Source organism: Uranotaenia lowii, chromosome 1 (genome assembly GCF_029784155.1).
Source record: "Uranotaenia lowii strain MFRU-FL chromosome 1, ASM2978415v1, whole genome shotgun sequence".
Taxonomy (NCBI): Eukaryota; Metazoa; Arthropoda; class Insecta; order Diptera; family Culicidae; genus Uranotaenia; species Uranotaenia lowii.
In genome coordinates this window covers 100,372,240-100,496,563 of record NC_073691.1, presented here as the reverse complement: position 1 = coordinate 100,496,563, position 124,324 = coordinate 100,372,240, and the positions used below count along the sequence as shown (strand labels likewise).

General features: G+C 38.3%; 2 protein-coding genes, 6 long non-coding RNA genes and 2 pseudogenes across 15 annotated transcripts; 6 read left to right on the top strand and 4 right to left on the bottom strand.

Moving 5' to 3' along the window:
• Positions 1-11,166: 11,166 nt before the first annotated feature.
• LOC129748814 (uncharacterized) lies at positions 11,167-14,751 on the bottom strand. Of its 3 annotated transcripts, none has more exons than XR_008737838.1 (5): positions 13,940-14,751; positions 13,796-13,876; positions 11,554-13,729; positions 11,373-11,474; positions 11,167-11,305 (listed from the first exon to the last, which is right to left on the bottom strand). It is a non-coding gene; the product is annotated as an uncharacterized LOC129748814 (long non-coding RNA). The 3 variants fall into 3 exon arrangements; XR_008737837.1 differs by having other exon boundaries at positions 13,796-13,879; positions 13,950-14,751; XR_008737835.1 differs by having other exon boundaries at positions 13,950-14,750.
• A 2,128-nt stretch (positions 14,752-16,879) lies between these two features.
• LOC129748825 (uncharacterized) lies at positions 16,880-21,344 on the top strand. Of its 3 annotated transcripts, none has more exons than XR_008737843.1 (7): positions 16,880-17,566; positions 17,663-17,894; positions 17,953-18,116; positions 18,900-19,218; positions 19,281-19,437; positions 19,784-20,250; positions 20,828-21,344. It is a non-coding gene; the product is annotated as an uncharacterized LOC129748825 (long non-coding RNA). The 3 variants fall into 3 exon arrangements; XR_008737841.1 differs by having other exon boundaries at positions 19,784-20,751; XR_008737839.1 differs by having other exon boundaries at positions 19,784-21,344.
• A 12,334-nt stretch (positions 21,345-33,678) lies between these two features.
• LOC129739253 (uncharacterized) lies at positions 33,679-34,234 on the top strand. Its single transcript, XR_008735781.1, has 2 exons — positions 33,679-33,809; positions 33,869-34,234. It is a non-coding gene; the product is annotated as an uncharacterized LOC129739253 (long non-coding RNA).
• Positions 34,235-51,985: 17,751 nt separating this feature from the next.
• Positions 51,986-54,635, top strand: LOC129739699 (uncharacterized). 3 transcript variants are annotated; one of them, XM_055731199.1, is made up of 4 exons: positions 52,908-52,928; positions 52,982-53,085; positions 53,144-53,311; positions 53,383-54,635. In XM_055731199.1, the coding sequence occupies exon 4, from the start codon at positions 53,451-53,453 to the stop codon at positions 54,594-54,596; it is 1,146 nt and encodes a 381-aa protein (XP_055587174.1). In that variant the 5' UTR covers positions 52,908-52,928; positions 52,982-53,085; positions 53,144-53,311; positions 53,383-53,450; the 3' UTR covers positions 54,597-54,635. The 3 variants fall into 3 exon arrangements, with proteins under 3 accessions (XP_055587173.1, XP_055587175.1, XP_055587174.1); XM_055731198.1 differs by having other exon boundaries at positions 51,986-52,928; positions 52,982-53,311; XM_055731200.1 differs by lacking the exon at positions 53,383-54,635 and having other exon boundaries at positions 51,986-52,928; positions 53,144-53,215.
• Positions 54,636-57,671: 3,036 nt separating this feature from the next.
• LOC129738117 (uncharacterized) lies at positions 57,672-58,043 on the bottom strand. The gene is made up of 2 exons (XR_008735488.1): positions 57,895-58,043; positions 57,672-57,833 (listed from the first exon to the last, which is right to left on the bottom strand). It is a non-coding gene; the product is annotated as an uncharacterized LOC129738117 (long non-coding RNA).
• A 15,767-nt stretch (positions 58,044-73,810) lies between these two features.
• On the top strand, positions 73,811-74,991 carry LOC129737687 (elongation factor 1-gamma-like; annotated as a pseudogene).
• Positions 74,992-75,461: 470 nt separating this feature from the next.
• LOC129737686 (ATP synthase subunit alpha, mitochondrial-like) lies at positions 75,462-78,021 on the bottom strand (annotated as a pseudogene).
• A 15,399-nt stretch (positions 78,022-93,420) lies between these two features.
• Positions 93,421-96,284, top strand: LOC129739358 (uncharacterized). Of its 2 annotated transcripts, XR_008735834.1 has the most exons (5): positions 93,421-94,179; positions 94,246-94,355; positions 94,407-95,232; positions 95,289-95,458; positions 95,629-96,284. It is a non-coding gene; the product is annotated as an uncharacterized LOC129739358 (long non-coding RNA). The 2 variants fall into 2 exon arrangements; XR_008735833.1 differs by having other exon boundaries at positions 95,289-96,284.
• Positions 96,285-105,256: 8,972 nt separating this feature from the next.
• Positions 105,257-108,138, bottom strand: LOC129739904 (uncharacterized). The gene is made up of 3 exons (XR_008736008.1): positions 107,982-108,138; positions 106,953-107,162; positions 105,257-105,925 (listed from the first exon to the last, which is right to left on the bottom strand). It is a non-coding gene; the product is annotated as an uncharacterized LOC129739904 (long non-coding RNA).
• A 14,144-nt stretch (positions 108,139-122,282) lies between these two features.
• On the top strand, positions 122,283-123,393 carry LOC129740012 (uncharacterized). The gene is made up of 4 exons (XM_055731593.1): positions 122,283-122,602; positions 122,668-122,754; positions 122,820-122,906; positions 122,972-123,393. Exons 2-4 carry the CDS (start codon positions 122,682-122,684, stop codon positions 123,151-123,153), a joined length of 342 nt encoding a protein of 113 aa, XP_055587568.1. The 5' UTR covers positions 122,283-122,602; positions 122,668-122,681; the 3' UTR covers positions 123,154-123,393.
• The last annotated feature ends 931 nt before the right edge of the window (positions 123,394-124,324 follow it).

The following is a 124,324-nucleotide window of genomic DNA, read 5'->3' as shown; positions in this document are numbered from 1 at the left end:
TTTTAAATCAAACAGATATAATTTTACACTGTTTGTGATATAAATTTCGTTGACCGGTTGATTTTTGCATGATGCAGTGTAAAATTAGATCAAAACAGTTTATTTCTATTCAATTTTAGAAAATAGACTAATATTACATCGAAAGAAGTTTAAAATTACATCTTTTTGTAATTACACTCAAGAAAAAATAGATCACTCGTGTTTTAGATTCCGTGTACTTTTAGAAATTTTTTGCTGTGTATAGAAATTGTAAGCACGCGCACTGTCACCTCGAATTTGAACTTCCATAACTTTTTACTCTGATTATATTTTTTGATCCAATTTTTTGCGTTAGATAGATCAACTATCACATTATTATATCACAAAATTTGAGCTTGATGGAGTTTGTGTGGCCTGAGAAACAGTAATTCTACGAAAATCGGACTTTTTGAACTTTTCTCATTCAAACTGCAATATCTCTAAAACTACGCTACATTTTTTATTGAAATTTTGCACAGTGATTGTTGAAATATGAAGCTAGCATGTCTGAAGTTTTCGAAAAGTTCTATCGATGAGATCAAAAGTTACGCGAGGTGCAATATTTCAGGCATGAACCTTGAAATGCGATTTCTATAGAATTTTGGACGATTCATGAGAACAATATTGTTTCCTCAACCAATCAGACAAAAAATGTCTGGCAAAAGCAATGAAGAAAAGAAAAAATGGAATAAATGATCCATCTGTGTTTTGAAATCAGAATCTCGCGATATTGTTGTGATTTTTCGGTTGGAATACATTTACTGGTTGCTAAACAGAGAATATGATTTTCCTATGGAAACATTCGTCCAAAATTCTATAGAAATCGCATTTCTAGATCCATGCTTGAAATATTGCACCTCGCGTGCTTTTGATCTCATCGATAGAACTTTTCGAAAACTTCAGACATGCTAGCTTCATATTTCAACAAGCACTCTGCAAAATTTCAATAAAAAATGTAGCGTAGTTTCAGAGATATTGCAGTTTGAATGAAAAAACTCCAAAAAGTCCGATTTCCGTAGAATTATATAGTGTGATAGTTGATCTATCTATCGCAAAAAATTGGATCAAAAATATCATCAGAGTAAAAAGTTATGGAAGTTCAAAGTCGAAGTGACAGTGCGCTTGCTTCCAATTTCTATACAATTATGAACGGTACTGTACGTTACATACGGAACATGAGCACGAATCTGATTTTCTTATTATAAATTTACCAGAATTTAAAATCAATCTATTCGGGACATACAACCCGGGAAGAAGTGTTAATCTTTATTTAAATCATCTTGATTTGCTGCTGCAAAGTCACCCAAAAAGCCTAGTATTTGGAGATTTCAATATCAATCTTCTAGACACCCATGATACAACGGTACTAAATTATTGTAGCACTGTACAGAGCAACGGATTTATGATTTTGAACCCTATTGATAAGAAATATGCTACAAGAATTTCGAACACCATTTCTACCATAATCGATCATGTTTTGACCAACCCCCTGGCAACTTGACGTTTCCCATACAAATCGCGTGTGCCAGTTTTTTCTGGTTCTCTGGTTCTGTCAAATCGAAAATCAAGCGACTTAACATGTCGGAAAGGCGCATATGGAAATATGGTTTCTTTTAATCGATTCAACAAACGAAAAAAATGTTAAGAATTGAAAATTAGCTCAGTTATACGTAGAGTGAATTTGTTTTCAGAAGTTCAGTCGAAGCAAACGGCACACAGACGTAAATCTGTGTGTCCTTTATAAGGTTTAAAACTTCTGGACTGATCAAAATAATTCACTAATATACGGCAGATTTTTGGGAAAAGAACCTCTTCCACTGAAACTATTGTTGACGATCGTACACAATAATTGTAAAACAAAACATTACCACAACCATCATTGAGTGATTTTCATAAACTGCGAGACATATGAAAATTTTAGTATAACAAATCATTCAAATTATAGCAGAAAATGCCTCGGTTTATGGAAAACTGTTCCTATACAATAAATAAATAGGTAGAATATTGAATGAGAGTAATAGTTTCGGTTGAAACTTTTTTTCATCCATTCGAATTTTATGATTCGCACCACATTTGATGATGTGCCCTTTCCATACGCATGGTTCGAAAAGTATGTAAACAAGCGGTACACATGCACCCAAAATAATTTTCACTTAAAAAATAAGTGACATCTGTAGTAAATTCTCGCCATACGTAATTTCATTTGAATTTTAAGTGATGGGTCAAGTGAATTCATTTAAGTGACCGGTCAAGTGAATTACACTATGACGTTCGAGTGAAATTTATCTGAATTTCTAAGCAAGTTTCTAGTTAATTATCTCTCGCGTTTTTAAATAAAAGAACATTTATAGAACACCACTTCGATTTCAAATACTTACATTACGCTTTCGCCATACATTTATTGATTGGAAAATTCCATCGTAATCCCAAGGCAGATCGGTTACTGCGGCTAGTGCGACTTCTAAATCTTCCCTGCTGCAAACCAGAAAATCTGTCCAGTCCAACCCACAAGCTGAAACATGATAACACATTTAAATAACTTTTTCTTACATCACGTTTAACACAAACTACCGCCAAAATCGCCTAGTAAAGAATTGGGAAAATCCAAATCCAGCATAAGCTTCAAACGCTGCTCTTTGGAATTTGCCATTTTGAACTCTGAAAATAAACACAATCACAACCCGACATTCACTTGAAATTCAAGTGATGAGGAAGTGAATATTTTTTCTCACTTCAAATTCAAGTGACGACTGAAGTGAATGTGGATGAATTCACTTGAAATTTAAGTGACTGCCAAGTGAAATGTATATGTCGCACTTGAATGGAAGAAAATCACTGGATCCTTGTTTTTAAGTGAAAAATCATGTGTATTTTAAGAGTGAATTTGGGTTCAGTGTGCGACATCTGCGAATTTTAATCAGGCACACGAAACTCGCCAGAACTATCAAGTTGCCAGGGGGTTGGTTTTGACCGATCTGTGTTCACATAGCTTTCATTTTACATTACTCGAAAGGGATCCTGATTTATCCGACCATAAAACCATAATTCTATCGGTCAATCATCAAATGCCTACCATTAAAACAAGCCTTCCTGTCAAAACAATTATCAGCTATGATGAAATGTCTGACAGTGATCTTTCCGTAGATCATGTCGAAAACTTAGAAACCTTTGTTGATCATTACAAAAGTGTTATTGAACGCAACACAAAAACGATTACTTGTCAAAAATTAAATAAATTCAAAAAACCATACATAACAAAAGAGATTTTAAGCTTGATAATGACAAAGCGAAAACTGTACGATGCCCAGAAGCACGATAGTACAGTTCAATCAGAATATAGAAGAGTTCGAAATATGCTAAGCAACAAAATTAAAATTTCCAAAAAACTTCATTATGAGTCAAAAATTCAAAATAATTTAAACAATCCAATATTTTTATGGCAACAAATAAACGAATTGATTTTTAATAAAACAGGGAAAAATGAAAAAATGAAATATACAATCAATATCAATGACAACTTGATATCGGATGAGATTATTATAACTAATGCTTTCAATAAATTTTACCTAGATGTCTGTGACGAAATCCCTGTTCCATCAATATTATCTACAAACCAAAATGTTCAACATACAGCATTTAATTTTTCTTATGTTATGGAAGAACATGTATCAAAATTTATTGATGGTCTTGATAGCAATGCAGCCACCGGCTTAGACAAGATTTCTACAAAGTTTATGAAAAAATACAAAAATCTCTACATTTCAAAATATACAACACTAATCAATGAATGCTTAAGAACCAACTATTTTCCAGACGTTTTAAAACTTGCTAAAGTTATCCCAATTAATAAATCGGGCGATAAAACGGTCCTTGGCAATTATCGTCCAATATCAGTGCTTAATGCGTTCTCCAAACCGATTGAAAAAATCATTTTTGCACAAATACAACAATTCTGCATTACAAACAATGCGATTCATCCCAACCAGCTTGGTTTTGTCCCTAAGTCTAACACCTTAACAGCCGCCATTAATCTCGTAGATAGCATCTCAAGTGGAATAGACAACGCCAAGTCTGTTGTATGTGTGTTCATAGATGTGAAAAAAGCCTTTGATTCAGTTCACCACAAGTTACTTGTTAAAAAGCTCTCTGACTTAGGTTTTTCTAACGATTCTCAAAGCTTAATGCATTCATATCTGAGCAATAGAAAACAAGCAGTGAAGATTAACAATACAACAAGTTCACTGCAGACTATCAAACACGGAGTTCCACAAGGATCAATTCTTGGCCCACTGTTGTTCATAATGTACACGGAAAATAAAAAAAAGGTAAAATTTACCTTTTTGCGAGGTGAATTTTTTCCACCCCTCTTTCTAGGTAAATTTTACCTTTTTTTCATTCACCTAGCAAAAAGGTAAATTTTACCTTTTTCGCATTCACCTAGCAAAATAGTAAATAATACCGTTTTCCCATTTACTGATTTAAAAGGTAAATGCTGGTTGGTTTGATTGTTTTCTTCAATAAGAATTAAAAAAATTCAAAATTCTTTCAAAAATGATATTTATTGGAGATAAATAGGGACTGGTAATTCGGCTTCGCGTTCTTCTGAGCCGCTATGGCGGCTGAATCCACCTGCGTTGCGTACATTCATGGCCTCCTCCGTTCGACTAATCCGGTCAGGTTCGGCTTTTCCGGCTGGAGGATGACGTGGAATACACCTCAAAGCTCTATGGCCGATCTGAAACAAAATCAATAGTATTATGACGAGAACCAGCACAACTAAATGATATTTAAGAACACTTACCATTCTATTCCGATTTTCACATATTAGGCACAAAGCAAAACTTGTTCCTAGAATGACAAAACAGCTTAACCTCAATGAACGGGTTCGGCGAATAGTTACTTTTTTTTAGAAGAATTGTACCGTTTTAATCCAGGTCAATTACACCTCGCTACGAGGTAAGTTTTACCTTATTTGGATTTACCTTTTTTTCTAGGTGAATTATACTTTTTTATCGAGCTCAATTCAGGTGAACTTCACCTCGCTACGAAATAAAATTTACCTTTTTTGGATTCACCTTTTTTGTCGGTGAATTGTACCTTTTTTCAAACCTCGATTCAGGTAAATTTTACCTCACTGTGAGGTGAGTTTCACCTCGAAGAGGTAGAAGTTACCTTTTTGGCTTTCACGAGCGTTCACCTTTGCTAACTCGGTAAATTTTACCTTTTTATTATTTTCCGTGTATATCAATGATATATTCTTGTTGCCTCTAAAAGGAAAACTACAACTCTACGCGGATGATGTTACAATACTATACACTTCTGAAAATTTGATAACGCTCAAAGAAAACATCGAACATGATCTTGAACTACTAGTTGACTTCTTTCTTTCCAATCACATGGAAATGAACCTTAAAAAACCAATTTTATGTTGTTCAAACTTCGGGGAAACTCTCAAACTCTAAACATTACTGTTAAAGGTTCTCCAGTAAAACAAGTCAGCTCATCAAAGTATTTGGGTCTATTCATAGATGAAAACATGAAATGGAATATTCATACAAAAAATGTCTGTAGTAAAATAACGCCATATGTGTTTGCTTTAAGAAAAATACGCCCACTGATTTCTGAAAGTACAGCCTGGAAGATATACTTTGCATATATTCATTCCCACATAACATACATGAATTGCATTTGGGGTAGTAGTGCCAGTATTAATCTACAACCTATACGCATCTTACAGAACAAAGCCATAAAAATTATAAGAAATCTTCCCATATTGCATCCGACTGAATCACTCTACACACAACGAAAAAAATCTGTAAAATCACATCACATGTGATGTAAATAAAAAGAAGCATCATATATGACGGAATTTTCAGTGCTAGTTGGAAATTACACGCCAGTGAAATTTTGCAACGTGTAAAATAGAAAAGATGTAAAATTTTGCAACGTGTAAAATAAAAATGATGTAAATTATAATCTCACTGAATATTGGAAGAGAAACTTTCCAATTGGAATTTGTTTTGTTTTATTTTTGTTTATATGATTCAATAATAAAATTTTCTCATCTCTTCATAAAAATTAAACCTTTTTATAACTTATTTAATTTATTTTATTTAGCGACAAAAATTTGTTAAGCATTAGCACGCAATTTTTTTTTATTAGGATTCACTTCACCCTTTCATTTTCTTCCCCGGATCCTAAGTTCAGTAACGTGGAGCCGCTTACGGAACCGCATCGCTGCTTCACGAAGATCTCCGGGAACCTCACTCGCGGGAAAACTGCTTAAAACAAATACTTTGGTGCACAACTTGACTTGACACTTTGTTTACTTTTGTCTATAGTCCTGTTCATGACAGTTTATAATTTTACATGACATGGATATGTAATATTGATTAAACACAAATTCAATGTCGTTATCACATTCCATGACGTGTAATTTTAATAAACTTCTTATTCAGTGTTGTTAAGAATTGTGTGCGACCAAAAACATTTGTAAAATTACATCACATATGATGTAACGAAAAAGAAGTAACACATATTATGGAATTTTCAGAGCGAGTTGAATATCACACGACTATGAATTTCAAAAGACGTGTAAAATTTGAAAGACATGTAAATATTTAAGACGTGTAATATTTAATTCGCACTGAAAATTCCGTCATATGTGATGCTTCTTTTTATTTACATCATATGTGATGTAAATTTACATCAAGTAATCGCGTTCCGTGTCAAGTAAAATTCATGTCATTCGAATTCAGTGCTATTATGGTTTCAACTTTTTTCAATCTATAAATTTACATCAATAAATTGCGTTCAACGTCATGTAATATTAAAGGTTTTTCAATCTCAGTGTTGTTAAGGATTCAAATTTTTTTTCTGTGTACAATTCCAAAGTGTTATCTTTTGATATGCTCAATAAATTAGAACTTTGCCTTTATATCTACAAAGTTTTAAATAATTTGGTTAAACATCAATTAAATATACCTCTATCATCAGAATTTCATGCACATAATACAAGGAGTTCGGCACACGTCAATCTATCTACTAGAAGATCACGAACTTCTTTTGCACAAAATAGTGTTGTAAACAGAGGAATCAACATTTTCAACTCTCTGCCTAGTGAATTAAAAAACATACCAAGATTTACTACATTCAAAACAAAAATCAAATTATTTTTGGATTTAACTCGAAACAATCATCACTTTAACGAAACTCAGCACAGTAGGGTCCATCCGCTCTTACGAAACCATACCGTACAAAGATAGTATGACTAGTGGAGGGCACGCTAACTTTTGGTTACCCCTTAACGAATACTTTTGACCCGTTATTGGATAAGACTGGGAGAACTCCTTTTTTGGGATAAAACCCCTTTACCCCTTAAGGGGTACTCAACATGATAACGCCTTAGGCCGATGACATAGTGAATACGATGCGATGCGATGCGGTGAATGCGGTTCAATGCGGTGAACCACATTTGATGAAAATGTATGTGAATCGCTTAAACCTGACATACTCAACGCGGCGAAGCAGATGTCAATTTGTTCCGCCGCTTGAGTTCGCGTAGGCTGCGTCCGTAATTTTTCCGCTAATTCGCATCGCATCGCACTCACTATGTCATCGGCCTTAACGGGTCAAAACTACCCCTTATTTGAAACGCTTGCTCTGGATAGAGATGTGAGCAGTGGCTTGTTGAATAGAAAAAAAAATGCAATGAAATGTCTAATCAAAATAAAACTGAATTATTTTTTTAAAAGCATCATGTATTGTTTGGAATAATACATAAATAATTCATACATTGTTCATTAATTTTAGGAAGTTTTTAAATGCCGATCCTCCGATAATAATTTCAGGAAGTTTTTAAATGCGGGTCTTCCGTTGCGATTTTTTGTCCGGAATTGGACTGGACGTTTTCCTAGCGGTAGCGGTATCGAGATGACGACAACTGAAAGGACATCAACTTTTTGTAATATGAAAATTGCTTAATAAATTTGAAGGAAAAAGCTTACGTTAGAATCCGACAACATCGGCTGGGTTGAAGTGTTGACACGAAGCCGTCTTTGTGCTGCAAAGTAGGTGATGAAACATTCATTGCCTAGTTCCAAGATCATCTGTAGCGGGAATTATTCAAATTAATATCATAATTAGTGGTATGAATAAGGTTTAGCAATTGCTTCGGTAGCTTTTACTTTGCTCGAAATCAAGCAAAGCAAAAGCCCAAAGCATTTGCTTAGTTTGGTATGAATAAACGTTTGCTTAGCAGATGTGTACTAAAGTCTTAGAACATAGCTTTTGCTTCGAAAAAAAGAGCTATCCAACCAGCAGAATCTGAAATTTTCTAAAGTTAAATGAAAGAAGACGATCAAAAAATTGAAAAGTACGGCTAAAATAGCCATGAAATCGACGGTGCGGGTGGTGGGTGTAAGAACGATCGGAAAAATTTAAGTCAATACATGCTCGTATGTTGATGTTTAAAGAAAATTGAATATTGTCAAACAAAAAATGGCCGAGCTTTTTAACATGTATCATAAGCTCTCCGACATGTTTTCGGATCGGGATAATCCGATATATAAAAAAATAGGCAATAGGCGCGCATCTTAACTTAGATGTTTTTTTTTTAAATCTTTGAATTATAAAAAAATCATATAAATTTGGGAGATCTGAATTATGTTTTAAATTATTACAACTTTCTTCCAACTTCAAGCCGATTGGGACTTCTTCCACTGTAGCCGGATTTTTTTAATTTGAAATATTTACTAATTGATTTTTTTTGTTTCATCTTAGACGAATCATTTCATAAAACGACAGGAATATGAAAAAAGTTGGGTTATCACTTCGACTGTTCTTTATCTATGTTGAAAATGCCTTTTTAAATTGTATTGAAGTGTAATATTGCTAATTTTATAAATTTATGACGTTGTTGAAGAATTTGTTTATTGGAAAAGTCTGCTACCAAGCATGCTTAGAAAATAAAGTAATTGCTAGGAGATTTCTCGAGCGATTGCTTCAGATTTGGGCTTTATTCATACCGAACTAGCTTGTTCTAAAAGTAAAAGCTCCTGACTGAGAAAACAGCTGTCAGAAAAAACTTTATTCATATCAACCGAAGCAATTGCTTTCTGCGACTGCTCGAATGCTCGATTTAGTTTAGCAAAAGCAATTGCTAGGGGTTTTTCATACCACCTAATGTTTACATCAAATAATAATAAAACACTTACCACGATTCACGACCGCAAATGAAACGTTTAAAATATGACAAGACTCAAAACTACCCTTTTTGAAGGGAATCAAGCCTTCCGAAATAAGGGGTAATATTGATCCGTTAAAATGACCCTTTATTTGACAGATAGTGGAGGTTCTCAATAACGGGTCAATTTTACGCCTTTAAGGGGTAGCCAAAAGTTAGCGTGGGGTGCGATCTTACTGTGCTTCTTAAACCAAAACCTCTAAAATTAAACTGCACGGACCTCCCAAGAAACTAAACATCAACAAAAGTAACGCGTGACAAGCGCGGTAAATCTTGTCTAAGCTATGGGCTCTTGGGAGGAGAAGACAGGAAATGGTCTTCGTAACCGTGTGCAACCTGGTGTGGGAAATTTTTAAGCACCCTTTCCAAAATCCATCCTTAATCTCCATGCCTTCCTTCCTATCCTCACTGTTTCCTTAACGGCAGCAACGGAAGTGTTTTAAATTTAAGTATATATTACATAAGTACACTGAACCAAATCGGGCTATAAAATGTATAAGATCATTTTAATAAAAATTACCAATACTATGTCTAATAGAAACTATCGGTAAATTCATTGAAAATTATATCAAAATCTAATACTTTCTACCAGTTCGTCGATATCGGGCAGTATCCGGTGAAAGATACTAGAAAATCCAATAAATCTTAAGAACTTTCAACAGTTTTTGAAATGTATTGGGAAATCCAGTAGATTTGTTCGTTGAGTTTTCGATACCTGTTCAGACTCAGAGTAAGTAAACCAGCAGCCGGCAAACGTAAAATGAATTTAAACAGGACGTCTGGTGTATTTATGACCCCAGTTTGTTCATCAGGGTGGTGCGGAATCGGAAAATCCTTATGCAGCGAATAATCAAACAGCTAGTGATAAAAAATTTCCTCAAGAATGTTAAAACTCGTCGGAAGTAAACATAGCTTCTAAATTAAATTATAATTTGTTTTTTCAATGAATTTATTTTTTCCAGCTAATGCATGATTATGATCCGGAAAAAGCTCACTGGAGGTTCATCATATTTAACACACATTAACACACGGAACCAGAAGTACTTCCGGTCCTGCCACCGATTCTAGTTGAACAGATCTTTGCGATTATGAGAAGTTTTTAATCGGTAAGTTTAAATAAATTAAGGTTCCTCAACGAATAGTAATTTTCAATAAATATTGATTGCAGGTGACAACATATTAACGGAGCTTGGAATGACGTGTGGAATCCTTAAACTGGAACAGTACTGCTGAGAACAATAGAACCGAGTCCGGAATGTTCACCAAATGTACATGGCCAATTGATTGGAACGGAAAGTTTCGGAAAGTTATAACAATAAATATGTTTAATCAAGCTCCATAATGTTTCTCATTTACGCTGCAGTGAATAAAAACAAATTAATTTCAGAATAAATTGAACAACGGCATATTTTATGGAATCTATGAACTATTAATTTTACTTTTTTAAATTATAAATCAAATCATCCTGGCGCACTTTGAAATTCATTGAAAATTCCTATAAAATGAATCACCCCGATTTCGACCGTCAAATAGTAAAAAGTATTGGATTTTCCTTTAGTGCAAAAACACTAGAATTTCCAATAAAGCTTATAGCTCGATTTCGGTCAGTGTACACACAACCCTGGAGCTGTAACACTGTATAGGAACCGTCAACAGTTTTTATAACTTCTTCGGTCATAACCAAATAAAGAAAAAAAAAAGAAAAAAAAATACTTTTGACCCGATATTCAATAAGACTGGGAGAACTCCTTTTTCGGGATAAAGTTCCTTTACCCTTTAAGGAGTACTCAGCATGATAACGCTTGCAGCGGGTCAAAATTACCCCTTATTTGGAAGAGCTCGATTGAGGGATGTGAGCAGTTTCAAGTGACAGAGCCAATCATGTTTCATGCGAGAAAAAAAAATTAAATGATAAAAATTATTTATTTTCCAATTAAGTATCACTAGCAACATTTTTAAAAATCTTTTGGGTATTTTTCATTGTCCCAATTTGGCTGCTTGTGGGACAAAGTTGGACCTTCATCGTGAGGACGGAATCGAATTCTGAAATTCATTTAAATTTTATATTATTTGGTTTTACTATTAATTTAATTGTTTTAATTGAACTCACCTTACAACCAGCCAAAGATTGGAAGAGACTTGCTTATTCTTCGACGTGTCCACAGCTCCCACATAGTTTCTGCAGTTTTCCTTCAACTGGCTCTAGGACAATCTGTTGGAAAATATTTATATATATTAATTATTTATTATTATTTAATGATTAACAACAAATTCGTTGAAATAAAACTTACCGAATCCTCCTCATTCAGTTCAGTTCCCCTTGCAGAGGTAAATTTTCCCAAGAGCTAATTAAATTCGAAAGCTTACAAAGTTCCAAGACTACCCTCAATGGCTGGACTCATTGATTTGGTTTTCATCTCCTCCGTTTCCTCGCTATAAGAGCAAGTTCACTGGTTGAGATGGAGTTGGAAATTTCGATGGTTTACATCACATCACAACACATTTGCCGTCCACCGGTGTTGGGAAAATCTGATATTCGAACAGTTTCGCGCTGCAAAATTTGTATCGTATAACACTTTTTGGCTGAGGGTGATAGAAAAACGCAATGTTTTGCAACACCGAACCGAGTGATAGAGTCGGCGTTGCAATACAGTATTCGTGCATGAAGCGATTCGGTGCTGCCATCTATCTTATACTGAAAACCTCAGTTGAGGGGAAAATAAAGGAAATTGAGCAATTTCAGGATTTAAACATAAAGTGATATTTTCTTTAAAAAAAATGCTTTTATCACTTGAATTGATACTAATTGCAAAGAAGTAAATCAACTTTTTTAAAATTTACAACCAATTTTGTTCATGCCCTTGCCAATCGAATGGGCTATCATGCATTTTTAGGGGCAGAGATGCCAGATAGCTGTGTGAATAAATAAATTCGATTTGTTTGTTTTGTTTGAGCGGTTTTCGGGAGAAGGAAAGTGTTTCATTTATTTTTATTTGAAAAAGGTATTCCGTCGGAATGTCCGGTAACAAGTTCGGAACACCGCCTTTAATGGTTCCATCACCCTCGCTGTTAATTTGACAAGTGTCAATTATATCAAACGCAGGCGTCGTATCGGGAGTAAAATTCAGCTTCCAATGAATTTTTCGGTCCCAGCGCAACCCGGACAAATTGCAGCTTATTGAAACGAAGAAACATCGGAAATTGAATGTTTGTATCAGGTAGGTGTTCTCAAAAGTCGGTAAATTATTTAAAATCAAAACCCATATCCCAAATTTTAGGTTGTGCTGCCGGAATGCATCAAGTTTGGCTTCCGATGGGTTGGATCTCTGATCCCTCTGTTCAAACACGGGCAGGAATGATTTTGCAATCGAAAAGTTCCACAGGTGTGACCTGGTTAGATGTTCAAAGAAAGAACAAGAAAAGAAACGGTCGGAAATATAAGTTTGTTTGAAAAGCTACGAAACAAAAACTCTTTATTCAAATTATATGTGAAACCTTTAAATTCGAAAAGTCCTTCAAATACCAAAATCACTTTCATGTGTGCTACATTGGCAGAACGTTACAATACCAGTATTATAGAATAACTATAATAACAACTGACTGATGATTTAAATACGTTTTTCATGAGTTTTTTTTATCTTAAGTGAACTGCAGAACAAACGTCCCATGCAACAGTTCCAAGCAGTAACATAATTATGCTTTGAGACATAAATTTGCAATGGCATAAATAAGACTAAATGACGTCTCGATCATGGCAAACATAATACAGCTTCTCCAATTTATACGTTTTGTAATGAGAATTGATTACCTAAATCTTTTTTTTACCTTAAATGAATAAGTTAAACAAAGTTAAAACAAAAATTTAGTTTTTAATATTAAAAGCAAACTTAATTTATCGAAGTTATTTGGTTTTAATGAAAAATTTTTTTTTTAATTTTGAATTTGAATGACGGTTTTATGGAATAAGAAATGTGTCTGAAATACCTATACTTTCTATTTGTCACTTACTTAATTATCACTTTGAAAATGAAGGTTTTAGGAAGAAATAAAAAACTTGATCAACTCGTGTTATCAAATGCACTTCAATACAAAACACCTAATTCTGCAGAATATAGTTTAATATTTGAATGCATTATAACTTAAACAATACTTATTCATGCATATAAATAATCAAATTTTCATATGGACACTACTTACTATTTCAAGTTAATGATCAAGTAAAATGAATTTGATTTCAATTTTCAAACGGTGAATTCAAAATACAAAAACTTTGTAAAATTACTGAAAAGCAAATTCTCTTGGCATCGCTGGTTGCTTTCGATTTTATACCTTCGTATTCTATCACACCGGTGGACGGCCAACATTTTTGGTCTATATTTCACGATAGAAAAATTCCCATCTGTGCTACAGACGTCTAAATTCCTACCACTTTTTCCCAACACCATTGGACTTGCTCTAAGTTGAATCCTGAAACAAAATTGATGAACAAAAGATGAGATTTTAAATATAGAATACAAAAACCACAAAACTTACCACCAATGTTAGTCCACTGCCGTTCATGTTGAATCCTTCTGGTTTTCTTCTGGTTCGTCCGGAGTCCGGAACTTTGCTGTGCTGCTAAAATGAAAATGAATAAAAATTCTGGAAATAATACAATTTAAATTATCAACAAATCACTTTCCACAACCTCTTTCATCGTGCCAAATCAATCACTTTGGATGTAACGCATCTAAAACTACCCCTTTTGAAAGGATTCGAGCTTTTCGAAATAAGGGGTAATATTGATCCGATATAATGACCCGTTATTTGACAGATAGTGGAGGTTCTCAATAAGAGCAAACGCACCAATAAGTGAGTATACGCGGCCCGGTTTTGCTCATTTCAGCGGACCGGTTTTGGGATACACACTCTTTCGCGCACCGGGCGGTAGCATAATTATTTTTAAATTTAGCATTGCACTGAGAAAACTTTTGAAGAAAATCTTAATCTTAAATTAATACGGACCGAGTAAATTTTCGGAGTCGTCCACCAAACGGCTCTTCTTAGTTACATGATCTTTTTTGGTCATAAAATACGATGCTTCGAGTTTGTTTATCTGAAATTGAGTGAGAAAGGAAAAAATGTTATCAAAATTCATAGGTAGAAAAAAGTCCTAAACAATATAAAATACAAAATAAATATAACTCACCATCAGAACCAGCAATTGCACTTTCTCGTTCAATTCCTGGATAAACCCGAAAAAATGTAACGAAATTGCGAATTCAACTGGTTATCCAAAAAAAAAATCCATCCACAATTTTAATCTCATACACATTTTTTCCTAAAATTATTATTATTATAATTTATTAGAGACCTTTATAACCACCCGGGTCATTCGGGTCTTTTCTTAAAATGGATATCAACAAACATCCACACGCTGCGACGTCGTTTGTTTATAGTTCAGCTTAAAACTTCAACTTGTTTTTCTATCCAACGTGCAGACTGAAATAGTTGCTTCTCCGAAAAACTGGGTCCCATTAGTTGCAAACTTATTGAGAGACCTCGTTTCGAAAGCCAAATAGGTAGGGACAGTAATGGAATGCCACCCATACGGTTGGATACAAAAATCCTGCACAGCGCATTGGTCTCGATTATTATTATTCCGAGAAAAATCCTCGAAGCTTCACTCAAGGTTGTGGGAGTCAGTAAAATGTTTACTACACGGAATGCACAATCAAAATTTTCAGAAAGCAATCGTCGGACTTGAAGGGCTTTTCGAAAATATTTCATGAAATTAGTTTTTGCGCAATAAAAAAAGTTTCCGCTTTCCGTTCGTTTGTTTAATTCTGCTTAAAACGATAGAATTTTTTCAGTGCATGTTTGATCTCGCCCCTTTCTAGTGAGCAAATTTGGTGATTTTGTCGGTCCCGACGGCAACGGCCCTATTTTGCTCACCTTCATACTAACCCCCGGTGCGGTATGGAAGTGATTAAACTCGTGAGCATTTTCACTTTGCTCGCGATTGCTGCGGATGCCCTAACGGGTCAATATTACGCCCATGATGCCTCTAAATATGGTGGTCTCTCTTTGGCAAAAAGTAGACGAGGGTTGGATGCGGAGGAGGAGCCGAAATTTGACAGCTGGCTGTTCGGCTGGCTGCTGGCTGGCTGGGATGCCAGGTGCTCTGATTTTTTGTAAAACACGAAGTTTTGCCAATCACTAAGCTATTGCTTAGACAAAGATTTCGCCTTGATTTTTGCAAATATAATTCATAGAATCGAAACAAAATCTTCCGGCTGAGCTCCGGGCTGGTAAGCAAAGCTGGAAGAAGTTGGACCTATAAACGACGGTGCCAGCTTTGTCGGTAGCGGTGAATAACATTAATTTTGGATTACTTATGACAAATTTATGCTTATTCAACACTTTTTTCTTTCAAGAGCTATCCAGAAGCAGCAGAAAGTCATCGAATCGGATGGTAACATGGCGAGGCGTTACATTCAATCGTCCGAGAAGCGCCCTCCTGCAGGAACATCCTATCTTCATCGAGATGAAAAAGCTGCTTCAGGAGGACCCCCGTCTGTTGCCATCGCTGCTCCAGAAGATCCAATCGAGTAATCCGGATCTGATGGGTAGCATTTGGGAAAATCAGATGAAGTTTTTGGCACTTTTGAATGATGGGACCGATGAGCTGAAATAGGAAAATAGGCGCAACTTTAGGCGCCTGAGCAGCATGACGATAAGTCCGATGAGTGGGTTGGGGAATCAGTTCGATCCACTGCAGACTGTTGATTGTCCGGAATGTATTGAGCCCCTGAAGGATTCTGCAGGTGATGCTGTCCAATTGCTAGTCATCCTCAAGTGCAGCAAAGCTCCAGCTCAGCGCTGCTCGTGGGTGGTGGTGAAGGTAGATTAACTGAATATGTTAATATTTAAAAAGGCTTAAGCAGTATTTACATGATGCAACAGTTATTTAAAAAAAAATTTCGAACCATAAAATCGTTTATCATTTAATCATGAAAATTATCAATAGCAGAATTTATAGCATTCCTTTAGCAGAACCGATTTACTTTTATTTTCATCCAACACTTTTCGATTGGAGGGAAACAAAATAGCTCTTTGCATAAGGTAACAAGAATAAGGAACAAGCAACATCCGGTTTAGGGTTTTGGTTGTTTGTTCCACCCTTTAAGATCCTTTCTATCATAACGGTCAATGAAAAGTTTTTCTTTTTCGGAACATACGGATAGACCGAACTGCATTGTAATTTTATTATAAAAAAGTGTTTAGAATACAAATTAATTCATTGAATATACTCATATCATTGCTTTTTTTCCGAAAACTAAATTTCAATATAATAAAATAAACTAAACCCCAGTGCGGTTTTGAATCTTTTGATCTTTCGTTTACGATTGGCTTGTGCACATACACACTTTTTTGCCATCTGATTTTTTATCTCTAACGCCTGGCATCCCTGGACCCCTTTTTTCGTAAACACTACAGCCAGCTGTCAAAACTTTTTTCAATATGGCGGAATGGCGATTTGGCATATGAGATCACCATACTAGAGCCATCATGATTACGCCTTTAAGGGGTAGCCAAAAGTTAAGCCTACACAGTAAACGAAAACTACCGAGTTCGGTAATTTTTTTTACAGAACCTGTTCTGTAATTCGAAAATTTTCGGTAATTGATCGATCTGACGTCTTGTTTTTACCGAGTTCGGTAGATCGATCCTTTATTTAACGAGGCTCGTTTATTTTTATGTAAACAAATCGCTTTGCCGTAAATTTTCGGTGAAAAAACACCGAAAACTGTAAATTAGTGTTGCTGTCAACACAAACGTCAAGTTTCGAGCGCACATTTTTTGCAGCTTTGAGCGCAACCGTCTCTTTTTGATAACCGCGATGTATTAGTGGCGTCCCGCTTGCGCAAAATCAATTTGAAACGTTTTTAATTTTTGCATATGCGCAGGGGGTGCTTTCAATCGAGCAGTAAAGTTTCGGTATCACGTGTTAGTAGATGATGTTGGGGGTCAAAATGTTCAACCGCTGCGTGTTGAAGTTAATTAAGACCATTAATTGTGATTGAAAAAAGTGAATCTAATGTGTCAAACATCTTTCGGTGACTGTTTAAAACCACATTCCACCAGTTATTTAAAAAAAAACCTCAAAACCACAACGGTAAAAGAGCACCAGGCTCTGTAATTTGACTTGAATTCCTCAGGTTCAACAGGCAAGTTCAGTACGGTAAAGTAATCTGAGGTTTTCGCCTACTTTTTAAATTTAAGACCAAATAACCCGCCTGACACTGATGCTGATAATAAGTGGTAAGTAGGAAATTGATAACGAAAATCAAAGTAAACTTTGAACAATAAATGAGACGATTTTGTTTTGTTCGCGATGTTTATGTATTTCTGTTTTAGTTTTGCGTTTCCGAAATTTAGGTTGTTTTGGATTCATTTCGAGGACGGCTGTTCCATTAATCTTAACTGTAGGCAGATAAACAACCAAATTGAAACGATGGAATTGGATTAACAACCGACCGAACAGTTTGGAAGTGCAGGAAACAAATTTGAATTCATCCGTGGCCTTCATGGAAAATACTACTTAATACCTCAAAAAACCTTCCAATGGAGCTCTTTCGTTTATTTGCAGGTAATTTTTGTATGACTTTTCTGTGTCGTAAATTTATTAAAATAATTCATTCTTACAGGAACCGGAACATTCTGCTTACCAGCTTGGTTAAAGTTGGCTGAATACCAGTTGTGCCATTATCGATGACGGATCTATGGTTGGAGCTGATGCCAATGCTGTTATCAAAGTTATCATCGCAGTTATACGAAAGCTATTCGCGCTTCTAAACCTTGTTATTATCTGGTAAGCAAAAATTATAAGACCTTTAATCACTTTAAAATACCAAAGTTAAATTTACCATCAACACGATCAAACTGTCGCTCTCAAAATTTTCTTGTATTTTAAGCAACTTGTTTTCAAATGGTCGAGTATAAGTATTTCACAATTTTATTTATTTTTCAAAAATTTAGATTTACAATTTCAATAGAATTCCCTCTTTCAGTTCCCCTTTAGTTTTAAATATTTTGGGACAGCTCATTAAAAATAATTTAAAGTGAACAATTCATTTAAATTAATTTTAATGTAACATTTAATACCATTCGAACCATTTCACTTTTTTTTTTTTTATTTATCATTTGCTCTAGCAAACCAGAAAGGTTCGCGATAAACACATCAATAAAAGCATTTTTATTACCGCTTTCATAAAAGTCTAGTTTATATTAAAACTTTTCTTAGAACTATATTTTGATTTAGTTTTTTTATTGTTATTATGTTTCACAACTCTCTTCGAGGACTTACCTACCACAATGCCTTTTTGAAATTGTGCATAATCAGACTTTTCGAATTGACTTTAATATCATGATGATTATTATGAAACATTGTCTAAACAATTATTTTAAATTTTGTCATTGGTTTTTAACGTAAAATTTCCATCTTTTCCAAATGACTTGGATTGTACAATTACCATCATGTTTAAATTCGACAAAAGTAAACAGTTAAATTATTTATGTACACTATGCCATTATGAATAATTTCAATTTCATGCCAAACTCTAATTTATTTTGCACTTTATTATTTTGCGTGCAGTGAATGCTATGAACGCACTCCAATTTATTTACCACTTTAGAACGATTTTTCGTGGCCGGATGAGTATAAAACCGCTCGTGTATTGTCGAACCGCCCGCTTAAATCTTCCTGAACAGGACAAGCAACTCGTGTGCAGTGGCCAGAATTTGGATGTCAACATGAAGGACAGAGGTTTTGTGCGCAATCGAATTGGGCAGATGACCGAGATGGCTACATATATCGATCGAATTCAGAGACAAATTATCCTGGGAAAGTACATGACGCTCTGCGTAGTGCTGTTGTAGGATGACCATAATTTTGCTGAAAATCACGAAAAAAGGTAAGTTTTCTATTCTTAAAACTTCTTGTCATGCTAAGTACAATTCCATGTTTATTTCACAGAACAGTTAAAGGATTCGAAGCTTACTTGAACATTTCAGGATCCGATAAGGAAGAATGTTAATAAGCTGCCAATATGAAAAAGGAAATATATATAGTTCGGGATTTCTGGAAATCCGAAATGCGAGCGTCGATAAATAATTTTAGCATCCGTCGTTAGGTGAGTAAATATTCTTGTTCATTTTTTTCATTTTCTTACCTACTAGGGTAACGGACTTATTTTAGACCAGAGGACCTATTTTGGGCCACCTTGTCTAGCTCTTTTATAAAGCAACTTATCATGAATTTTCTTGACGAATATAGTTGAAGCTCGGGAACTTAATGTATTGCATTAATTTTTTTCACATTTGGTTGCTTTATAAGAGAAGAGAGCTAGACAAAGTGGTCAAAAATAGGTCCCGTGGTCCAAAATAAGTTTGTTACCCTATTTACTCAATATTCAACAGTAAACTGTTCCTATAATACACTTCAATTGCTTGATAATTTTTTGAAATATTTGTTTGCAGCTTAACGCTAAGCCATCTCACAAAGGATTCTCGGTTTAAAAAGTCTGTGCCAAATCAAGTCTGGTAAGCGAAAACGACTGTATCAACGTTAAATACCCCGCAATGGCTGGAAATAGGACATGTCGTAGGAACTGATTAAGTGCCATACTCATGAATTTCCAATCGGGCAACAATATAAGGGATTTTTCAACAGGAGGTGTTAAATCGTTCAAATTGTACAGCTTAATTCCTTATTAACTGACACTGAATTATTTCATCGAAGAGGTTAGATTCATTATGGCAAGGCTTGTGAACATAATCGACATCGACCCAGTGTTGTGAAGAAAGTAGGTAACCAAATGGCACTGCGTGAGCCAAGACTCATTAGGGATCATCGGATTGAAATCAAGCCAAATAAACATCCAAGTGCTGCGCCAAAATCCGATGGATTGATGACCGATGTACTCTGCCGAACAAACCTGCGTTCGGTAAGTAACAGGTTTGAAAATTCCCATCTTCAAAATTGTTAGTATAATTTTGATATTTTTCGGGTTGGAAGTATTTTTTTGCTCACATAGAAAATTAAAACAGGCATATATTTACACAAGTAAAATAGCAATATTCAGTTTATGTTATAAAATTATATTATTTATTCCAATACACGTGAAAGGAGAATTAAATGTTCATTCGTCTTAACGTTCAGAGTAGGAGACATTCATACTATTTAGCATGTTGCTACTACATAAATGAAGGCGTTTAACACTTCAGATTGCCATTATGAATATAGCCTCCGCTGGCAGATAAAGAAGTACTGTCAACATTATGAATCTTTGTATCGGTTTTTTAAAAAAAGGTAGTTTTTTTGTATCGATCATACTTACTTATACAAATAATATAAATTTTTTAGTACAGCACTCGCTCGTGGAACGGATATTTTTTAAATCAATTTCTCTTGGTGATCGGACGTTTTGGCAGATGAAATCAGTCAAGTTCAGTTCATTTTCTACGTTACTGATGGTCCTCGGTCCAAAAATTAATTTTTGTTCCTTTATCATTTTATTACAGATGGATGTAAAGAATTCGATCATCGATGTGTATGCTGATAGGATTTGCTCAGCGCTTGTTAATGAGAAAAACTATGCTCCTGCTACAAAGTCAATTCCTTGTGGCCCTCAGTTTTCAGTTTCAGGAAACACAATGAAAAGATATTTAAACAAGAATGGAAATAGAGATACAAGGAAATTATTTTTGCTCAAATAATTTAAGGAAAGGTTTGTTTTAAGAATTAAATCTTAGAGTTTTATCATTTCTTGTACGTTATAATTCTAATTAAAAAGTCGTCAAATTATTAATAAAAATAAGTTAAAAAATATCTTCGTTAATTGATTTTTTTAAAGCATATCCAAAGTTGGTATCAGTTTAATACTTAGTTAACAATACCTAATGGTTATCAATCGAGAAGTTTTATCTACTTTAAGCTGGCCATTTAAAATATTTACTTGTAGAATTACTTTGCTATGTTTGGCTTTAAACTGAATCGTATAAGCCGTTTCTAATAAAAATTATAAAAAAAATTCTTTTCTTCCAGGTCATTACACAATACTATCTATTTTTGGATTTTATGTAAGATAAAATAGATAAAACAAATTTAAGATTTATTTACAATTATTTACAATACTTCAAACATAAAGCGTCTCGGAAGACAGAAATTTTTAGAAGAATAAATTTTTATGGACATAAATTTTAGTTAAAATTGCAATTTGTGATAATACTGAACGTTTTTTAAGTTTGCACTAAAGCTTTCTGATTTGAAACTGAGATAACGTTTGACAATCAGTATTCTTAAAAATTGTGAAAATCCACAAAAATTATGTCCATGAATATTTTTTTTCTCTAAAAATTTATTCCTCCGAAAGCTCATATCACATTAATTTCGAACAACGCTGTTTCATATCTGTAACGATCTAAATTTATGTCTAAACAGATGTTTTATTTTTGTGCGTCCAATTTGACATAAATTTACATCATAGATGATATAATATTAGGTCGAATATGCTTTAATATTTATATCTGAGGAGTTATGGCTTGAAGCGTTTCTGTTTTCTTCCGTGTAATTTTATGTCAAAAATGATACTTTAATTTTGTGCATCAAATTTGACATAAATTTACACCAAAAAATTAATAATATATTAATTTAATTCCTATTTTAAATTTTTTAGCTACAGTCAATTTTAATTCATTGATTTTCACAATTCTCAATAAGGCATGGATCCCGATGGGAAGGTCGAAATCCTGAATTACCGATGTGGTTTATTTCGCACAGCACGAACTTCGATGTGAGATAACACGAGTCGATTCCAGAAAGTGCTCCATGCAAAAAAACGTCGTTTTAACTGAGCCTCTAATGCTCATCAGAATGGATATGTTTCGCTTGTAGTGTCGTCTGAAAATGCCAATAATATTTACTGAAAACTGTGAAACGTTCGTAAATGTTTACCGAACATCGTAAAACATTCGGTAATTTCAGTTTTGGTGCACGGCGTATAACGCGAAATGATTCGAGACTCGAGTCATCTCGCGTAATAATCTGTGCATCATAAACTCAAATTATCGAATATTTACGGTGTTCGGTTAAAACCAGTGATTGAATTTTGCTGAGCATGAGTTGATCAACCATCTCTCGCTCAACGCTTTACTCGGAAGCAAAGGTTGCTTTGAGGCAGCGAAAACGACAAAACCGATGATGTATACGCTCTCAACATGGCCGCCTTCATGAAGCAATATACATTCGAGGCAGCGAATCCAAAAAACCAAACGAATGGCTCTCACTCATCTCCTGTCACAACCTTGAGGGAACCGAATTCAAAAGGCAGAGCAAACCCGAGTCTCCTCGTTTGTGCCTGGATCGAATGCGTGAGGTTTTTCTGCTATTGCTATTATTGCACAGCAACCGCACGCAGGCAGCTAGTTTTTTCATTTCTTTTTCTTCCCCCCTCTTTCACCATACGTTGCGGGCCGTGCAACGCAATAAGTTCGGTTGTTTTTGTTGTTGCCTCAACCTTTGCGGTCGGCTCGAGTTATTCAAATTCAACAACGTAAATGAGTATAGCTTCGTTCAACCGTTGGTAAAAATCGGTTTCAACTGGTTTCTGTCAACTGATAGATGTTCAACGAGCCAATGTTTTGGTCGAAACTAGTCAGGTCGTTGTTCAATGGAGCAAGTTGAAACTAGTCGAAACCAATCCAGCTCGGCAGTAGGATTAGTTTCGACTTGGTAGAAATCGGTTGAAGTCAATTGGAAAGAGACAGGTGATCAACTGTCAATCCATTTCTACTTGTTTCGACCCGTTTCTACTAGACTTCATTGAACAGACATTATGTGTGCCTCGTCTTCTTCATGCATCATGTAGCAACCGAACGTTGAGAGAGTTCGTTCGGGGCAGCAAACGGATAGTGTCTCTCAGAGCAGATCCTCCTCATGGGGGGAGGTTTGAATGAATGTATATGTATCGTCTCCTGTATAGCTATGCGAGGCCTCAAAGTGTGTATTTTGAATGCCTCTGATGAGAAAATTGGTGAGGATTTCAATCACTGGTTAAAACTCCTAAATTTGGCAGTTTTCGGTTAATATTACTGGTATTTTCAAACGACACTACAAGCGAAACATATCCATTCTGATGAGCATTAGAGGCTCAGTCAAAACGACGTTATTTTAGCATGGAGCACTTTCTCGAATCGACTCGTGTTATCTCACATCCAAGTTCGTTATTTCGGTAAAAATAAAAAATACCCATTTTTCGGTAAAAAATACCGATTTTTCGGTAAATATTACCGAATTTTCGGTAGTAATTACAGACATATCGGTAAAAATCACCGGATTTTTGGTAAATATTACCGAACTTTTTGAAGTTGTCTGTAAAATTTACCGGTAATTCGGTAGTAATTACAGATATTTCGGTAAACTCTACAGATTTTTCGGTAAATATTACCGATATTTTACAGTTTTTTCGGTAAAAATGATCCATATTTCGATTATAATTACGGTATTTCGGTAAAAATTTTAGGGATTTCGGTAAAAAAATTTAGGGATTTCGGTAAAAATTTTAGGGATTTCGGTTTGAGTTTTAGGTATTTCGGTAATAATTACAGGTGTTTCGGTGAACTGTACCGGTTGCTCGGTTCATATAACCGAGCTTTATAGTTTTTTGGTTAAAAATGACCGACCTTTCGGTAATAATTAAAGACATTTCGGTTCAACAATACCGGTTTTCGGTAATATAACGAGCTGTCATGCTAACAACTGTCAATATTTTGACAGATGATCTGCCGAGTTTTGGTTATTTTTTACCGAAAAAGGTCCGTAATATTTGACAGCTGTCACTCCTCGGCCATGAAAAAATTACCGAACAGTTTAACGAACTCCACATGTTAGGATTTCGGTAAAATAATTACCGAACTCGGTAATTTTCGTTTACTGTGTAGTCCACACTAGGCAACTTGGACTGCGATTTTGGTTGCTGAGACTTGTTTTTGTTTACATTTGCATCTCGTCTCGTCTCAAGTCTCCTGACAAGTATGGGAGACCTTCAGCAACCAAGATGTAAACATAAACAAGTCTCAGCAACCGAAATCGCAGTCCATGTTGCCTAGTGTGGACTACACACTACCAAAAAAATCTGGAAAATTACATCACATATGATGTAAATAAAAAGAAGCATCATATATGACGGAATTTTCAGTGCCAGTTATACATTACACGCCTGTAATATTATGCAGCATGTAATATAAAAGTGATGTAAATTTCAAAGCCACTGAATTCCGGAAAAATCCTATTGGAATTTTTTTTATTTACTTTTTTATTGACCAGATTCAATGGAGTTTTTTCATCTTTTTACAAGAAACAATCTTTTAATAATAAATTTAATTTATTTTATTAATCTACAAACAAATTTTAATGATTTATTTATTTTAACAGGCACTTCCACCACCTTTCACTTTCTTTCGAAGTACCGGATCTAAGCAGAGTAGTGTGGGCCGCTTCCAGAACCACTTTCGCTGCCGCTGCTTTTCGGAGATATCCGGAACCAACGATATCGATGGACTGAGAAGCTAACTGCTTTAACAAATTACAAAATACTTTGGTTCAAGACTTGACTAAACACTCTGTTTACATTTGTGTTCCTCCCAAGCAACCAAAAGTCGCGTTTTTACTTAACTCCGAACTCCGAAGTTCACATTTGGCTGAAAAAATGTATTACGGGAACTTTAGGTGACTCTTGTCGCGTAAAAGTTACTCAGGAACTTCCATCGCCCTTTGAAAGGTTAAACTATCGATAACGGAACTTCTAAGCGCTTTTAATGGAACTTCTTTCAAGAAGGTCGATAACGTTCGCGTAACATTCCAAAACGCACCATTAAGATACTTGAAGGTGTTTTAAAGAACCTATATGGGAAATCTAAGCGACATGTCAAAAATATTTTTCAAGAAGGTCGATAACGTTCGCGTAACATTCTAAAGCGCACCATTAAGATACTTGAAGGTGTTTTAAAGAACCTATATGGGAATTCTAAGCGACATGTCAAAAATGTCTGTCAATTTCTTGTCATGGTATTTGTTTTGTTTATATCTGTACTAATATTTACAAATGGGATTCAATATTTTTTCGAATTTTTCTTATAAATGTTAAATAAGATATTCGAATAAATTTTTGATGATGCGAATTTTTGTTATGATTCATATTGTGTACTGAAAGTCCTTTGAACGAAATAAGGTACCTTCTATTGACCAACCCACTCAATCATCTCAAATGACATTAAGTTTAAATACTAATCATTACAGTGGCAATTAGCTATTGCTGGATTGGTCGAGAGGCTGGTGAGTTTCATTGCAACCTAGAGAGCAGCGGTTCAATTCTCTAGGCGTGTAAGCAGCTTTTGTAATCAAAACAATATAATTAAAATCAATGAGATAGATTATGATAGACCGGCAACCTAGCAATCTGACATGTGGTTGTCAGAGCAATCTGTCAATTGGATTTTTTTTTTCGGCGCGTAGAAGTTTCTTGACATTCTCTTAGAAACTGAATAGCGTTCTCTACAGCCACCTAAACGAACTTGAAAGTAGCTTTAAGAACTTAAATTTTGGGCTGATTAGCATTCTCTTCAGACACAAACGAGAGCTGATTAAGCTTCTATGGAACCTTTTTAAGGGAATTCTGGTTGCTTGGGCTGTTTTTGACAGTTTTTATTTTTACTTTACATTATCGCGTTCAGTGTAATGTAATATTAAATAAACTCCATGGCTCCATTTGTAAAATTACAGCATATATGATGTAACGAAAAAAAGCATCACATACGATGGAATATTCAGAGCGAGTTGAATATTACACGACTATGAATTTCAACAGACGTGTAAATTTTAAAAGACATGTAAATATTTAAGACGTGTAATATTTAATTCGCACTGAAAATTCCGTCATATGTGATGCTTCTTTTTATTTACATCATATGTGATGGAAATTTACATAAAATAATCGCGTTCCGTGTCAAGTAATATTCATGTCATTAAAATTCAGTGCTATTATGGATTCAACTTTTTTCAATCCATAAGTTTACATCAATAAATCGCGTTCGACGTCATGTAATATTAAAGGTTTTTCAATTTCAGTGTTGTTAAGGATTCAGATTTTTTTTTCTGTGTAGGCTTTAGCGTGTGCACCTGTAATCACTACAGGGTTGACAACTGAAAAAATGAAAAAAGTGTATGTCGGGTGTTTAACACGTTCGTCGCCCAAAAAAAATCTCAGAGCATGAAAGTAAAACGAGAGAGCTTCAGATTTACAACGCGTGGCAGAACTGAGCGGCAACCTTGCTTAAAAGAGCCGTCACCCATATATGGGTGACGTGGCGACGAACGTGTTAAAGGGTGTTTAAAGGGTGAATAGCAAACCTTGATAGCATCTTGAGTTTTTTTTTTGTTTTTTTGTTTTTCTGGGATTTTAACACTCTCGTGTTATTCATCCCCAAATAGCATCTTGAGGGAACAGTTACAGTTTCTTAACGCGCCAGAGGTCATTTCGTAATTTTACCTATTTGAACCAAGCGGGTTGTAAGAAAAGTTTGAGAAAAAATACAAGATGAGTACCGTAAAACGAGGTAACATTGATCACCGGGGGAAATTTGACCATCAATAAATTTTTCCACATAATCATCAATAACTCAGTCTATAATTTGAATTTTTGAAAACTGTTTTCAACGTTTGAAAGCCTATAAATTGAGTATCAAATATGACAAATTTGGTTTGTATTTGAAATTTTTTTCTGTTTTAAAAAATGTAATTACAAATCTTAAAATATATATTATTTCCAGGGCTCGCAAACAAACAGTTCTTCTGATGACACCAAAAAGCATTTAGAAGCAAACGGGTTGTTGAATGTGATAGAACAACTTTTTTTCTTTGTATATCCCAAGTAACCATAAGCACTAAAGCTTTGCATTTTTATAGCTTTACACCAGCATTCAAAGGCTAAATTACACTATATCAGCACAACAAGTGCAATTTTGCATTACAACAGCCCTTCGAGTGCTATGCTGCATCATGTTAGAATTATACCACTCTTTTAAAATGCAACTTGCATTCTATCAGCTTTGCACAATGCTTTCGAAATGCAACATTGCTCTAAATCAGAATAACAAATTCTATATTTTCTAAGCATTAAATTGGCATCACACAAGCTTGCTTTAATGCTTTTAAGCACTATGTAAGCACTACAGTGGCATTAGGCCAACCCGCTTACTAAAAAACCATATCTCAAACAGTCTATACGATACATCTACGGTTTCAGAAATAGTGATTTCATCTGTAAACGTAGCTGTTCTTTCAAACTTTACTTTGCCAACGATAAGAACGAAATATGAACGTTTATGTGAAAACGTGATGGTATCTGGAAAGGTTATAGAATGATATGAACGATTACCTTCATTTTTTCTTTAATCGTAAAACCGAACTTGAACCGTTACACATACCGTTCATTCTTTCTGTCATAAATGAACGAAACGCCCTGTCAGAGATGCCAGATGCTTTTGTACAAAAATTAGTACACATTTACGAAAATAGTTTTAATTTTTGTTATTTTCATGATACTAAGCGAGGGTCAGAAATGCATGTTAAAAAGCAACCAGCAATTACAAATTTGATGTGTAGGCTAGCTAGCATACATGCAAACAGGCGACATAGAAACATCAAAGTTATGAATCTTTTTTATTTTAACTTTTTTATTTCATGTTGGTACAATTTTGAAAAACCGATCTAGCCGGCACCACTGGACAGGCCGACAACTGGAAAAGAAAAAAAAAACAAAAACTCTTCGTCTTTCGTGTCAGGGGTGTCAGGTGTCCTGATTTATCAGGATTTGTCCTGATTTTTGAGAGACCGTCCTGATTTATCAAAAACGCTTGAATTGTCCTGATTTTTGAAAAATGACCCTTAAAATGTCCTGATTTGTCCTGATTTTTTAAAAAATATCCAAATCATAACTAAATTTATTGTTAAATGATGAACACATCAAACAAATCTTAAATAAAATAGTTCAACCAGTTGAACCAATGTGATTCTTTGATTCAAATTACATTAAAATGAGGTTTTTCGATATTAACTGCAGGCCAGCCAAGGTTATTCTCGCTTCAGTTGCATAATTCGAGGCGTCTTCAGCACCTATATTTCGCCTTTAGTTAGGCAATCTAAGCAGAACTGCATTTTGTTTTCAGCAATTTGGGGGTGTCCTGAAAAATCCTGATTTTTTCTTCGCGGTGTCCTGATTTTTGACAAAACGACCTGGCACCTCTGTTTCGTGTTCCCCAGTTCAACTCCCAGCACCCAGCTGAAGCAACAAAAAAGCCCTCTCGGATCAGGGTCCGACAGACGGACAAACATTTTTAAATCAAACCGGAAGAAGGACACCAGCGATGTTCGCAATTGGTAAGTTTCTTAAACATAAGATATGTATATAGATCAAATACACTAAAAAGGTTTATTTTTTATTGCAGCGCCGGGAGCTGGAGGTGTCGTCAATGCTGGGAAGATTCCCGTACGACTTTTAATCTAGCAGCTACGCCAACATCCCGCCCGTGTGATCAAAATTAAACCACCCCCTAATGGATGAGCTAATATGTAAATAAATAATGACGTTCAAGTGAATAAAATAGAAATTCATAAAATTTAAAAATGAGTTTATGTTTTTAAAGAAAATTTTCTTATGTGTGTGTGTGCGTGCTACTTTCCCTTACTATTCAGAATACGGTACGCATAACGTTGGAAGAACGTCATTTCGAATCGTTCTACAACTATTACTGTTAATGTTCAGTTACAAGTAAATTTTAAGAATAACTGTAACAACAACAGTTCGATGCACAAAAACGTTATTCATGAGTGGTTTTCGAACGTTATCGCGACTGTTTGCAGAACAGTTTTCCCATATAAGAGTTTGAACAGTTTTTAACAGTTACATAACCTAACAACATATTAAAAATACAATCAATTCGGAATTCACGATTCATGTAATGTATTTGACAATTTCTTTAAAAGTTTGCCTAAAGTTCTATCTACGCCTTATCAAATCGTTTTGCGATTCCCGCATACTAAAAAACTATATAACAAATAGTTAAAACGATACATCCACGGTCCCAGAAAAAGTTATTGTCTCCGTAAACGTAGCTATAATTTAATACTTTACTTTGACTACGATAAGATAATAAAACGAACGTTCATGTGAATAGTGATGATATCTAGAAAGGTGAATGAATTGTTTAACGATATACTTCAATTTTATCAATAATCGTTAAACTGCTCTCGAACCATAACGCTTAGCGTTCATGTCATGTGTCAAACTCACGTCAAAAATTACCGAAATTCGGGTCAGAGATGCCAGATGGTTTAAAAAAAGAAAACTCAGCCCGGATTCATGAAAATATCTTAAATTTATTTATCGAATCAATTATTGATAGTTGATTAGTTCCGTGGCAAAAATAAAAGCAGTTGCATTGTACAAAGAAAAAAATTGGTCTGATTCAATCACCGTTCAGTAAGCAGTTATCATATTTTGTTTCATTAGAATAATAGTTATTAAAACTTTTTTAAAGTCTGAGAGAATTTTGCAATGGACAGATTAACAAGTTTCACTAAACTAAGCATGCCTCATCTTTAAAACAATAGTTTTGTTGATTTTGTTTGGTTCCGGCACGAGTTTTTATATTAAACGGTTAGAACTCTTTTCAATAAGTGCTCAGTTTTTTGCCGAAAAGTAAAAAAAAAAAATCTGCAGCGAATTTCTATTTGCCCAACACCATGAAGAAAAAAATCAGGATTTTCAGGACGCTATTAATTATGATTAAATTGCGTAAATAAAGGCAACATAGGTGAGGAGAGTATTAGCTGGCCTGCAGTTTATACGAAAAACTCATTTAAATATCATCTTAACCGAAGATTATTATCGGTAGAACTATTTCATTACAGATCTGTTTGATATCCTGATGGTTCTACTATAAATGCAATTACAATTTAAATATATTATTTCAACATCAGAACAATTCAGTACATTTAAAAAATCAGGACGGTCTCTCGAAAATCAGGACAAATCCTGATTTATCAGAACACCTGGCACCTCTGATGATAGCTGTCATGTCATGCTGCAGTTTTGAAAAGAAGAAAAAAAGAAAAAGAAATTTTAAAACGATTTGCTGGTGAAATTGCAGCCGCAGCAATTTCGGGGAGGAATTTCGGTGCATGTACTTGAACGTACCGGAAAGCAGGCACGCAGGATGCCGGACTCAGTGCAGCCCAGCCTAGCTAGTTTTTTCCCATATCCAACTTTTCCGTTTGCTCGAATTGTCCCGCTTAATTATATCGGAATCAAATCTAAGAGTTTTAACTCAATTCTACGGGTCTTTTAATAAATTATCAAAAAATTTGATCCAATCAATCTTACATGCATCTAACATGAATACTTTTCATTTACATTTCTTTGATTCGGATGCTTTGAATATTGCCGAATTGTTATCAGGTATTAGCTTCCCGTTGCAATTTCGATTTTTTCAGCACTCAACGTAACCATCAAATGGTAAGCCTTATGCTAAAAGAAATCTACTCTTTGTAACTTGTTCCATAAATAACATATGTTGATTATATCTATGTTTCATTTATTGCGCTTTGCTCAAGATCACTTTAAGGTTGGAACTGAAATCAAAATTTTTTCATTTATTGGAATATATTGCATATGAAACTTTATGGAAGAAGAATTTTGAATATCGGGACAAATTTTGGAGTATTTGCCCAATATTCAGCCTAGCGCAACACTTTTAGCTCCCGACAGCTTTGGATGGTACATTTTTTTAGAACTGAAGAAATAAAAAACATTAGAGAAGATATTTTACAAACCATTTTCAAGCAGCTTGCTGTTCACTATCCTCACCCTTGGAAGCAGTGGTTATTAATATCCATATTTTCATCAAAACCACGTCCAAAAAAAAGTTCGCCCTTTTTTTTATTAGTCGGAGCAAAAATTGCAAATTTTATTCCATAAAATATTAACTCATTAAATCAAGTTTTCTTGATTTATTGCTTTAATATTCATAGGAATTTAATTTGGTTTTGAAAGGAGAAAAAATATGTTTAATTTTATTTGTTTTTAACAGTGTTGAAGGTGATTTACGATTTCATTTAAGATTATGTGATATTTTAAAGATTCAATAACATTTAATTGGAATGCAGGTTTTAAAAAATTAAATACATAAAAAGAACTAATCTGTTAAGGCTACGATGATTTTATGTGTTCATTTTTTCATGTAAACCTTTAACCTTTAACATTTCAGCAAATATAATAATAGTAGTAATATTCCTCACTCCCCAGAAACTTGAAGGACACATAAAACACGCCTCCATGTGAGGAAAGTTCTTACGAACATGAATAAATGCTATCGAGAAGACCTAAGTTGCCTTAAGCCTAGTCCACACTAGGCAACATGAACTGCGATTTTTGTTATGAGACGAACTTTGATTTCTGTTGTTGTTGTTGGAAACCTGAGACGGTCTCAGTGTCTCCCGAAGAAAATGGGAGACGCTGAGACCGTCTCGAGACGAACCTTCTCCTAGGGTGGACTAGGCTTTAGACTAAATTTCGAAAGCTTCTGGGGAGAACTGTTAAGCTCCCCAAGCAACCAAAAGTCTCGTTAAAAAGGTCGAACACAGCTTAATCAGCATAATCAATGTGCTGAAGTTCGTTTTATTCAGCCCAAAATTTAAGTTCTTATTGAAACTTTGAAGTTCCATTACAGATCTGAACGGCCTTCTATTCAGCCCACAAGTAAACGTTTAATCAGCGAAAACAAAAAAAATAATTCTCCTCTCCTCTCTTACTTTGGTCACCACCAGCCCATGTGGTGCTACCGGTTTCTCGGCATCCATCTTTATTCCTCCCATCATCTCTTCTACATGATCTTACCACAGAGAACAGAGTTCGAGCTGGAGCTCGACACGTGTGTTTGAATACCAATCTAAGTTTCAAACCAAATGCGTAAGTGGACTAACATACATAAGATGTCGCTACCGGTACACCTATTTTTGTTTTCATTTTTTCGACACGCTTAGAAATTAATACTCATCGCTTATCTCAAAGAAGGCCAGTGCAATGTATGACAGTAACACAAATTTCGGTGTAATAAATTTTAAAACATCATGATTTTAAAAAAATGCAAATCATATTTCAATCACAATTGAACGCTGTCATTTGCCCCATATTGTTCAAACAATTTTGGCGCTGAATTGAAAGTTGAATTCCAAGTGTTAAAGTATGTGTTGGGATTTTACTATCAGTTAACAGTTTTCTAGAACAGAAAATGTGAACATAAATGTTATAATTGTAAACTATGACTCGATATTCTGGTTGATGTTACCTGAGATCGATATATGAGGACTTGTAACTCAGGGTTAGTAATCAGTAAAATTGGTTTAATTTATTTATAAACATGAGTTACAAGATACCATCAACCGGAATACCGACCCATAATTAACAATTATAACATTTATGTTCACATTCTCTGTTATAGAAAACTATTTAATGACAGACATACTTTAAAACTTGGAATTCAACTTTCAATTCAGCGCCAATATTGATTGAATAATATGGGGCATATGCTGGGACTTATGACAGCGATTAAAGTATGATTGAAATATGATTTGCATTTTTTTAAATCAAGATGTTCTTAAAATTTATCACACAAAAAGTTGTGTTACTCTCAAACATTGCAATGGCCTCATTTGAGATACGCTATGAGTATTAATTTCTAAGCGTGTCGAAAAAATGGAAAAATATGTGTACTGGTAGCGACATCTTATGGATGTTAGTCCACTTACGAATTTGGTTTGAAACTTAGGTGGGTATTCTCACACACGATTTCAACAAATTTTTGTTCCGGGCCCGATGTCTGTTCTCTGTGATCTTACTTAATTGCTTTATTTTTAACTTTGTTCGATACATGCCGGCACGCACGCCATTTCTGCTACACAATTATTCGATTCGCTTACTCAAGCAATCAAACAACCTAACGGAAAAAATTAGTCCTGGTACTAGATTTGAACCCGATCCTCCGAGATGATATCCAAACACGCTGCCACGACGCCACGCCTAGATGTTGCCTTACTGGCAGCTAAAATTCGAAGTGCCCAAGTAACCATACCCGCAGGCCCTTTTAAAACCTTGAGAGAACAATTCCGCGCGTAGGGTTGTGGTTGAGCGAAAAATTTCTCACGTAGGGCTGCGTTATATATCCAAAATTGATGTCTCAACGTTTAACGTGCATCTGTCTAGTCAGCTGATTGCCCGATTGCACACATACATGAGCACAAAATGATAAACAAATAAATACAACACATGGTTGTTTATTTTAACGACCTTCTGCTTGTGAGTGTTAGTGATCCAAGTAGGCCTGAAATAATTTCTGAGTTTTCAACGGCCATTTTGCCACCAGTTTTCTCAGCAGCAGCATCGTGATGGAGGTAATTTTTTTAGATATTGTTATCAAATATTATATGTTAACCTACAATTTGTATTTCAGTTAACGGAAAAACCAATTAAGTCCCTAGAGCAGGCAAAAAGTGATGGTGGTGGAGGGCTTGCTGAAGAATTCCTCCCTTTGCGTCCATCAGGTGTAGACGAGCAGCTGAAGATGGATCGCATCAATTGCCGCTAGGATCTGTTCCGCTGAGTACCTGAAGCGCCATGAAAAAAGCTAAAAGATTCCGGAGGGGTGCACCCTGCAGTTCGGATATCATCAATTCCTCGCTAGTGGTGATAAAAAATGTGTGGTGTTAATGCAAATGTGAATTTTAAAATATATATTTTTAATTATAAAACAGCGTGAAAGAAAATTAGGATTGTTAAAAAATAATAAATAAAAATAATAAAAATTAGAGAAAATTAATTCAAGATTTTTTTTTTGAAAACCATCTTCTACCTTCATCAAATAAAAGTAACACGCACACGAATGCACTCATGCACTAACACATAAGCAACAAGAAATCACACCAATACATTCAAACCATGACAGATGTCAACGAGAGCTGTCATTTTGAACCGGGAAACTGATTCAAGTAGAATCGGTTGGGCCATTTAATGCTTGAATTCAATGGGAGGAATGCTTGAAGAATGCTTGGGATCCAAGCATTCTTTCAAGCATTCCAAGCATTTATTTTGTTGAGCGGGTAAGCACTAAAATCTAGCACCAACTCTGCTCTAGCGTCAGCTATAGTGCTTGATTCTGTGCATCATTTTAGCTCTGTGAACCAGGTTTGGCGAAATTAACTGCTGCATTAGTGCAGAAACTGGTATAACCCTATAAAAGCACTGTTATAGCATTGGTTGATGCTACAAGGTTGGCGGGCAAAATGCTGGGAAAATGCAAATGGCGTTCGAATGAGGTTCGACCATGCGAAAAAAAAAATATTTTGGATTTTTGTTCGGTTCATTTTTCGGCCATGATACTAAATTTGTAATTATTTTTATAATCGCTTATGCATATTGAGGAGATCTCTCGGATTGAATTTTCTACATGATATTTTTTTTATTTTTCAGCTGAAAATGACCTGGAATCGAACTCATGACATATGTGGCTCTGACATTTGACATTGACTCTGCCTATGAACCTATCAGGTCCGCGTTAAATCTTTGAAAAAAAAAGACCTATTTGAATCAAATTTCTAGCAACCGGTGCCCTGAATTTGCATTGATTCAGCATCAATCAATGCTAATGTGCTTTGGCCTAATGCCACTGTAGTGCTTACATAGTGCTTAAAAGCATTAAAGCAAGCTTGTGTGATGCCAATTTAATGCTTAGAAAATATAGCATTTGTTATTCTGATTTAGAGCAATGTTGCATTTCGAAAGCATTGTGCAAAGCTGATAGAATGCAAGTTGCATTTTAAAAGAGTGGTATAATTCTAACATGATGCAGCATAGCACTCGAAGGGCTGTTGTAATGCAAAATTGCACTTGATGTGCTGATATAGTGTAATTTAGCCTTTGAATGCTGGTGTAAAGCTATAAAAATGCAAAGCTTTAGTGCTTATGGTTACTTGGGTGGTTATAAGCTTCCTAGAATACCCGCAATGGCAGTCAGCAGCAAAGACGCATGTTGATTATGACTAAGAAACAAAAAGAAACGGCGTATAAATCAATCATCCGTTAAAATGATATCGGTTAAAAAAAATGGAATTCCTTGTTTATAATTGTTAAGCTAAAAATTATACAAATTCTTGAGTTTATTTTGATATTTAATTAATGAATTGCTTCAACTGCCTTTCAATGTGTGATAAATTCGTGGTAAGTAAATACAGTTAAATTTTTTTTTATAAAGTCAGCGTATTAACTCTTTTCAAAAACAATCATTTGCGAGGTACCTTTAAGTTTTTCTGAGTTGAAGTCTCAATAACAATTATTAATTTCAACAATTTCCAAGCTCCAAAAAATTAATTATTTATTATATGCCCTTTTGTGATGTTCGTTCACATTTCATATTTATGAAATGGCGGACATGTCTCAAAAAGGCTGTTTGAGGAACTTTTTGGAACTTCGAGTCCATAGAAGGCTATTTGAGACCCAATTTGTAACTTTTATTCTGATTGATGCGATTGACATGTCACAAAAAAGGCTATTTGAGGATCTTCTCGGAACTTGAAGTTCACAGAGTGCTATTTGAGACCTAATTTGTAACTTTTATACTGTGTGGGTGCGATTGACATGTCACAAAAAGGTTATTTTAGAAACTTCTTGGAACCAGAAGTCCACAGAAGGCTATTTGAGACCTCATAAGTATCTTTTATACTGTGTGGATACGATTGACATGTCACATAAAAAGCTATTTGCGGAATTTTTTGGAACTTCAGGTCCATTAAAGGCTTTTTGAGGAACCTTTTGTATTTTTTATGCTCACATTCGAGAAAATTCCATACCAAATCCCTTTGGAACCTTTGTTCAGCGAAATTCGAACTTTGGAGGTACAAGTTTAAGTAGATATGAGACTTTTGGTTACTTGGGTCATTATCACCAAAACTTTGTGTCCCGATCTGACAATTATTCTAAATACAACACAAGTATATCTACCATTTTTTTTTTCCATAATATCTTTCATGATAAGTAAGTTGACTTCGTTAATAAACTTTCTACTCAAAATATGATTTTGATTTATCGGTTCAACATGTTTTGGAGTTTTCAAAAAATTAGATGTGCCTAAATGAAAAGATTAAAAAAAAACTAATTCTACACGAATTTTTTTTTCCTTTAGCAATTTATTGGTTTTAGAGAAATGCTGATTTCCATTTACCAAACGTGCTTCAGATAATAATAATAATAACAATAATGATGATGTGGTCATCAATAAATCTCAAATCATATTGTAGAGTAGATTTTAAGATCAATTTACTTAGTAAATTGTTGCCTTTTTATGATTTCTTTTGTGAAATATTCAGTTTTGTCCAAAAAGTGAAATATCCATCAATGATTGTTCCAATTCAAATGATATTAGAATCTCAAATTGAAGATTTATTAGCATACTCCGTCAGTCGGGACCTTTTTTCCATTCGGCAGAAAACAACACAAATTGAGAACCACTCGCTAAATTTGAAATACTCAGAGCCCGGCTACCTTTTACTCAGACGTCGCCACATGTATGAAACAGCCGACGGCTGATCTTAATGAACTCACATATCAGCGGAAAAATTACTCAGACGTCAGAAAATTCGGCACTCAAAGAACTCGAGTGCATGAAGGCGACAACTGAGTAAATGTTGATCAGTTTGTGCGAGGTGGTCGAACTTGGTTTGTTTTCGTGCAGCAGAATGTACATGGTGAATTTTAATTTTGAAGGTAATTTCTAAATATTAATCTGATTTTCTTCATATTACAGGGTTCTATGACGGAGTGATAATGGTCCATAGTTAAATCTGGTACGGCATAATAGATTCCGGCGCGGAAGACGAAACCCGACGGGCAAAAATAAAATTCATTTAGTTTGTCGATTTTTTTTTTCAAAAATAAAGATGTATGAACAATATTTTGACTTTTGTTATTCATGAAATCAACCAATCCATCATTTGTCTGAATAATAATACAGGTTTTAAGTATTTTAGCATGAAAAAAGCGGCCAAAACCGCTTCAGAATTATTCGCGCATTCTGAGTAACCATGACTCAGTTGTCGAGAAAAGGGCTGTTAGTCAGTTCTGAGTAAAGGCCGTTTAGTCAGAACTGAGTAGGTGCGGTTTTGGCGACAACTGAGTAAACGTCACTCTGAACTGAGTAGCTGAAAGTTAGCGAGCATAGCAACATACTTTGCTACACGAAGAAAAGTTGGAGTAGGCTGAAATTCCTATGTTGAAAATAAAACATAAAAAAAAATTTCTGCGTGGTCATAGAAATGCAAGTACTTTTGTAGTTAAGACGCAAACCCACGGTTGATGGAAAGAATGTTCAGAGTTTCCTCAGTACCTCAATGCTTGAAATTTCCTTCTAGTAAGAACTTTCTCCAGGAGGTGGTGCTGAAATACATGTCCTTGCTGAAGTATATGTAGCATGCTGAGAGTTACCAATGTTGATTATAATATGTTTGATTTAAGTGTCTTTCTTTATTATACATTGTTATTTTTATTAAAGAAACATCGGGGCAAGTGCAAATGGATATCATCACAGTTCAACTTTCATATTCTTTCAAAAAGAAAAAGAAAGACTTTAAAATGAATTTAATACTTGTTCCTGTTTGTCTTTTTTATCACCTTTCATTGATATATCTGCAGTTTTTCTCCAGAATAAAATAATTCTTGGTACTTCAATTTTTCTGAATACTGTTTAACCAAAAGACCTTCATTTACGAAGACATTTATTAATTTTTGAATATCCGCTTCAGATTTAACACTCGGGATACCCTTTCTGACTATTTTAGAGAAAAATTGGTAGGTCTATGTTTCATGGCTAAATAGCGCGCTGCACGCTAACTTTTGGCTACCCCTTAACGAATACTTTTGACCCGTTATTCGATAAGACTGGGAGAACTCCTTTTTAAGGATAAAGTCGCTGTACCCTTTAAGGGGTACTCAGCTTTATAACGCTTGTAGCGGATCAAAATTACCCCTTATTCCAAACGACCGGATGAAGATTACCCCTTATTTGAGACGCTTTCGTATGGTGGAAATTTTAAGAGCCGCTTATGGAAAATATGTTTGCTGGGAAATAAATCACTACAAATATCATGTTCCATTTGGTTTATTAAAAAATTACAATAAATAAATTCATTCACCATTTTTTATTTACCATCCATGTTAATCCACCGCGATTCCGGTTTCACTCATCGGCTAACAAATTTCCAACGCCCTCGTCCGGAACTGTGCAGTTCTGAAATAATTACATGAATAATTAAAATCTCACAAAGGAAGCAAAATAATCATACAATAAAATACTTACAATCTTCTCCATCAAGCAATTTACCGAGCAAATGATAACGCTTTCAATGTAACATCTAAAACTACCCCTTTGAAGCGGACTCGAGCTTTTTGAAATAAAGGGTAATATTGACCCGATAAAATGACCCGTTATTTGACAGATCGTTGCGGTTCTCAATAACGGGTCAATTTTACGCCTTTAAGGGGTAGCCAAAAGTTAGCGTGTGCCACTTGTTTCACCGGGTGAAATGACAGGAGTTAATATTATCACAGATGAACAGATGTACAAGCTCGAACAAAAAATCTTCAGAAACATGTGTAAAATTTCCTGTGCTGACTTTTAAAGGAGCCGTTAAAAAGTGACGAAAAACAGTGCCATCTATTGCATGATTTGTAACTATTGAACGGCGCAATAGATGGCACTGTTTCTAGATAGCTCTTTTGAAAGTAAGAATTTTTCGAGAGGGCGAAATGGTTTTTGAACTCATTAATAAATAAATTTAAATGCAATTAGATGAATTGCCCTACATAATAAGATGAACCACGAATAAATTAAAAATGAGAAAAATAGTATTAAAATAATTTTTCACTACACAAACTAACGAAATGACAGATGTTCTGGCTTCAATTATAAAATTTCAGAAACGTGTGCAAAATTTCAAATGCTATCATTTAAACAAACCGAATCAACTATTTAAGAAGAACGCAATTGTATATGATCTCAAAAATAAATAAACTAACATCGTTGAAGAATGGTCGTTGTGCTTAAAATTAACAATTCAACGAAGAAATACAGATTCTAGGCTTATCTGAGCGGGCATTTTCACGCATCATATATGTTTATATTAGGTAAGCACTTCATGCTAGTTTGAAGCAATTCGAAAAACAGCTTTAAACTAAAAAATTTTATAACGCATATCATAAATGTGTAACGAATCTTCAACTTCAATTTGCTCGAAACTCGTCAAATAGTAATACGACCTTTTCACAATTGACTAAAAGTTTGATATTTTGTTTTGTTTACATTTCATTTTCTTCTTGACAGTTCTCTCCGGTGTCCTTGGAGACATCTGGTGGCTCAACCAAAAAACATAAAATTGATTCAAAACGATCGTTGGGACTTTACACACTTTTCGAGGCTTAGCTTGTACATCAGTTATCAGTGATATTATTTTCAACACTTTCAGGTCAGGTCATAAAAACTTATCAAAAAAATTCTGCTTCTGCTATCAAAAAAAATTATGCTTTTGGAATAACAATCACAGAAAAAAATGTCAACAAAAACGAGAATCTAAAGTTTTTTCAACGTAGCCAAAATATGTTAAACAAAAACACGGGTGGACTACATGTTCGAAATCTACCTTTTTCTAAAAGCTATCGATCTTCGTCTATAATTTCTTTTTTATTTTCATATTTCCCTTTCTATCTTCCTTTCCCCTCTCACAAAGTGTTAAGTTAAGAAAACAATTGTAAACAACAAAATCGATTTTGGCTCCTTAAAGCCTAAAGGTATGAGCCGTTTCAAATAAAGAATTGTTAAAAAAAATAAAAAAAAAACACACGTTTATGTTAAGTACGTACTTGAATTCTGTGTAAACAAACAGAGAACCTGTTAATAGTTTTTCGGTTAAAGATTTGAAAAAAGTGGAGTTTATTTATTCAGATTGTTTATTTGGGCCCAACCATTTATAAATTAAGAAATCATGCATACATTTTTTTGTAAATGTTGAAGGTTTGCACTTCTATGCATTCGGACTTTAAATAAACATCAATCCTATATAATCCATTTTAAGGGACAGGCTCTTGTTCAGTTCCTGTGTCTGTTCATTTTCAACGGATTTTGTATTTGTTCTGTTAATTTAAAGGCGCTTGATACTACTTCAGTAAAGCACCTTTGTTCATGTTCGAAAAATGTTTCTAGGCGTATTGGATTATAAACCAAATCTTTCGACTTTTCTTTTTTCAAATGTCCGTAAAGAGTCATACCATTATTTCATATGCATCAGTACTAAATTCATATTTTTCAGACAAAAATTCCTACTTTAAATAACACGAATTAAAGATTAATTTTTTTTAAATTGTTTAAATGGTTTTGATTTGATTGGCAAAATATTAATTTGGGTCACATCTAGGCGTCATTCATTACTACATGCTGTAAAAATGATCTAGGAATCAAGAAGAAAAAAACACATCTAGGCTTCATATGGCCACCACATGCATGCATTGAAATTATGCTTGGTTGAAAATTGCGCGCCCAAATATTCCCACTAATCACAATCAGTATGCTATGCCATGGTTACTACCCTCTCTCGACGTTTGCTCACGACGCCTCAACCATGGAGACGAAAAACAAACCGCCCGGCTGGCGCCCAAAGGAAAACAAATCTCAAAAAAATGGAAGCCATGACTTTAATTTTATTGAAAAAACTACAAATTTAATTAAAACGGACAATTGATGCGACTTTTGGTTATTTTTATTCGATATAAACCGATTCGCATGTCTACAGAATATTCTAAAAATAATTTCATTTGAATCGTTTGGGCCATTTCGGAGGAGTAGTACCGTTACAAGAGAATTTTATATAAAAGAATTACAAATTTAGTATCATGGCCGAAAAATGAACCGAACAAAAATCCAAAATATTTTTTTTTCGCATGGTCGAACCTCATTCGAACGCCATTTGCATTTTCCCAGCATTTTGCCCGCCAACGCTGTAGCATCAACCAATGCAACAACAGTGCTTTTATTAAAGGGTTATACCAGTTTCTGCACTAATGCAGCAGTTAATTTCGCCAAACCTGGCTCACAGAGCTAAAATGATGCACAGAATGAAGCACTATAGCTGACGCTACACAGAAAAAAAATCTGAATCCTTAACAACACTGAAATTGAAAAACCTTTAATATTACATGACGTCGAACGCGATTTATTGATGTAAATTTATGGTTTGAAAAAAGTTGAATCCATAATAGCACTGAATTTTAATGACATGAATATTACTTAACACGGAACGCGATTATTTTATGTAAATTTCCATCACATATGATGTAAATAAAAAGAAGCATCACATATGACGGAATTTTCAGTGCGAATTCAATGTTACACGTCTTAAATATTTACATGTCTTTCAAATTTTACACGTCTTTTGAAATTCATAGACGTGTAATATTCAACTCGCTCTGAAAATTCCATCATATGTGATACTTTTTTTCGTTACATCATATATGCTGTAATTTTACAAATGGAGCCATGGAGTTTATTTAATATTACATTACACTGAACGCGATAATGTCATGTAAAAATAAAAACTGTCAAAAACTGGAACACAAATGTAAACAGAGTGTTTAGTCAAGTCTTGAACCAAAGTGTTTTGTTAAAGCAGTTAGCTTCTCAGTCCATCGATATCGTTGGTTCCGGATATCTCCGAAAAGCAGCGGCAGAGGAAGTGGTTCTGGAAGCGGCCCCACTACTCTGCTTAGATCCGGTACTTCGAAAGAAAGTGAAAGGTGGTGAAAGTGCCTTTTAAAATTAATGAATCATTAAAATTTATTTGTAGATTAATAAAATAAATGAAATTTATTATTAAAAGATTGTTTCTTGTAAAAAGATGAAAAAATTCCATTGAATCTGGTCAATAAAAAAGTAAATAAAACAAATTCCAATAGGATTTTTCCAGAATTCAGTGGCTTTGAAATTTACATCACTTTCATATTACACGCTGCATAATATTACAGGCGTGTAATGTATAACTGGCACTGAAAATTCCGTCATATATGATGCTTCTTTTTATTTACATCATATGTGATGTAATTTTCCAGATTTTTTTGGTAGTGTGTAGAGCAGAGTTGATGCTAGATTTTAGTGCTTATGGTTACTTGGGATGTACAGTTAGAGTGCTACTTTTGTAGTCGTTTAACGATAAATTTGTGATATTTGAAAAATAAGGACATTTTCCTATAGGAATAGAGTAAGCCCGTATTGCACAAATGGATAGGAACCCTATCAAATGGTTACACGGAGAAAAAAGTATACACTCAGAAATGAAAAAAATATGAAAATTATTATATTTCAATAACTCCGATATTTCTCTGACATTAATATCCAGAAATATTAAAAAATAACTATTTCAGATATTTAAATTTATGCATCCGAATAATTTCTCGGCGTGTAATGATCCAATGCATAAAATTTAATAACCGAGAAATTATATATTATTGCGGTTACTGGGAAAATTTCTAATCGCGCGACGGTAGCCTTCCGTGCGGTAGGCTAGCCGGCGCAGTAAACACAGTTAAAAAAATCACTCTTACTCACTAATTTTATTGAAAAGTTAAGAAGTAAATTCTTGAATCAATCTTCAAATCATTATTTTGCAAGAGAGCACAAAACATGAAGTCATCGGAATGAAATATTATTATTCTTAGTATTCATTGAGATTGAATTAATTACGAGCGTTAAAAACCCAGACAAAACAAAAAACAATCTACATTATTGAAAACACATTTTTCCATAGCCTGAGAATTAACGAATTTAGCATGACGAAGATTTTTGATGCGATAAATGCGTCTTTGATACTTTATATGCTTTTTATTATTCATTTTTCCGTGATTTTGACCGCTGATTGACCAAGCTCAAGGCAAACACAATTTTTTGTTTTATAAACAATAGATAATCCGATAATAATATTTGGTATACATGTTTGTTTGACAACTTTTTATTAAATCATCTTTCAATGTTTTCCGCTTGTTCATCCGATTTAATTTCAGTCGATAAATAATCCTTATGTAGAACAATGATCATTTTTTTCTTGAATACTGTAATTTTTTTTACAGTGGTACCCTACGGGAGCCCAATTCAGCTATCGCAGAAATAGAAAAAAAGAGTGGATCAGCAATATTTTGTTCAAACAAACGCTTTGTGCGTTTGAGTCCCAACTAAACGGGTATGAGCACATGCTAGATTCTTCAGTTGCTAAATGCCATTCAACTTGACTGCATGCAGATTCCATTCTCATTAAATATTTATCGGAATCATATTTAAAAAAGGATGGACTCAATTGCAGCAAGTAATATTACCAGTGAAATGCACATGTTTTTATGCTATGGTCAATTATGCACATTGACCATAGAACATGAACGAAAATCAAACGATTTTCGTTTGGTTTTTCTGTTTATTTCTGCTTTAAGCGTTTGCCTTTACGTTACGGCTCAAACTTTTATTTCTGACCACCAGATGTCGTTCCATAACATTTCTCAATGCATAAATTTTAATCGCAGAAATATTTCTCAGTGAGAAATATCCCAGTAATAACACCATGAGAAATATCCGTGTGCGTAAAAAGGGAGATATGTGAAAATACCTAAAATATAACTGTTTGATATTTTATTTATTTCTGAGTGTAGTTTTGCCAACAATATTCCACTTATATTCAACTATATTTCTGATTATTTCTCGGCTAACTATAAATCTGAAGATTTTTACTATATATATAATTGATAATCTGATTGATGTTTTGCGCGTAACTATACGTATAATAGATTCCAATATAGTTGTATGATTGATTTTATGCATTCAACTATAAATATAATAGATTCAACTATAATCGTATGATTGATTTGGTGCATTCAACAATAAATATAGTAAATTCAACTTTACTGGAATAATTGATTCAACTGTAAATATAATAGATTCAACCATATTTCTATAATTGATTCAACTACAAATACGATTGATTCAATTATAATTCTATGATTGATTTAAAAAGTTCTACTATAAATATTGTAGATTCAATTTGTATATTTTGGAAGTCATCATATCTTCAAAGATTTTTTCGGAATAATATCTAGTTTTCTGTTATGTTTTGTATTCATTCATGGAGAATCCCATTCAATCCCCATCTCGTTTAAGTCACCTTCGTCAAAAGATCCCGAAGCTTCGAAGCGCCTGCTGTCCAGCTAAGCACTCTGAACCAATGAATCAGATTTTCCTTTCGGTCCTTTCAACACGTCCTGTAGATAGAAAAAAGACTTAATGAACAATACAAAAATGAAAGAAAATACTAACCTAACTTTTAGTTTTGGATTCCTGCTCCTGCGGCTCAGCTCCGGAAATTCCTTCAATCTAAACCGATAGACCCGTTGTGCAGGCTGTTACCTTTTTTTTTTTTTTTGGTTACCCAGGTGGTAAATTCGAAGAAGGAATTTTACGAATTGTTCCCAATGCACGTCGAGTGCCGTGTCTACATGGGAACAGTGTGTCAACTCGTTATATACTCATCCGTATATACCCTATCTCTGTAGATCAATGTAGCTGGGAAAATTCCAAGTGTACTTGTATACATGTTTTTAATTAGTCGTGCATTTGATGGTTATTTGACGGATTGTGACGGTAAATTGACAGTGAAAAAACGGTTTGAAGTGTCAAACTTTTTTGTATTTGTGAGTTTTTATCCTTCATTTTATATCCATCACACATACACTTCAAATTGATCAGTTGTTATACCTGTAGAACACTGATAGTTTACTCGCGTTAACTTTTTGCTGCAAGTGTGAGTGACTTAAGGAAACATGTTCAGTTCAAGCCATCTCCCCTTCAGTTCGAAGCTAACAGTCGACGCAGTAATACCTCTGCAGATCGCCCGGCCCCATTTTAGTGAAAACTTCTGATTTGCATGTGCTGCCTAGCAAAAGAGGAAAATCGATTGCCATCTAGCTATTCAGATTTCGAGGTATTTTATTGATATTTTTCCACTTTCTCATGATATTCACAATATTGTTTATTTTTCCAGATAATTTGGCCCCTAAAAGGCTTGAAAATATGAATCCACAAAGAAAACCAAGGGCTTCACGGACCGCATATACTGCAGTTTCAAATGCGTATGCTGCTGCCTCTTTCCCACGACATTCGCAACAAGATGATATCGAGCACCGGGACCACAATAAGCACCTGGAGGAAGAAGGCCGATTGGTTCCGGACGTTTGCGGTGTGCTTTCCGCAATGATTGTGGCCCGCTGGTGAAGTAAAAGCTCAATTGCTCATCCAAAGTTACAAAGTGTTTGGAAAACAAATAAATGATTAATAAATGTGTTATTTCAGTGTATGCAAAAAGAAGTAAATAAAGTAAAAAATAAAGCAAATTATGTAAAATTAGAGCAAATGAAAATTATTAATTTGAAGAAAAAGTCCTCAAATGCCACGTTTTAAGGTGACACACATACATATGCACTGCCATTTTTCAATACACTCACACATAAGCAAAAACCTATCACACCAATACTATCAAACAATGGCAGATGTCAACGAGAACTGTCATTCTGAACCGGGAATGTCATTTCTACTGTATCGGTTGGGCCATTTTCCACTAGAAAACAATGAGACGGCTAGTAGGAATCCTACTAATCTTTCTAGTGGTCCTACTATTCTTTTCCGTCAAAGGGTACATATGCCCTAAACTCCACCTGGGGCGTCAGACTAGTTCCCAAACCGGTACCTGCCCTAAGGCAATACTTCGGTAAGGGGGTGTCTAATTCACGCATAGCGCTACTTTCGCAACACTCGCCAAGAAGTTCATATTTTAATTAAATATCATCCTGACCGCCCAACATCATCTTCACGTCCCATCGGCTACGCTGATTGTTTTGCGTAGTTCAATTCATAGCTTCGGACTCTTTAAGCTTAGTAAAGTTAACCTACGTTATCCTGCGTCAATTGCAATTTGCGTCAGTCTCCAACTCCTTTGCAAAGCAGCCATTATCCGGGCGAGCCCATCACTGACTGCCTGCCATGTGTTAATGTCATCACACATCTTCTGCAACATGTTGTCCGCTGTCGTTTCTGGTCCGCAGGCGGCGAATATGTTGGCACGTTCCTCTTCAAATCTTGGACAATACCCAAGTAACAATTTAAGTTTTATTAGAAACTGGAAGTGCGCTTCAAAACTTAGTTATAAGACAACGCTTAGTTATATAAACCCCATTAAAACATCTATAACATCTATAAGAGCAAAAAGGCCCACCTACAGGAGGTTCTGAAGTGAACATTACAATTCCCTTATAAAACCACATCAATTTTTTTTGCACTGAAGCAAAAGTTCGTGCAATTTTTTTTCCATAAAAGGGGTTTGTTATTGCATTTATTAAAATAAAATTCTCTGACCCAATTTAAAACAAATTGAAAGATTTTTTCCGACCAAGACTCGCAAATGCTCTGCATATTTATTACTTCAGATAACATATTTGATTTATTCAGTTAGTGCATGGATAGAGACATTGCGCTTTTAATTTTATCGATTAATATTTCAAAAAACTTCAATATAAACCATGCGCCTTTGTAATTTTTCGAATCAAAATTTTTTAATAAACATTTTTAAAATATTAAATGAATCAACATTTTTTCAGCATATTCAATATAATGCGCTACGTCAGTTTTCAATATATTTATCAATTTAAATAACTTCACTGGTTGCAATAATGCATAAATAATGCTAATTATAGTATAATATTCGGTAAAACATTCATTTATTTTTTCATTATTCCTAAAAAAATGGCGATTTATTAAAAAAACCTTTTCGGTTTGAAGAAACCAATTATAAATCCGAATACTCTGGAAAAATGTAACTTTAAGAGCAACTTTTCTTATGCACTCCTGTTTTGCTCCTTATAAAACCAAACGATCTTTTCGCGGATCTTTATCAGTGTTATTATTTCAGTGCAACTGACGGTTCAGTTGCAAAACATAAACAAAAAGTTCACTGTCTCTCCGTTGAAATCAAAATAAAGTCTCGCGCGGGTAACCCGATATTTTACAATAACCAGTTCGCGGATGTGCATTGCTGCCTGGACCAGACCATCAGGATGGGAGAATATCCTTCAGGAGTCGCTCAAGTTGACCAGCACATAGGCAGGTTCCGTTGCTTGGCGTTCTATAAGAACAAGCACAGACTTTCATCAAATGGGAGCATAAAATCAGCCCCGGAAGTCAAAAGGCAGCAAGATACATTTTTGCCAGACTGCGGGAACCGTGCAAGTTGGCCTTTGCATAAGCAACACCCGTTGCGAAGGGTATACTAACGGGATCCTACTGGAATATTATGAGCCAGCTGATTTCGGTAAGTGCGAGTTTCTTCGAAAAAAAAGCCTTCGAAAGGTAAGCCATATCGGTATCGAATTTTGAAAACGGCGAATGCGCCAAGACCTTTGTTTTGAGAAAAACGCATTCCAAGTTTCAGAATACAAAATCAATTTCCTATTTAGCTGCGTACAATCATTTTCCTAAATAAGTCGCTAAAATGCTTTCAAATTGATTTAATTTCATCACCCGATCGATCAATATAGCTTTACCGTACTAATTACTTCAAAAAATTAATAAATATAACTGTGGGCCCTTTTACCACAGACTGATGCTCTCATTTTGTTCATTCGCCAAATTGGAGCGCCCTTTTGAATTGCAGAATGACTGTTCGCCTTTTGGATCACTCATTAAAGAAGCAATATTCCAGCAAATTTCGGCTTGAAAGCGGGTCCAAATGATCACATTAACACATTAGCACATTCAACGATCTTATAAATGCTGATTTGTGCTTCTCCTCGTCCTGGGAAAACAAATTTCAAAAACTTCAGTGCCCTTTTTCCATCTCGAAATAACTATTGGCCCTTTTGTTCGCGACGAAATTTTGATGGGAAATGGGCGAATGAACTGTGGGATTACACACTCATAAAAAAAGCTATTCGCCTTATTTAAAAAATTAAATTTAACTTCACAAAAATAAGAAAAATGAAAAGGAGATCATATTTTCGGATGTAAAATAAAGAGTTTAACGCATTTATGTGATAATCTGGATTTGTTTACAGTTGGCGCATTCGCCGTATTCAAAATTCGATACCGATATGTTTTTATAGATTTTGCGCGCATTGACCAAATTTTTACTTTTCAGATGTTTCGGAAAAGGACTGAACACGATTTGTTGACGGAGAAAGTGGACGAAAATCAACCGGCTGAGAGTTTATTCCCAGGTGATACCCTTTTCGTGACCCAATCACTTCATCAGCTGGTTCGGTTAGTAGGAAGGAACGCATACCGAAACCCGTCCGAATGCTAGTAGATGGTGTTTGGTGTTGGAAAGAAGAGCAAGATAAAAAAAACAATTAGCTTAACTTTCTGTATTTTGTAGATTTCATCAAACATTATTATTTGAAAATAAATGAATAATGAATTAGAACACGTTATTTTATTCTTTGCTATAACGAAACTAAAACAATTTAGGAACTTCAGGAAGAGGTTGATCCTCATCAGAAGGAAACGATTCTGTGAATGAACTGTTCAAGGATTTGCTTTTTTAGCACCGCGTCTTTCGATTTGCGACAAATTAATAATAATTCGATGAGAAATCAATCCCGAATCATCGATATTTCATGGGATTGTTGAGGCCGGAAACTTTACAGTACAGCTAGATGAAGTTGACGATTTAATTATTGTAGAGTTTATATCTTCTCTGAAAACATGGCCACGAAACAACAGTTCTGTCACCCAGGAAAGGAAGGTATGTTTCTTGCTGCAAATAATCCGTTCAAGGGGGGAATTTATCTTCAAATCGCACCAAACGACCCAAGCAACCAAAATTCCCTTAAAAAGGTTCCATAGAAGCTTAATCAGCTCTCGTTTGTGTCTGAAGATAATGCTAATCAGCCCAAAATTTAAGTTCTTAAAGCTACTTTCAAGTTCGTTTAGGGGGCTGTAGAGAACGCTATTCAGCTTCTAAGAGAATGTCAAGAAACTTCTACGCACCGAAAAAAAAATCCAATTGACAGATTGCTCTGACAACCACATGTCAGATTGCTAGGTTGCCGGTCTATCATGGTCTATCTCATTGATTTTAATTATATTGTTTTGATTACAAAAGCTGCTTACACGCCTAGAGAATTGAACCGCTGCTCTCTAGGTTGCAATGAAACTCACCAGCCTCTCGACCAATCCAGCAATAGCTAATTGCCACTGTAATGATTAGTATTTAAACTTCTGTCATTTGAGATGATTGAGTGGGTTGGTCAATAGAAGGTACCTTATTTCGTTCAAAGGACTTTCAGTACACAATATGAATCATAACAAAAATTCGCATCATCAAAAATTTATTCGAATATCTTATTTAACATTTATAAGAAAAATTCGAAAAAATCTCGAATTCCATTTGTAAATATCAGTACAGATATAAACAAAACAAATACCATGACAAGAAATTGACAGACATTTTTGACATGTCGCTCAGAATTCCCATATAGGTTCTTTAAAACACCTTCAAGTATCTTAATGGTGCGCTTTAGAATGTTACGCGAACGTTATCGACCTTCTTGAAGAACATTTTTGACATGTCGCTTAGAATTCCCATATAGGTTCTTTAAAACACCTTCAAGTATCTTAATGGTGCGCTTTAGAATGTTAAGCGAACGTTATCGACCTTCTTGAAAAACATTTTTGACATGTCGCTTAGATTTCCCATACAGGTTCTTTAAAACGCCTTCAAGTATCTTAATCGTGCGTTTTGGAATGTAACGCGAACGTTATCGACCTTCTTGAAAGAAGTTCCATTAAAAGCGCTTAGAAGTTCTGTTATCGATAGTTTAACCTTTCAAAGGGCGATGGAAGTTCCTGAGTAACTTTTACGCGACAAGAGTCACCTGAGGTTCCCGTAATACATTTTTTCAGCCAAATGTGAACTTCGGAGTTCGGAGTTAAGTAAAAACGCGACTTTTGGTTGCTTGGGGAGTCGGAGGGTAGATTTTTTCGTTGCCACTGCAACAACTATTCTTTGTTTACATTTTGCTCGGATTGGAAATGTCATTCCGCTTTGGTTTTGTTCAAGACATTTTGGACTTTGTCAAGTGAAGCGCGAATGTTTCGGTTGTTATAAAGAGGTTTTGAAATTGCTTTTTAGCGGACTTTAAAACCCGTATATAAAAGTGAGCTAAAATTGGCATGGTGTTTTATAAGGTGGTTATATAGTTGTTGTGTAGCAATCCTACAGTAAATTTATATAATGGTCTTTCAAAAATACGCTTTACGGCATTTAGCGCCCTTTCAATACCCTTATTAAACCAACCCTATTTCTTATAAAGCAATTTGGAGTTTAAAATGTTGCTTGGGATAGAATACCACGTGTTCGGGTGTCTCGTCCACGTCACCGCATATTAGGCAGACCGGCGAGGCCGCATGTCCGAACCTGTGGTGATACTTCATGAAGCTTCCATGACCAGTCAGGAATTGCGTCATGTAGAAATCCACTTCGCCATGCTTTCTCTCCATCCACTCTTTGATGTTTGGGATCAAACGATGGGTCCACCTCCCTTTTTCCGAGCTGTCCCACAGCTGCTGCCAGTTAGCCATGGAGCTATGTCTGGCTCGTGTTCTCACGTTTTGCATGCCTCTATTTTCGTAGCAATATGAGTCCTCCACCAACAAAACCGAGATGGGCATGACTCCCGCTACAACGCATGCAGCCTCCGACGAAACGGTGCGGTATGCACTGATGACCCGCAAATTCATTCGCCTCTGTACACTGTTCAGCTTCTGCTGGTTACACTGGATGTTAAGACCAGATTTCCAGGCCGCCCCTCCATATCGAAGGATTGACGAAACTACACTCGAAATTATCCTTCGCTGACTACTTCGGATCCCCGAGTTGTTCGTCATTATCCTCGTGAGTGCGGCCGTTGCTGTTGCCGCCTTCTTGCACACATACTCAACGTGGTTTTTAAAGCTGAGCCGGTCGTCAATCATCACACCCAAATATTTAAGCTCACGCTTTGATTCGATAGTGCATGATCCAACTGTAATCCTGCCTGTTTGCGGCGAAATCAGGTTTGATATCAGGACCATTTCGGTTTTGTGGTGAGCCAACTGCAAACTTTTGGAGTGCATCCAGCTCTCTACCGCATCTACAGCCTCTGAAGCTCTTAGCTGGACGATTTCTGTAGAGTAACTCGTCGCTAGTAGCACGACATCGTCCGCGAAACCAACCAACTTTACTCCCTCTGGCAGGCTCAATGTCAGCACCTCATCATACGTAATATTCCATAGAACCGGGCCCAGTATCGACCCTTGCGGTACTCCAGCTGTAACATCCATTTCCTGAAATCCTTCGCTCGTCATGTATAGAAGCTTGCGGTTCTGGAAATAGCTTTCCACTAATTTGTAGAGATATTTCGGTATCCTCATTTTTATAAGTGAAGAAGCAATCGCTGCCCAGCTGACACTATTGAAGGCGTTACGCACGTCCAATGTTACTACCCAAGTAACCATAAGCACTAAAGCTTTGCATTTGTATAGCACTAAATTAGCAAACTGAAGGCCACAAAGCTATACATCAGCATACGTTATGCTTTGTAGCTCTATATCTGCAAATCAAATGCCCCTTCGCTCTTTATAAGCATATCAAATACTTCAATGCACTAAAGTGGAAAATGAATAACTTCACAGCACTGTATCAGCATTATAAGAAGCTAATATCATGCAAAAAAAAATTAGCGTGAATAAATAAGTAAATCGATTTTTGCGTGTAGAGTTTGATAGAAAAACATTGTTTTGTTTACATTTTCGTCGATTTGATCGGTCGGTCTCGGTTTTAAATTTGTATATTTTCTTTCAATCCAAATGAATCGCGGTAATTGGAAAAAAATTTTGAAAAGTGGATCCTATCGGAGACTGCTAAATAAGTATAAAAATGGTGATACCGATACAAAAAAATTCAAAATTAGATCCACAATCGGGATCAAATCGGGAAAATTGTGTGGCCGTAAAAATCGTCTTGTCAAGAAACCAACGGAAACGGATAGTTCGGAAGATAGATTGCTGCTGCCAGCATTCCACGAAGACTCTTCAAAAATATGTGAAGTGAACACTGAAGAACTTTTTCGAATGGAAGAGAACCGGCTTGAAGAAGAAAGCGATTATTACAGCCCGGACGATGGTGAATCAAGCGAGGATGAAGACTCCACTTGCTCTGACACTTTGGTCGAATTTCTTCGGAACTGGAGTATCAAGTACAATGTCCCGCATCGAACTCTGAAGCCACTGCTAACCAGGCTCAACTCTCAAGACTTTTCCATTCCAAAAGATCCACGAAAACTTCTCTCGACGTCCAGATTTGAAGCCGATATTTATGATATTCAAGGAGGAAAGTACTGGCATAACGGAATAGGTAAGAAATAATAGTATTTAAAATATAGTTTATAAAACTGATTTCAATTTCAGGAGTTTGTTTGCAATCATCATTCGGCAATTTGAACAAAAATCGAACTATAGACATCAATGTCAATATCGATGGATTACCCTTATATAACAATGGAACAGAGCAAGTATGGCCAATTCTGTTTAATGTTGCCCATCATCCGGAAATTTCACCTTTGGTCATAGGAATTTACGAAGGGAAAACAAAACCTGGCAATATAGAAGAGTTTTTAGAACCTTTTGTTGAAGAGGCGGTTCAAATTTTGAAAAACGGAATCATCATCAACAATTTCCTCTTAGAGATTCGGATTCGAGCTTTTATTTGCGATTCTCCTGCTCGTGCGTTTGTTAAAGGTTTGGTCAAAAATAATATTCAAATCATCATTCATTTTTGACAAAAAAAATTAATGAGTCTTTGTTTACAGGTGTTGTCAACTTCAATTCAAAGCATGGATGCTTGAAATGTTGTACCATCGGTGAATATTCCACTTCCATGAGAACCAATGTTTTCCCCCAAACATTTGCACCACAACGCACAGATAAGGATTTCCGAGATGGATTGTACGAAGAGCATTACCAAAAGAAACGAATAGCAGGAAGCAATCAAACAGTAAAAATCTCCTCACCAATTTTAAAATTGCCTATTGATATGATCGAAGATTTCATCGTGGCTGATTCGTTACACCTTTTGCATTTAGGGGTAATGAAAAAACTGCTTAAAAATTACACGGTTGGTAATAATGGAAAAAGATGGAATTCCTACGAAAAAAGCATGATATCATCGAAGCTCAATTGTATCAGACTACCAATCGAAATACATCGTGCAGTTCGCAGCATAGAGAGTTTGTCTCACTGGAAGGCAACTGAATGTGCCACATTTCTGCATTATGTTGGAATTAGTCTGTTGGATCAATCGTTAGATTCAGAACACTTTGAAAACTCCCTTTGTTTATTTTGTGCAACTACAATTTGTTCAAGTGATAACTACCACGATCTGTTAGGTGTAGCTCAAACGATGTTCGAAAAATTTATAATCAATTATGAGTCATTTTTTGGGTCAATTACTAGCAATTTGCATAATTTAGTACACGTCGTTGAAGAAGTTAAAAGGTTTGGATCACTTCCCTCGATTTCCTCATATCCTTTTGAAAATTACTTGTACAAAATCAAACAAATGGTACGATCTGGGAAGCTGCCTTTAAATCAAATTATAAATCGACTATCAGAGCAAAATTCTTTAAAATCTTCTTCGAAAATTTCTCAAGAGCAGTATCCGATGCTTAGTTGTTTCGATGCAAAATCAGTATACTACGAACGAGTCAAATTAGCAACCGGTTTTACATTACGCAACAGGTTCGAAGATCAATGGTTTTTGACGGATGATCAGTCCATAATCGCTTTTAAAAATGCATCTAAGATAGGTATAGTTGGATCGAAGCTTGCTGAATACACGTATCTTTTCGAAACGCCAATGTGTTCGAAAATAATAAGGACGTACAAATCATATAATGTATCGAGGTTTGAAGAAGAAAAACTTTATTGTTATGAATCAGTATTTTGTAAGTTAGTGGCAGTTACCGTTGATAAGAGAACCACATTTACACCTCTATTGCATACTCTACCCAAATGTTCTCAATGATTGAAATTTTCTTATTGATGATTTTATAATAAAAATAACTAAAAGCATCTTATTTGACTTTTATTTTATTTAGATTCGCATTGAAGTATAAAAAAAACATCAACAAAGTTATTCGGTGTCCAGGAACTCCACTTCGAGACTTTGTCCCGCATATTCCTCATCAACCGGGTCATCAGCTTCTGATGATTCGTACCTTGGATCCTCGAGTCCATCTTCAGCGATATTAAGGCGTGGATTTTCCTTGTTGCGAGCAACCGATGCTCGTAATCCTTCCCACTGCGTTGATCGCTGTTTCGCATTTCGAAGGCACCGGTGCAGAAATTTAATACATTCATTAAATGTAAAATTCTTATCGGAAAAAAGCACCACTTGGAAAAACAATTGCATAATATTATCATATTTCTGGAACGCTATTTTATTTGAAACAAGTCCTCCTCGTTGACCTCTGCGAATTCCTGTCCACGAGCAGTCTACGAGAAAACTGCGTCCGAAAAAAAGATCTACTAGGCCAAGGCAAACAGTCCCTCCTTCGCCAATAAATTTGTCCTTACCATGTAGTCTGCCAAGGGTTTTAACCGTTTTTTCAACAAATTCCATATCTCGTGCGTTGGTTTCCATTTCTTCCAGTGAATCAAGCGAATTGACAGGATCGAAGATTTTAAAATTAACTCCAACATTATCATGGTTAGAATTGTCTAACACATTTGCGGCCAAAATATCAATCTTCGCATTGACTTGACATAGCAGTGAAATGCATCGCTTTAGATTTTCTTTGTCATTTCTATTTGCTTCAAAAAGTTGATCAACTTTTTGGTTGACCACTTCCAAATCCGCTTCAATGTCTACAGTTTTGGTGGATGTTTGAGTCGATGCGTCAATTTGCAGTTCCAGGTCAAACGCTTCCGTTTTCAACCTTTTAGGTCCCATCATTGAGCTGAAAAAAAATTAAGTCTTTCCGTTAAACTAAAAAAATTGAATGTATTTAATTTATATCATTAAAACTCAAAATTATATTTTTAATGGTTCTAACTGCATTTATGATTTTTTATCGTTTTCATGACAATGAAGGTTGGCGAAAATAGAAACTTAAGACAACAATATTATGCATTTCGAAAGAAACCATAATGAAATTCGTACTTACGATTGTTTTTCCAGGTTTCTCGTTTTTCTATTCAAATTTCCGTCAATCCGCAGGATAAAAATGTAAAAGTCCAGATTTTTTACGTTGAAGCAAACAATTTATTCAAGAGATGCCAGATTCAATGATCTTTTTCTAGAAGTTGCCAGTTTTATGTTATTTTTTCATAAATTCTGACTTAGTGCAAAACGAATGCAGATTTGAAGCGCCAGCATAAAAGTCGATTTAAATAGCCCTAATTGCGCATGATTTTGTAAGATTCACGATAGGTCAATGAGAAGAGGCACAGAGAAATCTTAAGCAGATTGAGGTTGTGAGTTCGATTCCCGATCCGGTCACCAGGAAAAGTTTGCAGTCATCGGAAACATAAATATGGAATGAAACAAATGACCATCCTCCCTGAGAAAAAAGTGCCTTCGAAATGAGAAAGGGCTGACTAAGGGGAAATGGAAGATTGTATTTATTTTTGTTTTTTTTTGCATAATCCAAGTACCTTGAATGATTTTTTCCCATCAAGCATCAAAAGAAAATATAGAGACCAATATCGTGCTTGATGTATCAAATGAGCATCTGACAGTTCTTGAAGCCCTATATCAGAATTGAATAATGCTTTATTAGTGCTTATTTTTTCAGCACTATAACTGCATTTAATTTCGCCAACTCTTGCTCACAGAGCTATATTAGTGCAAAAAATTGTGCTCTATAGTAGACTTTAGAGCAAAGAGAGTGCTTGTTTTTTGTGCTTATGGTTACTTGGGTACCGCACAAAAACGGTCCCATCTTCTCTTCTTGAGCACAAAAACGGTCCCATCTTCTCTTCTTGAGTCTGGCTTTATCAGCCGTTTCGATGACAGTTCGAATGGCGTCGACTGTGCATCGCCCTTTTCGAAAGCCGAATTGATTGTTGGACAGTCCGCCTTCACCCTCGGTGTACCGCTGGATACGATTCAAGATCACCTTTTCCAGAATCTTTCCAACCGTATCCAGTAGGCATATTGGCCTGTATGCCGATGGGTTCCCCAATGGCTTTCCTGGTTTGGGCAGCAGAACCAGCTTCTGTCGTTTCCAAATATCTGGAAACATCCTTTCCTCTATACAAATTTGCAGTGACGATCGGAACATTTCAGGAAATTCCATAATCGCGGTCTTAACTGCAATGTTCGGGATACCATCTGGACCCGGAGCCTTTTCCAGCTGAAGGGATTTGGCGATGTCCCGCAGTTCCTCCAACGATATTAACTCTTCATCGCTCGTATCCCAGTCGCACGGGACTTGCGGCCAGCTATTAATAATATGATGAGGAAACAGCTCTCTCGTTATTTCCCTCAGTTTGTTGGGGCACATTTCAGGTGGTGTGCTACCGCTTTTGTTTTTTGCCATGACTATCCTGTAGGCATCGCCCCATGGTCGGTCATTGGCATCAAGACAAAGTTTCCTTAGCATAGGTTTCTTTTCGCATTTTTGAAAAGCGGCCTCCCGCATAGATGAGGATTGTAACCACACGATTTCTTAAATAGTCAAACGACGATTTGATGAAGCGTAAAAAAACGTTTACCAAACGATTATTCGAGCTGTGAAATGCATTAGTTGAAACGTGAATTTCAAATTCACAGTATTTTTAATATGTCGTTAGGTTATGTAATTGTTAAAAACTGTTAAAACACTTGTATGGAAGAACTGTCGTACAAACAGTTCGGTTAAGGTTCAAGAACCAATTGTGCAAAACGTTTTGAGATCATCAAGCTGTAACCGTTATGGTTATTTTGAGAAGCTGGCAAACCTAAACGTTTAAGTTGAAAGTTCCGTAATAATTTGACTTTACTTTATTCCAACGCTAAGCAAACCGTTTTAGGAACTGTTCGCTGAGAGAGCACGCACACAAACGCAAAATTTTGTTTCATGCATATGGGAATTTTTCGGATAAGATTGGAGAAACATTTCAATTTCATTAATTTATTGAATCACTTATTAATATCACAAACTAACTTGCCCAAGATTTACATTCTTATGCTGCATCCTCCTCCTCATTTCGCTCAGCAGCACTTTCCGGGGCAAGCAATCCATGCGCGGAGTAAAACTGGGGGTTCCGGCAGCGCTACCTAAAACATGAGAAACGGGATCTTAGGATTTGTTTTGAAAATTATTATAATTTCTACATACCTGGTACAATGTCATTGGAATTTTAATTCCTATAATGTCCCGGTACCGTCGTGCCGATTGCATCTCCTCGATTTCCTAAAAGAAAATCGATCGCGGCGAGCGAGGCTGAGGTGAAAATTTTCCGGCGTAGCAAACAAAACAAACGAGTATGTGACAGTGGTGCCAAGTTCAATGTTTTATCAATATTTTGCACAGATATTGAGAAACAAAATTATTAATAAATAAATTACAGAAGCAGTTTTGTTTGTTCAAGAAAAGAATAGTAACTAATGAATGTTATGAAAATGAAAATATACTAATAATTCAATTTAGAAATTTCGTTTAATTCCAATGAAAGTTTTGAATCGATGGTGTTATACACAACGCAAACGCGAACTGTTTCTATGTCGCATGTTTGCATCTATATGGTGACCTCATAAAAAAACTACCATAGTCCTTGCTTAAAACAAAAAACGTTTTTATTTACGCTCATATTTATCTTATATGAAGTCACTTAAGCCGTTGTTAAAATATGTAGCTTCAAAGTTTAATGAGTATCATTGAAACTATAGTACATATACTCTATTGAGTTAGACTCGTACGCGTCTGTTCTCCATGTTAGGGGCGGCGTGCGGAGTGCAACAACGTCCTGGTGGTGTTCGGGACCCAAAACAGCAACATCACGACGGTCCTCCTGCGAGATAGTGGGGTTAGCTGCGGGCCTTGCGAGCCTGTGACTACTAAAAAAACATAAGCAACGAATAACGAACAAATGAGTTAGACTCGTATCAGAATATAACAGAAATCTTAAATGTGTACTGATATCCGTGTAAAACCATCTGGCATCTTTGACCGGCGTTTTGTTCGTTTTTATGTGTGTATGACAGAAAGAATGGACGGTATGGATAAAGGTTCAAGATCATTTCTACGATTAAAGGTAAATTGCAGGAAATCGTTCATACCAATCTATCACCTTTCCAGATACCATCACCTTTTATCATGAACGTTCATGTTTAGTTCTTATCGTTGTCGAAGTAAAGTTCAACAGAACATCTGCGTTTACATGGACAATCACTATTTCTGAAATCGTAGATGTATCGTATAAACTGTTTGAGATATAGTTTTTTAGTATGCGGGCTACGCTCGTCTCTCTCCATTTGAGTTCGTGCTCTCTGCATGTTTCGTCTAGCGCGACGGCAGGTGGCACGCAAATTCGCGATTTCCTCAGTCCACCAATAAACTGGTGGATGTGGGTTTCTACGATTAACTCTCCTCGTCATTGCTGCGTCACAAGCACGTGTGAGTACTTTCGTCAGGTTTTCCGCCGACAAGTTTGACAGGTTTTGCTCCCACTTCAAAACCTCGACGAAGACATTCCGGTCAAATTGTTGTGTCCTCCAGCGTCGTTCACCTGTCATTACCTCTCCTCTGACTGACTGTGCACTTTCACCCACACGATAACGGATCGCAAAGTGGTCGCTATGAGTGTAGTCTTCGCTCACCCTCCAATTACTTGCCCATCTGGGACTAGCAAATGTGATATCTATAATCGATTCACGTCCCTCTCTATGGTAGGTTCTAGTATTACCTACGTTCGCCAGGTCCACATTCAGCCTTGCAAGTGCTTCAAGTAAACTCCGTCCTCTGGCGTTCGTATGGGAACTACCCCATTCCTGGGCCCACGCATTGAAATCCCCCGCGATAATAACGGGGCTTCGGCCTGTGAGCAAATTGACTATCCTATCCATCGTAGCGCTAAACTTCTCCAAGGTCCACCTCGGTGGAGCGTAGCAGCTACAGAAGAAGATTCCATTGACTTTGGCTATCACAAAGCCTTCCTCATTTGATGTGACCACTTCTTGTATGGAAAACTTTCCTGTCACCCCTATTGCGGCCAGTTTGGCACTATCGGTCACCCAATTTGTGCCATTCAGGGCCCTTAAATAGGGGTCTGCTACTAACGCAATGTCTAGCTTCTCTTCCACCGCCATCTGTCGCAGAAGCTGTTGTGCTTCGTGACAGTGGTTGAGGTTGATTTGTATTACTTCCAAGCCCTTGGTATCGCTGCTAGCGCCTTTTGGTAGGCAGAGCACCTTGGGTTGCCAGTTACATGGTCACCAGTGCAGATAAGACACTTCGCCGTCTTACTGCAGCTAGTCGCTATGTGGCCGGATTCTCCGCACCCCCAGCATAATCCTCGTCTGTCAACTCCCTTGCAGTCAAACGACTTGTGGCCGTACTCCATGCATCGAAAGCATACCTCTGGTTGCTGGGAGATGGTTATCTGACAAACTGACCATCCCACTTTTAGCCGCCTGCACTCGAGTGCTGCGTTGGCTGCTACCACCGGAAGCCTCACAATCGCAACCTGTGTTCCGAATCTAGGAGGACCCTGTCTCAATCGGATAGAGATCTGATCTTCGCCGATCTTACACTGGTCAACTAGCGCTTGTGACGGAGGCTTACCGTAGACGAAGCTACGAAATGAATAACGCTCGAAAACTTTAAATTTGAGTTTAGTTTATAATTTTTGCAACATTTTTCACCCACATTTCCCCCATAGCATTTTCATTCAGATTCTATTGAACTTACGGCATCCTCCATGAAGGCGCTGCAGCGCACTGAGCGGCCACGAAGCTTTTCATTCTCTGCCTTGGTGTGGGCAAACCTCCTCTCGCCGCCTCCGGCATCATGCCCCAAATTATTTTACCGATGCCTCCGCTGGTACGCCGACCACAGATGCAGTCGAGTAGTGCCGTTGATGATAAATGGCCCAATGCCACAGTTGATTCGATGATGGCAGGTGCAGTCGAAGATTGCAGTCGAAACTGCCGATGATGATACGTGGCCAAATGCCACAGTCGATTCCACGATCGCAGGTCCAGCCGAAAAGTGCAGTCGAGGCTGCCTATGATGCTGAGTGGCCAAACACAGCAAAAAAATCTGAATCCTTAACAACACTGAAATTGAAAAACCTTTAATATTACATGACGTCGAACGCGATTTGTTGATGTAAATTTACAGATTGAAAAAAGTTGAATCCATAATAGCACTGAATTCGAAGGACATGAATATTACATGACACGGAATGCGATTATTTGATGTAAATTTCCATCACATATGATGTAAATAAAAAGAAGCATCACAAATGACGGAATTTTCAGTGCGAATTAAATATTACACGTCTTAAATATTTACATGTCTTCCAAATTTTACACGTCTGTTGAAATTCATAGACGTGTAATATTCAACTCGCTCTGAAAATTCCATCATATGTGTTGCTCCTTTTTCGTTACATCATATGTGATGTAATTTTACAAATGTTTTTGGTCATACACAATTCTTAACAACACTGAATAAGAAATTTCTTAAAATTACACGTCATGGAATGTGATGACGACATTGAATTTGTGTTTAATCAATATTACAAACACTGAACATGATAATGTCATGTAAAATTATGAACTATCAAGAACAGGACCATAGACAAATGTAAACAAAGTGTCAAGTCAAGTCGTGCACCAAAGTTTAAGCAGTTTTCCCGCGAGTGAGGTTCCCGGAGATCTTCGTGAAGCAGGGATGCGGTTCCGGAAGCGGCTCCACGTAAATCAACTTAGGATCCGGGGAAGAAAGTAAAAGGGTGAAGTGAATCCTAATAAAAAAAATGTTTGCTAAAAAATGTTTGTCGCTAAGTAAAATAAATTAAATTAGTTTTAAAAAGGTTTAATTTTTATGAAGAGATGAGAAAATTCCATTGTTGAATCATATAAACAAAAAAAAAACAAAATTAATTCCAATTGGAAAGTTTCCCTTTCAATATTCAGTGAGATTATAACCCCCTTCCTGTGATAAGGTCTTGAACCGATTATTCACAGCGTAGAGTACCGTTATATCTAAAAAGTTGTGTTTTAAATTTTCAAAGTGTATCTGTCAAGCCAGTAATGTTTTAGTATTAGTGTTGTTCATTTGTATGCTATACACGCAAAATGAACCAACATCGTGTTTTACACAAAAATGTTCATCTGGTTCATGTTTATTTTCAAAGTGTGAGTGAAGCTTTAGCACTGATTGGAATGTGCTCGCTTCATCGGCCATTTTAAGTTCAATTGCAGCAGCCGGAAGGACTATGCTAGCTCCCGGAATAAGGTAAGAAACATTGCATTAGTTAACATTATGCATTACTATTCTATTCAAACATGACTTTCTAGATCTAATTTAATCTTTCTTTTAATTTCAGATCACGATTTCGGACCACATCGGAATCGTCCAGCGGTGACCGGGTAAGTTTTATAAAATATAAAAAAAATAAAATATAAAAAGATAAAATGGCGTCGCAAGTGATGGAATAAGGTCATCATCAGACTTTCTGACCTAATTTCCGAAAGTTTGCGGAAAACGCAACGAAGGTTTTAATCTTTTATTGTGTGAGGTGATTTTTCTTTTTAAATTTATCTCATTGTTTTTATATTTCAGGGTTTGCTAGTGTCCTCAACCCAACCGGCTATTGGGTTGACCTTCCTGTGCACTCGGCTGGACGTTGCGCGTACCCTTGTGACGTGGAAGAGGTGCTGGTGGAAGCAAATAACGACCATTAGCAGGATGGTTCCGGTAGCGAATAGCCCCTCCAGCAGGCATCTTTCATCGATTATCATTTATTTTACTATCAGAAGAAGCACTTCCGAAAGCAAACGGTCGCCCGGCTAGGTAAAAAACATCCCAACTCGGCCACCGTCGAATAGGTTTAAGGAATGAAATCGGTAAGCATATTTATTATAAATTTAATTTAGGTTTTTTTTTCGAAAATTCTAAATTATTTTAGCTGTTTCCAACACCTTTCTGGATTTTGGATTTTCCTGGTTCATCGTGGTGACGTGGTGCACAATCTAGAGGAATTCAAACGAGCAATCAAGGTGGTAATACTGGCTTTACCAGATCCGGGCAAGGAAAAATATGTTGGCTGTGAGTCGTACTTTTTAAACAATATAATCGGTGGCTCTAGGAAATCATCGCCGAAGTTTGCTTTGTTGTTTGACGGAAATAATCTTCGAAACCGTGATGGTCTGTTCTCGTTTCACCCGCAGACCTACAGCAACGTGTTACTCATCCTGCTGGATACAATTTTGGATTTCAGTTTCCAAGACATTGCAATTCAGCATGAAATGAGCGCCGATCGAAAGCTAATTGATTTGGCGGCGGAATTCTTTGCTTCACATTCAGCCGACTCACGGGACATTTTGGCGTATTGCTGAGCTGCTTTGATTCAGGCGCTCGGGTCTCTAACTTGCAACGAAGCTGGTATAAGATCGCTGGAGCAGCACTAACACGAGCCTTGTTACGGCCCTACGAGAATCGAACCTGAGGACAGAGCAACTGGTTACTGTTGCGATTTCAGCTTGGTGATGGTTTCGCTTATAGAGAGTTCAGATAACCCTGCGTTTGGCAAGCTCGCAAGCAGCCCATGCGATACTGGGTTTGTAACGAAAACGGAACTCACACCGAACTACTTTATCTGATTGCACCGGCCTGCCCTTCGAAGCACTTTCAGCAGATAATTTCGGAGCATAGACGAACCTCACTGCACGACGTTCATGAACTCGTTGCTGTCTCAGCTGAATTGGGTCTTTTAGGAGTTTATCCACATTCTTCAAGATGTAGATATTTTTCTTTTTTCGTCTTCTAGAATTATCTAAAAGATTTACTTTTTTCAGATGCTCCTCAGCGTGGCGACCAAAAAGTGGTGGAAACGAAACATCTTAAGATCTGTTTCGTGTGCTTCAAGCTGGCGGTGTCGTTGGTGCATGTCCTCGAAATGATTTTCACCATTGCACCTGGGCTGCTGCAGGGCGTCGTTGGCGGAAAAGTTGTAATTACAGGACGAGAAAAAGAAACAGCTGGAACACGTGGACAAGATCATGCATCGACTGACGAGCGAGAAGAATTCCTGGTTCCTATCCCTATCGCCCACATCTGCTATAAATGGGACAATCACACAGTTCCTACAGCTTTGTCTGTTTGCGTGGTGCACATTTACAGATGCGTTGTACTGGGTCAAATTCGTGTATACCATTCTCAGCCTGAAGACGGCCAATTTATCTACCCTCCTATGCTACGACCAAATATTCAGCGACATCACTAAGTCATTAACTTGATGTAACCGAAAACGGAGCCACACGTTACGGGAGATTCCAGTGCGCCATGCTGGAGACGGTTCTGTGTTGGCATGTCGATAAGAGCACATTCAATCGCAAGTGCTGCAAGGCTTCGTAACAAAATTCCGCGTGAGCAATTAATACTCCGACGCAAACGATCATGTCAACTACGAAAACTACCGCCACATTTGCCACAAGTGGTATTCTAAAATTATCAAAGCGAGAATGTTTTGCTTAGATTCCAAGTTTTTTTTAATGTTTTTTTGAGGCACTTAGATTCCAAGGATTACATGCAGAATCGCAATTCGCTGATTATTCTAATGCGAATTTGGCCAAACTTCCTGCTACTTGCCAAGCTGCCAAATTCAGCGGCAGGATTTGTTCGTTCTGGCGTCCAGTTATATAGGGCAGCTAAAGGCTCGCTCCGAGCAGATGATGCAGGAAAGCGATTTCCATCAGGTTTCCGAAAAGCCGGTCACGGTCGAGTCAGGAATATCGAAGGCAGTGAACGGTGATAGAAAGAATGGTAAGTTATTAAACATTGCTGTTAGATTTCAATTGTTAAAGGCTATTTTTATTTCCAGAACGTAAAGAATGGTCTTTATGGCTTGTTGCACCCCTGTTGTCCAAACTATCCAGTGCTGTTCAAGGAAGAAAACTTAAAGTAGTCGGCCAATTCCATGCTCGTATCGGACAGTCAGTTGGAACGTGATGGAGTTGTGTGACAGAAATAACGCATCCATAAAATATTTTCGACAACTGCTTCCATTGGCAAATCAGACTTGTGAGCTTATCGCGTAGCGTAAGCTATTTTTATGCGTTTGTATCTGGAAGATGATCGGGGCCAGCTGTATATCGATTCCGTTGAGTACCGTACTGGAAACACTGGTACGGTTGTATGTTTTGAAGGTGAGTTTGGTTGGTTGGCAGCTTTCGATATTGGGGATGTTCAATTTTTTTTTGTTGCAGGTTGCTGTACCGGATCGGAATAGCCAACGGATTTGCATCGATCGTTACCAGCATGTGCTGAGTTTGCTGAACTGTGTTAAATGAGGAACAGAAGCGGCAGATTCAGGCCAATAATGCTCGCTTTGAAAATGAACTGTTGGATCAGCTGATTAATGAAGGATGAAAGTATGAATACACCAGTTCCGTCAACGTCTGAAGTGCCGGATTCGACTACGACGAATGGCGTGGAACCGAAGGATGAGGGAGTTCCGACAACGAGATCTGGAAGGCTGATCCCCGAGGACAATTCCATCAAAAAAGAGGACATTGAAGAGTAAAAAAGACGGGAAGAAGCTCACGAAGAGGCTGTTGAAGAAACTGTCGGAACGATCCATCAACCGATTGCCACAGCTCTCAGTAAACTCTTGCACACGATCATTTAATGTTATCCAAATAGCAATGGACTAACAAAATGGCTGAAACTACCTAATCACGCATTGCTGATGTTTGTGGCTTTGAGGCCATCCTTGCATTACAATTCAGTTTTGCTGTACAAGCTTCTTCGTCTGTTTCGAGTAATTTTGATCGAGATAATTGTCGATCCATGGAATCCATCCAGATTTCTGTCAGGTTTCCGAAAAACCGATCAAGGTCGAGTCACCAGAATCGAAGGCAGTAAACGGTGAAGGTAATTTTCTAAGCATTGCTGTCTTTTTTTAAATGTTAAAAGTCAATTTTTCTTTCCAGAACGTTAAGAAATTAAAGCCGAGAAAAACGCCATCGTCTCCTGTATTCTATGAGTTTGTGAAATTCAAATTCACAGGCCTCGAAGAGTAACAACAGCAGCGGTAGCAGTTCTAGCACCAACTCCGATGTGAAAAAAATCGACTTGGGAATCGTCCACTTGGGAGACTTCCGTCGTAAGCAGTGTACTATAGCGGTACCGCGACGAAGGAAAAATTGCCCAAGGAAATCAAACGAAAAGAACTGGCCCGGGAGAATGAACGGAAACGGGAGGAAGCAGCCGCAGAAAAGAAGCGCGAGAAAGAAAAGGAGATACGGCTTAAAACAAACGGGTTGACGCGGGCATTGGAGAGGGAACAGGATCGTAGCGAACGGGACCTCAGCTCGGATTCCAACTCCAGCAACGAGCATCGCGGAAGCCAGGAACCGCCGCCAGCGAAATCAACAGCAGCGTTTATTCGTGGTCCCATGATGCCAGACATGCCTAGTCAAATGATAATCTTCCGGAGGAGTGTTTTTATTATTATTTTTGTCTCTTTTGAGTGGTTTTTTGCTAGGACCTACGTAGGGTTTTGTCTCATTATTGAAAATAAATATAAATATAATATAAATTTTAACAATTTTTTTTTCTTTATTCCGGTTTGAGACCTCCCCGAAATTCCGTTTATGGGCTGACACACATACATACAAGCGATTTTTGGTGTGCACTAATACATTAACACAAAATGTAAACAAACCAAACGTGCGTTTGTGTGCGTAAGCTGTCATTCTGTATCGGGAAATTCATTTCAAGTAGAATCGGTTGGGCCATTAAATGCTTGAATTCAATGGGAGGAATGCTAGGAGAATGCTTGGAATCCAAGCATTCTTTCAAGCATTCCAAGCATTTATTTTGTTAAGCGGGAATTTACATCATTTTTATTTTACACGTTGCAAAATTTTACATCATTTTTATTTTACTTGTTGCAAAATTTCACTGGCGTGTAATTTCCAACTAGCACTGAAAATTCCGTCATATATGATGCTTCTTTTTATTTACATCACATGTGATGTGATTTTACAGATTTTTTTCGTTGTGTGAAATGCCACAGTTGATTGCACCACTGCAGGTACAGCCGAAAGGTGCAGTCGAAGCTGCCGATGATGATATGTGGCCCGATGCCACAGTTGATGCAACGACCGCAGATGCAGTCGAAAAGTACCGACGAGACTGTCGATGAAGATGAGTGGCCAAATGCCACAGTTGATTCCAGGATCGCAGGTGCAGCCGTAGATTGCAGTCGAAACTGCCGATGATGATACGTGGCCAAATGCCACAGTTGATTCGGCGACCACCGATGCAATCGGAAAGTGCAGTCGCAACTGCCGATGATGATACGTGGCCAAATGCCACAGTTGTTTCGGCGACCACCGATGCAATCGGAAAGTGCAGTCGCAACTGCCGATGATGATACGTGGCCAAATGCCACCGTTGATTACACCACTGCAGCTGCAGCCGAAAAAATGCAGTCGCAACTGCCGGTGATAGTAGATGGCCCAATGCCACAGTTGACAACACCACTGCAGGTGCAGCCGAAAAGTGCAGTCGAAGCTGCTGACGATGATATGTGGCCCGTTGCCACAGTTGATGCAACGACCGCAGATGCAGTCGAAAAGTGCCGACGAGACTGTCGATGATGCTGAGTGGCCAAATGCCACAGTTGATTGCACCACTGCAGGTGCAGTGAGAAATTGCGGCCGGAGCAGCCGATAATGTTGAGTGGCTAGTCACCACAGTGTGCACTGCGATTGCGGAATCCAGAAGATGGTGCTGTGTGGCTGAACACCACCGTAGATGTTCCCACTGCGAGCGCACTAAGTCGGTTGATGCCGTCGATGTCGGGATGTTATCACTTGCCACCTTTCCTCCGACGAATGCAGCGAGAAATTTGCAGCTGGAGCTGCAGGTGATATTAAGTGGCTGGCCACCACAATTGGTGCTACGTCTGCGAGCGCCGTAGAGACGGATCTAGACGCTACGATGATGCTTTACGGCTGACTGCCACCTTTAATGTAATTACCATGAGCGCGTAGTAGCCGAGCCGAGACAGGCAGTTGTAGCCGAGACGAGACAGGCAGTTGTAGCCGAAATCACTGGTGATATTGAGTGGCCAATTGCCACCTTTTCTCCGGCGAATGTAGCGGGAATTGAGGCGATAATAAAAAGAAGGCCGCCTGTGTTGGGGAAGAAGGCGCTTGTTAGCAAGAAGGTTGCAGGTTTTCTTTAAATGTCGTCTTACCTGTGCGACCCTCTTGTTTTCCGTTTTTGAAGCTTTGAGCTTCCCTCCACGCTCGGAATCCGCCCTTCTCGGTTGGCGTAAGTTCACCTTTCAGTAGACGCTTTTCTGCTGTGCTTCCGAAAAGCACGTGACGCGTGTTTTGATACGCACCTTAACGGAGCTTCTTCCAATTGTTGTGTGCTGAGGAACTGCCTCTTTTCAACGGGTTTTATTTTTCGGTTTTCTCCGACGTTTTCCGACCGACGAACTGACGCACAAAAATCTGCTCTCTTGGCGAGCTTTTTTCTTTTTACACCCCGGAAACGCGAATGACGTTTCGCGGGTTTTCCACCTCACGCTAAACGTGAAAGACTCGTGTATTTTACACGCAGTGTATTTTGTCGTGTTTTTGGGTAAATTTTAACGACACGCTATGAATTATCAACATGGGGATGGGTTTTTTGGTTGCCAAATTATCGTATCATATCATTTAGGACTAAAAACATCTAATGAAATTTCAATTGTAACACGCTGTCCTGACTTCATCTTCTGTCGTTATTTCGTCGAGGTTTTTGATACGGATGGTAACTTCGTGACATAGCGCACGCACCTCCGCCTTCTCGCCTAGAACTTCCTCCGCCAGCACCTTGAAGGATGCACTCTTTGTTGCTGAACTTCGTTTCAACTCGAGGATCATCTCACCGGAACGAGTACGACGGATCCTCCTCACGTTTTCACCTAGTCCAGCAAGCTTGTCGTCGGTCCGCATCTGACGAAGCACGTCCGCGTACGTACCCTCTGGCGCCTTAACTACGATAGCTTCACCTTTTTCTCTTACGCGGCTTCGCTGCTTTTTGGGCTTGGGGTTTGCTTTCGTAGCTCTCTCCTTACGGTGTTTACGCGTCACTGTTTGCCATTCGGAGGACGCTCCCTCATTGCGTCTGTCGTCCTTGCCTTTCAGTTGGCCAGGGTCCTGTCGAACCATCGGGTCTCGGGCCCTCTTCTTTAGGGTGCCAGGTCTTGGATCACCGAGCGACCCTCGTTTCCTCTTTACACTCTTAGAGCTTCTCGGAGTAATAAGCTCATTCCTCACCGTTTGAACGAAGGCATCGATCCGTTTCGGGCGACTGACATTCGCCTTAGAGGGTTTCTCCGCCTCTGTTCCTCTGCTAGTAGCGCTGCCATTTAGCGCTCTTACCATCTCTAGGACTGCTTTGTTTGCCTCTGTAAAAAGAGCCATAGCCTTCACAAGCTTGTCCTTGACCTCCTTATGAATGTTTTGCTTGCTCAAAACCAAGCTAGTCAAAGCCTTCATTTCTGTCATCGCTTCCTTCATTGCCTTTGGCATAGGAACTTCCTTCTTCTCTGGAGAGCTGACAGGCTCTCCTCTTTCTTCCGCTATGGAGCCTTCTGGAGTTTCTACCAGTTGGACAGCAAGCTGCCGAGCTGGAGATCGCCTTAGACTCCTGCCACCGAACGGATTAGGGCTTGCACCCTTCTCCGCACTCTCCTCCTTCTTCCTCTTATCATTATTTTTAGTATTTTGAATCATTAGTGAATCCCACGAGTAGCTAGGGAAATATACGGTCGACTGCGCCAGTGCCCTGCTTTAGCGCAGCAAGGACTGCAATACTGTGGGGTTTGTCCCGGTGCCCCACAGGCTACCGTTATCGACTGACACATTTACAACCCGCCAGCCTTCCACCTCATAACCACGGTCTTATGCATGGGACCGTTTTAGCGCTCCCATGAGCAGCACACCTTGGGCACATTGGGTTGTTTCTTTCCAATAGGTCCGGTAGGGTAATCCAATTCCGTTTGCGTTGTCGTCATCGAGAGGGGGGTTGCTGGATTTAGTCGCCTCTTACGACATGGGCCAGTGACCCAGGGGTAGTATTCTTGGGCCGCTACCCCACGGCTGGCAACCTGTGAAGGGGTAAAATCACAGAGATAAAATATATGAAAAATTCCAAATTTAAATACAGGGCCTTATTCTGCGAGGCGAATGAAGTGACTCGGAGTCACATTAGTCGTAGTCACGTGACTATAGTCGTGGTATTCCGAGAGGCGACTCACGCCAGGTGACTAGTTCATTGCTCCATTCATTTTGACGTTCCAGAGGCAATGAACCAGTTTCATCAGGTTCACTATGCAAACTGTCAAAATATTTAAGGACATTTAAAGAAGGTAGGGTGTGTAGTATCAGAACAAGAATACATTCGAATATGTTTCCTTGTTCATTACTTTAACAACTAAGCATGCCAAGCTAGATCAAGAAAGTATAATAAACATTCTAGTGTCAACTACCATCAAGTGCAGATCTCCTGAAGTTAGTTCTCTTTTACGGACACTTTAAAGGATTAGAAACTGTTCCTGTTTCTGGATACTACATTGGCGACGAGGATAAAGAACCATTACGTTGGGTAAGAGACAAAGGTCCAGGTATGTTGCTTTAGAGATTCATTTTCGTAGAAGTTAGAGAAAAATGAGAAACGAACCAGTCGCTTAAATGCGAACCGGAAGTCTGGTTTCGTTCTGCAAATATGCAGGTGTAGTAGAAATGGATCAGGCGCTTAAATGCGCATTGAGAAGGCTGATTCCATTCTGCCGAAAAGCAGGTGAAAAACTATTGTAAAAGTTGTTCAGAAGTTGAAATGGATCAGGCGCTTAAATGCGCAATGAGAAGGCTGATTCCATTCTGCCGAAAAGCAGGTGAAAAACTATTTTTGAAAAGTTAGAAATGGATCAGGTGCTTAAATGCACATAAGGAAGTCTGATTCCATTCTGCCAATAAGGCAGGTGAAGAATTGCAGATATGAACTAGGTAGTCGCTAAATGCGGAGTTCAATGTCTGGTTTCAACTGGTAAATAAGATGCTAATTATAAAAATAGACAGAACAAGAGTTGGAAAATTGTTTTGACTAGAATTTGTTGAAATGACAGATTACTGCGATGAGAGAAAAGTGATTAATTAGTCTGTAAAAGATATTTGTTATAACAAATGTATCCGGAAGTTCTTGAACAGTAATTTAAGGAAAAGTAACAGTTTATGAGATAATCTGTGAAGAATTTACTGACTGCTAATTTCTATGTTGAAATGATGTAAGATATTGAAAAATTTGCGAGTGGACTTTTGCGTATAAATAGGCAAACCAATGAGAAGTTTTTTTAAGATTTTCATAGTTTATGTACTATTTACAGTTGATCCGATGTGGTGAATGTAACGTGATTGAAAAATGAAATCATACCACAGAAGTTGTTCGATCCTGTAGTGACTGCTAATAAAAAAATTGTCGATCAACGTTTTTTTAATTGGAACATAGTCAGCAAATAAGGCATAAAGTTTTCTTGCACAGAAGAAATAGCCAAATTCAACTGTGCGGTAATTTGAGTGATATTTTCAAAACTTGATGTATGTTGAATCATGCCTCCAGAGGATTTAGATTTGCGCAAGAAAGGAAGATAATTGGGGAACGATTATGCAAGGCAGCATTATAGATTGTTGAACATCAGAAGCGAATAATGAAAAGTCATTTGCATTGAATTGCATTCGGATGATATTTATTTTTCGTAAGATAGTTGTGTTATATAATAATAAGGTATTTTGAGTGACACTTTACCATCCTTGTGGCATTTGTGGGAAATTTATGGTATCCTTAATAAAGCATTGAACGTGTTGATGAATTATGTTTAGAAGGAAAATCTATCCAATCCATTAAATGTAAATCATTTTAAGATCAATGTAAGCTGTTTGCTACAGTTTACAGAGTTACAAAAAAACGATAATTGAATGTAGTTATTCCAAAGAGGATTATAGAACATAAAGAAAAAAAACAGTGATAACCAGAAATGTTTCTTGGAAATAAAAAGAAGAAGTGATCAAAAATCACTAAATAGTACTGAAACAAAAAGTTGAATCTAAAACGCACCTTAGGTAAGAACAAGAAACTTGAAGTGTTCAAAACAATATAAAAAAGAAAGTAAATGTAGTATCAGAACAAGAATACATTCGAATATGTTTCCTTGTTCATTACTTTAACAACTAAGCATGCCAAGCTAGATCAAGAAAGTATAATAAACATTCTAGTGTCAACTACCATCAAGTGCAGATCTCCTGAAGTTAGTTCTCTTTTACGGACACTTTAAAGGATTAGAAACTGTTCCTGTTTCTGGATACTACAGGGTGATATTTAATTTCTTGGATGACGTCACATTCACAAAACATTCGAAAATTTATGCTGATAATACAAAACGCAGAGAAAACTTGGCTTTTGAAACACAACAAAACTGATATGGTTGAATTGCTTTTTTTCTTTTGAAACAAAGCAATCTTTTTTTAACCAAAGGAAAATGTTTTTAATTTATATAAAAACTTCAGCATTTGATTCAAAAGATACTTTGATTCGACTTGCAAAAAGAATAAAAAACTGAAATATCGAATGAGGTTTGGCTAGTCGTGTGAAAATTTGGATCAGAGTAAACTAAATTAGAAGGATTCGGGATGAAGTATGGTAAGTATAGTTTTTTTTTTGTATTTTGCCCTCTCAAGCTTTTCAGTCGCATGCTTATTTGCCTCTGCCTAAGTGTATGTTAATAAAGAGTGAATATTGAAAGTTTTCTATAAGCTTGCATTTTTACACGACCAAGGGCGACGGATGGTTTTTTTTCTCAAAGTGCCTGGCTGCCTAAACCGAGGCGAAAACTGCGCACTCCAAATCCAGTGGTCATGGTCCTCGAAAATTAGGACCAGATGATTCGAACAGAGTAAACCAGTTTGTGACCCAGAGTTTCATTTGATTGTGAATGAAAATAAATTTAAACTACTCTTTGCATTAGCCTGCAGAGTTCGGCCGGGGCACTTTCAACATCCTAGAAGCCAGTTTTTCTATTTATGAGACTAGAATCTGAAGCAACGCACATCAAACAAGAAGACTTTTTCCTTTTGCTTTTTCCGAGAATTTGTATTTAAGTTATGAATTCTTCCGAAAAATTGAATATACCTTCATTTAATCATTTAGATATTCGTTAACAAATTTTATTACAGATGTTTGATTGAAAAAAAAATCTGAGCTTACCTGAATTTGCTTGAATAAATCCAGTCTTCTTCAATTTATAATCTCATTTATTTGAAAAAGCACGCCCAATCATTTTGTTATTATTTGGAAGAAAGTTAATCTTTCCATAATATTATTTAAATAGAATTGATTAAGAAATGAAACATCTTAATTATTTTAAATCAATTTTTGTGATCAAATTTGCTTGAAACTCGATCTGGTACCCTTTGAACTTCAGAATTGATCAGACTATAAAAACTGCGATAAAAAAAAAATAAATAAAACACATGAGAAACCATACGACATTTTTTTAATTGATTTCTTTTAACAACTTTGATAAAATTTTAAAAAAAATCGCTATTTTTTGACTACTAATACACATTTAAACACGAAAATGTATAACCTTAGAACTCAATCCCTGTTTATGGATTGGTTGTTCATCGAAGTTCATTCGAAAAAAGCTTTCGCCCAACGTGCGTGCACACCCAGGTGGTGCAAATCTGTTAGATTTTATGTTCAATTTTATTGGAAATTTCCAACAAAAACGAGTTTTGATGGATTTGTAAGGTCTTTTTTTGTGTTTGTTTTCAGATCCAGCTGATGTAAACGAACATTTTGACATACATAACATCTTCTCAGCCTTTTTCTTGATACCACCTAAGCTATTCATAAAAAATGTGCTTCACCTTCCCTTCTATTTTTTAAAATTTTTGCCGCTGTGTTCATTCGCAAGCTCCAAAATGAATTATATGAACTGTCAAATGATATTTGAGCATAAACAAAAATGGATAGGAAAAGGTAATTTTCTTAAATTAAATTAAATTTGTGTTTTTAAAGTTGATTTTTTTTTCAGAATGCATTGGCTGGTACCCTGTACACTTATCCGGGTAACTTCCGCCCTACAAGGCCCTGATTGCGGCACAGTTCTTTGGTGTCAAGGTGACAATTTTCGTGTTGGCGAAACGAACAAGAGTTCCGACTTCCCGAAGAAGTTCCCAATTGGAAAGGATCCGACTTTCGAAACCACCGATGGCAAGTTCCTGATCGAGAGCACAGTTATCGCGTATTACATTTCGAACGACCCGTGACCTGTTGGTTCCCTCGTACTGAACCAGCCTCAGGTTAAGGCAGTGGTTAAAAACTTTACGCTTAGTGCCAAGGCAGCGGAAGTCGACCCAAATAAGTTTTCCGAGTTCCAGAGCAAGGCGGCTGGAGGTGCGGGTGCTCAACAGAAGAAACACAAGGGAAATGAACCGACCTCAACCAAAAAGGAACCGCAACCCGCCGAGGAAATGTATGCCACCGAATTGGCTTTAGCAGAGGAACCTAAATCCAAGGATCCGTTCGATTCTCTGTCGAGGGAACTTTCAATTTCGACGGCTTCAAACGGTGTTATTCCAACGAGGATGAAGCTAAATGATGATGAAGCTTCCATGTGTCTGTTTTGTAAGGACAACAACAGCACAATCTCCGGCATCTGGCGGGGACAGGAGCTGGCCTTCACTCTTTCCCCCGACTGACAGATCGATTACGAGGTGTACGACTGAAAGAAACTCGACCCCAAGTCCGAGAAAACTAGAAACCTGGTCAAGCAGTACATCTTCTGGATTAGAGCCGACAAAGTCGGTCGCAAGTACACCCTGGTACAAATCAAGTAAATTAGCATATGAACGGTTTGCCTTAGAGGAAAAATAAACTATATTAAAACAGAAACGGTTACACAATATACCTCAATATGGATTAGAAAATTCCGGTTTCCTGGATGAGGACTTTATAGTTAATCAACTAAAGTACGGTTTTTTTTAAAATAGCATGAACAAATCGCTCTGACCCGCTAAGAAGATCATCGTCCACAACCAGGTTCATGAATAAGCAACTCAAATTCGTTATTAACAGCAACACAAAAAAGAAACCACCTTTTTTGTTATATCATTAAATTCACAAAATTCACACGATTCCATAGATTTCCCAAAATTTGCCTTGAGCGGCATAGAGTTTTCAACATTCGTCAATGCTCAGGCACATATTTTCAACGAACCCCCACATATAGGTATATTCGTATCAAGAGTAGCTCGGAAACACTACAGGTTATTTTTATACTGAATTGTGTTAAATGGAATTGATTATCAAATTTTTTTTTATCAAATTTATCCAAAAAGAATTCCTTTTTAAAACAACATATTTTTAAAATCCATAATATATTTGCCTCAAAAATTTGATTTATGAAAAAACAAGTTGCGATTAAAGATTTAAACTAAGAAAATAATCCTTTGTTTTATTTTTTCAAAACATTTTTCATCTAAAAGCATTTATTTTAAAGTTTTGTCAATGATATCATTAAAATTTTGTCATATTGAGAAATTTTCGTTGTTATTTCTTCCAAGTCACCTGCGGAATAGGTTACGACTTCAAAAGTCACTTGGCACCGACTTGAGTCACGCCATTCGCCTCTGGGAATACGGTGACAGTAAAAAAAGTTCATTTAAGTCACCCAAAGTTCATTCAAGTCACGGCATTCGCCTGCTAGAATACGGTGACTCTTAAAAACTATGTCACTTCACGTCACTCGCCTCGCAGAATAAGCCCCACAATTAGCTGATTTAAGCCCAATAAAAGCTTTGAAAAATTAGAATAGAAATTTTTTCCACTTATAGAGAATTCGTTTTCAAGTGGTGGTGCACCGGTGCACTACCGGTAGTGCACTTTTTATCGTTTTCATGCTCGTTTTCACGATAAGTAGTGCACTGGTAGTGCACCATAAAGTGGACGGTGGAACACTCTGAAAATATTTGGTGTTGCTTGCGCTCTCACCAATACTATCATGAATTTTGAAAACACGTGCTTCCCGATGTAAACAAATATCAGCTGGTTGGTTTATTTCTATACCGCAAAAATTGCGTTCGAGCTGTTTTTTTTTCTCTTTTTATCCCGAAGAACGGAAACTTGTTCCGGATTCAATACCAGTGTCGTTTCCAACAGAGGCGGAGAATTTCACCTGGATGGCACGTTCCAAAGCAAACAACGCTCCCAAGAAAAAATGTGTCCAGAAGGCTTGCTGCAATCGGTTCCAGGCGATGCCGAAAAAGAGCAGCAAATCAGAGTGCAAAAAGGCCAACCCAAAGATCTGGTGGAATCGCCCAAACCGAAAAGTATTCTTGTTCGGGAGGGTCCTATAAGTTGGTCTTCACAGCAAGAAGCGTTCAGCTGCATCGAAGCTACTCTGCTACCAGCAAGCTTCGAGCTGTGCCTTAGGGTGACGATGCTCGGTTGCGCCAAGTCCCGGATTCCCACCCGTTGCCCTTCAAAAACGGTAGTTCGATACTACACCCGCATTGGGAGCTTGAATTTCGTTCGTTTCGGTCTGTTAGCAAAATTTTCTTCCCCGACTTCCGCGATCCGAGTTCCAAGAATTTTTTTTTTGTAATCTTAAATGGAAATAGGTACTCGAACGAAGGATTTGCGAGAAATAAACGTTCAAAATACCGGAACCTTCAAGCTGGGGTAACTGCAGTCTAGCAGCAGCAAACACAGACCACCCAGAATTAGCCGGTATTGCAGTTATCATCAGAGCCAGAGGCGAATCTACCAAGCAAAATAAATCTGAAATCTTCACAATTCAACATAATACATAAATTCATGCTAAAATTTTCATATTGTTTAAAAGACAATGATCAACTAAAGTAAATTTAATTTCAATTTTCGAAGTAAAACGAAAACAAAATACCAGCTGTAATGGATTTTTGACAGCTTGATGTTTTTTGTTGACACTGCCGATTTCACGCACACCTACAAAGGAGAGTGCAAAACTCGATTCATGCTCGTTTTCAGCGTGGATGGTGCAAAACTTTCGGGTGGTGAAAACGAATACGGTATTACTGTTCCTAACCCTTCCGGAGAACTCTTTATTTTGCTCCTATGGTATTCTCCCATTTCACAGCCAGAGTACGGGGCCAGATACTGCAGTGGGGCAGCATCGGAAGCAGTAGCCGACACGATGATGGTGTATTTCATGACTCCAGTATCAGTCTTCACAATCTGGGCCACAGTCGAACGCTTCTGACCGATGGCTACGTAGATGCAATACAGTTTTTTGGATTCATCCTGATCATTATTGAATCGCTTCTAGTTGATGACGGTATCGATGGCCAAAGCGGTTTTTTTACGCGATAAAGAAAATGATATTAAATATTAAATAAATAGAAATTTTCTACTTTCGTTTGTGAATCCAGTATTTTTTCTTACCCTGTTTGACGATCTACGATGATTAGCTCACGCTGTCCACGACCGATCGGTACCAGCCAATCGATGACCTTGATACCGGTTTGCAAGGGTTCACGCACAGAAACACGGGGGATGATGCCAGGGCTTTGATACCGACACGGAAACGCTGCCCGGTCTTGATCTCGCCCTTTCCGCCAATAGCGTTACCCAAGGCGTAGACAACACGGCCCAAAATTTCATCACCAACTGGGACGTCGACAAGGGCATCGGTACGCTTGGCAATGTCACCCTCCTTGATCACTTGTCGATACCAAAGACGACAACACCGACGTTGTCCGGTTCCAAGTTAAGAGCCATACCGTTAAGACCGGATGAGAATTCCACCATCACATAGGCCTGAATGTTTTGAGACCGTACACACGGGCGATAACGTCACCGATGCTCAATACGCGACCATTTTTCTCCAGATCAGCCTTCGGGGCCGAATCCAGGATGCGTTCTTCCAGGATGGAAGAGATCTCGGCACTGCGGTTTACTCCCGAGATGCGTAGGATGCGGGCAGCGACAGTCACAGCCGGCACGGCCAGCTTGGCAGTCTGGGTAGCGGTTCTCGGCAGCTGGCGGGCCACCTGGATGGCCAAACGGGCAGACAGCATCGATATCTTGCGTGTCAACTCTTGATTTCTACCGGTATGAGATTTTCACGGGTGTTTCTCCTCGAAACGAACGCAACTGGCGAAAAACCTGCTTATTTTTCTGCTGCGACAGTTAAAATTATGGTTCAGTGACAATGACTGTATGCTCTGTGCATGAGTTCACTGCATTTTATTATATCTATAGTTGAATGCATACGCGCAACAACAAATATGTAGTTGAATCTATTATATTCAAAATTTAATACCTAAATTCGATTATACAATTATATTTGAATCTATCATATCTATAGTTGAATCAATTATACCACTACAGTTGAATCTATTATATTTATAGTTGAATGCCTAAAATCAATCATACAACGGTAGTTGAATCTATCATATCTACAGTTGAATCAATTATACCATTACAATTGAATCAATTATACCATTACAATTGAATCAATTATACCATTACAATTGAATCTATTATATTCATAGTTGATTGCATAAGGTCAATCAGCAGTGTTCAGGTGTATTTTTTCGGATTTACGCGTGACAAAAAACTACACAGTAAACGAAAATTACCGAGTTCGGTAATTATTTTACCGAAATCCTAACATGTGGAGATCGTTAAACTGTTCGGTAATTTTCTATGGCTGAGAAGTGACAGCTGTCAAATATTACGGACCTTTTTCGGTAAAAAATAACCAAAACTCGGCTGATCATCTGTCAAAATATTGACAGTTGTCAACATGACAGCTCGTTATATAACCGACCAATCGGTATTGTTGAACCGAAAGGACTTTAATTAATACCGAAAGGCCGGTTATTTTTAACTGAAAAACTAAAAAGCTCGGTTATATAAACCGAACAACTGGTAGACTTAACCGTAAAACCTGTAACGATTACCGAAATACCTAAAACCATTACCGAAATACTTGAAATTTTTTACCGAAACACCTGTAATTATTATCGAAATACTGATAATTTTTACCGAAAAAACTGTAAAAGTTCGGTAATATTTACCGAACAATCGGAAGAGTTTACCGAAGTATCTGTAATTTAAACCAAAAAAACGGTCAGTTTTACCAGATAAATTCAAAAAGTTCGGTAATGTTTACCGAAAAACTGGTAACTTTCACAAAATTGCTCCAATTTTTACCAAAAATTCGGTTGTTTTCACCGAAAAATTGATTTTTTTCGCCGAAATATCTGTTATTACCGCAATGCCGATAATATTTACCAAAAACTAAAATTTTCACTAATTTTTACCGAAAACCGCAAAACGTTCCGTAGATTGGTGTACGTAATCAGCATACTACACGAGATGATTTGAGTCTCGAATATCATCTCATGTAATATGCTGTGCATCATAAGCTGAAACTAGCAAACGTTTTGCGGTTTTCGTTAAAAATTACCAAAAAAATTATTTTTTGCTAAATACTATCGCATTTCTAGAGGACGCCTCAATAGCAGAGGCTTAATCTACAAATAAAAATGAGGAGCTGGATCAAATTATTTTAACTTTATTTTCTGTGTTATGGCAACATGGTACCGTCTCGTGGCTTTTCAAGGATCCCCTCCTCCACATTCTGTGGACAATGGCCATCTGCCACAGGTGACTGGAGGAAGGTTGTCACAGCCACGGGACCTGGAAGTAAAATTAATTTTTTACTAAAGTGCGGAAAATAAACTCATCCGATGTACCTTTACTGGAGCTGCGATCAAATTAGCAATCCATTCCATGCGAAGCGCCGCGGTGCTGGCGATGTCCCAAATCCGATCGTCTATGTGCGTTCAAGTGCATGCATGGAGGCCATCGAAGCAAAAATAAAAACTGCTGCTTCATTGCTCAAAACACGCGAAACCGAAAATGCCGAGCAATGGCGACGACTGGCCGGTTAAAAGACACCCATCACACTCGAGCACACGAAAGTAGTCGAAACGATTAATTTCGGTTGCAAGAATGAGAAGGAAGACCCGGAGTGCGAAAAAATGACAATCGAATTTTGACGTTCGTCTTGTTTGCAGTTTGATTTCGGTGATTTTTTACCGAAAATTGATGGCATTGAGATTTGTTTACATTAAAATATAAGAACTTCGGTAAGTCAAGAGCCGATTTACTGAACTCGGTAAAAACTAAACGTCAAATTGATCAATTACCGAAAATTTTCTAATTACAGAGCTAGTTCTGTAAAATAAATTACCGAACTCGGTAATTTTAGTTTACTGTGTATTCTTGTAGCAGTTGTGACAGCTCAAGCTGAAATATATTTTTGGAAGTACAATCAAATGACGTTCTGAATCTAAGTGTAATGTTTAGTACTTACAATTAATTAGTATTTGCCTCGCTCTGTGCTATTGAAGTGAGATCTTTTCCATATAACTTCTTGGCTCTTTTTATCTAAATGTACCGAGTAAATCTTCAAGTACAGCTGACAAAGGTTAATTTTTCATGTTTACTTACAATCCGTGTCCGGGAAGAATTTGGAGAGCCTTCAAGATTTCCAAATGGTTCTAATTGGGTGTTTTTGTTAACTACTTAACCTCGCTCGAACAAAGTATTTTTGTGATTTATACCTGTAGTAAATAGCACTAAATAGTATTCATTTTAACGATTCGCTGATAAATTATCCGTCGTAACTTACGATAGCACTATACTTGTTGAGCTTTCTCACGAATTTTCTAATAATTTTGTAGGTAGCTGTTGATTTTTCAACCTCTTCTACACAGACGATTCTAACCGAATACCAAATATCGATCTTTTAAATATCGATTGGTAGGGTTTGAGAAACCTTTTTGTTAGGCAGGTATAAATAGCACTATTATAAATCAATTAACGTAATAATTTTCATAAATCACCGTGACTTTCGTGTCCACGTTTTCTCGATCTATCTCTATCTTTTTTTATAACTTCTTCCTTATACCGAATTTGACGTTTCTACAATTTCTTGTGGCAATACTACGTATCGTTAACTGACAACCTTAGGCCGTGTCAACACCCCCACCCGTAATTCCGGTCATCCCCAGACTAGCCGGACTAACTACCAACTCCTAATTCTAAAACGGCCAAGTTCACTACAGCTTTTCGGTAAATTCCCTTGGCTGTGCGTACCATAGCCTGTCGTACCCGTCCATCAGCTCCTTCGATGACTTCGTCGACTACTCCTCTGGTCCACTGTTTGCGTTCTTTGCTATTTACTACAAAAACTAGATCGCCTTTACCAATGCTTCGCTGTTCACTATACCACTTAGGACGCTGATTGATAGTAGGTAGGTATTCTTTGCACCATCTTTGCCACATTCTATCTGCCAAATATTGTGATCGTTTGTAAATATCCTTCAAAGCATCAGCAAGTTGAGTCTCGGACGTGGGATGACAATCTGTTGCTTTGACTGTTCGAAGGAAGTGGTTCGGGGTAATAGCTTCTTCTTCTGTCGGCTCATCTGGTTTATATGTAAGAGGGCGCTGATTTATCATGTCTTGTGCTTCAGAAAGAGTCGTCCACAATATTTCATCGGTCATCTTTCGTCCGTCGTCTAACGCCTTCATAGATTCTTTTACCGATCGAACCATTCTTTCCCAGATACCGCCCATATGAGGGGTTCCAGGAGGATTGAAATGCCACTTAACATTTGGTCCTATTACGGCTTCTGCGCACTGGTAATCAATATGTTTTCTTATCTCGTTCCATGCCCCAACAAAATTAGTACCATTGTCGGAGAAGAATTCTTCTGGTGTTCCTTGTTTACAGACAAATCGACGAATCGCCATCAAGCAGGACGACGTAGACATCCCGTAAACCACTTCCAGGTGTACGGCACGCGTAGCCATACACGTAAATACAGCCACCCACCGCTTTTCTCTACGCCTTCCCACCATAACTTCCACTGGACCCAGATAATCAACGCCAACTGCACAAAACGGTCCAACTGGTGGGTTTGTTCTTTGAGTAGGCAGGGGGGCCATAAGAGGAACTTGAGGAGAACATTTATATACTTTGCACCAAGCACAATTTTTAGATACTTGACGAATAAGTCCGCGTAACCCAGGAATGTGAAACTTTTGTCGAATTTCATTAAAGACAGTTTCTCGATTGGCGTGTGCATAACGTACATGATAATCTTGAAGAATGAGGATGGTAATCTTATTTTTCTTAGGTAGAATAATTGGAAACCTTTTATCGAAGGAACATTCTGCATTTTCTAGGCGACCACCCATGCGTAATATTTGTTCAGTATCGAGTATGGGAGTTAGTTTATATAGTGGGCTACTTTTTGGAATTTTAAATATTTTTCTTTTCTCTTTCAGAGTAGATATTTTGAATAGTCTACTTACTTCATCGGGAAAGCCTTCATATTGAGCGCGTTTCCAAAGTATTTCTTCGGCCTACCGTAGTTCTTCTTGTTGAAGTGGACGTTGTGTTGATTTCAATTCAATTAAAATAAGTTTCTCTTGTGCGACTTCAGCTTTTGCACACCACAGTGGCTCCCCAGCTATTTTACGTTTTAAATTACACATATATCTGTAGATCGTCGCGGTGACCCGTAACAATCGTTTCCAAGTAGAGAAAACCTCCACATCGATGATGAATTCGTTCGTTTCATTTATGCCAATGTCGTGATGAGTAATAAAGGCTGCTTTCATCTCTTCGCAAGTGTTAGATGGCACACTCTCAGTAGGCCATTGGTGCTCTGGTTGATAGAGAAATGAAGGACCAATAAACCAACAACTGTTAGTGTGTAAAGGCGGGCCAGAGCCCCATTTCGTCATAACGTCAGCAATATTTTGTTTACTAGGAATCCAATGCCAGTTATTCACAATAGAAATAGAAATAGAATTTCAGTTATTCGAAAGGAAACGAACGATTGATACTTGTGTGGCTCAGATCGTATCCAGCTCAATACCGTCTGGGAATCAGTCCAGAAAAAACATTTTGTAGCCTTCAGACTATGATTTTGCCTGACAACATTCACGAGCTTTGCACCTAACAGAGCAGCCATAAGTTCCAAACGTGGAATTGAAATTCGCTTCAAGGGTGCGACCTTATTACGCGACATAACAAGTGCGCACTTCACCCCATTGGCCCATACGATTCGAAAGTATACTGCACATCCATACGCATGTTCACTAGCATCTGTGAATGCGTGAATTTCGATAGATGTAACTTCGTCACGATGCAAATTTCCTAAATAACAACGACTGATACGTGTTTCATCAACTTGAGAGAGTAAACCAATCCAGCGTTTCCATTTCACCAAAGCTTCATCATCAATTTGTTGATCCCATTCACAGCCACTTCGCCATAAGTCTTGGACTAGCAACTTTCCATGCACTGTGAACGGGGTGAGCAGTCCCATGGGATCGAAAAAACCCATGACACAGCTGAGCACAATTCGTTTTGTTGGCCTCGATTCTCCGGTGAAATATTTACTCAAGTCATCTCGGTGAGCGGTTGAGAATGAGAAGACATCCTCACGAGGATCCCATTTTATGCCCAAAACTCTTTCGTTGTCAGTCCGTTTGTCTTGGTTAAAATGAATTGACTGCACACTTTTTGCTGCTCCCATTTTTTCGAGAAACTCTTCCGAGTTTGAGACCCAGTTACGGATCTCGAACCCACCCTTACTGTGGATGTATTTGACTTCTGTGGCTCTCTGAACAGCATGTTCCACCGCATTTGTGCTGTCAAAATAATCATCTACGTAGTGTTTGGAGACTACAGCTTCGGATGCCTCGGGGTACAGATTCGCGAACTCTCGGGCATTGTGATTTTTGATGTGTTGGGCAGAGCACGGAGAACAGGTTGCTCCAAAGGTGGCCACATCCATCACATAGGTTTGAACAGGTTCAGAGGGGTTATTTCGAAATAAAAACCTTTGTGCTTGTTTGTCCTGGGCTCGTATGCGAATTTGGTGGTACATCTCACGGATGTCACCACCAAAGGCCACCCTGAGGTCGCGAAATTTGCTTAAGACCGCCGTAAGCGATATTAACATGTCTGGACCCTTCAATAGGTGAGAGTTTAAGGATTTTCCCTTAACCGTGGCTGCTGCATCCCATACCAGGCGCACTTTATCTGGCTTTTTGGAATGTAGCACCACGTTAAGTGGTAAATACCATGTCTTGTGTGACTCCGTGGAAAGTTCGTCTAACGTTATAATGTGTGCATATCCTTTCTGGACATACTCTTTTATTTGAGTGCATACATTAGCGTGCAGTTTAGGATTTTTAGCTAAACGATTCTCTAATTGTTTCCAACGTCTTAAGGCCATAGTGTAACTTTCAGGAAAATGTGGCTCATCCACATTCCACAATAACCCGGTTTCAAAGCGGTCGCCTATACGGACTGTGGTCGATTCCAGAATTTGGAGCGCTCTTTTATCCTCGGAGGAATATTGCTGAGCTGCTCCCACAGGTTCTTCCAGTACGTATTGAGCTTTCAAAAGGTCGTATAGTTCTTCGTTCGTGGTCTTCATATGTACGTTAACATATCCACTGGCTTCTCCTGACGACTCTCCGTTTATAGGCCCATAAACTGTCCACCCCAGCTTGGATCGAACCGCGATCGGTTCGCCAATCTTTCCACTTTTTGTTTCCTGCGGTGCTATCACGTCGACATTATTTAGACCGATGAGTATTCCGGGCCTTGCCCCCTCGTAGGACTGAATTGGTAATCCATTAAGGTAAGAATACTGCTCAGCAAGTTCCCTAAATTCAAGTGCTTGTTTTGGTAACAGCAGTTTTTTTACTGTGCGAACGTTCCGTAATAACAACTGTTCGTCACCCAAAGCTGATGAGATTTCGATATTAGCTCTTAGAGAATTTTTTTCTATCCGAGAAATATTTGAGGTCCAATTTATTGTGAGTTGCTCTTTCTCACCCTTTACACAGTAAACGAAAATTACCGAGTTCGGTAATTTTTTTACCGAAATCCTAACATGTGGAGTTCGTTAAACCGTTCGGTAATTTTTCTCATGGCAGAGAAGTGACAGCTGTCAAATATTACAGACCTTTTTCGGTAAAACTTTACCGAACCTCGGCTGATCATATCTAAGATCATCTGTCAAATTATGACAGTTGTCAAGGTGACAGTTTGCTATATTACCGAACAACCGGTATTGTTGAACCAAAATGCCTGTAATTATAACCGAAAGGTCGGTAATGTTTAAAAGGAAAACTATAAAAGCTCGGTAGTATATACCGAACAACTGGTAGAATTTACTGTAATACCTTAATAAATTACCGAAAACCTGAAATTATTACCGAAATACCTGTAATTTTTACCCAATTATCTAGAACTATTACCGAAATACCGTAATTTTTTTACCGAAAAGCTGTAAATGTTTGGTATTATTTACCGAACGACCGGTATAAGTTACCGAAATACCTGTAACTATTACCGAAATGCTGGTAAATATTCTCTAAATGCCGGAAAATTTCGGTAAAACTTACAGAAAAATCGGTAACTTTTACCGAAAAACCCGTAATTTTTACCGAAATTTCAGTAATTTTTACCGACATACCGGTAATATTTAACGAAAACTGTAAAATTTTCGGTAATTTTTACTGATACCCGTAAAATGTTCGGCACTTTCAGCTTACACAGTAAACGAAAATTACCGAGTTCGGTAATTTTTTTACCGAAATCCTAACATGTGTAAATCGTTAAACTGTTCGGTAATTTTTTCGGTAAAAAATTAACGAACATCGGTAAATAGACTCTTCATTTACCGATGTTCGTTTATTTTTTACCGAACAGTTTAACGATTTACACATGTTAGGATTTCGGTTAAAAAAATTACCGAACTCGGTAATTTTCGTTTACTGTGTATGATACATGCAACCAAAAAACGTTTGATAATTTTAGCTTATGATGCATACACTGTGCTCGAATCGAATCATCCCGCTATGTGTGCACACAGCGCATCATTACCTAAAATTACCATACGATTTATGGTTTTCGGAAGAAATTACCGAAAATTTGACAGTTTTCGGTAAATATTACCGGCATTTCCAGAAGGCGCCTTGAGCGAAAAACCGAGTTAGTTTAAAACATTTTTTTTATTGCCTTTTAAAACTCTTCGGATTTTCATTTTGATCGTCATCGAGCTCGGATTGCCTCTGTAGAAATAAGAGAAAATCGTTACAATAAAATTTCGACACGGAACAAATGTAACTAAACTTTTACCTCTTCCTGTTCAGAAAGGAATTTGATTCCTTGGAACGGTGTTCCCGAAGCTTCCTTGGCAATCCACTTCCCCACCGGCGGAACAGTATTTTCCTGCTGCTCCAATGGAACCACAAATATTAAAGACTTTGACTTTATTACCGTACTCCTCGGAGCTGCTGCTGCTGTCGCTCGGCGAGCTATCGGCGTAGGTCTTCTTGTTGGGACCTGCTGCCCCTTCGCAGCTGACAAAATGTGGACCGGAATGAGCCGCTAAACTGGCCAAACCTCCCCTACCTCAAGATAAGGCTCCGAATGGAAACGGGGTGAAATGTGTTTTGTTTGAATTTTTTACAACACCACACACGCGAAACCCAAACTTTAAAAAATGGCTACGAGTTTTTCAGCTTCTCGCTCGATCACACGATCAAAGTTGAGGCCATTTATTACGACTGCAAGAGAGCGAAGGAAAATGTAAAAAATGCCAGAAAAAGACAAACGCATTTTGACGTTTGTCTTGACAGCGGCAGTTTTCAGTTTTACTTTACAGTTTTCGGTGTTTTTTTACCGAAAACTAATTGCGAAGAGATTTGTTTACATATAAATGAACGAAGTTCGGTAGGTGGATAGCTGATTAACGAGGCTCGTTAAAAACAAGACGTCAAGTTGATCAATTACCGAAAATATCCGAATTACAGAAGTGTTTCTGTAAAAAAAATTACCGAACTCGGTAATTTTCGTTTACTGTGTAGAGACAGTTTGTTAGCCAATGATTTTTCTAATAGAGTAACAGAGGCTCCATCATCGAGGAAGGCAATGGTGCGAACGGTCCGACAACCAAACTTCAAGACAACTGGAATCATGCGAAACATAATTCGAGCTGAGCACTTTGGAAAGTGAGTGTTGATCGCCACAGTTTCGTTTGATGGATGAAGTAACGGGTGGTGTCGCTCACGGCATTCTCCTACATTGCAACGGATTTTATTGAACCTACAAGGCAGTCTGCCGTGCTCGTTGAGGCAGACATGGCACAGTTTCCATCTGTCTGCTATTTCGAAACGTTGTTCTTTTGATAGTTTGCTGAAATCGTCACAAAAGCGTAATCGGTGATCCGTACGGCCGCAAACTCTGCAAGGTTTTTGAGGATGATACCCTTGATCGTTGTTATCTTCGTAATTGTGACTGTATAGGGCTCCTATACCTTTGGATTTTGTGGATATTCTGTTTTCTGATGACAATTCAACATCGGCGTTTGCTTCGCAGGCTTCAGCAACGATGCTTGATAGGAACTTTGAAAACGTTCTGAGATTTACGTTTGACTTTCGTCTCTTATAGCGGACCCATTCCCTCTTGTCATTAGCTGGAAGTTTATCGACGAGATTCTGTATGAGCATCGGATTAATTAAGTGTGAAGACAGCTCTGCTGCTTCGAGATGCTCACAGAGTTGTTCAACAGCATTTCCGAAGGGAATGTAAGTGGCAAGCTTGTCTGCTCTGGGGTTTTGTAATTTTCGTACATTTTCAACATAATGTTGCAGCAGCTGTTCGGGTCTTCCATAAAGCTGACGGAGCTTTTTGATGACTTTAGGAACCAACTTTGGAAACAGAAGATGACCTCGAACATTTTCCAAAGCTGCACCCTTCAAGCTCTCCTGTAGACGGACCAGATTTTCTACGTGATTGTACCCGCAAGCTTCAGTAGACGATACAAAGCTACTAATGAACAGCGGCCATTCTTCAGCTTTACCGGAGAATTGTGGCAATTTACGAGTGAGTCCATTTCGATTTGCCAATTGAGCTTTAGTTGGTCTGACTGTTTGCATCAAGCTGTGGTTGTCTGAAATGCTTTCTACTTCTGAGTCCGAGTCAGATCCTGTAGACGAATCAACTGAAGAAGTTTCGCTAAGGTCACCATCGTTTATTTCATGCACTACCATTTTCGAGTGTTTGCTAAATTTACTTAAACCAGAAATCGGTTTTCTTGCTTCTGAAATGTTGGCTTTGAGTGGAGGTGTAGAGGTTTTTCTGCTATGTGAATTAGGAGAGACGGCGTTCTTCGTATGTACGGTCAATTCCGCTAGTTCCTTGTCGATTTCATCAATTTGTTCTTGATACGAACTTCGCATCTTCTTCAACTGATCAACATTAGCTTTCTTTTCTTCAAGAACTTTTTCCAACATTTTTTGCTCTAACTCCCTTTCGCGTGCCCGTAGTTCTCTTTCAATAGCAAACTGTCGTTCTTTCAGTTTGATTTCAAAATCTTGACGCTCAATTTCCAAAAGACGATCTGATTCTAACTTTTTCATCCTGGCTATTTGTTCACAAGTATTTGCTTTGCGTTTGGTTTCATCTGAGGAACTAGAGTGACGGTCAGATTTTGCACTAGATCTCTCAGATCCTTCTGTTTTCTTGGCAATAGCTGCTTTTCGAGCGGCAGCGGTGGATTCTTGTTTCTTCAAATATTTTGAAAACATTTGCTGACATAGCTCAGCAGGGCAGAACCATTTTTTTTGCTTTTTGACCGACTCCGTAACCCCAACGCACCGAAAGTGGAACCAGCCATCACATCCGTTGCAGCAGATCATGCCCTCATTTTGGTTAGAAGCAGATCCACAGGTGACGCAGGGGGTCAATGTGTAATCAGATCCACCAATAGCACCTTCCATTGTAAGATCCGAATAATTAATTCTTGAGTTTGTTCAGGTGTATTTTTTCGGATTTACGCGTGACAAAAAACTATTCTTGTAGCAGTTGTGACAGCTCAAGCTGAAATATATTTTTGGAAGTACAATCAAATGACGTTCTGAATCTAAGTGTAATGTTTAGTACTTACAATTAATTAGTATTTGCCTCGCTCTGTGCTATTGAAGTGAGATCTTTTCCATATAACTTCTTGGCTCTTTTTATCTAAATGTACCGAGTAAATCTTCAAGTACAGCTGACAAAGGTTAATTTTTCATGTTTACTTACAATCCGTGTCCGGGAAGAATTTGGAGAGCCTTCAAGATTTCCAAATGGTTCTAATTGGGTGTTTTTGTTAACTACCTAACCTCGCTCGAACAAAGTATTTTTGTGATTTATACCTGTAGTAAATAGCACTAAATAGTATTCATTTTAACGATTCGCTGATAAATTATCCGTCGTAACTTACGATAGCACTATACTTGTTGAGCTTTCTCACGAATTTTCTAATAATTTTGTAGGTAGCTGTTGATTTTTCAACCTCTTCTACACAGACGATTCTAACCGAATACCAAATATCGATCTTTTAAATATCGATTGGTAGGGTTTGAGAAACCTTTTTGTTAGGCAGGTATAAATAGCACTATTATAAATCAATTAACGTAATAATTTTCATAAATCACCGTGACTTTCGTGTCCACGTTTTCTCGATCTATCTCTATCTTTTTTTATAACTTCTTCCTTATACCGAATTTGACGTTTCTACAATTTCTTGTGGCAATACTACGTATCGTTAACTGACAACCTTAGGCCGTGTCAACAAGCAGTTTGTAGTTGAATCTATTGTATTTATAGTTGAATGCATAAAATAAATCATACAGTTGAATGCATTATATTGATAGTTGATTGCGTAAGGACAATTAGAAGTATGTAGTTGAATCTATTATATAAGTAGTTGAATGCATTTCGATAATTGGTATAACAAGCTGAAATGATTGGAACAACTGTCGTCTTTTTTCTCCGTGTAACTTTGGAGAAAAAATGAAAATGGAAATAATGGGAGGGCCAAGGGGAATGTGTGAAGGTAAAATTTCATTATATTTTGAAGCTGAAACTATTTAGCAATTGTTATAATTTTTGCCCTTTAATGTATGCAGCATCATTGTTTTTTTTCGATTATAAATGTTTTTAGAAGAAAATGTTAAAAAGCAAAGTAAAATTGATAAATTAGAGTTTGTAAACAATTATGGAGGTGTTTTGTATCCTTTATGATCAAGAAATTTCGTTAAAACCGTCAAAATGGAAACTGATCAATATTACCCCAAAGCACCAAATTCTGAACAAAGACGAAATCGATTTTTATATCAAATTTAAAATAGTCTATTAAGTTTCTGCAACCATGTTTTACGTTCATAGGAGTCCAGTACTGGTTTTAAAAATATGAAACATGCCACATTCCCCTTAACAGAAAAAATAATCGAAAAATATTAAAAAAAGTGATCAATATTACCCCGGATTACGGTACTTACAATATACAAAAGTACAATACAAAATGAACCATCTTTTGTGCTTGAGCTTTGAGCTTATCCTCATGAATTTTGATCGAAATACACAATTAGTTCATTAGACATCACAATTAGCCAATTAGAAATTCATCTCACGTGTTTATCCCCGGCAGTTTTTATCGAAAGTTTTTGTATATCGCGATTTAATAATATTGATAACTGAAGCTTTAACGCTGGTAGTTTACAATCTTGACAGAAATGGTAAAAAAAAATCATATCAATTCAACAAACACTTTGGTAGTCGACAGCCCTTGCTGTTGTCTGGTACCGATACTTGGAAGATGTTTGTTAGACGTCTGGTCAACATGATATATCGTCAATGAATGTCGCCGGCGCTGATTTAAACAAAAACCCTGCCCAGCCAACAATTTGGTAGGTATTTCAAAAGATATACGTACATCTATGTTGACAATAATCATCGTATAACACGTTGGAAAAAAGCTTATACCTACCAAAAGTGGAGGCGATATACGTACATATTTTGATCATTTTACGATTTACGACTTCAACAGCATCATATAAGATCGTATTACGATGTGTGATAAGCTTTGGTACTTTATGTTGCGTTAATGATTTGTTGTACGTTACTTTAAACGAGTCGATTTACGATTCCGGGCGCTTTGACATTTAGAATCCCACTTTATACGATGTGTTTAGAGCCTTTTTACGATTTGAATCAATCCGACGATCTATTGGCGATTTAAGTCACCCTTCATGCGAGGTGTGTTGCAGTCTTATGTGATGCTCAGAGATTTGAACATCGATTGACAACTTAAGTCACACTTTATAGGAGGTACGATATGAAGCAATTCGACATCGAATGAATGTTTAAGTGATACTTTAAGCGAGGTGTTATGAACTCCTATACGAATTGGCAATCTATCGCCGATTTAAGTCGCATTTTTTACGATATCAGTTGAATTCTTGTACGATGAAAATAATTTTTACTCCTTATGTATCGTTTTATGTTTATCATTGTGATTGAAATACGATTGTTGAAAATAGGGTTAAAATTACTTGATGGACGTTCAGTGTACACATAAAAAATAATACCTACACATAGGATTCAGATTTTTTTTCTGTGTAGCTGAACTCTGTTTTGGTGCGACCTGGAAGTAAATTTTGGGTTATTTATGTTCTGAGTGTTCTCAACTGTTGACAAAAAAATTGACAACAACAGCTGAGTCACTTAGCTAAGAGCCACTAGATGGTGCTGTTTTTAGGCTAATTTTAACGGTTTTAAAATGGCCGACGATTCAAATTCTTACACACGGATTCGACACATATTTGTTCGGGGCCCGTTCTCTGGTTCTCTGTGGTGATAGTTTGCAGGACCATTTTCTCCGCTTCGATCTCCATTTTCTCATTTTATCCGGTGCGGGAGATAAAAGGTGCTGGCGCATGCATGGAGGAGGAAGATGTAATCTGTCACCTCATGCTTACGATGCCGGAATCGTATGACGCCGTGACGACGGCCATGGAGGCTGTGTCTGACATTTTGACGCTGGATCTTGTACGAAGAAAGTACCTGGATGTGGAGGCCAAGCGAAGAGGCCAACGGCCGGAAGCGGAAAAAGAAGAGGCCGCGTTTTCTGGAAAACAGAAACCGAAGATAAAGGTTGCCACGGTTTTGGCCACAAGAGGGCGCAGTGTCCGAAGAATAGTGGTGCAAAAAGGCACGAAAATAAAAGTTCGGTGCAAAAGGCACATGTGAGTGCAAAAACAGTGAGTTTTGTTGCAGCCGGCGTGGAATTCGCTGCTGCCAGTGTGAATAGGCAATCGGAGTGGTACCTCGACAGTGACGCGTCTGAGCATATGTCCAACGATAGTGATTCAGACCGCGAAAAGTGGGGTTATGTTGCGCGCACACAAGAAAGGTCGTGTCGTCGTACAAGCAGTGGTGAATGGCCAAAAGATTGTGATCACCATGGAAGATGTTTTATACATTACTGATCTGGCGTTAAATTTTCTGTCGCTAAGGCGATTGGAGAGATCTGGGAGGAAAGTGATTTTCTACAGAGAGTGTATAGCAGTAGAGACCGATGGTGAGGCCGATGACATAGTGAATACGATGCGATGCGATGCGGTGAATGCGATTCAATGCGATGAACCACATTTGATGAAAATGTATGTGAATCGCTTAAACCTGACATACTCAACGCGGCGAAGGAGATGTCAATTTGTTCCGCCGCTCGAGTTCGCGTAGGCTGCGTCCGTAAATTTTCCGCCAATTCGCATCGCATCGCACTCACTATGGCCGATGACATAGTGAATACGATGCGATGCGATGCGGTGAATGCGATTCAATGCGGTGAACCACATTTGATGAAAATGTATGTGAATCGCTTAAACCTGACATACTCAACGCGGCGAAGCAGATATCAATTTGTTCCGCCGCTCGAGTTCGCGTAGGCTGCGTCCGTAAATTTTCCACTGATTCGCATCGCATCGCACTCACTATGTCATCGGCCTATGTCATCGGCCTGAGACAGTGGCCACTGGTTGCCAATTTGGCAAGTTGTACTGTATGGACTTTGAATGTAAACAAGTGAACTCAAGTGAAAGTGCGATGATAAGTGGCAAAGTGAGCAAGAAACTCGAGCTGTGGCACCAAAGGTTTGGCCATCTCGGTAGTGATAATCTTGCGAAACTAGTTTCGAAGAAAATGGTGGAAGGCTTGTCGGTAGAGAACGTCGCGGACGGCTCTGTGAAATTGTTGTGTGAAGCCTGTATTGTTGGTAAACAATCCCGTGAGCCATTCCACAGCCGTATCGAAAAGCGTGCGAGTCGACCCCTCGAAGTCGTTCACAGTGACGTTTGTGGACCTGTGACACCAGTAACGTGGGACGGAAACAACTATCTTCTCGAAATGATTCAAAATTTTGATGAAGATAAACTAAGAGAAATTCTTAGTTTCCTAGAAAAAGCTCGAATGAAAATTTAGAAAGTACAAGCATCAAAGTTGAAATAATGATACTAATAATAAAAAAAAGAGAACATCCCTAAGCCAGGAAGCAAGAATACCAAAAAAAAAAAACTTCGTATTAAACGAATCACTACCGACATCTATTGAAAAATTTCTTTTCTAAAGATGTTTATATGTCGTTTACTTTCGTTACAACAAAGATAACGCAGTATTCTGCCTGACGCTATGCACTTTCTTATCAGAATAAATTTGGCTAAATAAAGGATCTTGGTAGGCTGTGGGCGAAGAAAGCAGACAATTTTGTTGACAGGAAAATTTTCTTAAATTTGTAATATTGGTGAAAAATTCGAGAAACGAAGCTTTTATAGTGGTTGAAATGCGAGAAATGGAATCGACCAGTGCCCCTCCCAAAAGAAAACCCGCATAATCAAAAACTGTACACTGAATCTTCAGAACGATTCTGTTCTGATTACATGTATGGTGAATATTTGTATTATCGTCCTTTAATACTTTTATTTTTCACAAATTTTTCGATTCTTAATGCGTCTTTGCTAGAATTGATAAAAATTATTTATGGAAGATAAGTTGAATGATCTCAAAAACCATATTGAGTATATCTGTACCTGAGTGTATCATGTGTCGTCACTAGAAGAAAAAAGAAGAAACAAAACTTACAACGTTTTTAAAAGTCGACGCGACGGAACCGATACTGGTGCGCTCGGGGAACCTAAAGAAAGGAAAAGCCAGTCTGGAGTTGACAGTAAACGGTCAAAATGGCCCTACAGTTGCAGGATATGCACCCAGGAGGTCAAATTATTTCGGAAAAAGGCCAAATAATTATTGTTTCACGGCTTAAGCAGGCCTCCCGTAAGAAAAACAAGCAACGAAATCGGTCGGCAGGAACCGGCCCCGGTAATTTGTCGGATCTTCACCGCCTCATGCGACGTTATTGGGTAAGTCTGGCGTTTTATTTAATACAATTATGTACTTTTCCCACAAATTACAACATATCTCCATAGGTGCTGGACTTGTTTAAACCAAAACCAGGGGATCAAATTTTTCGGGAAGATCCATGGAAGCAACCGACTCCGATTATGTGCCAGGTCTTCTAAACCGTCTTTTACGTTGGGTAAGTCTGGCTTTTCACTTCATATTTTATGCTCATTTCCATTTTTTTCAGAGCAAGATAAGTTAGACTGGGAGGAACCTGTAACATGCACTGTATAAATATGTCGAAGAAAAAGAAAACACACGGAAGTTGAAGATGGTCCCGATTCTCGAGTTTAAAAGCATCCGCTGAAAAATAACTCTGAAATTTGACCTAAGCAAGAAGAAAATACGGAACCGTAGGCTCAAATCAAGGCCGAGATAAATTTTGTGCTGGTAGCCGTTTGAAATAATATCCCGCATAATCTAATACCGTTCACCTAATCGTCTAAATTATTTGGTTCTGATTACATTAATCGTCCCGATTCGTTTTGCGACTTTGCTGATGGTGCCCTTGCTGCGAACGATAAAAAAGAATTTCTGAAAGATACGATTAATGATCTTAAAAAAATTGATATTTTTGCGCATATGAATGTAGTGTGTCTCGAGTGAGCGTCAGTGTGTCTCAACTTCTCGACGTTATTGCATCATTTTAGGACCAAGCAAAAAATTTTTTAAAAGAAGTGTTTTTTGAATGTTAAAACCCGTGAATCACAATGAAAAATGCGTGCTCAAACTACATCGATCGGTAGAGAAAACTATGTCCCCAGAAAACATTCCTATGCACCTGGGATCACAGTACCTGAGAAGCAGGTGCTTCAAGCAGCGAAATATCAATGGCGGAGGTAGCAGGTTATGATTGTTTGTTCCGGATGTTAGTCCGATGGTTCCATTTCGGCCGAAAGAAAATCGCGGAATATAATTTGCACGCCGGTCGCTTGAAGACTTTAAAAAACATCAGCTTTCTTCAGAACCGCACTCGCACCACAGGTTCCAGCTCGGAAGGAACCATATTGCCTGTAGGATTACTAAATGTGCACATTTATAGTTATTGCTTAAATTATTTTGTTTTTAGGTTCAGCATTCGGATCTGGTTTTCAGTATCTCGTAACGATGTCGGACATCCAGGCGTTACAGGACATGAGTTTACCAAAAGAGAAAACGTACGGATAATGGTCAATAGTCTGAGTAGAATTGATCATACCTATCTATGTTTTCTACATTAAAAGAACCAGCTCCCACGAGGTAATTTTGTTGGACAGTTGACGTTTTGCTAGCTGCAACTTCGAAGGAGGGTAAACCACCGGTGGCCAAATCACTGCCCAAGTCGTTTAAAGCGTGAGCCATTTGGGGCTACCTTTCTCTTCCATTCTTCATATACGTAACTATTTTTAAACAATTTTTACTCGTTCTAGTCTTTATCATCCATCATCTCCATCTGCAATCACCTCGATGTAAACAAACTTGAATCATCAAAAAGTGAAAAGTGTTAGAACATAAATGTTAAAAATTAATTTGTGTTTTTCATAAGAGCAATTGCAATTTTTCGTTTCATAGTTGAATTCAAGAGACACGAACGCCACAAACGTGGTAAAGTCTATAATAAGAGGAAAACAAAATAGTTGAATTCAAAATCAGAATTAATTTAAGATATCAGGATGTTCAATTCATGTTTGGAAGATAATTTTCTAATTAATTTAATTTCTAATTTCTTAATCAAAATCCGTAGACAAATTAATATCCAATGTTGTTTGTCCAACATTTGAATTTATTGTTCCGTTGTTTTTTTAATTGGTATACTAAATAGTGATATGTATCAGTTCTCTTTAAAATGTTTTTGGAAATTGATAGATAAAAAAATGACTAGGAAGTACAGTTTAAATTTCCAAACATTACTAAAAGTTTATGTAAAACATTGCAGGAACAGTTTATGAACGTATAAATAATGCAAACGAGTTTTCTAGGCCGATCTAATCATGCACGTTTGCATCTTATGAAGTTTTCAAATGTAAACCAAATTTTAAAATATTTACTACTTATGAAACGAAAGGAAATAAGAATGTAGAATTAAAAAATGACTATTATAATAAAATTTAAAAAAATACAAATATTTTAAATTTTTATTTATATTTCTATCAATTACCAATCATACCACGAATCGTCCCGCCTAGATTATTTTTTGTCTTTTTATTATTGTTTAAAGATACGTACTATCGTCATTTTTTTCTAAAAAGATCATAAAGTAAAGATTACGCGTATCGTATGACCCGGGCCACGGCTGTTTTGGAAAAGAAAAAAGCCAAAAAAATGAATCGTTTATTTACTTAACAACCCGTTCCCTGTATCGTTATTCGTGTCTAAACGATTCCATTCCATGAAAAAACGATTCGTATAATCGTTCTTTAATAATCCAAAACTATAAGGGGAATCTTTTGGGTGTCTTGGGAAGAAGATAATGGGTATCGTTATTGTATGATACTGCTCCATGCGGGAACCTACTATCTAGCCTTGGTTCCTCCGAAGAAGCGGAGCCGGCAATTTTCCCAATATCACCTGATCCAGTCAAGTCACGTTTCCGGAAATTTTTGCAGGAGTGTAACAAGTGCTCGGTTAGTAGTGTCAGTGGTAGTTGATCTCTTGTTCGCGATACCGTTAAATGTGCCAAGAAGACGTTTTATTTGTGGAGAAGCCGCCCTGCGTCGAAGTCGCCCCAGAACCCCTAAGCACCACCCTGCACGTCAACGCCGAACAACAGGAGTTGTGGAACTTCACTACCAGATGGCAGTGGAGTAATACGGCGAAAAAGGCGAAGCGAATCAAGTATCGGGATGGGGCGAAAGAACGGTGATGTCAAACTTGACGCGGCTACGGGGTCAAAGAACTGCCGAAAATCGGCCATTTCGCTACGATAAGCCAAAACGCCAGCACACAAAGGCGCAAGTTATTTACTTGTAGTGAAAATATCAAATTCCGGAAGTTCAAGTTTAAGTGGATATCCAGGTAATTCTTACCCTAAGCCCCGTAGCAACAGTGACCACCGTTCGTCAACGCCATATTAAAACCCCATCCCGATTTCCTAACAGGACCCCGAGGTTTTACCTTGATCCGAGGTTCGGCTCGTTGTGGCAAGGTGTTGACTAGAAACCGCCATCGCTGCAGGCCGCCATTACACCGCAGCGATAATTAATAAAGCCAACTGCGCTTCACACGAGCCATAGACACGCTGGTTCACAACCTACCTACTGAAGCCGGCGACCTACACTCAACTCCGGCCGCTACCGTGGGAACCTACACTCAGGCAAATTTTTATTATATTTTTTATAAGATGCGTCTTATGAACCGCTTTTTAGAGTGCAAAATTGGTTTTCATAAGAGTCTTATGAAATTCTTTCTATTTTCATAAGAAGTTCTTATGAAAAACACAAGAAGCGGCATTGTGAAAAATAATGAACACATTCACTTTATTAGTCTGTTTTTCATCGTCATACAAAGGACTCTCTAGTTGTGGAGTTATAAGTTTTTGTAATAGTTAAATGTGATTTCGATCTTCTAAATCGTAAGTTTGAGTAGAAAATCATTTTTTTGTAAACGTTGAAAACAATTATTTACTCAAGTACTTTTTTTGTTTACTTTTCAGCATGCTGACCACCGACTAAAATAATTTTATGAATGGACCGGTTGCTACCGAATAACTTTATTGGTATCGAGTGTTGATGTGCTGCTGATAGTGATATAATTTGAAATAAGTCGGCCGAATAATAAAATTAAAGTTTTAAACATCAAATTTCTTGAATTATTTTCACCAAACGTGACATTTCATGTTTCCATAAGACCTTCTTATGAAATGCGAAAATTTCTTATTGGAGTAGGTGTTCATTTCAGAATTCATTCGCGTCATAAGACAATCTTATGAATTTCAATGGTTTTTCTTATGGCGCCACTTCATAAGAGAATCTTATGGCATATATAAGAGTATTTTTCTGAGTGTACAACCCGAAGCCAGCATAGTGCGTGTTGGAAACAACCCGTCAGGCACCTGCATCTATCACCGAGCGGCATCCCTGTTGCGGAGCAGAGAGGTTGGTCTACCCAGGAAGGCGAGACACAATGTGGTGCAATCACTACGTGTCACGAGGTAGGAGGTAGCATAAGGGAGTGGGACGTAGTCCCTAGTGTGCGCATAACCATAACCTGAAGGCAAAAGGGGTAGAAATAAAACGTGGGAGGTTTCGAAGTAAATAAAGTGTTTTCTTGGCTAGCCGAATCGTCTCTTAGGCCCTTATTCTGCGCCTCGAGTGACGTGACGATAGTAGAGTCACCCAAGTCACTCTATTCCAGCAGTCGGTTTAGGTGAGGAACGTCACTTCGGATGAACTTTGTGAGTTCTTACCCTATTCTCGTAGTCACCGTGGGTGAGAATCGTCGCATTCGGGTGACGATTTTAGGTGACAATTGTCGGTACCTTTTCAGGTGGTGACGAGATAGAAATTTAATCGAGAATTTATGTAAATCACAATGTTAGGCTCTAAATGGTTAATTATACTAATGAATGATAGTTTTGGAAATAAAATTAAGCAAATTTATTAGCAAATATGATTTTTAAATATATTGAAACTTTTTCATTGCTATCTCAAATATGTAATTTGGATTGGAATACTGAATGGAAAGTATGATCTTCTAATGAAATCTAAAATTCAGATTTAATTGAAGTTTGTTTTTCGAACCGTTAAAACGATGAAATGACGAAAACTTTGGAATTCAAATATAATAGTACTTTTAATTTTATTTTCACTTTTTTATAATATGCTATGCAAAGAAACCGGATTTAGGTTTATGTGACCGAAATTTGTCGTTTGAATCTGATGCTGCTGCTGCTATTTCGTTGGTTTCGATAAATGCTCGGCATTCCATGATCCCCTATCTGGCAGGCGAAACAACTTCCGGCATGCCACGGGGGTAACTTCAGTTGAGGAAAATATATAGACCGGCAGCATTCGCCATTACTGAAAACGAAAAAAAAAACTTAACTTCTCTGGGATGATCGAACAGTTTCAGGTACAAAACACAAATTATTTTACATACCTGATAAACCTTTGGGAATGTTTAACAAACACCGCCTTTTTGTGCGCTGGGTTTTTGGAGCAGCAGCCGTCGGCATCTGATTTTTTTTTCCCCGGCAATATGACCCAGATCCGAACTTAGCTTTGATGAACGAAATTTCCACTTACGTCGCACAAATCGTCCGTTTTTCTTCCTGAAGCAGCTTGCTGTAACCGTACCATCCGATGATGGCCATTTTCGAACCGAAATTCTGTAACCGTCGGTTACATGTTTTTGTGTGGCTCCGCCACAAAATCAGTTCATCCCTGTCCCTTAAGGAAAAACAAAAACAAATCCTGCAAACAGAATGGCTAACTTCACCCCACTTCACCCAAATCATCTGTCATCCCGCACAGGCACTCTCTTTCTCAGAGAAATCCAGGGGCGTCGTGCTCAACCAGGGCCGTCATGGGGAAGTGTGGGCACCCAGAGAACGACGCACCATGTAAATTTGCCGTATGTATGGGCGTCGGCCAAAAATCAAGGTCTATCGAATATCGGCAATGCAAAGCATGTTCTTTCTGTCTGTGATCTCGTTAGGAGTAAGAAGTGTGCGTCGTGTGTAGTTCAAGTAATTTAGTTTGTTTAAAATGTTGTGGTGTAAAGTAATTAAATTATTCCTATCTATTCTAGAGCTAAAAGTACAAAATAAAAACGTATTACAAAAACACAAACAGTAGTACGGTGCGCGGTTAAAAAAATATATAAGTACGGTTAGTAAATAAAAACAAAATGTGTACGTAGATAGCAAAGCACGTGTTAAAATGTAAATGTTAATTTGTTATAGATTTAGAAATTATAAAAAGAACAAATATCGTGAAGACAAACTCAACAAAAACCACCACAAAGAAAAGGTAATTAATTTAACAACAAAAACAAAAATTGTAAACCACGTGGGCTGTGTAAAATCTTAAGTCACTGGTATTAAAACCCTGTTTGGCAGGTCCAAGAGGGCCTTTTCTTGTTTTGTCGGCTTATTCACCAGCTATTCGTGAACTGCAACCACACGGCGACGTCTAACATCCAAAATCAACCAGACAGAAAGACCACACAACATAACCTTGTCGGAAGGCTTTTGGCTGTGGCCATCCGGTGGCGCTAGGACCGCTTGATAACCTAGTTTGGGCCATTACGAGGTTAACGACGAAGGCAAGGCTAAAACATAACCTTGTCGGGCTATTACGAGGGTATCGGAAAGATCATCCGGTACAACAAGGCCGGAATCACAAATCGCAACTTGCAGGCTCTTCCGGGACGCCGGATAGAGTCTGCTGTGAATTCCGGATTGCTGGTGGAAAAATCAACATAATATGGGAACCGATGTCCCCATATGGTTCCAATCAATCGTCGTTGTCCGCCGATCCAGCTGCCGCTAGTAGTTCCTGATAAATTCCGTGCACAAAATCTAACCGCAAGTATGCCTTATATGTGACGTCACCCCTGAAAAACTATGTAAATAAAACCCCCCACATTATGTAAAATTTGAAATCAGGTAAAATACTTTACTGGAATACTTTGTTATTTTACACCTTATCGAAAATCGTTCTTTCAATCCTTCCCTCTTAACATTTCCATTCACGAAATTATATGCTTTGCCCGCCTCGGTTTTAACATTTCTCATCGTTTGGACTGGTTGCTAGCATGAGAGGTAATCACCCATGCTTACGACCCTGGTTGGTTCGATTCCCATTGGATTCCTCTGCTGCGAGTTCCGCGGAAAGAAAGTGTCGCGTTGCATCATAAAACGACCCTGAGTTCCCTCTTGTTTACCTTTCCCAAATCCCCACCCACTGAGCTAACTCCGTGTTACAATTGGCGCCCGCAAAAAAAAATTTAGCAACGGTACATTTTCCCGGAGGGAGGAATAGTAACAGTTCCTGTTAGCCTATTGGATCGTTCTCCTAACGATTGTTAATCCGATAACCATAAGTTTTTGAGTTGGAGTTGAGGACTTTTACATCATGCAAACAATTTTGAAAATCAAAATTTTGGGCCTTGATGGAACTTCAGAAAACTCTGAAGCTTTTCCCTTTGCCGCTGATTAGAAAAAATCTACCAATAATGGAATAATGTTTCCCCTGTTATTTCTTGAAAAATTTACTAATATTTTCTTTTTGTTTTCAGAATTGGAATGCAAATAAATAAGAACGGAAATGAGTTTAAAAATTGAATCAAAAAGTGAAAAACACTACACGGACATAGATGAATTTTTGTACAAATTGTTCAATAAGTTCAAACCATTTCAGTGCATGTTAAACATGCTAAGTTTGAGGCAAAATATCTGTGGAAATTTGAAGATGATTCTAAGAACACCACACAAGAATGCACCAGAATTGTATTAGAATCCAGAATCACCAGAATTTATTATATTTTTGTTTTTTGCTTTAATTTATTACTAGTTACTATTATTAAAATTTTGTGAATATGTAGAATAAGAAATTGTGAAAATGTTATAGTTTTGAATCGGTATTTACCAGTTGGATTGGCAAATTAAAAGCCACTTTTTCTCTAAACTTTTGTATATAGTTCTTATTTTCTTCACCCCCCTAGGAAGTGAAAAATCTTTAGTTGTGGAATTATGGATGTTTTCCCGCAGTTTTAAGATCTAAGCAGAACAATTAGTTTCTTCCACAACGAACAATTTAGTTGTGAAGAGTCAGTATATAATTATTATAATTTTGATTGTTTTCTCCAGATATTTCTAATACTTTCTGCATGGATTTGAAATTTGTCATTGTTTGAGCCTCAAGCCTACATCAATTCTCTAATTCGAAAAAAAAACAAGAATTAAAATACATTATGAAAGATCCGATCAAGAAAATGAACGTCGTCATAATTGAATATGTCCCAAACTGCTTCACGTTTCGAACTTTCGAATTTTTTTTCCTGATATAAGAATTGGATTTGACTTTCTAATGTAGTTAGAACTATTAAAATTGGTAAATTTGCTTTGAAGGAATTTCGGATTGGAAAAAGAGAGAATCATACAAACTTTTTAAAGTAATTTATTTGGAATTTAAATCTCAAAATACATAAATAAATTGGAACACTTACATTTTTAGGAATGAAATATTTTCCACGGTTTAATTTTCACCTAGGGTCCCATTTATTATCCATCAATGGACCCATGCAAATGCAACTAGCATAAAAATGATGACTCGCTTTTCCGGGAAGTTAACTTGGTTCTTCTCCGTGACCGACTTGAGATTCACCACCTACAAGAAAAAAATAAGAATATTACAAAGTATCTATTCATCAAATGTGACGATACATAAAACCTACCTGAAACTGATTGTTGTCGTTTTTCTTCCGTCCCTGGAACCGCGGTCCTTGTGATGAGAAATATAGAAAAAGGCACATCGAAAAACAACCGCAAGATTGCCCAACTTTTGTTATCCAACGATTCGGATATGTTGAAGCAAATCTCCAGCTGAACGGATCATCTGCTTCGTTAAATTTCTGCTTCTTCCGGACTTCTTCTTTCCGCAATTTTAGCTGAAATAGAAAAGAGATAGAATAACTGATTAATTTACTAAAATTTGCCAATAATAAGCTTTGTGAGAATACTTACCGTGAAATATGAACAGAATATTTTCCCGAAGATTGATCAACAATACCAGCTCCAATGTTTACATTGAACTCTTTGTTATTGACGTTTGTCGTGAGTGACCGTCAACAAAACACTCAGTAACTTGACGTTGTCGTGAGTGACCGTCAGTAAAAGTGCTACACTGAAACAAACGATACTGTTCCAATCTAGTGATGATTGAGATATAGGTACTTCGTTTAAAAAGACACCATAGTAAAGAAATATTCTTTTGATCAGATCAAAATAAATTATTTCAAATGGACTGTTGCATTCATCTCCCTCATAACAAAATGAATGAAAGTTCATTCATTTTGAGAAGGGACGATGGGGTAATGTAACCGTCGGTTACATGTTTTTGTGTGGCTCCGCCACAAAATCAGTTCATCCCTGTCCCTTAAGGAAAAACAAAAACAAATCCTGCAAACAGAATGGCTAACTTCACCCCACTTCACCCAAATCATCTGTCATCCCGCACAGGCACTCTCTTTCTCAGAGAAATCCAGGGGCGTCGTGCTCAACCAGGGCCGTCATGGGGAAGTGTGGGCACCCAGAGAACGACGCACCATGTAAATTTGCCGTATGTATGGGCGTCGGCCAAAAATCAAGGTCTATCGAATATCGGCAATGCAAAGCATGTTCTTTCTGTCTGTGATCTCGTTAGGAGTAAGAAGTGTGCGTCGTGTGTAGTTCAAGTAATTTAGTTTGTTTAAAATGTTGTGGTGTAAAGTAATTAAATTATTCCTATCTATTCTAGAGCTAAAAGTACAAAATAAAAACGTATTACAAAAACACAAACAGTAGTACGGTGCGCGGTTAAAAAAATATATAAGTACGGTTAGTAAATAAAAACAAAATGTGTACGTAGATAGCAAAGCACGTGTTAAAATGTAAATGTTAATTTGTTATAGATTTAGAAATTATAAAAAGAACAAATATCGTGAAGACAAACTCAACAAAAACCACCACAAAGAAAAGGTAATTAATTTAACAACAAAAACAAAAATTGTAAACCACGTGGGCTGTGTAAAATCTTAAGTCACTGGTATTAAAACCCTGTTTGGCAGGTCCAAGAGGGCCTTTTCTTGTTTTGTCGGCTTATTCACCAGCTATTCGTGAACTGCAACCACACGGCGACGTCTAACATCCAAAATCAACCAGACAGAAAGACCACACAACATAACCTTGTCGGAAGGCTTTTGGCTGTGGCCATCCGGTGGCGCTAGGACCGCTTGATAACCTAGTTTGGGCCATTACGAGGTTAACGACGAAGGCAAGGCTAAAACATAACCTTGTCGGGCTATTACGAGGGTATCGGAAAGATCATCCGGTACAACAAGGCCGGAATCACAAATCGCAACTTGCAGGCTCTTCCGGGACGCCGGATAGAGTCTGCTGTGAATTCCGGATTGCTGGTGGAAAAATCAACATAATATGGGAACCGATGTCCCCATATGGTTCCAATCAATCGTCGTTGTCCGCCGATCCAGCTGCCGCTAGTAGTTCCTGATAAATTCCGTGCACAAAATCTAACCGCAAGTATGCCTTATATGTGACGTCACCCCTGAAAAACTATGTAAATAAAACCCCCCACATTATGTAAAATTTGAAATCAGGTAAAATACTTTACTGGAATACTTTGTTATTTTACACCTTATCGAAAATCGTTCTTTCAATCCTTCCCTCTTAACATTTCCATTCACGAAATTATATGCTTTGCCCGCCTCGGTTTTAACATTTCTCATCGTTTGGACTGGTTGCTAGCATGAGAGGTAATCACCCATGCTTACGACCCTGGTTGGTTCGATTCCCATTGGATTCCTCTGCTGCGAGTTCCGCGGAAAGAAAGTGTCGCGTTGCATCATAAAACGACCCTGAGTTCCCTCTTGTTTACCTTTCCCAAATCCCCACCCACTGAGCTAACTCCGTGTTACAATTCTAACCCGAAATTCTAAAAACTTACTTCGGAAAATCCGAAGCGAGAGCAAAATCCAAACAACACCAGCAAAATTCTACCATTTTGACAGATGTGTTCATTCGGTCACTCACCTAGAGTGAACCTCTGTCACTTTACCCACAACGACTCCGGGAATAAGGTGACAAATGTCACGGTGACTCGAGGTGAGGTGACAATCGTCAGCTCATGCGCGGTGCAGAATAAGGGCCTTAGCTTAAGCCGACCCTGAGGCATATATAGGGGAGTTTCAGCACCGCTGAACCCGCTAGCCGAACACATTTGTTATACTTGGCGCCCATAACGTAAAAGTTGCTTTTGCGATTTGGATACGCTCGGCAGACACTTTTTTCTGAAGCCACTTCTGCTTGGGTCTCTGGGAAAACGCCCAGAACCTCTTGAAAATTTGCCTTAACACACTACACCTAGTGGGAAACAACCAGTTCGAATTCGATTTGTTTCCGATTCGAGGGGTCTTGGACATCCAAAGAAATTTCGAATAGTAACCAACTAGTTGAAAACGTTTTGAAAAACATTTTAGGTCGAAGATAAAATTTTCTCGGAAATCCGGAAAATTTTCTTTCTCGGTGGGGGGTGGAAAAGAGAATTCAAACAAGAACCCAATCCCAATCAATTTTATTCCCCTCATCTTATTGCTAGTCAACTTTTGCTATTCGATTTTGATTGTCGTTTTTTTAAACTGTTTTGTCTGTGCTTACGTTTCTTAAACTTAATAGTCAAATTTGAAAATTTTAATTTATTATAGTTTTGTAACCCACTACCCAAACGTTTTATTCTAGTCGCATTGTACTGTATCGTTTGTGATTGGGTAAATTTTTGTTAAAGCTTATTTTTGTACTTTTTAGCTTAGATTTAAAAATTGTGGAGCGTAATTAGGAAAATTAGTAAATTCAAAGTAAATTTTATTCACCTGTGATATTAAAACTATGGAGATGTCACACCTTCTCTCGCAGTACCATGCGTTGAACCCAGCGTTGAGCTTAACATCCGGAAAATCCCGTTCGATGCGAGCATGACGCGTAGCCAGTGCGAGCGGTTGTTGCGTATCGACCTGAAAAGCGAAAAAAATAAATTTAATGTGGTTCATGAATTCGTTAGTGATTCGGTTGAGGAAGAACTAGCGGTGTGCCAGGATAAGCTCTATTCTATTTCCGGCTTTCTGGAGGGCAGGAGAGCGAAAAAAGCACCTGAGCAGAGCTTCAAGACTAGGATTCTTCATATCCTTTTTCGAATGGAGCGGTTGAAAAACCAAACCACTTCGGAAAAGGATTTGGAATCTCTGGCCTCGATTGCTGGCGAATGTCTTAGACTGTTCAGAGTGTTCTTTTCGTTCACCTCTCACCTTCCAGAAGTCCGGGAGGCAGATTTAGCTTATATAAATGGTAGCATAAATCAAGCTCGTGAACAGATCGCGCAAAATAGTGATCGCGAAACACAAAATGAGGTCGTTAACGTGGACGAACCGGAAAAAAGGGTTGAGCATGAGAACGACGGAGATGATGAAGCGACTGGTAATGATGGCTCGGACGACTCCGATGACGAGTCAGATCTGGCAGCCGAATGCAAACAGATTTTGACGGTTATGTCCCAGATGATGAAGCGTGTTCAGGCTTTAGAAACAAAAATTAACAATAAAAAGAAGAACTCAAAGAAGCCTTCGAACAGCACTCTCAGGGACAATAACCAGAACCGGAAGAAGAATTCGGAAGGAGACCAACCGAAGGACTTCTTAGAATGGCTAAAGGATCGAAACAGCTCAATGGGAAGTTCGAGGCCAAGAGAGCAGGAAAGGAAGGCAGATCCGGTGCTCAACGGTCACCGTTTGCAGGACAAACGATTCCCAGTCCATAAGTGGTCCGTCAAGTATGACGGAATGGACAACGGAAGGAGGCTGAACGAATTCGTGAAGGAGGTTGAATTCAACGCCCGATCGGAAGGATTCACGCAGGTCGAACTTCTGAAGTTCGCTCATCACCTGTTCACTGACAAAGCCAGAGCCTGGTACATGGAGGTGAGCAGCTACGGAAGAATCCACAGCTGGGACGAGTTAGTCGCGGAACTAAAGAACGAGTTCTTACCTGTCGACATGGACTACGTTTACGAACGGCAGGCTTGTAACCGTCGACAGGGAGCCAGGGAGAAATTCCAAGACTACTACCTGGACATGGTGCGGATCTTCCGTAGTCTTTCCATTCCGTGGGACGAAAAACGTCGGTTCGATTTGCTGTTCCGGAACACCCGCGAGGACTGTCGAATCGCCATGTTAGCCGCAAACGTCAACTCGATTCCTAAAATGAAAGATTTCGGTAAGCGTTTTGACTCAATAAACTGGCAGTTGTACTCCAGGAAGGACAGTCGTTTTGTGGGTAGGTCAGCTCAGGTCGAAGAAGTGAGCCAAAATCATTCTGTCAGGTCCAAAGAAAGCAGATGGCAAAACTCTGGCCAAAATAGGGACAGAGGTCAATCGTCGAAGCCGGAAGGAATCCGGATTTTCCACAAGAACTCCGATAAGCCTCTCTTTATTCCAAGAGACGGGAAAAATGATAACAGGGAGAGAGAAAAAGCGAAAACTGAAATCGCACCGACACAGAGGAGTTCAGTTCCGGGTCCCAGTGGAACCAATGTCCTGCAACGGATTGTTAACGCTTACATTCCGCCTCGGCGGGATGTCTGCCTTAACTGTCACGTGGAAGGTCATGGGTTCATGGACTGTGACAAGGAAATGAACTGCTTCTGTGCGCGGTGTGGATTTCCGGCATTTTTCGCTAAAGAATGCCCTTACTGCCAATCAAAAAACGTGGCAAAGACTGCCCAGTAAGGCCGGGCAGTCTTTTAGAAAACCAAGCTGGACCTCACCATCTAGAGGCAAGTTGTCCGAAAGAAATTCTTTACCAGCTAGGCTATTCGCAAGTGGGAGAAGACGTTAAAGAGAATTTCGAGATTGCAACATTGCTCGTCAACCTCGATAACGATTCTCGACCATTTGCGAAAGTCGAACTGATGGGGATTTCTGTCGTGGGCCTTCTAGATAGTGGGGCCTCCAGAACAATTTTAGGAATAGGAAGTAGGAAGCTGATCAAATTATTAAAACTGAAAATAATACCCACCAATATCAAACTCTCAACAGCTGGAGGCCAACATCTGGAGGTCATAGGGGCCGTAGATATCCCGGTCACCTTCAATGGGGTCACCAGATTGTTGTCCATCCTTGTCGCCCCAGATTTGAACCGGCGATGCATCCTGGGCTACGATTTCTGGCGGAAGTTCGGGATACGTCCAACTCTGCAGGAATCCGTAGAGTCACTGGATAGCGAAGCTGGTACAAATCTGGAGGAAGATGAGGAAAGATTAAGTGACGATCAAAAGAGGCAGTTGGATGATGTCAAGAAGATGTTTCTTGTGGCAGGTCCAGGCAAGTTTGGAGAAACAAAGCTGTTGGAGCATAGGATCGAACTCAAGGATGAGTTCATCCATTCAGAACCGGTTAGAAAGAACCCATACCCCTGGAGCCCGGAAATCCAACGCAAGATTCATCTTGCCGTCGACAAAATGTTGGCGGAGGACATCATCGAACCGTCGGAGTCCGACTGGTCTCTTCCGATCGTCCCTGTATCAAAACGAGACAGCGATGAGGTTCGACTCTGTTTGGATGCGAGGAAATTAAACGAACGCACCAAACGAGACGCGTACCCCCTCCCACATCAGAATAGAATTCTGAGCCATCTGGGAAAGTTTAAATATTTATCTACGATAGATCTTTCCCAGACTTTCCTGCAGATACCGCTCCATCCAGATTCACGGAAATTTACGGCTTTTTCAGTACCCGGACGAGGCTTGTTCCATTTCCGGCGACTCGCATACGGTTTAGCAAACAGTCCGGCAAGCTTGAGCAAGGTCATGGATCGAACTCTCGGTCATGGGGCACTGGAGCCGTACATTTTCGTGTATCTGGATGACATTGTAGTGGTCAGCGCGACATTTGAAGACCACATTTCGAAACTGCGTGAGCTTGCGAGTCGGTTGCGTAAGGCGAATTTATTTATTAACATTAAAAAAATCAAACTTCTGCTGCCATGAACTACCGTATTTGGGATATATCTTGTCCAGAGAAGGACTTCGCCCAAACCCAGATCGTATTCAAGCGATCTTGGGATTTGAGGTGCCCAACTCGGTAAGATCCCTTCGTAGATTCCTCGGTATGGCAAACTACTACCGTAGGTTCATCTCAAACTTCAGCGAACTCACTGCACCTCTCACGGACTTGTTGAAAAACAAGCCCAAGAAGGTGCAGTGGAACGACGCAGCAGAAGGAGCTTTCCAAGCCATCAAGGAGCGACTAATTACAGCTCCGGTAATGGCCAACCCCGACTTCAGCAAACCATTTTGCGTACAAACTGACGCAAGCGACACCGCACTCGCAGGAGTACTCACGCAAGTACAAGGGGGCTTAGAACGAGTCATCGCGTTTCACTCGGAGAAGCTGAAAGGGGCCGAGTTGAATTATCATGCAGCGGAGAAGGAAGGGCTTGCCGCTCTCCGCTGCATTGAGAAATTCCGGTGCTACATCGAGGGCACACATTTCACGCTTATCACGGATTCATCAGCGTTATCCTTCATCATGCGAGCGAAATGGAAGTCCTCATCGCGTCTCAGCAGATGGAGTATAACGCTACAACAGTACGACATGGACGTGAAACATCGTAGAGGGAAGGAAAACGTCGTGCCCGATGCCCTGTCACGCTCGATTGAATCGCTGGAGCCGGTTCTGGAGGACGAGTGGTACCGGAACTTGTATCAGGCTGTTCAACAGGATCCGGAAAAGTACATCGACTTCCGAATCGAAAGCCGGAAGTTATTCAAGCTCGTGGCGTCAAAATCTGATGTTCTCGACTATACGTTTGCTTGGAAGGAATGCATCCCGAAATCTCAACGGAATCGAGTGATGCAACAGGAGCACGACGAGAAGCTGCACATCGGGTACGAAAAATGCATCGAGTATCTCAAACGACGCTTCTATTGGCCACGAATGTCCGCTGATCTCAAGAAGCACCTTGCTCAGTGTGACGCGTGCAAGGAAAATAAGCACCCCACACACTCCACTGTTCCCGAAATGGGGAAACAGCGGATTGCGACCAGACCCTTCCAGATTGTGTGCATGGATTACATACAATCTCTTCCCAGAAGCAAGCAAGGCAATGCACATCTACTCGTAGTTCTTGACTTGTTCTCGAAGTACTGCCTGCTTGTTCCTGTGAAGAAGATTGCTTCGGGTAGTCTGTGTACCATTCTGGAAGAGCAATGGTTCCGTAAGCTGTCTGTTCCCCAGATTATTATTTCGCACAATGCATCAACATTTCTGTCCAAAGAATTTCAGGGCTTACTTCAGAAATACGAAGTCCAACATTGGGCCAATGCGCGCCATCGAAGCCAGGCGAATCCCGCCGAACGTCTCAACCGAACAATAAATTCGATGATCCGCTCGTACGTGCGTATCGACCAACGAATGTGGGACTGTCGTATTTCTGAAGTCGAACACGTCTTAAATAATACGATTCACGCAACCACAAAATTCACACCACATCGTATTGTGTTCGGTAATGAAATCATCACCCGAGGAACTGATTATCTGCTTGAAACTGAACCCACCCTAACGGAAGATGAACGAGCGTTAAAGTTCAAAAACATAAACAGAAAAGTTTGGGAAATCGTGTGCGAAAATCTTCGAACAGCACACGAGAGTACCAAAAAGAGGTACGACTTACGTCAAAAGACCTATACACCCACTTTCAATGTTGGGCAAAGGGTGTTTAAAAAGTCGTTTAAGCAGTCCTCAGCCGCGAACGATTTTAATGCCAAACTTGGGCCGGTCTATGTGCCCTGTAAAAACGCATCGCGCAACATAAAATGAGTACTTTGGAATAAATATTTGTTGCACACCGTAAAATGGTGTAAATTTGTAATGTTTCCGGATTTTAAATTATTTTAGCATGTTAGTATGTAATTTTTCGTTATTTTATGCATGTTATGGGTGTTATTTATTGAAAATTTTAGTTTTAAGTAGGTTTTTATCTTTAATTTAAATAATTTTAATTCGTTTTCAACAAAGTTGGTCAGTAGCTCAGTATTTTTTTTTTTTTTTTTTACAAGATGGAAATTTGACTTCAAACCATAACAGCCGGGTGTTTGCTGCCGTGTGTGGGTTCGTCCCACTAAAACCACCTTGGGCTTCGTGTGCCAGATGTGCCCCTTGGTTTCACCCTATGATACTACATCAAGGGGTAGGCTGTGCTCATGCACTTATACATCTCACCCTTTTCCTCTTTCTCAATTTTTCCTCAATTTCTCCTTGATCATCGTTCTACTTTATCCTTCTTCCTCCTTCTCCTTTTCCTCTATCGTCAACTTCAGACTGGTACGGAAGACCCCGAAACGTGTGCCGGTTAGGTAACGCTTTCATAATAACTCACGCCCGTCACAGCATCCACTATCCCGGGGACCTCGAAACGTGTGCCGGTTAGGTAACGCTTTCAAAGTAACTCGCGCCCGTCACAGCAACCACTTCCGCAGGATTTCTAACCACCAAGGCATGGCCGATTGAGAAACTACCAAGCTAGAATCCCGACACGACCACCCCGAATGGTATCTCCGCTTCCTTTTGCTGCAGGAAAGATCGTAGCTGAGTACGTGAGACCTTTTAAGTCCCACCACACGTATGAGTCCAGATTAGGGTTATACCGCGCCCTAAGATCGCGTTGCTTTTGAATTGAAGTGTCATACACTGAGCAAAATCGAGCTATAAACAGTATTAGGAATTTTAGTATTTTTGCACTACTAGAAAATCCAATACTTTTTATAGGTAAGCGCAAAATTTTGCGCATATAGTTTAGCGTTCCGATAAATTTTATAGGAATTTACAGTAGAAATAATTTAATTGTAATATGATAAAAATGATTATTCTTTACAATGAAATGAATGTATTTAATTCTTCTTTCGATTTTAAATTGATTTGTTATGAAAAATGAAACATCTGGGCTTGAAGCATCATAATATTTTATTGATCACAAAAACTTTTATTAGTACACTGCCAAAAAGTAAATTTAAAAACAAATCAAATTATCAACAATTATCACTACCTCAAAGAGAATGATTTTTATAACGACCTGGCTTGATATCGGCTTGGCCTCGACTATGTGGACATTCATGGCACATATGATATCTTAAAATGTATATGACGAATAGTTTAAACTAAAAAATTTTCCTAGCAGATCTGAGACTTCCAGTTTTTATTCCACAGTCAAGATTCAGTTTAACAAATTATATTTAGCTCCAATTCATAAACTTAAATAATAAATCCATATCTAAAAATAATTCCGAACATTATTATGGAATTGTTTTTTAATAATTTCAAATTTAAAGCAGCCTCAATTAACATTTAAAAAATCATTTTTCTATTTAAATTTCATTCAAAATTGGTAATGCGCCAAATGTAAAAAAAAATCGAGTTGTTAGCTAAGTGAAAGACCTACTGACAAGCGTGTTGAATTAAAAAGTAGGTCTCCTAACGTTGCCGGAGCCGGATGGTTGAATGAGTAAGTATTGAGGAAATAAAATAATATTTTTGCTGGGTAATAGAGCTGTCATACTTAAAACGCGATTTACTGAAAACCTTTTTGGCGCATCCGCTCTTATATAAAATTAATACCAATGTATTCCTATAGCTATCTCTGTTTATATCCAATTGTATGTAATCCCGATATTTGAATGAAAAACTCACTAGGCACTAAAAACTACACTAGGCTTGATAAATGATGTTGATGAGAGAGAGCTCCTAGGGTGATGCAGATTGCAGATACTTTTGAACAGAAGCATCTGAAAACGATTACAGATTCTCTTAGATACATCAGACTTCATGTGAAATCTTTTAAATCGCGTTCTAAATCTGAACAATGGGCTTTCCAACCACTTTTTGATGTTGAGTGGCCATGACTAGCATTATTAGATTTAACCATTTTACCTAAAAAAGAAAAACTATGTTACAACAAAATAAGATAAGTTGACACATTTTACCATCAGATATGATGACTGCGGAAAACCTGACGCGTAGTTGATGCGGAGCTGCAGCTGCCGTTGATTTTGTTGCTTCAGATTGGTGTAAAAAAACTCGAAGAGCAGAGAAAAGCTACATAGCAGAACGATCATAGTGAACCTGGATAGTAATAAAATGAAATAAAAATAACGACATAAAAATTATAAATTTACATAAAATTACATACATAAAAATAATAAATTGATAAATTCCTGGGACATAACTTTAATTCCAATATGTTTACAGAACCATTCTCAGTTTTCTAATCATAATAACAGATTACAGTAAATTTATCATAGTTCAGAACCGTCAATTTTAAATTTGGACTCAAAAGTATACAAACGGTACTAGATTCCATCTGATTTCTGATTGTTTATTTATATTCAAAGAGCAGGTTTCAAGAAACTCTAAGCTGAATGAAACTCCGATTTCGAAGTAGTCGATGATTCCTTGGAATTCAGCCACAGTATTTTAACAACCCAAATACTAATATTAATGTTTTTTTTTAAATTTAATTAGAGAGACTTTTCCAGTTAATTCGTCTCTGATCAGTAAATAAATCAAATAATGAATAACGAAACTCACTGAGGATGCAAGCAAGTAGCTAGTGAAATACTAGTATTTGGGTTTTTCAAATACTGTGACTGAATTCAAAGGAATCATCGACTACTTTGAAATCATGATTGTTCATATTTAATTCTGATCTCTGAAATTCCTATATTGGATTCAAATCAAATACGAAACATTAGAGAGATATAAGAATAAAATTTAGAAATAGAATTCAAATTTAGGATTAAGATAGAGAACTGTTTTGGTTATATATAGTAAAAATTTTTACATACCCCTGCAGCATTTATCCCCGAGCAAGTGTTCGAAATTGTTTTAGAGTTTTGCTGCCATCATCTTTTTGTATCAATGAAGGTGCTTCTGGCAAAGTCGATCAAGAAACGCAACGTCGGAAGCTTACCTTAAAAAAAATTGAACATAAATAGCAAAAAAGATTTTAAAATTTACAAATTTAATACCAGAAGGTGGACTACGCGATAGTCTTCGGAACCATTGAAGCCTATTCCGGGGACTCTTGAACCACTGACCACCTTGAATGGTAAGAGCTTTTTACCCGACTCTGCTGATCCGGCGAAATGCAACCTTGAAAAACAAAAACAAACTATAGTATACAAATATGATTGAATAATACAAATTTACAACTTTACCGTCAACAGATGGTAACTTCGGGAGAATGAACAAAACCATTTTATCCGCACCTTTTCACGGAATTCCTAACGTTCGGGTTTTCCGTAAAGGCATTGCTTTTTCTTCTGTCCGATTCTCCTGATTTCGTAGCCCGTGGTGCTCCTTTTGAAGAAAAAACAAAATATGTAAGGAAAATTGCGAAACTTTACCTGTTTCAATGCCTAGAGATTACCTCGGAAGAATATTTAGGGGCCATCGGAGGTTCCTTTTGGTGCGATCCAGGAAGTCGTGTGTTCTGCTCACTTGAACAAAACCAAAACACAATTTGAACGATGTTTTTCTTCCGCCAAGTATGTTTACTGCTGTGACTCTTGTTGATGTGGTGCTGGTTGTTCCGGCGGAGTGTTCACCTTGTTTCCGCTGGAACTGCTCCGATTTTTGTCCGGTCGGATGATGGAGTTTGTCGAGCTGTACGGGGTTAAGAAATAAATAAATTATTTGCTGAAAACAGTTTTTTTTTTCACTTACCTTTATCGCTCTCTTTGTTGTCGGCCTCGGTGTGAAAATCTTTCAGTGCTGTCAAGGTTTTTCCGGTCCAATTCCCGGAGTTTTCCGGAATCGTTAGTTTTTCTATTTTAAGCTGATGCGCAGAACTCTTTCAGTCATTCAAGACACTACACGAAAATGCATGAATACACATGAATGCAAAATATAAATTCTATGTTAAAATAAACATTTGAAAATTAATGGATTATCTAATACATTTGATTAGGATTATTAGGCTCATGGTAGATTTTCCTATACTTTTTAGTATGTTTTTCATCAACAAAATACACTTGCAGAATTTATTGAATTTTCCAATAACTTGTACAGGATAAATCATTACTTTGTAATTGAGCGATAAACTTTAAAAATTATTGAAATGACCCAGTAGATTTTATTTCCAGATTTGGTTCAGTGTACGAGGCCCAAGACCTTTCATTAGCTTGTCAAATTTGGTTGACTATCTCGCTCTCTCCGTTCATCATCTTTCCTGATCCTTATCAGATCGCGCATGATTTGCGAGATTTCGTCGACTATAGCACGCCATGACTGTTCGTCGCGACACATTTCACTCACTATGTTTTCAGCGTTCAAATTTTGAAGTTGTTGACGCCTTGAATTGAACCTGGGGCAGACAAAGATAGCATGTTCTGCCGATTCCTCCGTCTCTACGCATTCCGGGCAATAAGGCGAGCTGATAAGCTTAAACCGATGAAGGTATTGCTTAAAGCACCCATGACCCGAAAGGAACTGCGTCAGGTAGAAATTGACCTCTCCATACTTCCGATTTACCCAGTCTGAAAGTCTCGGGATTAGCCTATGCGTCCATCTTGCGTTGTTCGATGCGTCCCATTGCTCCTGCCACTTGAGCATTGACGCTGCTCGTTGAATATTACGCACTCCTCTAACAGCTCTTGCTTTGTAACATTCCATATCCTCCGCCAGAGTTATGTCGATGGGAACCATGCCCGCGATGACAAAAGCTGCATCTGCTGATATGGTCCTGTACGCACAGGAAACTCGCATGGCTATCAACCGATGTGTGCTCCGTAATTTGGATCTGTTGCGCTCTACCTCTATCGCGGAGCTCCAGGCCGCTCCTCCGTATCGTAGTTTCGACAGTGCTACGCTCGCAAGGAGACGTCTCTTGCTACTCTTTGGACCATGGCAGTTCGGCATAATCCAGGCCAATGAATCTATGACTTTCGATGCACTTTCGCAACAGTATTTGACATGCGCACCAAAACTTAAGCGATGGTCGACCATTACTCCAAGGTATTTCAGCTGCTGTTTCGAAGATGTTGTGTGCCCTCCAACAGTAATCTCCATGTGCGGCACAACTCTTTTATTGGTCACGAGCAGAACTTCGGTTTTATGGTGAGCTATCTGAAGCTTAACTCCCTCCATCCAGATGCCAACCCTTTCTACGGACACCGTTGCAAGGTCTTCTACCTCCTCGATTGTTTCACCGGTAATCATGAGCACGATATCGTCAGCAAATCCGACTATCTGCACGCCTGCTGGTAGTTTCAGCGTTAACACCTCATTATACATGGCATTCCAAAGCACAGGACCGAGTATGGAACCCTGTGGAACACCCGCTGTTAGTGCAGTAGATCGTATCCCAGTTTCGGTTTCGTACGTCAGGATTCGATTTTCGAAGAAGCTTCCTATTATCCTGCAGAGAGTATTGGGAACAAGCATCCTGTGAAGCGCTTTGGCAATCGCTTCCCAGCTGGCATTGTTGAAGGCATTCTTAACGTCGATCGTCACAATGGCGCAGTGACGAACACCTGTTCGCTTCTTTTTATATGCGCGCTTCGCGTACTCTGTCACCATACGGATGGCGTCCACCGTAGATCTCCCTTTCCGAAAACCGAACTGTCTGTCCGACAGTCCACTTCCGCCTTCTGTGTAGATAATAAGTCTGTTTAATATTATCCTCTCCAGTAGCTTACCAAGGGTGTCCAGCAGACAAATGGGTCTATATGATGATGGATGCCCTGGGGGTTTCCCGGGTTTCGGTAGTAGCACTAACTTCGCCGTTTTCCACGAATTGGGAAAAGATCCCTCGTCGAGACACTTTTGTAGCACCACTCTGAAGGTATCCGGAATGGTCTGTACCGCCACCTTCAGCACTGCATTTGGGATTCCGTCCGGACCAGGGGCCTTATTCACCGCAAGTTTCTTAGCGATAGCCACGAGTCTTCGTTCGTTACTGGCTCGATGTCGTGGGCACCCGCGTCGTACGGGGTAAGTGGCCACTGCGTCGGGCCATGCTGCGGGAAAAGATGTGCAACGATCTCTCTCAGTTTTTCCGGACACTTTTCGGTCGGCGACCTTGGGCCACCGAATCTCGCCAGTGCAACTCTATAGGCTTGCCCCCATGGGTTATCATCTACGCTCTGGCATAACGCTCTGTAGCAGTTTTCTTTGCTTGTTTTAATAGCTCGCTTAAGTGACACCCTGGCTGCTCGGTAAACGGCACCTCTCGTTTCTCTGTCGGCTTCATTTCTCGCCCGTTGAGCTCGTCGTCTCGCTTTTAGACAGCTAGTACGAAGCTCAGCTATTTCTGAAGTCCACCAGTAAGCCGGTCGTCGCCACCACTTCGGTGTATTTCTTCTGGGCATGGTCATGTCGCACACCGCTACCATCATTTTCGTCAGCTGCTCAGCATTATGGACCTGGGATGAGTCCTGCATGTATACAGCTTCGGTGCACACTTCCTTGTCGAACACTTTAGTCTTCCATCTCCGCTCGTGCACTGGCAGCTGCCTTACTGCCACCGGATTTCGGTTTCCTACGCTATAGCGTATCGCCTGGTGATCACTGTGGGTATAATCGTCACACACTCTCCAATTCATATCAGTTTTTAATGATGGACTCGCAAAGGTGATATCGATCACTGATGTTCTGTCTGGTAATCCATGCTTGCGATAGGTGCTGATGGATCCAGTGTTGCACAGCTCAACTTCCAGTCTTGCGAAGGACTCTAGTAGACTGTGGCCCCTAGGGTTGTTGCGCCTACTACCCCAGTTTACCGCCCAGGCGTTGAAGTCTCCTCCTATTACAACAGGGACCTTTCCTGTCAGTTCGTGAGTGAGTTCGTCCAACATTGTGTTGAACTCCACGATCGTCCATCTTGGTGGAGCGTAGCAGCTACAGAAAAAGATGCCGTTAATTTTGGCAATCACGAATCCGTCCCGAGAATCTACCACTATCTCCTGGATTGGAAAACGTCCCGTGGCGTAAACAGCAGCTGAGCCAGACCTGTCCGCTGCCCAATTACCGTTTCCAGACGGGATTCTGTATGGTTCTGATAAAAGCGCCACATCACACTTCTTTTCGCCTACCGTTTGCTCCAGCAGAAGCTGTGCAATCTCGCTATGGTTGAGGTTTAGCTGAATTATTTCCAGTTTTACTGGCTTGCCTTTGCCTTTATATATACCGGACAGTCCAAGCCACCAGTTTCGTGGACATTTCCATCCTCCTGCTTGCATAGCATACATTTCGGCTGTTTTTTGCATTCTCGAGAGAAGTGTCCCTCTTCACCGCATCTTCGACAGCATCGTGACCGGTCGGGTCCGTTGCAGCTTCGGGATAGATGACCAAAATCCCAGCAGTTGAAGCAGCGTTGCATCTGCTTCGGTATCCTGGGTGCGGTTCTAAAATGCCCTATTGACCACCCTACTCTTACACTTCCTACCGTCAGTAGCGTGTTGGCCGCTGTTGGTGAGAGGCGAATCGTTGCAATCTGCATTCCACCGTACGCCTTTCTTAATTTTATAGCTACCGATTCGTTGCTCATGCCGGGTATGCTGGAGAGAGCTTTCTCGAGCTCTTCTGCAGTTGTAAACTCATCAAGGTCCTTACATTCAATGGACGCGATCTGTGATAGCGCTCGGACAGTCGCTTCATCGCCTAGGGTGCTTTCGACAAGCTCCTTGAAGTCGGCGCTTTTTACCGCCGGGTCCTTTTTTAGCTCGAAGAGCAGTTCGCCTTTTTGGGTGCGTCTTGTTTTGGTGACGCTCTCACCAAGAGCAGATAACTTTGGCTCTGCGCGCAACTTCCGGAACAAGTCCGCATACGTTGTGCCTTCTTTCGCTTCCACGATAAGCGCATCACCCCTGGATATCACCCGTTGAGGTTTGGGTTTTGGGGGTGGTTCTGGTTTCATAACGACCTTTCTTTTTACGTTCTCCTTCCTATTGCGAACCATTCGCCAGCCTCCAGCACTGCTTTCACCGTCGGCATCCTCATAATCCGTGCCCCTCCTTTTTTTGGAGGAATCGTTCACGACGGGGGAGTCGCGGTCTCTTTTTGCGGTTTTTCTTGGCTTGGACTCCTTCGAAAGTCCTTGAGAAGCAACCAATTTTGCTTCCTCCAGGTCCTTCTCTGCAGCCTCGGCCTTCCGCACCAACTCCGTTCGTTCCTTGACGGCACTCTGCAGGAACACCATCAATTTCGGCACCCAGGTCTTGATGTGCGTGTGCACGTTGTTGGTGCTTCGCACAAACTCCTGCATCTTGTCGACCATGTCGGCTGCCTCCAAAAGGCCACACTTTTTGATGCCCCTTGGTGCACCTCTTCCTGCGATTGGGACCTGCTCCTCTTGCTGGGAACTGCTGAGATTTTCAGTGGACCCATCCGCGACCGTGCTTCTTCCCGCTTCCTTGGCAACCTCCCTGCCAATCTCCTTTCCTAGCTCCTTTACTACTTTGCTCAGTAGAGGAGACCTAAGGAGTCCTCTCTTCGCAAAGACCTCCGTCTGAGTTCTTCTGTTTTCTCCTCCTTCGTCCGAGCTAACATCAGTTGTCTCGACGTTCTTTCTGTTTTTAGTGTTGTTGTTTATGTTCATGATTAGTCCCACGAGTAGCTAGGGAAATATACGGTCCACTGCGCCAGTGCCCTGCTTTAGCGCAGCAAGGACTTCATTACTGTGGGGTGCGTCCTGGTGCCCCACAGGTCAGTAGCTCAGTATGTGGGATCGCTGGAGACCGGAGTCGAAGACGTTGATGGTCAGTAAAGGTTTACCTCTAAACAGCGTGGAGTTGATTTATCAACGTTGATGCCTTATGACCCCGACCCACAAATAATACGGGTGAATACATATCACTTTTCAGCGGAAGTCCGAACTTAGTAGAAAAAGATCTTTTTGAATAGAATTGTTCGTTGTCACTACGCGTTTAACAGTGTTAAGTCAATGCTCTTCGAGGACCTCTAGTTCAGCAGTCGGTGTCGTGGTGGAGGTTAAATGTGTCGCAAAGTTTAAAAAAATATTAGCTTGCTAACATTTTTTTAACCCGAGCGGGAGGAGAGTGTAACAAGTGCTCGGTTAGTAGTGTCAGTGGTAGTTGATCTCTTGTTCGCGATACCGTTAAATGTGCCAAGAAGACATTTTATTTGTGGAGAAGCCGCCCTGCGTCGAAGTCGCCCCAGAACCCCTAAGCACCACCCTGCACGTCAACGCCGAACAACAGGAGTTGTGGAACTTCACTACCAGATGGCAGTGGAGTAATACGGCGAAAAAGGCGAAGCGAATCAAGTATCGGGATGGGGCGAAAGAACGGTGATGTCAAACTTGACGCGGCTACGGGGTCAAAGAACTGCCGAAAATCGGCCATTTCGCTACGATAAGCCAAAACGCCAGCACACAAAGGCGCAAGTTATTTACTTGTAGTGAAAATATCAAATTCCGGAAGTTCAAGTTTAAGTGGATATCCAGGTAATTCTTACCCTAAGCCCCGTAGCAACAGTGACCACCGTTCGTCAACGCCATATTAAAACCCCATCCCGATTTCCTAACAGGACCCCGAGGTTTTACCTTGATCCGAGGTTCGGCTCGTTGTGGCAAGGTGTTGACTAGAAACCGCCATCGCTGCAGGCCGCCATTACACCGCAGCGATAATTAATAAAGCCAACTGCGCTTCACACGAGCCATAGACACGCTGGTTCACAACCTACCTACTGAAGCCGGCGACCTACACTCAACTCCGGCCGCTACCGTGGGAACCTACAACCCGAAGCCAGCATAGTGCGTGTTGGAACAACCCGTCAGTCACCTGCATCTATCACCGAGCGGCATCCCTGTTGCGGAGCAGAGAGGTTGGTCTACCCAGGAAGGCGAGACACAAGGTGGTGCAATCACTACGTGTCACGAGGTAGGAGGTAGCATAAGGGGGTGGGACGTAGTCCCTAGTGTGCGCATAACCATAACCTGAAGGCAAAAGGGGTAGAAATAAAACGTGGGAGGTTTCGAAGTAAATAAAGTGTTTTCTTGGCTAGCCGAATCGTCTCTTAGCTTAAGCCGACCCTGAGGCATATATAGGGGAGTTTCAGCACCGCTGAACCCGCTAGCCGAACACATTTGTTATAGGAGTTGAATCTTTTTCTGCGTCTTCCGTAATCATCGTTTCCCTTTGATTTGGTGAGATCGTTCTGTATTATTTTTATCCTGTTTTTTTTTTTAAATCTTATTATTCTCCCAAATAACCAAAACTCTATATAATCATATTAAGCGTTTGGTAGGGAGCTCCACGCTTCATTCCTCCCTTGAACCTGTATCTTTTGCGTTTTACATCTCATGGTTGGCCTGGCCGTAGTAGTATTTGCAATGCAAGTTCTATGTATCAGATACTATGTTGAAAAGAAAAATGAAGAACGCAAGTTTTTCATTTTCCAGGATGCTTACAAGTTTTGGCCATGTTGGTGTGAGAAGAAAAATAAATTTGGCTAAATAAAATTTAAGTAAATTTCTCTGATGGTGTTTTCGGGTTTTCATAACAAACCGACGAAATTCCTGAAACATGTTTGCAAACATTGTATTTGGAATCTGATTTTGCGAAGGTCATAAAAACGAACGAAGGTCATAACAAACCGACGAAATTCCTGAAACATGTTTGCAAACATTGTATTTGGAATCTGATTTTGCGAAGGTCATAAAATTTTCAGTTGCTGGAACTGCGAAAAGCTTACCTAAGTAGATTTATACTAAAAATTATATTATGTGCTTCACGCGTAGCGTCTGAAACAAACGAATCGCTACTGTACTCTTTTTATCGAAACATAACATGAAAATAATGCATAATGTTTAACAAAAATTGAAACTGGAAACCGTCAAAAATACTTCTGTGAATGCGGACTGCGGATTTTCCCATTCGCGTAACATGTTTCGCCAGTGCACACGAAACACGCGTTACTTCGGATTAAACGAATCACTACCGACATCTATTGAACAAATTCTTTTCCAAAGATGTTTATATGTCGCTTCGATTCGTTACAACAAAGATAACGCAGATTTATTCTGATAAGAAAGTGCCTGACGCTAGGCTAGGCTAGGCTAAATAAAATTTAAGTAAATTTCTCTGAAGTTGAGATGTTTTCCGTGTTCAGGATTTTCATAACACACCGACGAAATTCCTGAAATATGTTTGCAAATATCGTATTATACGTGTTTGGAATGTAGGATCGACATCCCGCATAGCTAAAAACCATACTATGCATCTTTCGAATTATTCGGTTCTGATTACATTAATAGTTACGATTTATTTTAGGTCACTGGCTTATGTGTCTTTGCTAGAAACGAGTAAAAACCATTTCTAAAAGATAAGATTAATCTTCCAAAAAACTAATTGAGTAATTTTGGCAACGCGACGCTAAGATAAAAAATTATGCCTGGAAGATACAGTTAATAATCATGAATAATATTCGATTATTTTAGCAACGCACCCCAAAATTTTCTGCTGTCACTTAACACGTGGTTGAATTTTTGTGCAGAATACAATTTTTTCTCGCTGATTCGTTCGTGAAAATTTCACGCTTTCGGGAGAATTCAGAACGGAACAGCACCGGTTCCGACGGTGCGATGGATCGATTGGCGACGGCGCCAGTTCCGGTTGTGCGAAGGTAAGTACCTTGATTTATTTTTTGGTAATTTTTTAGTTTTCCTAATTGAAAATTACTTTTTCCAGTCGCAGCTAGCCGGATGTTTCCGGCTCCACCGGTTCCGACGGTGCGATGGATCGATTGGCGACGGCGCCAGTTCCGGTTGTGCGAGGGTAAGTACCTTGATTTATTTTTTGGTAATTTTTTAGTTTTCCTAATTGAAAATTACTTTTTCCAGTCGCAGTTAGCCGGATGTCTCCGGCTCCACCGGTTCCGACGGTGCGATGGATCGATTGGCGACGGCGCCAGTTCCCGTTGTGCAAGGGTAAGTACCTTGATTTATTTTTTGGTAATTTTTTAGTTTTCCTAATTGAAAATTACTTTTTCCAGTCGCAGCTAGCCGGATGTCTCCGGCTCCACCGGTTCCAACGGGGCGAGGGTCGGTAGTCCACAACAGCACTAACAAGGTCATCAGCACAATCACGAAACTTTTTACAGTGTTTTTACAGTGTGAAGTGTTTTTTTTTATTTCAAATAAATTTTATTTTTGTGATGTAAATAAAATGCTATAAAAACAATTTTAAAACTGATTTTCTTTTCGATAATTTAATTTTAATAATTGTATCTAAAGGACACGATATATTAAATCGTAATTTTTTTATGAGAAAACCATTAAGTGAAGATTCCACGTATGATACAACTTGCTCGGATGAGTAGAAAAAAGCAAAAAAATTGAATGGTTACTCTACTTAACGACCCGTTACCTGTATCGTAAAGTGCGTCCAAACGATTCCATTTCATGGAAAAACGATAAGCCTTATCTTACATTAATAATCCAAAACTATAGAATAAATCTTTCGGGTGTCTCGGGAAGAAGATAATGAGAATAGTCATTGTATAATACTGATTTATGCGGGATCTGATTTAGCGAAGGTCATGAAATTTTAAGCTGGAAACTGCCTAAGCAGATTGATACTAAAAACACAGAGAACAGACATCGAGCCCCGAACAAAAATGTGTTGAAAACGTGTGTGAGAATACCAACCTAAGTTTCAAACCAAATTCGTAAGTGGACTAACATCCATAAGATGTCGCTACCAGTACAATTATTTTTCCATTTTTTCGACACGCTTAGAAATTAATATTCATAGCTTATCTCAAATGAGGCCATTGCAATATATGAGAGTAATACAACTTTTTGTGTAATTGAAAGTTGAATTCCAAGTTTTAAAGTATATCTGTCAGTAAATAGTTTTCTAGAACAGAGAATGTGAACATAAATGTTGTAATTGTTAATTATGGGTCGGTATTCCGGTTGATGTTATCTTGTAACTCATGTGTAACTCAGTTATTATTTATTCATTTCTCATGTATCGATCTCAGGTAACATCAACCAGAATATCGAGCCATAATTTACAATTATAACATTTATGTTCACATTTTCTGTTCTAGTAAACTGTTAACTGATAGTAAAATCCCAACACATACTTTAACACTTGGAATTCAACTTTCAATTCAGCGCCAAAATTTTTTGATTGGTGCATATGACCGCGTTCAAGTGTGATTGAAATAAGATTTGCATTTTTTTTTTAAATCATGATGTTTTAAAATTTATTACACCAAAATTTGTGTTACTGTCATACATTGCACTGGCTTCATTTGAGATAAGCTTTGAGTATTAATTTCTAAGCGTGTCGAAAAAAAGAAAATAAAAATACACGGAAAATAAAAAAAAGGTAAAAT

Excerpts from the sequence above, each read along its gene's own strand:
- LOC129739699 (XM_055731198.1), top strand. The coding sequence starts at position 52,382 with ATGAATCGCGGTAATTGGAAAAAAATTTTGAAAAGTGGATCCTATCGG. Across the intron at positions 52,929-52,981 it reads GTACTGGCATAACGGAATAG|GAGTTTGTTTGCAATCATCA; the intron begins GTAAGAAATAAT and ends TTTCAATTTCAG. Across the intron at positions 53,312-53,382 it reads TGCTCGTGCGTTTGTTAAAG|GTGTTGTCAACTTCAATTCA; the intron begins GTTTGGTCAAAA and ends CTTTGTTTACAG.
- LOC129740012 (XM_055731593.1), top strand. The coding sequence starts at position 122,682 with ATGTTTCCGGCTCCACCGGTTCCGACGGTGCGATGGATCGATTGGCGA. Across the intron at positions 122,755-122,819 it reads CCAGTTCCGGTTGTGCGAGG|TCGCAGTTAGCCGGATGTCT; the intron begins GTAAGTACCTTG and ends TACTTTTTCCAG. Across the intron at positions 122,907-122,971 it reads CCAGTTCCCGTTGTGCAAGG|TCGCAGCTAGCCGGATGTCT; the intron begins GTAAGTACCTTG and ends TACTTTTTCCAG.